Source organism: Mchenga conophoros, linkage group LG10 (assembly GCF_057382185.1).
Source record: "Mchenga conophoros isolate Kocher_MC1m ecotype Shallow Benthic linkage group LG10, M_conophoros_male_GT1.1, whole genome shotgun sequence".
Lineage (NCBI taxonomy): Eukaryota > Metazoa > Chordata > Actinopteri > Cichliformes > Cichlidae > Mchenga > Mchenga conophoros.
Genome location: NC_140535.1, coordinates 11,803,022 through 11,932,331, shown reverse-complemented (window position 1 = coordinate 11,932,331; position 129,310 = coordinate 11,803,022). Strand labels below are relative to the sequence as shown.

At 40.7% G+C, this 129,310-nt stretch overlaps 7 protein-coding genes across 12 annotated transcripts; all 7 read left to right on the top strand.

Annotated features, from left to right (window-relative positions):
* Positions 1-10,655: 10,655 nt before the first annotated feature.
* On the top strand, positions 10,656-53,792 carry flrt1a (fibronectin leucine rich transmembrane protein 1a). 2 transcript variants are annotated; one of them, XM_085288580.1, is made up of 3 exons: positions 10,656-11,196; positions 37,833-38,092; positions 49,458-53,792. In XM_085288580.1, the coding sequence occupies exon 3, from the start codon at positions 49,535-49,537 to the stop codon at positions 51,587-51,589; it is 2,055 nt and encodes a 684-aa protein (XP_085144706.1). In that variant the 5' UTR covers positions 10,656-11,196; positions 37,833-38,092; positions 49,458-49,534; the 3' UTR covers positions 51,590-53,792. The 2 variants fall into 2 exon arrangements, with proteins under 2 accessions (XP_085144706.1, XP_085144707.1); XM_085288581.1 differs by lacking the exon at positions 37,833-38,092.
* Positions 53,793-69,804: 16,012 nt separating this feature from the next.
* On the top strand, positions 69,805-74,670 carry zfpl1 (zinc finger protein-like 1). 2 transcript variants are annotated; one of them, XM_085288579.1, is made up of 8 exons: positions 69,805-69,975; positions 71,205-71,322; positions 71,414-71,525; positions 71,694-71,887; positions 72,053-72,131; positions 72,250-72,435; positions 73,209-73,332; positions 73,423-74,670. In XM_085288579.1, exons 2-8 carry the CDS (start codon positions 71,221-71,223, stop codon positions 73,607-73,609), a joined length of 984 nt encoding a protein of 327 aa, XP_085144705.1. In that variant the 5' UTR covers positions 69,805-69,975; positions 71,205-71,220; the 3' UTR covers positions 73,610-74,670. The 2 variants fall into 2 exon arrangements, with proteins under 2 accessions (XP_085144705.1, XP_085144704.1); XM_085288578.1 differs by having other exon boundaries at positions 69,806-69,975; positions 71,208-71,322.
* Positions 74,671-78,023: 3,353 nt separating this feature from the next.
* LOC146565430 (uncharacterized) lies at positions 78,024-86,386 on the top strand. Of its 3 annotated transcripts, none has more exons than XM_085288577.1 (8): positions 78,024-78,091; positions 79,122-79,355; positions 79,704-82,257; positions 82,659-82,687; positions 82,837-82,998; positions 83,087-83,153; positions 83,257-83,361; positions 84,641-86,386. In XM_085288577.1, the coding sequence occupies exons 2-8, from the start codon at positions 79,240-79,242 to the stop codon at positions 85,481-85,483; spliced, it is 3,876 nt and encodes a 1,291-aa protein (XP_085144703.1). In that variant the 5' UTR covers positions 78,024-78,091; positions 79,122-79,239; the 3' UTR covers positions 85,484-86,386. The 3 variants fall into 3 exon arrangements, with proteins under 3 accessions (XP_085144703.1, XP_085144701.1, XP_085144702.1); XM_085288575.1 differs by having other exon boundaries at positions 79,122-79,379; XM_085288576.1 differs by having other exon boundaries at positions 78,025-78,091; positions 79,128-79,379.
* A 1,688-nt stretch (positions 86,387-88,074) lies between these two features.
* rom1a (retinal outer segment membrane protein 1a) lies at positions 88,075-93,103 on the top strand. The gene is made up of 5 exons (XM_085288574.1): positions 88,075-88,220; positions 88,472-88,708; positions 91,286-91,716; positions 91,852-92,098; positions 92,238-93,103. The coding sequence occupies exons 2-5, from the start codon at positions 88,559-88,561 to the stop codon at positions 92,445-92,447; spliced, it is 1,038 nt and encodes a 345-aa protein (XP_085144700.1). The 5' UTR covers positions 88,075-88,220; positions 88,472-88,558; the 3' UTR covers positions 92,448-93,103.
* A 1,272-nt stretch (positions 93,104-94,375) lies between these two features.
* On the top strand, positions 94,376-106,351 carry frmd8 (FERM domain containing 8). The gene is made up of 11 exons (XM_085288573.1): positions 94,376-94,967; positions 96,198-96,295; positions 96,423-96,590; positions 96,707-96,808; positions 98,051-98,109; positions 98,430-98,596; positions 100,514-100,729; positions 100,810-100,933; positions 101,029-101,178; positions 103,125-103,353; positions 103,483-106,351. Exons 2-11 carry the CDS (start codon positions 96,205-96,207, stop codon positions 103,590-103,592), a joined length of 1,416 nt encoding a protein of 471 aa, XP_085144699.1. The 5' UTR covers positions 94,376-94,967; positions 96,198-96,204; the 3' UTR covers positions 103,593-106,351.
* Positions 106,352-106,726: 375 nt separating this feature from the next.
* Positions 106,727-113,048, top strand: vps51 (VPS51 subunit of GARP complex). The gene is made up of 11 exons (XM_085288572.1): positions 106,727-107,164; positions 107,524-107,653; positions 107,763-107,909; positions 108,009-108,228; positions 108,423-109,314; positions 109,459-109,674; positions 109,785-109,868; positions 109,953-110,087; positions 110,174-110,295; positions 112,020-112,107; positions 112,198-113,048. Exons 1-11 carry the CDS (start codon positions 106,988-106,990, stop codon positions 112,456-112,458), a joined length of 2,472 nt encoding a protein of 823 aa, XP_085144698.1. The 5' UTR covers positions 106,727-106,987; the 3' UTR covers positions 112,459-113,048.
* A 227-nt stretch (positions 113,049-113,275) lies between these two features.
* tm7sf2 (transmembrane 7 superfamily member 2) lies at positions 113,276-124,062 on the top strand. 2 transcript variants are annotated; one of them, XM_085288571.1, is made up of 11 exons: positions 113,276-113,379; positions 114,259-114,341; positions 115,194-115,390; positions 115,875-115,929; positions 116,317-116,511; positions 116,804-116,907; positions 119,204-119,323; positions 119,401-119,569; positions 119,672-119,752; positions 119,914-120,036; positions 123,560-124,062. In XM_085288571.1, exons 2-11 carry the CDS (start codon positions 114,269-114,271, stop codon positions 123,718-123,720), a joined length of 1,278 nt encoding a protein of 425 aa, XP_085144697.1. In that variant the 5' UTR covers positions 113,276-113,379; positions 114,259-114,268; the 3' UTR covers positions 123,721-124,062. The 2 variants fall into 2 exon arrangements, with proteins under 2 accessions (XP_085144697.1, XP_085144695.1); XM_085288569.1 differs by having other exon boundaries at positions 113,298-113,448.
* Positions 124,063-129,310: the final 5,248 nt, after the last annotated feature.

Genomic DNA, 129,310 nt, shown 5'->3' with positions numbered 1-129,310 from the left:
AGACGAGGAATGAAAATCAGCAGAAGCACGTATACATTTGTGTGAATGAGAGGGAGACGGGTGTAACAGTGTAGTAGTAGTTTAATACTTGGGGTCAACCCGAATTTTCTCAGAGTGACATCATATCAGAAACAAGGACCTTTTCCTGAACACGTGTTTATATTTATGCAGCATGTGTAGCTAGTGAGACAGTGACTGAAGAAGTGCTGATGAGTATCCCCTCTTTCACATGGTTTATTGGACCATTTATGGCAGGAATTTTAACAAATGCTCATCACAGGTTAAAAAAGGTAGAGAAAGAGACTTCGACCTGTCCTACTCAACCGCTAAGACCAAACACTGAGACAGGTCGAAGCAATTTTCAATGACAGAAAACAAAAAAGCGTGAAATTCTTGGCATGCACGAAGCAATAACTTCCTGATGATAAGGCTAATATTAAGTAACTCTTAAAAATGGCTTAAGTTCATCAGTATTGGATCAATTACATTTTTATTCAAACAGATGAATGTGGTAGCAATCGATTAGGCTGGTGAACTCTATAGGTTGTATCCCCCCTTTTACCTCGTGACTCCTGGGATAAGCTCCACAATCCCAGTGAGCCTGAACCGGACAAGCAGTTAGGAAAACTGACAGAATGATGATAGAATCAGATCTGGGAGTGGTGGGCAACATTTTTGACACTTCTAGTGTAGTGAGGATGTCTTAACTTAAATTTCACTTTCTATTCAAAGTTAATTTCTTAAATTATTATTATTATTGTTCAGACTACAGGCAGCTAAATCGAATCCTGAAAGCTTCTGGCACAAATCTGCATGTTTATAGAGATTACTTATCAACTAATAGAGTCCTGGTTTCAGCACTAACACCAAATTTTCTTCTACTGAACACATAAACCAGAGACTCAAAGAACTGGTTTTAACTGAACTGAACTCAAGCTAACATCCTAGTCTTTGAATAATTATTCAGGCTATGTTGTGTTTGTATGTGTACTGTAGGCTATGTGAGTGGGCTGCAGCTAGTGTGTAATGAGAGAGGATTTCCCGTTGACGCTGGCGCACACCCTGTCAAAATACTTGTGAGGTAAATCTCCCTTCCCTGCCTCCAGTATTTCTGTCCCGTATGCTGTGGGACAGGGTAAGTCGGCCCAGCGGTGTGGAAAATTAGCTCATTAATTGGAAATCATCAACAAGGAATCTTTGATAAGTAATTTAGCTTGAAAACCAACATTGATTATAGTTTTTGTGGGGAATGAGATTTAGGCTGAGAATAACTCCCCCTCTATTTACTATTAAAGGATGTATTTAAGATTTTAATTATTGTAAGAACATTGCATTAAAAATAAAACAAATCCAGCCTGGGTCACTCTGTCCCTGGATGCATGATGATGTCTGCGTCACTTCTAAAAAAGCTAAATGATTTCCTTAAACAGCTGGACATAGTGGGAGAGGTAGGCAGATCGATGCAAACATTGATAGTATCGCTGGTATTGGTATCGCTTCCACTTGGATTTAGTTGGTATCGGATCAATGCCAAAACATGCAGCATCTCTATTTCTGGGTGAATATTTACAGGAGCTGATTAATACACAGTTGGCACACCGGTGAGCTTGATTGTCTTCAAGTGTGGGATGTGTTTGAGAATAAGAGCGCCCAGTGCAACAGTTCCTCTGATGCATTTTTAACAAGTTCACATGACAATGTAGCTTTATAGCATAGCGACTGGATACTATCAAACAGTATATTAAAATCATAGTCGCCGACCCATTAACCCATGGCTGTTATCAGTAAAATACACAACTCCAATAGGTGGCCTCTTGGGGCATCTTGTGGGTAGTTTTCAAATAATAATAATAATAATAATTTTGCTCTTTTAAATGGAGATATCGGGCTGAGGGTTTCCAGTTAAAACAGCAACGAAACTGAGAGAGAGGGGGATTGGCAAGCAAAGCCTGAATATATTTGAATCATGAGTTTGAGGCCTGCCTATTAAACTTTTGTTGCAACTCGGTACATCTGTGAGATGACAATGAATAATTTTTTGTCTCTAATGGTTAAAAATAAAACTTGGAATTACTGAAAATAATAATATACATGATATCAGCGGGCTTCTTGCTGTCCACTGGCCCTCCAGCATGTGTGGAAGCTCTGCCTAAACCTTGAATATTTCTCACCCATCTTCTCACTTTATCTCAAGCTCGCTATTCCTACTGTGCCAACCTCGATTGTGCCCAGAATGTTTCACATCTGCCTCTGCGGGGTACAAATGATAACTACAATGCGCGCCTCTGTAAATAGGTGGCGCTTAGGTGAGTCCCGGGGGAGAAAATGCCGCGCTCTACGGCAAAATAAGAGTAGCGCAGAGTGTTGACAGTAACCCCCCCACTGCAGTCTAAAGGAGTGTGGTGCGACTGTAATTCCTCTCTCTCGGCAAGCCCGGCAGGAAGGAGCATTTAGGGAAGTAGGGGAAACAAGGACAGGCGTAATAGATGAGGCCGACACAAGTTTTATAAATATAATTAAATTGCCCCCAAGGACAAACAAAATATAGGAAGCAGTTAGGATTTGCATTTGTTAGTTGGCAGTTCGTGTCATTTGAGTTGAATTTGACAGCTGCTTTGTGTTTAGTTGAGTGGTCTGACTCAACTCATCCAGTCAGAATGACTGTTATCATGTAGTAATGGATCACTACCCTTTGTAGCACAGTGAGGTGGCTTGTTGATTGCATATACAGAAAAAAGACAAATTAAAGTCTAAATTGAACATTAAAACGAACATTTTAACACTTTCCTTCCCTACATGCCTGCTTATCACATTTCCCATCCACAATATATCTTTTCCATCCTGTTTAAGTAACGACATGCTTCGCCCATCCATTGCTTGTTTTACACGTCTCTGAAGAGAAACTGAAGCCAGATGAGTGATTTCAGTGGAGAATGAACAGTGAAATGTAAATGACAAAGAGGAGATGGTGATAGTTTTTATAGTCTGAGGCCCCATAAAGAAGTGATATGGTTGAAAAGCTGACATTGTTATGGTTCTCATAAACCTATTTACTTTCAAATGAATGAGACTCTTGACTGTTACATACTTTCCCCAGTTTTATCTCGCTGTTTAAAACTGGATGATGTGACAGGTAGGAAAATTGCACCTTTAGTTCTTTAATCTTTGTGCTGTAGCAATTCTGAATATGTAAATGTGTTTAAGACGAGGAAGGCTTTGAGCCATTTATAGTAAAACTGGCTGTGAAATGGCCCACTGTTTCAAGCTTCACAGGCTGTACACTAAATGTATTATCCACAAATTATTCTGTGATTGTGTTTTATGAGGAAGTGTTATTGGGTCTTCGGGTTTTTTGTGCAACTAAATGATTTACACCTTTTTTTTTTTTTTTAAATTTACCCGAAGGGGGTAAATAAGAAGAAACGCAGCATTTAAAAACTTATCACGTGTTGTGTTTCACATAATACACACCCAGCCTAACTCCTGGACACCACGAACCCAATCTCACATCTTCTCTACAGAAAGTGGACCATTTGATGCGTGCTCACAAAACACTGACTTTAGTCAAGCAATTCTTCATCAGATGAGCCCCATTACACAAAATGTTTGCAGGTTATTTATAGGCTTGGAAACTGAATTTACCGTACTGTGCTAAAGTCTTCAGCCACTGCTCATTTCTTTATATGCTTCTAGGGAAACATGTAATAGGTGCAGGAATTGAATAAAACAAGAAACGGCATCACACAAAAACAGAGTTTGTGCAATTCTCACGAGCCTGAAAGTCATTATTTGGTATGACCGCCTTTGTTCTTTAACACATTCTGAACTCTCTTGTGCAAGCTTTCCTGTAATTTCTTGAAGTAGTCTTTGTGAATAGTTCTCCAGGCTTTTTGAAGGACATTCAGTCTTTTTAGATGTTGGCTGCTTTTTTTCTCACACTGCTTCAGTAATGTTGAGGTCCGGGCTCTGGAGAGGCCAATCCATGATTGATAGCGTTCCACTTGGGATTTCTCTATCCAGGTATGCTTTTACTGTGTGTCTTCCAGATGGCTGTAGGCACCGACAGTGATATGAATCAAAACATCACTCCATCAGACCTGTTGCCACTGACTTTCAGTCCAGTTCTAGTGTAATTTGGTATAACTCTGAGGCTTTGGTGAACAGCAGATGGATCACCTGCACGGTCAGGTGCATCTCCCAGGTCCCGTGTCAGGTCTTTGTCAGATTTTCTTCTATTTCTTAAGCTCCCTCAAATGTTTTAAAGACATACTGCACACCATGCTGAGATATGCCAGGTGTCTGGCTAATATCTCTTTGGGAATCATCTTTGTGGTGCAAAAATATTATTTTATGCCTTTCAATCAGTTTTATCTTTGGCATTTTTCATGACTTTAACTAAAGAAATGGGAACAACTTGTGTTTTGTGACAGGCTGGTAGTAAAATGCCTGAAGATACAGTTTAAAATAGGTTCTTGCTAAGTTTTCCTATATGTGTAGACACAACACTGGTTCATTCCTTCTGCTAGGTGCTTTTTTTTAGACTTGAAGGATTCATAGGTCAGTTTTAAATGGCTAGGAAAACAAACTAACATTTATCTGAAAATGATCAGGTACAAGTATTGGACGGAAAATGAGTGAAAAAGCAGCTAATGTCCAAAGAAAAGTTGTGGAAAAACCTTCACAAGTCCCAGAGAAATACTTCTCCAGGTCACTTTAAAAATGACATGAAAGTCTGTCTCCTTAGAAATGAAATATAAACTAATAAGGGGTGACGTGAACACTACCATAGAACTGTACTGAAAGGACTGTATAAGTGACAATGGTAAGTGGGGGTGGGCTATGAGTTTTTTTCTGTGTAATGGGAGGTTGGATAAAGCAGGGAAGCCTCTTCAAATTTTGTTGCATTTTAATTTTTGCATTCTCTTCTGCACCCAGTTAAAGAGCCCAGATTTCACTTTTGCTTCACAAAAGTGGCCACAATATTGTTCCACTAGATTGTCTCGTTTAGTTTGGCTCAATTACTCAGCAGCTGAAGTGGTGAAAGCAATGTGTGAAATTGCTGACACTTGACACTTGTACAAATCAGAAAGAGCATTTCTCTTCTTCTATTAGAATTTGAAAATGTTCTAACACATTTAGGCAAATGCTGTGTTTACAATCTGAACTGGTACTGATTTATAAGTCTTTGTGGTATAAATCAGATGAATAGTTTTACTCTCCATATATGCTTGAACCATTTCACTGTGCAGTTCATCATATGCATAAGAGTCCTTCTAATTGTGAGAATCTCCCAAGCCTATAGATATAAGTCGTACAAGTATTGTAAAGCATTTTTACAGAGCTTGAGCCCTGTAAAGCAACAGTTACAAACCTGGAGGAGCCCGCTCAAATAAACATTTCATGGGGGCAACAGTCTTCCCCACCGACGTGGAAGCGGAGCAAGCATCTGTAGCGAAGAGAAGAAAAGGAAAAATAGGTAAGCGTGCAGCATCAATGGTTCCCCATCAGCTGTGATGTTGTTGAGAATCTAGTCCACCGATTCCAAGCTCTGTTTTGCAAGTGTTTGCTATACATTTTATTTCTACTTATTTATTTTTTCTACCATACTGTAACTATAGTTTACTTTGCTGTGTGATCTTTGGAGAAAATGTTTTTCTCTCCCTTAAAACTCGTGCAAATTTAAATGTCCCTTCTGAAAAACGCATCCAAACATTTTATAAACACGGTTTCACACGGTGTCAAAAGAACTTGCTGTTACGGTGGCAAAAAAATCTTCACGGCCCACAAATCTTGATAAAAATTGGTTTTAAGTGGTGAGTGGAGCTGCTTTGCAGTTTCTCTAGCGTTTTGCTGTGTGACATTCTTTTGGGAAACGCATCTTCAGAGCTGAGAACTTCAAAAATGTTGCGCAGAACGTGCCGAAGCAATGCCGAAGCGAGAAAAAGTGTAAAAAGGGAATGCCTCTGATTTTGAACATCAAAGCCTGTTTTCAGTTTGTTGGAAAGTACTATTGTGAGAAAACAAAATTGTATAAAGCCCTTCATGGCTCCAGAAGGTGCTGCTCAAGATCTGAGGAAACAGTCGAGTCAGTGTTGCTGAAAACTACAACTGCGAAAATGAAAAACATCTGGGAGTGTCAAGTTAAAAACAGGTGGGATTAGTCTGAGATTCTTCATATGTTCTCTTTTATACTAGTTAATTACGAACTATTTATTTTGCCACTGTGATTGTTTTCTGTTGGTAGCTAAGCCTTTGAAAGGGTTCCAAATATTTTACCCATACAGAAGCTTCCTCAAAGATTTCTCATGAACAGTTCCAAGCTGTGTGCTGACTACTGACTCATCAGGACGCCTCAGTAACATCACCGACTCTGGCATGATTATTTTGCAGCCCGTCCCGACAAGCCAACTCTTTGCCATACTCATGTGGTTTTGTTGCTGACATGTGTGACTCGTGACAGATGCAACGTATTTGCTGAAGTGTGCATGATCTTTTTTTTCCCTTGCTGAACTCAGCGTGCTTGTGTGTATATCCGCTCTATAGCTGATTCGTTTTTCCTTGTGGTGACAGAACAGTGGCTCCACCCAGCACCACATCAACTCCTCATTGGTGGTTCATCACTAGAGAAGTCAGCCACATGTAACCGGTCAGCACAGCAGTCAGTATCTCTGTTTTCACCAAAAATCTGCACAAAAAAGATCCATGTTTCTGCCTTCATTTGCCATTGTTTCCTTAATGTGTTTTTCTCTGTTAGAAATAAAATCGATTACATTCATCATCAGCCCCCTGTGGCTTTGACTCTGACGCTCCTATTAATAGCTTTATTATTTAAGCTTTATTTTGGCTATCCAGAAAGTTAAGTATATTCTAGAATTATATTAGCCCATGTGTGAGGATTTAAGCACAAAACCAGGCTGTCCAGTTTGTAGAAGCCAGGGTTTTCTCAGTGTTTTCCCCCTGCATGGTAACAGAACATATGAAAGCGGAGGAGAGCAAAGCGTCCAGGAAGCAAGGCTTCTCTTAGAGTCTGCATCAATGTAAAGGCTCTTTAAGCAGCCTCAATCTACCTACATGATTTGCTGCAAGTTTTAAAGATTTCACAACTTCAAATATGTTTTTAAGCCTTGACGGTGGCTTTGAGATTCGAGAAAGGTTTGGTTCATGCTTTCTTGTTTCTCTCCAACTTGTTCCTTTTCCTTTCTACTTGTTTAAATTGCACTCAACTACCACATCAATACCGCACTTTCATGCTGAGGATGGAGAGCCGTGTTTCCACTTGCTACAGTTCAGCAGGCTGTTTTTCTTGGGTATCTTGACATAAGTCTTTTGGTGCGGTCATTAAGGTTTTGTACCTTGCCTCACATACTTTCCAAAAAGTCAATAAGAGCCATTGTAGCTGTTGTGAGGCGGCAGTATGAATGTAATCAATGCCAGTTTTCTAACCGCCTTCAGAGCTTTAGACGGGGGGTTACGTTAAGAAAACACACTAAAATACTCGTCTGATCTGAAAAGAGCCCATGTTCACGGGAACGCGTGTCTGAAACAAGTTGCAAATCTGTTTACAAGAAGAGAAACGTGACACACTGGTAATACTAAATTGTTACTCACTCACGGTGTGAAATAAATGACAGTCAAGACAAACTAAACCAAGTTTCCCTCCATGTTTTACAAGCTGTATAGACAGAACTGACAAGAATAGCAGTTTGCCGTCCGCTTAAGCTTAATGCATAATGGTTGCAAACAGTAACACTGCAAACAGCTTGCAGCTACCAGTAACACAACCATGAAAATCTTTTGTTTGCATTCCCTCCACTGTGACAGCAATCTAAGCCCCGGCGCAGATTGGAAAAAGCACAACCTAAATGTGCAGTAAAATCGCCAGTGATGGCTTTTATGTGTGCGCGCGCCTTGTAGAAGTTGTAGCCGACTGTATTCTGTAATATAACGTCCATATGCTCCGTCTCTCTCCCCCTCGTTCTCACTATCTGCTTCTCTCGTTTTCCCACTGGGTGGAGGAGCTATAAATTAAACTAGGGAATTACTGCTAACTGTTGGAATAAATTAAGGCGCTTTTGCGTCTGTAAACACCGTCTGACTGCGTAATTACACTCCCACTCCCACTGAGACGCCATGGAGAGGGAGGATAAGGGAAGAAACGCGGCGTTGATGCAGGGAAACGGCGGTGGGAGAGGAGGAACAAAAAAAGATGAAGTGAATGTCACAAGGGGGTCAGACATTAGATTCACTCCTTTGCTGAATCCTGGATGCTGGCTGGGCACTCCTACAGATTAGGGGGAAAGGTGACTTTGAGGATTATGATCTCAATCACCATATTTTTCATCACATCTTAATGATACAAAGCAGAATGCTGCAACCAACTAGAATAATAAAAGCTAATGCAAACTGCTCTACGTTTCAGTGGTGTTTAAGGTGACTTGTTATTCCTTACATTTTTTTCTGTCAAATATACTGTTGTATATACTTTTACAAGAGTGGATAATCATATTAAACACAGAGTACCTGCAGCTATTTCCTGTGAGCCAAAAAGGTTCAGACTCTTCGATCAGTGTGGAATCAGCGAGAGTGGATACTTCTAATATGATCATCGCTGGCACACAGCTCTGGCTGTGAGCACAGAAGTCCTGCCCACCTGCTGTTCAAACCTTCTGTTTACCAGGGACAGCCAATGAGAAGAGAGTTGGCATAAAGGGAGTGTCAGACCCAATATGAACTGATGTATAGCAGAAAATGAATAAAGATTATTTTGAACTGTGAATCCTGCAGAGCCCCAGAACAAAATCACTGAGCTTTAAATTAGCAATATAAGGTCCTTATTAAGATTCACCAAAAGAGCATTACATAACACCCGAGCTCTCACTAAATCTGCAGTATGATTACAATGTAGCCCTGTTAATAGAAAGTCACATTTAGCTATTCAGCAGTTCATTAGAAAAACTGAAACTGAAAAGCTAGCAATGATGAGAAGCAAATAAACACTGTCTTCAAGGACAGCAACACTATCGACCTAAACACATAAGAAACTATGGAGCTGTATTATGACAACTAAGCATATTTAATGCACATAATTAAATGTAGCCTGGCAGCCAAAACACATTTAAAAAGTGCTAACTACGGCACACCAACATCACTAAAACAAGACAGCTGACATTACAGTGAAACATCACTGTTGTGGTAGAGCTATGAGCGCCTCAGCGTGCAGCACAGACAACCACATAATTGAAGAACATAGTCCATAAAGCTTTACTCGTCTTACCAATTGACTGTACAGTAGGTGTGTAAAAAAAAGAAAAAAAGAAATCAAGTGCAGAGCTGCTTTCTGGACCTGCCAGAGCAGCCACAGCAGTGACTGCACCCATCGATGACTTACATGCACATAATCTCAGATAGCTCAGTTGATGATGGGGTAATGTTTCTTGTGACACATGTCTAAGGGCAGCGAACGCATTCAGCTCAGCACTGACACTGTTTGCCAGGGGCATGCGCCTTTGATAAACAACTCTGACAGCTACAAACAAGCTTTCTTACTCAAAGCACATGTCACAGCATTTTTATGAAAGCGTGGCAGCTTCGGTTGGAGCTCTGTTACTCCACCGTGGGCATCATTCAGATTAGGATTATTAAGCGGCGCATTTCCAAACACAGCAGATATGCATCAAGTGAAGTGATGAGGAATGGCACGGAGCTGAGGAACGACACGACTCAAACAGTTTTTGTTTAGGTTGCGGCTCTCGTTGCCTTTCTGTCAGGCTTTATTTGCCACTCGGATGTTACAGTAATTGTTTCCCCGAGAAGCACTGACATAAATTTGATGCGCTGTGAGCACAGGAGTGTGTGATGGCATTGAAAACTATGAAGAGCTGAATTTTTCATTTCTCAAGGTCCTGCTGAATCATTACAGTAATGCAACAGACTGCTGCTCTGCTCTTATGAGAGCCACTGATTTTTGCATACAGGTTTGCCTTTTACGTATAAAAATCTGCCTCCCACAGAATATAAATTAGGGGCGTGAAACAATATTAAAGCTGTGGAAACAGCATACTTTATGTACGTATAATGAAAGGGAAGGTGAGGGCATGCCAAACCTAAACACGCCAGCTGATTCGTGGACAGCTCTGTAGCTGTATTGGTTTTAGACTGAGATGCAAGCAGCTGCTCTGATTTCAGCCTTGCCAGCGAGCTCCACACTACACAGTGCTCACGCAACTCAGTTCCTCCCACAGAGAGCTGTGGTCCACATCACTCTGGGGACTGGAACAGATTTGAGGGCCACTTTAAAAATGTTCTTTGTCAAGGGTTGGACTAACAGTGCCTGGTTGGACAGAATCATTAACTGGCAAACATGCTTCCCAGATCAGAGTGGAGCTCTAATTACAGTATGATCATCTAATCATAGAGAACAAGGAAAGACAAAAAAGGGACCCCCATTAGTTAAAGAGAGAAAGGGAGAATGACTCAGAGCTGCAAGATAGATAGATTTGTGAAATATGCACGGTATGATTCAGTCTCATTCTAATGGCAAATAGAGGAAAAGCGTTCACAAATGTTTCAGCTTGCTCCTCCTTCTCCTTTAATCCTATCCATCCTTTTACGCCTCAGTCTTTCTCTCCTCTGCTCCTCTTCTTCAGTCTCAGTCGGCACATTGGAGTGGATTTCTTTTTTTCTCTCCCTCTTTCAGGAAAAAAATAAAAAAATAAAACAGCGTCTCGGGGGCAATTTATTGAGTGCAAATAGCAGATACAGCTGAGAGCCAGGGTATTTTGGAAAGATGCACGGGTGAGCGGGCACAGACCGGTCCGGTGACTAATTACCATAATAACGCGCACAAGTTCGCCGGCGAGTCAGGCACGTTTTATTTCTCCGTATTTCCATGTAGCCAGTGCCGCAGCGGGGAGATAATCGGGCGGAGGGAGCAGTTACAGAGAGTAGACAGAGGGAGAGAGAGAGAGAGGGGAGCTGGCAGCACATGATCACACTGGGTATCCAGTCACTGATCAACTGGAGCGTTCATAATTACGCTGGCGACAACATATGGGAATACAACAAGGCGAGATTGTGGTCACACCTGGTTCTGGAGGACACCGGAGGACCCGTGCGGGGACAGAGGCGGCCAAATCTCGGGGACTTTGCATCAAACAGTCGAGAGAAAAGCGTGGCATTCGAAAGCAGCATCATCCGGTAGGTGAGCCTTGATTGATGTGCGCGGACTGCCAATATGCTTGTCATCATCCGATCTGGAAAAGAGAAAAAGAAATCTGTTTTATGGCGCGTTATAGCCCAACAAGTACCTGACACACACACACACACACACACACACACACACACACACACACACACATTTATTTATTTATTTTATTTATTTATTTTTTACTATGCATATATTGGTTTTGTGTTTGTGCCACGGTTCAAGAAGCAATTAGGTCTGTCTGGGAAACAATGCAATCGGCTCTTTGCAAATGCCAAACCACTTGATTGAGGATGCAGGTTTCAGTGGATAGCTGGCAGTTATACACACACATATATATCTAAGCAGTGGTTTTTGATTCGGAGGCCCCGCTTGGATATATATTCAAACAAAAGGGAAGGCACACCATAAAATCTACGGGGATTAGGTGGTGATTGGCGCACATCTACATGCAAAGAAAAACCAGCTTAGTGAAGCAGACAGGCACATCAGGTACATAGCTGAGCTATTTCATATTTACATGTGTAATGTGGATGTGGAGGAACTGTGTGCTTTTTAAATGTGCAACTGAGTCTTGCTGCAAAACAGTCAGTTTACTGAAATCCTGTATACTCCTCAACCCAGCTCCTTGGATGAATCAAGACTGTAAAGTTGGTCAGGTGAGTTGTAAAAGCCCCACCCATTTGCTAAATTTTGACTGACTTGTGTGATAAAGGCTTGTGGACAGAATTGGTGCACATATTCCAAACGCAGCAGCCACTCTCAGGCCATGTATGCCGGTTAAAATGTCATTAAGTTGGGGGAAAGAGATGGAATCAGCACAAGATGTAACAAACTGAAGCCAACAAGAAGAGAAACAGTTGCTTGTGCATTAATAGCTTTTTTCAACTTACTGATTTGATGAACAAAAAAGTGGACAGAATGGGAGAGATTCTAATTTTGCAGGGTCTTTCTGCACCATCAGAATATAAATGTCCTGTATTTGCACAGGTTCCAGTCGTCAATAGATTGAATATGCAGAACCTGTGACAAGTCTTTGGGCTCTGAGGCTCACGTGTTTGAGGAACAGTGCTACTGACTGACTCAGTTTCGGACTCTCTCAAAAGAGGGCCGGCATTCCCCTCCCCCAAATGTATCAGATAAACATTTGCTATGCCAGCTTCATGTTTTAAAAATGTTTCTGTATTTGTAAATGGAAATGGAGAGCCGGATATCCACTGGCTCCTGCAAAAAACACTGCCTATCTGTCTGTTGGATTCTCAGATTGCGTTGCACCAAACTGTGTCTTTAGCAACTCTGAGGAAAACCATTTTCAAGTATTAGTCTCTCTCCATGGAAGGATTTGATGAGGTTGAGCAACCCCATCTTACTTTGACCAAATTTCGCCTGCAGCTTATTGAATAGCCTAGTGAACTTTACAAGCAACCTTTGACAAAAGTCCACAGAGGGGCACTTGATGAGCAGAAATAGAAAAAAAAGGACACACACGAAAAAGGAACTGCACAGGCCTGAGACATGCCTGCTGCAATAACTTAATCTAACCTGTGCACATGGCACTCGAGCGATAGACAAACAGATGGCATCTCCAAAGGAATTCATCTCGTGAAAGTTGGAAGAGGTATTCCTGGATAGGTTACCCTCTGACTTGCTGGCACCGAAGCTTGCGACTGGCAGTGATGATGGCAGGCATGTTGAATGGCCTCACTGATTACATCGCTCACTCTTGTGACTTCTCCACACCTTTTTTTTTGGTAATTTTTTAAAGCCTTAAGAGTCCACGGTGGTTGCTCCGTAGCTGTGATGCTGATGCTGCACAGCGTTGCTGAATTGATTTGCATTTCCTCATCATACATCAATAGAGGCAAGCAATTGAGATTTGCAATTGCACGATGAGCTCGGGCACAATGCGGCCTTTTCCTGTGCTATTAGATGCCCGGTCATTAACATGGTTATTGAATAGTGCGGCTTTCTAATTCATTCTTTTGTGGACGGTGGAGGAGGCACGATATATTGTAGTACGACTGCTTTGTAGCATGAGAGTCTTTGTGTGATGTTTCCAGTGTTATTTGGCGAAGTGATCCTCTGCTACTACAAAACCCAGAGTGGAGCGCAAGGATACAAAAGTTTATTTGGAAGGCACAATACCTTTTATAGCCAGGAGTGTCCAAAGAGTGGCCCACTGTCGCCTGTTGTAACACTGTGAAAACAGTGTATACAGACATTTGTTGGAGCTGCTGTGTTAATTACTTCACTGCATTAAAAGGAAAAAAGATATTTAAGAACAGAATACATTGTAGGATGATTAATGTCTTTGGTGAGATATGTAATAATGTATGGGAGGCCATTCATTATTCCATTTGGCCTCAGGGCTTACTTTCTGTAATGATCAGCTTGCTGTAAGAGTGCCTTACTTGGCAACCTGTGGCAGATCACAAAGTCGTGCTGCTGCTGCCAGTGATAAGCCGGTCCCGAATCATTAGGGCTCATTTCAATTGGCTGTAAATGGAAGGTAACATTACCCGCTGACATATGGCTTATTGATGCTATTGAAGTGTGACTGAGCACGCAATCATTTTGTCCTGGTTCCTTACAGGATTTGTTTGACACCAAAATCGTGCAAAAAAAGGCAAGAAAATAGTACATAGAAGACTTCAGGTAAAGGGCAGCTGGCCACACGTCTGCAACATCGCAGCTTTAACTGAGACCTTGCTTCTTCTTCTTATATTTGTATTTTGTTTTTACCGTCAGAGACAACTCAGTCTCGCTGCAAAGCAACAAAATCACACAGGAGAGATGCAATTCCAGCACATCCTAGCTAGCTGGCCTCAGCTACAGTGCTTCCTGCTCACAGTGGGAATGCACGAACTTCCCGTCCATAAAACATAACAGCACAGCCATTATATTCATGACAGCACAGTCATTATAGGAATGACAGCCTTCCCGCTACCCATTGTTGCCATTAGAGCTGAAAAATTGATGGTTTGCAGTGTATTGAAACCTGTCAGAACACACTGGAGGTGGACCAGGATTAAAACAGCTCATCAAAATAAGTTCAAATTGATTTTGACGGAAAGCACCTATACTCGCTATTGACTCGTGCTGCTAATTGCAAGGTAAGTCATTCCGAGAATCTCACTGTGTTATTTTCAGTGTCATAGTGGTAAAAGAACGCTGATTAGGGACATGCTCGTGTACTAATCGTTATTATTTTTGATGAAACTGAGCGCACTTCAGTTTCTTGCGAGGCCTTAACACGACAAAGCAGTGAGTGTTTGTCATCTGTAGTGTTACAGGCATTGTGGCATCCTTTGTGCTTTCATGCATGCTCTCTTTCAGTAATCAGCGCATTGTTAAAAAACTAGCTTTTCAGCTCCTTTGTAAAGACTTAAAATATCCATAAGGACATGGTGGTTTAGGGATCCGTCATAGTTAAAATGCATTTTTGCCCCCCCCCCCCTGCTCTAATGAAAGCCGTTGGTGAACCACATGCCATTTGCAGCAGCACGAGCACAAACACAGTCCCTCTCTTCTTCAGGGAACACATTTAGAGGGGAGGAAGGGAAGTAAAGGAGGTGTAGGCAGAGCTTTCTGGAACCAGCGTGGCTTTCAGTGTCAGTACCCTTGCCACAGGCCTGCGCTGAGCTGGACATCCTCTATCTTTGGCCATGACCACAAATTAATTAGTTGTACATTTGCAGGGTAAACAGCACGTTGAACTACTGCTGACAAAACTGAGGTTCATTGGATTAGTGTTAGTCAGCTGGCTGAGAGACAAGAGAAGGACAGCTTCTGACAGGATGTGCCTCTTTCTGCCTCCAGTTTGTGACATCTCCATGTTACAGTTTTAAACATTCATCTATGTTGCATTCATGTCTTAAATTCTTTCACTCAAATGATAAACACCCATTATCTTAATAATTTTCATGTAAATGAAGGCGTTACCTTACCGTCTTTGTGTGACTTTTTGAGCAGCCATTAGCGTATTTCATTGGAGAAGAGTTGGCAACACCGTCTTTTGTGGATTTACCCAGACATTTATTGTAAACTTCCTGCCATCCTGTGCAGCAGACGCCTGAGTTTTATGAGTGCTATTTATTTGGCAGAGCGCGAACGGCGATATCAGCACATGCACTGCAAACCGAATTCCTTCCAAGGCAAATAAAATATAAAAGGACAGAAAAACATTTCAGATTGTTCACTAATTGCCGTCGATTGTTGTAATGTTGATTGCAAAACAGCTAGCTATACGATATTCTAATGACTCTGTATTAGCCAGCAGAAAATTATAAATGCTTTATTAACAGCTTGCAGTCTTTACTTCTGAAAAAAAGAACAGAAAAGAGATTTTTGTTCAACATCAAGCCTCGCACAATTATGCACAGCAGCTGACGACACCAGCTCTCTATATTGACTCTTTCTGCAAACTGGCATGTAATTGAAATGCCAGCTGAGACGAAATAATTCTTTTCAGGTGCTGTGAAAAAACATTCAAATGTGACATTTTTAAAAATATTTTGGCTCCAAGAATCAAAGTGGAACAACCACAAATGATTACAAAGTGGAACAACCACCATGACATAATTCATGGTGGTCTATCCTCACACGAGGGGAACCAGAAATCTCTCCTGTCAAAAAAGGAGTGAAGCCTGCGAGCCAGTTCAGCCAGGTTAACACGCCTCGCTCTCATCACATCAGATTTTGAGCTGCAGAGTTTGCCATCTCTCCATCTGGCGTGTCATTGTCAATGCTGCATGCCCTGCACCTCCAACTCCTGTTTCAACCCCTTCACCACCCCAACATCCACCTGCAGGCTCTGAGGGATATTTACTCATAACCTCCCGTTTTCCACGTGATTCACATATTTGCAGGGAGCAGTGAGCTGGGAGCCTTTATTCTGCTGATCTAATCAATCCTTCATTTAAACGTGAGTTGTCTGACTGAAGTGAGAAAAACCCAACGTTTATTTAGGCACACTGAACTAGGGCAAAATGGATTCTCCCAGCTAAACAATGAGAGGAAGATTGCTGTGCTGAACTTCTAAATGGGGACGGAGCTCTCAGGAACGCAACCAAAGTGCTTGTTTTCTTCTTTTTGTCTTAAACCGTCACTAATAGTCCCCCGCCCCTTTGAAGTGGTCAGCCTTTCATGGAGAGTGATGGTGACGTTGAGGAGTTGGGGAGGCTCAATCTCAATACACATTTGAAAAACAAACTAATGAAGACACTTGGAACATGACGGGTGGTGCAGATTGGGTGGGGGACTTGGGGGGTGGCGTAATCCACCACTGCTGTTACTCTTAACAACCAGTCCTTTTGGTAAATGTGGAAAAGGCTTCAGCTCGTCTTCTAAAATGGATTCTAGGTGCAAAAATGAGAAATTGGCAATTTAATGATATCATTAGAAAAGACCAGACAGGAACTGTTCTTCCTCTCCTGCTATGCCTCAGTCTAGTCTTACTGCGTGTGCACTGCATATCTTTTTCTGATTGCATCAGCTGTGTTGGTGATATAACCATTTACTGTGGTTGGAGGCTACACGAACAAAGCTTCCTGCATTAATTTTGTCCATTTCAGTTGTTTGTACATCTACCATTTTCACAGGGAAAAAAAGCCTCTTGATGTTTCGGTCTTTGAAAAAACAGGAAGCAGGTTTAACACGGTGACGTTCAGAACAGTGCTACTTTGGCCGCGCATGCAGAGCGACCAGTTCACGGACAGATGAAAGCTCGGCGCAGATGAAAGCTGCGCGAGGATGTGGGGTCATCACCGCGCTGTCACCGCCCAATAGCTGGCTTTACTTTCGGAATAAGCGATATTCTAGAGTCTCCTGAATTGAATGTCGAATAACAATAGTTGTGGGAACAGACATCAATGGCTTGAAGCTGCTCGTGTGAGCGTACTGAGCTGGAATAAAATCACAATTTGTCGGTCTCAAAAGAGCCTGTGTTGCTCATCCACAGGCAATATTATTTCCTCCTTCATACATTGTATTGCCATGTTGAGAGAGTGAAAAAGCAAATTCTTTCAATTTTCATTCATTCTTCATTTTAGTAACAGGCTCAGGGTACACATGATGAAGGAGATCTAGTGTAGATAAAGTCTGGAAGAAGTAATGAAAAAAAATCCAAACTTCTGCCTGGAAGAAACGCTAGTGAAATAGAAGAAAGGCACACTGATACTGATATCTTATGAACAATATGTAGCTCATAACTGCTGTTATACAACACAGAGCGCCACTGCTGCACAGGAAAACACTGCTTATGTTAGGATGATGGTGCAGTTTTGTACATGTTCATGCTATCCTAGATTTTTTATAGTGTATCTCAGGCAAAATTGTTGGGATTTGAGGTCTAAGGTGAAGCTCGCATACTGATAATTATTATCTGAGTGAGTGATTTTCAAAGTCGATTTAAAAAGGCTAAGACCTTTCGAGTCTAAAATGCAAAAACAGCAGCCGTTAATGGTGTTTTTCTCAAATACGCTGCGGTGCTAAATGAGACATGAAGTAGGCTTTCTGAGGCCCCAAAGTATTGACACCGCTGAATCCAACGCTAGTCTCTGAATGTATCTTTTAAACCTTCTTGTTTGCTTTAAATCAAAGAAACAAGTATCTTATGAAAAGCCTAAGCTTGTGGGCTTAGTTTTGTTTGTCAGTAATCAAGCTTGATCCCACATCTCCTGACAAAATATACACAAAAAAAGAAATGGCAGAGCCACCCAAGCTTCAAAAGGCTGCTCAGATGTGAACTATAGAATGAGCAAAAATGAATTAAATATTAAACGTTTCCCATGAGATGAAACGTGATTGGCGGGTGAAGCCGCATGTGTCTTGTCCACTCGTGTAACATGAAAGGTTTAAAGAACTCTACTAATCTGTAAATCTGCCGCAGCTGAGCAAAGAATATATGGAACAACTTCACATCAAATCCAGTGTGCTGAGATACAGTGTTTTCCAAAATAACAGCAGACATGCTGCTGACCTTTTTTTTTTCCCTTATAGTAATTTACTCTGTGGCTGTTGATTGATGGCCTCCAAGTCAGAGAGAGCAATCATGACATCAGATTTTATACAGTATGTTTTTAGTGCAGCGGTGCTCCTTTAAGGCTTCACAACAATCTTCATTCATCACACGCAAGTGGAAAACAAGCTTTTGCTAAAAACAAAAAACGCACATACACACACACAAAAAAACGGATGCGTCATTTTCCTGCTGTTTACTAGTCGTTGTAGTTTGAGGGAACAACCCATTGCACCCCTCCCTCCACCATTTACTTCCTGTGCTCATGAAGATGAGGCCATCAAGATGAGACCTTTTGCATCCCATTTTTCACTCGCATTGATGAATTTGTATTTCCATCATATTTTGGAACCTGTTTGTCATTGCGCCTGCTTAATTAGAGGAGGAAAAGTGAATCCGAACCCAAAGGGATGACTGTTTTTGTTCTGGCTAAAATGAGCCTTTTTTTCCCCTCCCAAGGAGCTTCTCTTTCTACAGTGGAGCTTTATTTTTCCCCAGTCTGTGCTAATTAGTCGGAGGAGCACTGTAATGAATACTGCAACAGGCGATGGGTAAATGTGTAGTCCTCTGCAAACAAAGCAATTCAAAGTATGCATAAAATACCACGTTGCTGTATACGGTTAATGTCACAGGAAACCCTAGGGTGCACTCATTTGGACTAATGTATTAGGAATCACTGTGTTGTGGCCTGCATATTTAGCAACTTTGCCATCAACATGAAAAATGGTTAGTCATATTTCCCTTCCACATCACGCTCGCCTTCTCGCTCCTTTTTCCTTCAATGTCGTTTTCTCCTTTTCTCTGTGATGTCGACCCCTCTTCTTTTGAGCTGCTGTGTTTTTTTTTGTCATCAGAGAGACAAATGAGAAACAAGAAAGAAAGAGAGCCTCGGGGCTCGTGTCCTCACATCATCGCCACCCCCTTTATCTCTCCCCGCACTCCTTCTCCTTCTCTATCCTCCATCTTTCCGTCTTCCTGAGTGACAGCTGGCAGCCAGTAGGGTACAGTGGGCATGCCAAACCAAGTGCAGATATTTGCCAAGTGACTTGAGAAAATACACATTTGAACGTGACTGACTCATGCATGCTGTGGATCCTCCTTTTGCTGCTCTTTTATTTCTTTTCGGATAGCTCAAACAGCGTGTGCGGCGCGCATTACACTCCTCGGCTGCCCACGGATCTTTGTGGTCATTAAAACATGTACGTCCGCAGAAGGCTTGTAAATGAATCCGTTGGGACGGTCTTGAAGCAGAGGCCGCGAAGGCAGCTGCCATAAAATTGAGCTTTGAAAGCGCAGCATGTGGACAAGAAATGATTAAAAAAAAACAGTTGCACGTGTATTGATTTTAAAATTTTGAATTTTGTTGGAAACACATTCATTCGTGATGGAGGAAGACTACTCGCTTAGAATTTGACTCAAATTAAAGAGTAATTGACCTCTAATGCTGTGACTCCTGCACATTTACAGAGCTTCACACTCCAAACAGCACAGCTTCAGCTTAGCCGAGTCTTATATCTTATCACTCAGCATGCCATATGTGACATGCTGAGTTGTAAGTGGTGTTGAAAAACACGAGGAGCTGCCATGAAAAAGGAGGATTATTCTTTAATAATTTTCACAGAATTCCCTAACGGCAGGCTGCTTTCTTTTCATTCCTTTGCCCTAAATGGGAATTGACATTTGGGTCAGGTTCTCTGGGTGATGAAGAGCGAACAGAGGTTCTGAAAATCCAAGATTAGTGTTGCATGGAGGCCTCATTGATGAATTTTACAGCAGTTTATGGAGGTGCACAGGTCAGTGATTGCAAACAGGGAATTACAGGAAAAAAACGATTGCCTACACAGAGAGTACAAGAAAATCAAAGCATACAAGAGAAAGGGAAACACACACGCGGACACTCACACACACACACACACACACACACACACATCACATGCCCACGGCGAATATCAATCTGTAATCTGGGATTATTCTAGTACAGAAGGAGGGCATTTCCAGCACTTTATACTATGTGGGAATACACAAAATGCACAAAAAAGACAAAAAAAAGACAAAACACAAATCTGAACCTTGAGGGATAAAGCAAGACAGACGGTAATGAAAAATCAGTGATACAGAGATTTGTTGTTTTGCTTTGATGGGCGAGACAGACAGATAGAGGGAGAGGGAGAATCCAATTCTGAGCCCCCGAAACAACAGCAACAATAATCCGCTGGAGGCAAGAGACACTTCACAGACGTTTCAGTATACATCTGATTTCTGCACGAACGTTCTATTGGTGCCATTAGCACGAGTTCAACATCCAGCATCATAACACTGATTGCTCCAATAACAGTTGGGACATTTGTATAATTATCCAAACAGACAGGAAGCCTTTACACTACATGGCATTATGTGGCTTTGCAGCGCAGTGAAAGCTGGTGGAAAAGAGGCTGCTTTATGACATATAAAAGAGAGGCTGGTGGCGAATGGTGGAGCAGAACTGGGAGAGACTGCTGCTCTTTATGGTGGAGACATCTTGGTAATTAATCAGCATCAATTTTGATAATGGAGAAAGAGCGTAGATCTAATAAAAAAAAAATACACACAGGAACATTTTCTTCCCATTTTGTAAATAACTAAAATGAAAAACTTTGGGGTTTAGCTCAATGGGCAGCCAAAACAAGACTAATTAATCTCATCTAACAGAGAAGAATACATGTTTGCGAGTTCCAGCCTTGATCCTTATTCTCTTCACTTAAATTATATGTTTGAGATCCCTTCCCAGACGCCTTAACGCCCACTCACATCCTGGGCCATCTGATCTCAGGAATTCGCATGGTAAGGTGGGGCCAGGTTTCACAATGAACTCACCCGAAACTCTGGCTGATTGGGACCCACACCCAGTTTCACACCTTGGGTCAGGCGATTAGAGGATCATCAGGGGGTCCTTTTGTCCCTCTGTGGGGGGTTACTCCCACTAGGTTTATATCTGGGACTCTCCACCATTTGACCTTAGAACTGAGGAAGCTTCTCGGATGAGAGGTGAAACGTCTTCAAGTAACTTAAAGAAGTCCAGACGCTTTTCTTTGCAAGCTCCTTTGACTACGATGACCTGGATAACTGAGAACCTTCACAGATAAATTATATGTAGTTTTTTTGGTCAGTTGTGGTGTGCACTAAAAGCAGAGAGGCTATACTGGTGTAGCATGGTGGCCTGCTAATGCTGCTCCACACTCAAATCATTTAAGTCACACTTGGGTTTCAGTGGTCATTGGGATTCCTTTTTACAAGCCCACTGATCAATCAGTCTCGTAATTCAATCTCCCCCCGGTCAATCGTGTTTATATGAATAATTCACAAACCATCACAGAAAGCTCAGTGAACTGGCTCACAAGTAGGACGCTGCCCTTTAATAGCGGGGAGACGTGAATGCAATAAGTCCAAAGGAAAACCAGATAACATGAAAATGCCCGTCTAGCTGGGTGCTGCTGTGGGTTTGAACTTTCACCTCTGTGAATTTTATGGATGAAAAGCTGTTTCCTCTCAGCTTTCTAAACTTTCAAGCGTAAATGCTCACAGAGCCCGAGTGTTGCCCACACTCCGCCGCTGTATCTCTGCTGTGGAGTTTCAAAATAAAGGCAACCTTTTGATTACAGTCTGTGAAATCGAACTATTAAAGTTCTCAAATTGTTCCTGAGTTTTTACCTGTAAAAATCGTTATCAAATCTTTTTTATTTATATATTGATAGTTGTTTGTATTTGTTTTTTTCTTCTTCACCATTTTTGATTCATTGATGTGCAAAATTATAACAGATTCTGTGCACCGCGACATGGACACGTTTGAGATTTGAGTCGCTCATGCAACTCTAAAGTGACGCTCACGATTTAGATGAATCATCTGCATTCTCGAGTTCCTATAAATATTAAATATAACCTCTTAAAAAGTGCTCGTTGTCATTTTTAGTATTCAGTTTTAGTGTATGGAGAAATTAAGCCAGATTTTCAGGGGCTTTGTGTTAAACACACAAAATTAGGGCAGGAAGATAATTAAAAGAGGAGGAGGATTAGTTGGATAAAATTATATTTAAATATAGAATAATAAGCCTCTGTAATGGTGCTGTAACTTGATTGTACAACAGTAGTACGAGTTGGCGCAGTGCATTTAGCGGTTTAATATATCACATTGCATGTAATTACTGGGACTGGTGTATTATAAAAGTCAGAGTTTCACAATTTCATCTCTTTAACATGACAAATGACAAATGCATTACATCACTGGGCTGTATTACGTATATTTTTTACATGATAAACTACCACATTTGCAAGTGCAAATTTATGCCAATAGCTTTGTTTCCCCCCAGTTTCCTGTTTCAGATTAATGCCTCTCATTTAGCTCTTGCATGCAGCCAGCCTATGCCAGTCACATGCAGCATCCGTCTGTTCTATACTTTGCGGCACAAATGCAGAATCAGAGCCTGTTGCACCGCCCACACTAGGTCAGATTACAGCGACACATCAGTCGCTCGCGGTGTGGACGCACTGTCAGAGTGCAATAACTGCCAGCCCACACAGACGGTGCCCAGATGGACAGGTTTACTGTTTCTGATTTCCTTCCCTCCTCCTGCCACTGAACAGTCCTCTCCCTCTGCTTCAGGCTTTGTGCTTTGTGAAATGAAGTGCGATGATCAATTGCGCTGAAAATTTCTCAGAAGGTTTAAAATGGAGTTCCGTGGCCCCGGCCTGCCTGCTGAATTTTTTAACTTGTGCACTGTGCACAAAGACAAATGACTACCCTTTATGGAACTGCCTTAAGCAGTCTGATTATTATACTGTAGGAGTTTAATATTAAAGAGGAGAGTTGTTAAATATACAAAAACATAACATTTTGTGATTTATGATCTTTGTGGTAAATTTGATCATATCTTTTTTATGAAACTATCTGGTTTCTCTGGGGGGTTTTTTAAACTAATAAAACAGAAGTCCTATGCATGTATTTTAACAGCGTCACAGTTGGTCATGTGGCCATGGATTTCTTCCAGTACACACACTTTCTGAGAATAAAGGAATTGGATTGGAGATTAAAAAATACCAGGAAAACATAAACTTTCTTGACATTTAGGTTATTGGTTTTGTGACTGCAGAGAAGGTTTATGGCAGGGAGCTTTCTCAGAGGCCAAAAGAAGACAAAGAAAGCTAATCTCACTTAGAAGGGTAAAATCAGCTTTAAACCTAATGAAGTATTATACTGGGGTCAATGAGGTAGAGGCACTGCAGTGAGCACACACAGCGTGCATGCATGTGTGTATGCACAGTTTGTGTGAGTGCGCTTTGTTATATGAGTGGGGGTTTGTTTGTCAGGGGGTTGCAGTGATAATGTTGGCATCATCAAGACGTGAAGTCTTTCAAGGGAGATTGAGCAACGTTAGGGTGTAAGGGCAAGAGAGAGTAACGTCTACTTCCAGGACTTTCCACACAGTAGAACTAACAGCAGCTCTGGGAGGCTGTATTTATGCACTTGGAGCTAACAAAGCTGGACTTTTAATCAAAGTTATTACAATTTCTCCTCAGGGAAACAGGAATACATGTATGCGAAAAAAAATTGTTAGGGGGTTCATTTTGCTCACTTTTGCTTGAGTTGTGACAATAAACGCTTTGCACTTTACCCCGCCACGTTCTCGTCCTTTCACGTGGTGTGCTTATCTTTACTGCTCAAATGTTGTGGACCGCTCTGCCAGTTTTTGTATTATTGCAAACCACACAAACAGAATTTGGGTAAACGTTGTGCGATCGTGTGTGAAAATGAACATTTAATCTTTTTCCACCCCCCAATCTGGCCCTCTGCTGACATTTTAAATACTTATGCAATGCAAGTAACATAAATTATATGATGACAGTATATGAAAACTGCAATGATATTTATACTATATATATAGTGAGCAACATACAAATGTAGACTAATCTTATATAGTAATGTGTTCATGTGTTTTTTACCTCAAGAGTTAGTGGAGACCAAAAAGGAGGTAGGGTACATATTGGGCTTTAAATAGGATCCTAGATAAATAATTGAGTTGAACTGCAACTTGCATGTTTTTGCTATATCAGCTTTCAGGTGATAATATATTATGTTGGGTTTACAGCGTGTTTGTGCCTGAAGTGAAGAGAAAGAGGCCCGAGTGCAGTTTTTAGCTCGTCAGGTTGAAGGACACATGGGCTCATGCCACAGCAAAGGCATCCACTGATTGTCCGTCCTTCTACAATTCAAAAGGATTGCTACAGGATTGGTCCGAGTTTAATCAAACTTCATCAATGATTACCTAATGGGTCCTAACCCAAACTGTTCTCAAGGCTTTACAGGCACTTTTCCATTTTCTCTGCGCAGCCTTCATGCTCATTACTTCCACTTTCTCCAATTCCTCCTCCTCATGTACTGAACAGTATTCAATTTAGATCATTTAGAAAAGCTAACACAAGATTCTCAATGCGTAAGACCAACCTGCACAAAAACATAAAGAACTTCCAAATGATGTGATACCTTGAAATACCTTGTAACCTATTAGATCAATCAGGATTTTAATTTTCATGATAATGGAGGGAGTGGCTCCTACATTAGAAAGGTGTGCCATAATCACCATTATGGTAACATCAGTAATACTGTTGAAGTGTTTATTCTCTTTAATGCTTTTTTGGGGCCATTGTTACCACTGACCATGTAGTCATAATCCTCCTGAACTCAAACAAGATTCATTTGTCCTGGATATGACTGTTTTTAAGTCTCATTAGCCTGTGCAACACAGCCGACCAATGACAAGAGAGATCATCACTTTTTCTGTACTTCACATATTACCATAACCTGAGAACAATGAGCAAACTGTAATTTTCATAACAAAAACCAGGTTAATACAAACCACTTCATAGAAAATGAACATCAACATAGTGAATTCATTGAACTATAGTCTGATTTTCAATTACTTCTATTAACAGTCAGAGTTGCAGACTTGTTTGGAGAGTTCAGGTTATGCAGAACATCAGTATAAAACATTAAGCATGAATTAGATGGGTGTGTTTTCTATTTGGTATACTGTACCTGTTCTTAGACTGATGGCTTAAATTTCAGCCTGCTGTAATCTATAGTTTAACAGTACAGTCATATTTGAATTGTTCACATTAAATTTATTTGCTTTAAGCAAAAGAAAAGTGAATGTTTTATAACTATTACTGTAAACGAGCACGATTAGCAGTTCAGTAATTTAAAAACGTATTGCTCAAGTAAGATGTCTTGATGAGGACGTGTGTAATTAGTTCTGTAAAATGTGGTCAGTGTAATGTCCAGATACAAGTCAAGGTTGAGCTGCTCTATGGGCCCAAGTCAAGGGCGTGTGGTTTGAGAGATGACAGCTATATTTTCCCCACCAGGACAATAAATGTCATCAGTCCTAAAAATATGGCAGCAGCAGTGCTGTGGTCAAAGGTCAAAATGGACAGAGTTCAAAAATAGAGTTTTTCCCGAAATTTAATGATAGCCATGGATGCCAGCAGGTTCACTGACAGAGATAAAAACCTGGTTGACCTCCCAAAAGCCACATGGAGAAATATGAAATTTTGTGGCTTCAGTCACCGCCACAGCTGCTGCTGATGTCATTCAAATCTGAATTCATTGAGTTTCAATACACTGCAGATTATGCCATCAGAGTTTCGGTCTCCCCTCAGTCAAAGATTGTCCCAGGTAACTAGTAGATGTAAGTTCAGTCAGTTAGTTAGTCAGCTATTGCATGTTTATCGTATTCATTTAATCTTAGAAAATGTATTCTTTGGTGCTGGACTTTGAGTCTTTGACTGAGAGAGAATGCGTGAAGAGAAATTGTTAAACTCAATAAAAATTTGTAATCGCTAAATATAATATAAGAGGTTATTTTAAAAAATAAATATGAAAGTGCACACATGTAGCAAGACAGCTGCTAATGACAACAACTAAAGCAGCCTTGATTGTAAATTAGGGGGAAAATACCAGTTCTGACAGTAACACTGTTTCTGTGTCAGGAGTGAATAAATAATGTTGTGAATAATTATGTAAACAACTGTCCTCTTTATACAGGTTTCCACACTCCATCCACCTTCTTATATGCCTGTTTGGGGTGCAGTAAAGAAACAAAACACAGTAAATGAAGTTAAAGATGATTTAGTCTCATGAGCCGGCGAGACGATTTCCTATCTAACGCTAGAATGAGCAGTCATGCTAACAGGAGGCTCCTTACATGTTTCAAATAATAAGCCATGTTTGAGGCTGACAAATACTAATTGAGTGTTTGCCTGTTTGTCTCTCAAAATGATCCCACACTTTGATTTTCCTGCCTGGCATACATTATTATTACACTGCCAGGACCAGCTGTGTGAATAATAATATCTTCCTGTGACTCACTGACCGAGGAAAACATTTCTAAGATGTTTCTGATCAACCGATGCCTAGATGACTGTGACAGTTAAGCAAACAATTATAAAAACGTCCAATATAATAAATGGGTATTTCGAATTTTACAAAATAGTTTAGTTTTTTTTGGCTCCTAACAATCTGGGTATCTGGGACCATGTGAGGATACAATAGAGGCTTTTTTCCCAGAGGAGGAAACTATGCCTTCTGCCTCTCACCATGTACTGCCAAGTCCTTCTGTATCATTTTATGCTTGATAATCTTTTCCTATTACCTCATGAACAGACAGTATGGCGGCCCATGGGATATGTCAACATGCAGAGCCATTAAAATATTAGACCTCGTTTATTATTAACTCTGTAGCGTACACAACTGGCAGCAACCTTTTAATATTCATACAGCTTGACTGTTCCCTAATGATGCTAAGAGGACCGAGCGGGATCAGATTAATGCAGGCACACACACACATGCATGCACACATGCAGGCGGACTATGACAATCGGGTACATAATTGGACATATAGCTTTTAATAATCAGTTCACTTATCTAGGTGTAACTAATGGAAATGCACACATGAAGGATCTTTAGAGCTGAAGATGTTCGGTGCAGCACTGTGGTCAGATTGACGTGGCCCGTTAGATTAGATCAGCTTGAGCTATTTCTGTCTTTTTTTGGGTCCAAACTTGCTGCAGGGAGGAGAGGTTGGAACACTGTCCGCTCGGCTGAGTGGTCGAGTGAAGGCGACCCGTCACGCACACAGAAAAGACTTTTTAGAACAAACATTTTTTTTAGTTGGGGGGAGTTAAAGCTTTCAGTGAACTGCACCTCATCTGAGCTGCAGGCCTCCAAACAGAGAGAATAAGCTGGTATATTGGTCAATGCTACAAGGACCGAGAAACGTTAATAATGCAGTTTGGACAGCGATATCGCGATCTCTTGCTTTCTCGGGGAGTTGTAAATTTGTCGTTAAAAAGCAAGAACAACAAAACCAGAATTATCCAGACGTGAGTCGTCTGCAAGATTGGTCTATGTTTTCTGGATGCCCTTTGTCCCTCTCTATTCTTATCCTGCCTAATTTCCTCTCTGTCTCACACGTTCTTTTTTTTGTCCCCCAGCATGTTGACCTTGTCCCCTATTCCACCTTATTCGATCGGGAGATACTCCACAAAGTAGTGTGTGTGACTGTGTGTGTGAGTGTCTGTGTGAGAGGAGGGCCAAAGAAGAAACACAGTGGTGAGAGAGAGAGCAGTGAAGAGAGAAGGAGGAAGAGAGAGAGCAGTGAGGTGTCCAGCACTTAAATTGCCTGTTTATTTCCAGTCATTGCATCAATTACACTGATACAGCTTAAAAAACGGGCCCCTGTGTTTGTGTGTATGTGGGAGATGGGGGATGGAATAGAAAAACAATTAGGAATGATAGATATGGAGATTTTTTTATGCTGTAGTATGCAGTTTTATGCTTTGTGCGAGTCACAGAAACACACAAGGGGACAGAGAAAAGAATTTATGTTTTGTTACCAGGCAGTAAAGGAGTGGAAACTACATTTCACTTGTGATCTTTTTGACATCTAATTGCATGCGCGTGAAGAGGGCTGCCTGGGTGTGTCTGCATGTGTGTGTTATGTGGGGTCAGCCTGTGGCTGCCCTGAGATCGGATGCGTGATCGTCTGCTCTCTGGAGAAGAGGGGCGTGCCTGTGACAGGCTGCAGTGATTAGTGGAGCTCAGCGGGCAGAATATGTCAGACTCAGCCGACTCCATGAACCATTTCGGCCTGCAACTCTGCAATTTGTCTCCCACTTTGCATCATATAACAGCCTCAATGTGGCTGCTGCATGCGCGTTTGAAACGCTCCCGAATGTCTCGCCTTGCATTTCTTTTTGGGCCTCCTGTGGCGAGGTCGATTTGAAGCACTGATTGGTGAGATGCTACCAAATTACGTTTGCACGATAAGGCTTTTTTTCACAGGAAGGAAACATAATGATTTGAATATGGTAAATTGACCATGATTTGAATACACTACAATTACAGCTTACTTTAGCTAATATGAGAGTAAATATTGTTTGAAGTCAACGCTTGTTAAGGAAAAAAAAACTTCTCAGGTTTGGCTCCTCCAGCAAAGATATTATGAAGAACAAAAATGAATTCAATTAGTGAAACTGAGCAAAATTACAAACTACACTTTAACTGTTTATGCCTTTGACTAAAGTACTTACAGCACCCACTTGTTCTGTCTTAGGCCAAAGATCACTCAGACAGACACGTGCGGTTATACAAGATTCGCACTCTGAAAGCAACCCACATTAACTCTTATATTTCTTATGCTTTGGTTTTCCTCTCAATCTAATTTTCATACGTGAACATGATTTACTGCATTTGAACTTGTTGACTGCTGCAGCACATTATTGTGTAAATATCCCTGAAATGTTGCCTCAGTCTGTTTAGCTGCTGGTTTGTCCCTCTCTGTAAGTTACTATTTAAATATTACATATTGGAAAGTAATTTGATTCATTAGTAGCTCACTGGAAAACTTCTCAACACTTTTCTTTATTGCTCACATCAGATCTGTTAGCTGTCTTTAAAAATCTCAAGCCCTGCAGCCCTTGTACTTGTAGAGCTCTCGTGGCTCTCTTCCACAGCATGTCCTCCATCCTGTCTTCCTTCTCTCACCACAACCGGTCGCAGCAGATGGCCCCGCCCCTCCCTGAGCCTGGTTTTGCCGGAGGTGTCTTCCTGTTAAAAGGGAGTTTTTCCTTTCCACTGTCACCAAAGCGCTTACTCATAGGAGGTCATTAGATTGTTGAGTTTTTTCAATATAAAGCGCTTTGAGGCGACTGTTGTTGTGATTTGGCGCTATATAAATAAAATTGAATTGAATTGAATTTTAGAGTAGTGTACAGTGTGGTTTATGAAGCTTACATGTGTTGCTACTGGACATTAACGTTGCAAAACAATGCTTATTTACAGATCCAGTAGTTAATGAGCAACATTAGCATTCATCTGCTGTGATGTTTTTATCTAAAAACTGAAAGTTCATTATTGCCTTTTTTTAAAATCATCATTATTTTTTAAACTCTATTTATAGTCTCTAACAACTCTTGAGGGAGTTGGTAGTTTGCAGCAATTACGACAGCATGTTTACCTGGCAATACTTAACTTCTGTTTGATGTTTAGCAGACAGTGTTTTTAGAGCTTTTTCTCAAGAAATACCTGATGCACCCACCAGCTGTTTAAACCTTTTTATTTGTGAGGGGCAGCCAGTCACAAGAGAGCTGCCTTTAATGGGATAGAGTACCTAAAACTACTTGTTTCAGATTGAGAGACTGCACCAATGCCCAGAATAGGATAAATAAGGACTATTTGAACTGCAAATCATGCAAAGCTACCCTACTAGAGTCCAAGAATAAAAACAGCAGGGAATGAGCTTAACAGGTCCTCTTTAAAGCTCTCTGAATCCAAGGGGATCTGCAGACTTGAGGTGCCAATTTTCTGCAGGTTCCTCACCCAGCCTATTTCTGTCACATTGTTTTCAGATTTTCATTTGAGAAGAATCAACAACTGCGCAATTATGCGCTAATGAAAATAATTATTACACTCACCACTGCTGAAGGAGCTATCAGATTTCCCGCATAGGAAATGTCAAAGTAAATCCATGTATTAGGAGGAACTACTTTTAATCAGCCTCTGAACAGCCAATCATACCGGCCTGGCTCATTACTGTCAAAAGCAGAGAGCATGAAAAACATGGATGGCAGATTTAGTGGCCTGCCCTCATCTCTCTGGGATGCATACACAGTTTTTATGGGAAGGGAAACAATTCATCACAGGGCAGTTCATCAGTGGATAACTTTTAATTAATGTTCAAACGCGCGGACCTTTAAAACGCCACCCTCAGCTCACTCCTCTCGAGTTGTCTGCTCTGTTTGTTTCCTTCCCCTTAAATCTACACCTGTTCTTCTTCTTTTTCCCTCCTTGCCCTCAAAGTGTGATTGGTCTATTTACTCATCCGCTTTCACTCCAACACTGCCCCACTCTATTTTCACAGCTTCTCTTTTCCTCTCCACTCTATATTCCCTCCATGTTTACATTAGTTTCACTGGCAAGTCCTCGCAGCTCGCTCCCTGCCAATGTTTGTGTTTTGGTGAATGCTGCCCCCTATTTCCAGCATTTTATCATCTTAATTTCCCTTCAAACCAGCTCATTTATTTCCTTATATCCGTTTTTCTCTTTTTTTTTTCTTTTTGTCCTTGTCCACCCCCACTCTTCTGCCCTGAATTAGCAGCATCAAGGCTGAGAATTAAAAGAAATGGCCGATCAGAGAGTGCAGTGGAAGAGGAAGCTATTGGAAAGGCTCAAAATGGAACCCACACAAGCAAATTGGAGAGTCGTAGCGGGCCTTGATGTAGAAAAGTCCACATAATAAGGGGGAAGAAAAAGAAACAAACAGTCCGACAGATTGATTCTGAATGAAATTAAAGAGGACGAGGGGGAGAATGAGATCGAGTAAATTGAGCATTACATACTGCATTACAGTGTCTCTTAATTAACCGTGTAAAAGCTTTCTTATTAGGACTGATGCACTCCTCAGTTAACGAGGAAAGAGAGAATGCTCTTTTAGTTGTCATTGAGAGCCTGCAGGGAAGAAGTGAAACAATGCCACACCAAATGAGCGAAAAACAACTTCAAGATAATGATAAAGAAATCTTGCTGTAGTATGTTTTGTCTCAATTATCTGTCATCTTCGTCATCCCGGTCCACGCTGCTCTCCACCCCCTTCCCCGTCAGTGAATACACATTATGTGCAGCCGCGTTAAAAGTCTGATCACATCGCAGGGTATCTGTGTGAGAGCGAAGTGTGTATGTGTGTGAGTGTGTCAAATCACTTCAGCTTCAGGTTCTGCACCTTTGCTGTCTATCACCACCGAACCACTGCGAGGCAGAAGCAATTTCAAACAAATACACGCGCTCATTTGAATCATTTATTTTTATCCCTGTGACAGGATGGACGCACTATAGCAACAGAGATAAAAAACAAACCCTAACTTCAACACAGGCACTGATTTGTAAGCAAATCTAGTGATAATAAGACTAGACGTCGGCTTCCAGAGCATGAAATGAGATTGCAACGTTTAATAATTTGTTCAATGTAGTTATTTGCTTTCTTTCTCTTGATGACAGTTGTAATAATCTCACATCTGTGTTTTAAAAAGAAAAAAATGAAGCTTTAATTTCTTTTTGAATTATGCTCTTAAATGAATATTTGAGCATGATGTGTGTTTCTTATCTTTTATAAGACAAGTCTAGAGAAACACCGTATGTTAACGCTTCACACATCAGAGCTGGACTAGCAGCCCGCTACAGTGTACGACGTGAATTATTGTGTTCTTTTTAGTAATGTTACATTTTAGTTTACGAAAGCATGTTTTGAAGCTTAAGTTGTAGCGCACTGCCTCTCACCATGCTATGCTTTTGGAGCCAGAAATGATCATACTTTGATTAGAGAGAGGAGAGCTCAATTATCAGCTAATGCCTACAAGCTACACCTAAAGACTTGGTGCAAGAAAACACGAGAACTTTGCTCATCAAAACTAGAGTTTAGGCTTCCTTGATGGTGTCTCAGTATATTTAACTTTTTTAGTGCTCAAAATTACACCAAAACCACAAACACAGTCGAGGTGTCGTGTTCTTTGACTTGACTTAGCCTAGCCTAGCCTAGCTGAGCAGATACTTTCTGGGCCGCATCCATGTGTCAGTTAGTGTGGCCCCACCCAGTCACGATAACCTTTAATAAAAATCTAAGAGAATATGAGAATGTATGATGTTTATTAAGCTACAGCTGGTAAAAAGTTAACTTAGCATAAAGCACAGAAATAGAACAATTTCTAACCTCGCTAGGCTAACGAAGCCTGTGCGCATAAACTTAAAACTGTCCTTCAAACGTTTTATATTATATTATTATATATTATTGGCTAGCTTAACAATGGAAATCAGTGAGCTTTAGAAGTTCTGGTAGAACGACGTTGTTACCTTTGGAAAGAACCGTGAATCTTTCTTCATGTTGCTTCTATTCAATATGTTGATGGTCACATGTAGCACTAAGTCATAAGGGGTTTTGAGCTACAGTACGATTTAGAAACCAAGCAAAAAATAGTTTCCTAAAATGTTGGAATATTGCTTTATTTAATTTCATTAGCATAATTTGTTTGGATTAAATCAAATAGAACAAACTACAATGGAATCAGTAGAAAAGTTAAACTATACATTTTAATCATGTTTTATGTTCACTGTTTGATTCCTCTGGCTCCTTATTTGAGAATGGTCCAAAAGTAGTTCTTTGAGATAAGTAGAGGTGAGCAATATAAAATAAATAGGAAGACCCAAGGACTGCAATTCCAAACGGTGCAACCTGCAAACAGTATATTACAGATTTTTATTACAGTAATGAAAAACAAGCCCAAGTATATGTTGGATTTTACTTTGACATCTATGGTGCAGTTCTTTTCAGATTGCTCAGCCAGATCGAAGCTGCAGCAGTCCAGATGGGAGACAAAGAGTGTTTGTACAAGCAATTGGGCCTGAGTCAGCAAATTTTACACTGGGCAAATCTGCAATAGCAGCTGTAGCAGTTGGTTGTCTAAGATCAAACTGAACATTGGTCTGGGATGGAGCAACTGCACCGGTGTCATCGTGATTGACGGCTCTTGTTAAGAGCAGGATTTCTGAGGGGGGAACAGCAGCTCAGGCTTGCTCAAGGTCAATCGGGAGGTGTCTGGCAGGAATCCAATTGGATATTTCAGCTTGAAAATTGGAGATATGCAACCCAACCTGTGTGTCAGAGCTGGGACTCAAAAGGTCAGTTAAGTGTCATACCAATGATAGGAGGAATGACAAGATGTGGTGACAGTGCCAAGAGGTTTAGTGCAGGAGGATGGTTTATCTGTGTCAGGCCTCCTTGGAGAGCAGGATGCACACTCTTATGGGATACCTGTAACAGTGTTTGCTAAAAGCTTAGGAAAAAATGGATATAAACCTGGCCTTCCCCGTTTTGAACAATAAATCTTGCTTTCCGTAAATTTGATAAAAGCTTTAAAGACTCGACTAAGACCTGTCTCAATTTTCCTTTTCTTAAAAAAAAAAAGACTTCTAAATTGAACAAATTAACTTTATTGTCTGTGCTGCTGCACAATTTCTGCTGGAGTCGTGTCTCCCAGCAATAAATCACAACAGTTATTATGATTAAACGATTGCTGTCCTCATGAGTTCATTTGTAGCTGTCAAATGTTGGTTACGTTCTGTGATGTAAGCTGAACAAGCCTCTGCGTGTCCGTTTGATTTGACTCTGTAGGCACCGGTGCCACCTGGCATGGAAGGTTGTTAGTTTTCAGCCAAACCATATAATAATGATATACTGGAATTAAGTCATCCTTGTGTCCTTGTCTTGTCTCGTGTGTATTACTTTCCCTGGAACACTCTCTCACAGTCTGTTCTCTAAACCTAAAACAGAATTATGGATTTGATCAACTGGTCTCTGAATGCTATTGACCCCTTTTCTCAACGAGAGAGCCCGAGTGCCCTGGAGGGACTTTCCCTGCCAGATACATGATGGACGGGTGGCAGAAATGGAGGGTCTTGTGCCTGGCGGAACTGTCGATCGAGGACGCTGCAGACATCTACCTATTCGGAACAATGATAACAGGGTTCCTGCTGATCGGAGCTGGCTTGGCCCTGGCTTATCGGAGAATTAAGAAAGCGGAACCGACTGTTCAAACCCCCCCAAGGCTGCCCGCTGGGATTGAAACGATGGGACGAGGCGTGACTTCTCAGAATGGGCTCACTGAGTGCAGCATGGTTAAGACCTTGGATGAGCTTACAGCTGCCGTGAATACTCAGAATAACACCTCCGAGCATATATTGGGTTACATCAAGGAGAGGTCTGCTCAGAATAACACCTCTGAGCGAAAGTTGGATTACATTGTGGAACAGCTCACTGCAGTTGTGAGTTCTCAGAATCGGCTCTCTGAGCACAAGAATGACAACACCACGGAGTGCAAGTTTGATAACATCATGGAGAAGCTCGCGGTTCTCCAACGGGAGATTGAGAGACCAGTGTCGGAGTGTTAAAGAACAGCTTTGAAATTCTCATGAGCTGCTTGCATAAAAGAAAAATCAACAACATCAACAACATCAACATCATAATGCGGATATCCCCTCGGCGCCAGCTGTGGGCTCAAGGCTGGAGCCGAACAAAAACTCCCTGATAACGACTATGTGTTGACTGTTCTTCCCACTCTATGGAAGGCCACCTGGGTGGGCTGGTAGACTGTTTACTTAGCCTGATAGGGTGAAGGACACTGTCTCAGCTGAACTATGGACACGCACACACATACATTTACACTGATAAGCACTCACACATCCCCCTTCCCCTCCCTTCCAATGCCTTCGATGCTTGTTGCCTCCTGGGAACACGAGGCGGGTCTGGGCCCGTGCTGGAGAGTCGGCGCAGTGGCAGGATGGCTGCTGTGTTGCCTGGGATTACTCCTCATCCCCTACCCAACCGTGTTGCTGGTCACATGCTCTATAATGTTGTACTGTGGACGTTTATGTGCTTTCTGTGCAGAGGAGTTTTTTTTGCTTCCTGTTCTCATGCTGTCCTCCTATAGCCCAGCCCAGAGTAGAGGTCTCTTTTTTTCTCTTGTACTTTCCCATTGTAGTGTACATTTCAGTGTTTTTTCTGTAATGCAACTGTTCTCTGACTTTTATCCCATTGTGATTATTTTTATTTTATTTTGTTTTGAATTATTTTAGTTTCCGTTAATTTCCTGAGTGGGTTTGCTAGTTTCAGTTTAGTTTTCATTGCTTGAAAATGTTTAGTTTTTGTTTAGTTTTTATTAGTTTCAGTGTTAGTTTAAGACTTTATAATTGCTATTGTATGAAGGGCATGTGTCAGAGGCAAGATTTAGGAAAATCAGCATGAATATTACAATATAAACACAACTCTTTGAAAGAGGTTGACTCACAGTTTTGTAGACATCCAAAGCCTCAATAAACACATCTCATCAGCCAGTTTGTGATAACAAATTTCACCAAATTAACAAATACCAAAAATAATTCCTCTATATGTTTTTCTCACAAAATCATTTCAGTTAGTTTAAATTTTCTAAAAAGTTCTAATTTTGATTTTTTTTTATTAACTAAAGTGTTGTTGTTGTTGTTTTTTATATCTAGCTTAATTTTTTTAGTTTAGTTTTAGTTAACTATGTTAACCTTGGTTATTGACAGGTAAAATATTTTATTATGGTTGACCTGCTCTTGTTCTAATGTGCAAAATAATTAACATAATAGAAACTGCATAATTGGACAAATTAGCTGGGATACCGTTGTAGTGTCGATGCAGCACAGTTGTAACAGCTGTTGTTATTTCTTCATGTGTTTTTCCTCATCTATTTTCCCTCTTCTTTACCAGCCAGAGAAAGACTGCTAACAGACTTAGAAGAATGCCCAGCTTTTAGTTTTTTGGCAAAAAGTGGGCAAAAAGTAGTTAGACAAACTAAAAATATTAGATTCATATTTTCACTTATCTTTAGAAAGATGGCAAAGATTTTAGTCCCTCTTTTGTTAACAGCACGAGCATGTCTGTGCTTAATGATACAAAAGATTAGGGTCTAATGATGATGCCACTTGTACAATTCTACCAGACACAACAAAACTGAGAATGTATAAGAAATGAAAGAGCATGTGGCATTGCAGTGTGGCCAAATTTAGCCTGGCATCAGTATCAGTTGGGGTTGTAGCAGTGACTGTGACACACAGCTCACAGAACCAATTAAGACACTTGGAAGCTAAAACTCCCACTAGCTTTAATTATTGTCGAAATCAGTCTCTCATAAGTCACAACTTACTGAAATTCTAACACAAAGAGAAGAAACACATTTTCAGATCGTGTCACTCGGTTGACCGTTACAAATGAGCATGAATCTGCTTCAAAATCACAGAAATCGATCTTTCACATAACTCCGAAACACTTTAAGATTTTTATTCTCCAGTTTTGATCAAAGTTAGAACCCTCTGACTTACATAACAGTCATTTGCCGACTTGTAAACCCAATTACAAGCAGCAGCTTCTAAATTCTACCACAAATCCCAACGCTTGGTTGATATTTATTGAAAAGTATCCATAAGACATCTGAAGCATTTCCTGGATAACAAATTCCTACTCTGTAGAGACATTTCTTTGTTTTATAAAATAGACACAGTTTGTTTGCTCTTGGCAGAGAAAGTGGGGCTCACTTTCAAAAACATATGCGTGTTATTGAAGGAGTTAAAGATGACACTCCTATTACCGTTTATGTTTTAGTATTTCTCTCAGCGTGATGAAGATTAGTGATTTGTAATTATTAATTATCAGAATTTAGTTGGATTATTTCAGGTGCTGATTCTGAGCTAAAGCATGTGCAAAACACTGAAGTTTAAATTTCTTTGAAAACATCTGTGCTACTCTTAAGAGTTCACTGTGAAAGAGAGTAGCACAGAACTAATTTTAGTCGGCACATTTATTAAGAGGAAGAGCGAAGGAGCAGTGCTTCCCTTCTCGTTTTACAAGTCGGATCAGATTAGATTTGGTTTCACGACATGAGAAGTAAGCTGAAGTGAGATGGCGTGCTGTCTCGTGTCACAACGCAGCCGTGAGAAAGAGACGCGATCAGCATCAATGCGACGCAAAGACGGAGAGCCAACAGAGTGGAGCTTCAGAGGTGGCTGCTAGTTGGGAGCTTCAAATGCCATTTACTCCTTTACAAAAAGAAGGTGTGACAGAGCTTTAGGAGGGACAAGTAACAATTTAGTGAGGTTAGAAACAAAGATGTGGAACACGTCACACAATTCATCGAACAGTTTCTCTACAGTTTCTCATCCATCACCATACCGAGGCGATCATCCTTCCTAACTGAAAGAAGCAATCAGTTGGATGGAAAATCAAGTGAAAGGAAATGAGTCGCTTAAGATCACAGACTTTATATTTTTTATCAAATGCGATCAAAGTTGGGTAAATGAAGACCAGATAACTCACTCCGCTAACCTAGTGTAGATGAGGAAAAGTAATAACGGGATATGTAATGCAGCTCCAGTTTAATCAGAGATGTGACACTTGAATGACACTGATGGCCGAATGTGCTCCATTATGATTTTCCTCTCGCTCCCATTCTCCGCAGAGCATAGATTTGAAGTCAGAGGTGACAACTGATCCACGTCAAAGCCGAGCATAAAAACACGGCGGAAAGAGCTGTTCCTAAAAACAGTGAGAACACACTCCTACACGCCGACATCCTGCCTCAGCCTCCCAGAGTTTATGGACCACATGCCGACAGGAGCCCAAGGAGACTCAGCCTGGGGACTTTGAAGGAATCGTGTGGGGAAGAACGGTGCAAATGATACGGCTGCACCTCCTTCCCTGCCTGCCTCGCTTCAAAAAGTAAGCTTTATGGTGTGGACTTTCTTTTACCCTATCTTTAATCTAGATAATGCTTTTAGCTGGTTCTTGATGTACTCAAATGGAATTAAAGCATCGCCCTCTGTGTTTGAACTTGTCTGTCCTTCTGCTGTTTTATTTGATGATTATTTGTTATGCATGTATACCTTGCTAATGCCCTTAGAACTGCTTTAATTCTTAGATGCACAGATTCAGCGAGGTGCTGGAAACATTCCTCAGAGATTTTGGTCCACGCTAACATGACAGCATCATACAGTTGCTACAAATCTTTTGGCTGCAAATCCATGATGTGAATCTCCCATTCCACCACATCCCAAAGGTGCTTTATTTGACTGAGATCCGGTGACTGTGGAGGCCATGAGGTGTGCCTAGAAAATATCTCCCAGCATCCTGAACTGTTGATACAAGGCAGGCTAGAGCCATGTTTTCATGTTATTTATTCTAAATTCTGATCATACCATCCGAATGAATTTTGTGTTTAAAAATCCATGCAAATTGTAGCCTCAGCTTCATGTTGTCAGCTGACAGGAGTGTTACCCGGTGTGGTCTTCTGCTGCTGTAGTCCATCTTTTTCAAGACTCGATACGGTGTCTGTTCAGAGATGCTCCTTCGTTGGTTGTAAAGAGTGGTTATTTGAGTCACTGTTGCTTTTCTGCTCAGACCTCTGACCTCACGAAGTCCGTCTGGCACCAACATCTACAGATAGATAGATAGACACGTACGTAGATATATCCGTACATTACAGATGAGAAACAGGCACATTTTTCTTCTTTTATTAAACAGAACTTTTTTTATCCATGGTTAGAGGAGCTCTACCTTAAGCTAAGTGCTGTTCTAGGTTTTTTCTTTTTTCTCAGTGAAACTGAAGCTTGGCACTGAGGCTCAAACTTAATGTAATACATTTTAACCCCATCTAATGTGATTCTAACTCAATGGACCTTTGTATTGGAGCAACATTTTAAAAGCATTTGCCTACAACAGACTCACTTTTATAAATTGAACAGAATTACTTGCGACTGTCCCCGACTGTGATTTTCTTTCATCCTTTAGCACTTCCATGGAACCCCACCCCCCACTGTGGTTCAACTAAGTGTTGATATTTATTGAATTTAAAGCCACAGCAACAAACCGAGCAAGAGGAACACCTTTACTGCACTACCTCTTTCTCAAATGGTGGGAGTAATTAAATAAGACATAAATGCAGCCATTAAACAAACTAACACTTATCAACAGTTAAACAGTGAGCAATAAAGCTCGATTATCCCACTCATTTTCTCGTTTTGGGCATGAGGCCAAACAAAGCAATCAGTAAAAGTCTCTCTAAAAGCCAGCCCCCATTAGCAAAATATACTAACTTGCTACCTTTGGTCAATGCTCTGAAGTGAGCTGCCTCTCGTGAAAGTGGAACGCCAACATATAATTTTCATGGATATAGCTTCTAAATTAAGAATAACACAATACCCTTTGTGTTTCTAACTCAGTCTGACCGGATTTTGTGGGGGTGAAAACGAGGTCGCGTGGAGTCATAAAAGAGCGAAAAGTTTCGAAAAAACTGTGCAAGGCATCTTGGGATTCAAAGCAACTTTTGCTTAAGATCCGAACACTCCCACAGCTGATATTTCATGCAGCAGAAACCCACACACACACACTGAGAAGTCAAAGCAAAGTGTACACTGCACAGGATCTTTTCCGGGCCCCGGAGGCGGCCTGTATCTATTTATCCACTCTAATTTCTCATATGGTGAAGGATAAACTCAAACTGCTTCAAGTGTGACAACACAAAATTGTATTTATTAAGAGAAGCCTGCTTACTTATACTAGTTGTTTTAATCCACCACTGCAATTTAGTCTCACAAGACAATGTTAGATGCATTTAATGGCTCTGTAATAAATTTACTGCGTAGCATGGCTGCTGTAATTTTCTTTGGATGAAGTTTTATTAGGCAAAAGTGGATTGGTATTTGCCAACATATATTACTTAAAGGAAAGGCAAGCATCTGTTTTGCTTCACATCCCAGTTTGGACGATATAAAGACTAATAGGCGAACCGTGCACTAACAGAAAGCGACGTGGAGAAAAAGAAAAAGAGAGCGAGAGAAAAAAAGCAAAAGCAAAGGAATTAACTGTGCAGAAAAAGAACAAAGTCACAGAAGGGAAGATGAAAGCATTATGAAATGTAGTTGATGTAGGCAATTTAGGACAAGGGATTTAATGACGTTTGTGAATGCGGCACAGACAGCCGACATGGCAGCCAAACGTGAAAGGACAACACAACTGTAAAGGCAGGCATGATGACGAAGCAAAAGAAAAGTGGATCTCAGTCAGCCGCTTCATTGTTCCCACCAGAAAAATGCGACAGGGAGAGCAAGGACGAAAACGGCGCCTGTGTCTTCTAAGCGATACATACAGCTGTTCGGTTAAACCAGCGCAGCCTCTAATTGAGTCCTTATATTTTGAGGTCGTGCGTGTAAACAGGAGCGGCTTTATTTTTTTTAAGTATTGTATAGAGTCTGACGAATAGAATGTGAAATGTGTGGCAATGTGTAGGTGAGAATATAATGATTAAGCAAAGGAAAGGGAAATGAGTCATACAGTCAACAGGCAAGTAAGAAGATGAGATAATGGCAGCAACATGTTGGAAACTGACCTATGATCAACCCAGCCAAGGACTATAATAGATGAGTTATTCATCAGACTTTCTGACTCAGAGTTCCTATTTTGATAGATCTGAAGTAGGATGGCATTTTTATTTTGAAATGTTGAGAAGTCCAAGGACAAACTGTACTCAATGCACGAATGTTCTCAGGCTGTAAAACCATACACGCCTGGGTTTTCTCCTCTTTATTTCAACACCACAACACTAGAGTAATGTATTGTACTGAGGGCATATTGCACCTAATTTACATTTCCCAGAATCATTTCTTTGTGTTACACTACTATGACATGGCTAAATACAACATTCACGTCCACACAGGGCTGTAAAAATGCTGCTGAAAATCACCAGATTGCCAAGCATTTCTTCAGCTTTGCAACAACATAATCACAGTTCCTGCAAGATCATCATCATTTCTTCACCGACACCAGTGTAGTTACCGCTCTGGTGACCTTAGCCTCATACCAATATCACCGACGTTTGCTTGGTAGTTAAAAAAAAAAAATCAGTTTTAAACCAATCTTGAGATCATTAAAAATGTAACGATTTACGCACACTAATTAACAATTGAATGTGATCTTGATACATAGTATGCAGGATGTGAAAGACTATAAGTGAAATAGTCTCTGAATTTAGCTAGCTCATGTTAGCTAAGATCATAACGGTGTTTAAAGTCATAATTTGGACACAGTTTTAAAAATCAGTCTGCACTTAGGCTGAAGCCTAAGTGCAGACTGATTTTTCACAAGACCAGGTTGAAACCTGGTCTTGTGGAATTTCATATAAATTATTATGTTTATATTATTATTATATAAACAGAAAAAATATTCAGAATTGAAACAGAATTGAAGAATACGAAATAAAGAACGGTCATACATTTAGTTAATAAAGATAAAAATGTAAATATGTAGTTTTTGTTCTCTTTAATAATTACAGCATGACTATGCATCAGCTACAAGACAGAGTCGTGTAGACTCATGTAAAATAGTCAGTTTACACAGTATTTGTCACATTACTTTAGCAGTTTTTAGATGGCTGACTTTTATGTTTACAGGCATGTTCAGGTCTTGTTGGACCTCCACCATGGCCGCCAGGCACAACCTAACAGTCCTGTAAAGGTGTCAGGGATACAGAGAGGTTTTCAACTGATGTAATCGTTTTCTATTTCCTCTCTTATTTCTGAGGTTAATTTTCACCCGAAGGCACAATGTTGTTTTGTGGCTCAGCTGCCCGGGCCTCCCACCACAGCCCTGTATTTATATTGCAACTTATCAGGATTGAATTCAAATTTAACCAATTAAGCTAACCAATCTCACTGTCTCTCCACCTCTCACAAATAAAAAAATCCAATCAGAGTCCTAGCTGAAGCGTGACAAACACAGGCTGACTCCTTGACTCAAAGGCAGACGATAAATTTGCCTTTGTAAGTCCCGTTTGAAATGAGTGTTTTCTCAAAACGGAGACGCTGGCCCTTCTCGTGCTTAAAGCCTTTCCTCTATTTTATGTAGCAGAAAGATTAAAATCAATGCAAATGATTTCAGAAGCCAGTGAGGCCTTGATCAAACACTGCATTATGCTCACTGACACAGACGTGACACATCTAAAGTTTATTTCCCAGATACTCTGCCAAGCCAACTCTGTCTCAGTGTCTCATACATCAGTGTGGCAGAACTGCATCTGCATTAAAATATAGATATATGAAGAGATTTATTTTAAATAAAACTGTAGATCAGATGTGTTTACTCTAGATTACTTTAGTAGATTTCATTTTTTTTCACAAAAAAAACCCATGAAAATTTCTGTTTGAGAATATTTAAGTCATTTCACATCAGAAAGGAAATTTCTGTGAAAAACTATACTGTAAAAGGAGACTCAATAGACAAGCCAGCAGTTTTGTCCTTGGGTTAGAGACATTTTAAGACAGATAACTGCCACCTAAACAATCTGAATGAAAATCTATGGCCCTCCAAAAGTTAATAATTTACTTTATAACAGCCGAACCAAACCCATAACCCGGCCCCGTTGATGCATTGACTGAACCTCAGAGTGGAACGTCACCGCTTTTTTCCCCTTTTTTTCCCAGTGTCAGGCATATCTACGTGATGGGATGAGCCAGAGACATTGATCATATTGGCACGCTGGATTGAGCTGTAAATGAAGCCATGGTGTAAATCTTTGTGAAAGTGTATTAAAAGTATAAAATGCAGGCAAAAAAAAGCTGTTTGAACATTTTTTGGGGGGTGGGAGCAAAGACGTTTATTAAGTTTGACTAGTTATTTTATACTGAAGTTGTGTTATGGCTTTTTCCAATAGACTGCATATACAAGATGGATGTACCCACTTTAATATCACTAACTGGTTTCTGGTGCTCAGACTTTGAAGCCTCAATGTTAAAAGTTTTTACTGCTATTATGTTTGTTTTTTGAAGCCAGCTGTTGTCATATTTAGATCCAAGAAGTGCTGAGAAATGCTATTTTAGCATCATGGCAGCAATGCTGTCTCACAGCAAGAAGGTCCTGGGAGTCCAAAGACATGCACTTATTGGAGTTATGTTAATTAGTGACTCCGTGATAGACTGGGAAGCTGTCTGGGGTGTAGCACCTCTCACCCTGTGATAGTCAGGATAGTCTAGAACCACTTCTGTTTGACTGTGAGTTGGATAAGTAGAAGAGAATGGATGGAACACAAAGTTATCAGCCATAACCAGTAAGGTTGATTAGCAAGTTGCATCCAAATACTTTATAGGTGCAAGGACACCCACAACAACAATCTAGGTATGTCATAGGATTGGTGACAAAGTCTGTCCTATAGCTTTGGTCCAGAGGGAGAGAAGTTTAGGTCTCAAGAAAATTCAAACTGGTGAACAGTTCTCATTAACTGGAATATTATCCAAAAACCATTGCTGCTTTTTGTAGCAGGCTGTACATGTGGTTTTAATTCTGTTCATTTGAGCTTTTGATGTTGATATTTTAACATCTTTAAAGTTAAAATTCTTACATTATCCTTATCTTAGTTCGGTCTAACATTTTTTCAAGTCTTTAAAATGTTAAATACTCAAGGATGCTAGCATGATAGCATAGGATTATGAACAAAGAAGGATTTGGCAGTTGACTGAAGCTTAAGATGTAAGCTTCAGTAGTGTAGTGGGAAACCTGAAAAAATGACTTGACTCAAAGTAACTCTGAAATTAATTTAACTGTGAAATCTAGCAGTAGATTTGTTTTTTGTGTGGACAGGATGTGATCAGCTGACCTCTGCTGCTGACTCCATTGCATTGTTGCTGCTCTCGAGCCCTGGGAAGTGTAAAGGTGCTATAAACACCTCAGTTTAGCAAACAGTGACCATGAACTTTACACCTTGCTCTTTAACATAGTCTGTTACTGTGAGTTTTACTACGCAGCACACTGCACACTGCACACTACCCAGCTGAGCCCACACTTTTATATTATTCTTACACAATAATGCAGCTGAATAACATAGTTAGTATTTTTCAGTTTGTACAATAAAAACATGTTATAATATGAAATAACAAGCAACACGTCCTGTACAGATCTAATATCAGATTAAAGATCTTTAATCTGATATTAGACTCAGGGCATCTCACTCAAGCTGAGCTGTTGGTAGATTTAAGCAATAATCTTGATCTTCTATCCTCACTTTAACATATCTCTCAAAATAAAACAAATGTACTTTTAGTAAGTGTTAGTTTGTGTTTGTTGATATTCATTGAGGTGTTTAAAAATCCGATTTTAATTAAATAAATCAATAAACTTAAAAATCAATGTAAAAAACAAACAAAACAACCCATAATTTATACTCACTGCCCATCTGTAGAACTAGCTAGATATTTTGAATCCTGGGTATTCCCCTGTTTATTAGACACCTCATTGACAAAGGAAATATTTTGATAATTTGTGGTCATGAACTACAGTTTTGCTAATTTAATTGTGACTTGAAAGCTGACCAGCACTGCTGTCCCTAGAGAGACACCAGTAGCATAGCTAAACATCTTAAGCTCTCTTGGATACAGCAATTCTTTTATAAAGTGCTTCAATTATTAAATCAAGGATATTTTTTGCAACTGTTGTTGGTAAGGCTACGAAGTTCAATTCAGTTGACTCTATTACTGTAACACCCTTAAGAAGCTGGTTCATACCATTGATCAGGGTTAGCATGCATTACATTTGAACCAAAATCCCCCTGAAATCCTGTCAACATCACGGGAGATTTGGTGTTACCTTGTCACACAGCGCAAGAGCATATCGCTGCGAGGATCTGTGGCCCTTTTGTTAATGCTGAAAGGATATACCTGTAATCTGGCTGTCTTGAGGAAGAAACGCTGAGCCAAAATAATTCAGGGGAAGTAGCTACAGTGAAGAGGACAGAGAATTAAACTGGTGGCCCGACAGAACGTATTACAGTGCTGTAAAGATAAAACACGTTATAGTGCTGTGAAGCTATATATCAAATCTTTCTAGGGTCCCGTGAGCTGCATACCCACCCGCAAACAAAACCCTGGAGATGAATCCCAGGCTATGAATCAAGTGAAGCACTCTGTAGCTACCCTGCAGCTTGTATTATTTTGCAGCAGCATTTTCTCAAATATATATGGGGTAAAATACATGGTATTAATTATTTATTGACATGTATTTCATTATTCCTTTAAGATATTTAAGGGAATGAGATGCCAAATGCTGAGTTTGTGAAAGCGTCACAAACACAGAGCTGAGTAATGAAAGCACTGGACTTTTTGTTAGCGAAGTGTCCAGATTTATTTAAGCATTTTTAACAGTTATTTATCTCTTTTACATGATGTAGTGTACAATATTAGTATAGCATCTATTTTCTAGTGGTCTTGGAAGAATCTGGAGCTCCTGAACATAAATCCAAATCAGGGTCATTACAAAGCTTAGACCCTCCTGCTGCGAGGCAATGGTGCTAACTGAGCCACCGTGTCGCTTAACATTTATATAGGTTATATACACTGGGCCTTTGTGTCAGCAGCTGAGATAAGAAATGGCTGCACGCAAATCCAATCCTTCCGTCATGCCAGGAAATCGGTAAACATAAACAAGGAAAGGGGAAAAAAGTATGTTGGTGTGGGGCGAATCCATTAATGCTGCCTTAGCCTTTAATGTGTTGCCCAACCTGCCTCTATGACATATTCAGAGAGGGGAGGTTGATAGAAATTTAACAGGATTGTAATGCATTGGTTTCATTAATTAATTTATAATGAAATTGTATTACAAGCTCCAAACACATTTGATTTAAAAATATGCCAGGTGTATAGCTAAATTACATCTTGCATATGTTAAAGAAGCAGAACATGGAGTACAACAGAGATTTATTTTTTCTTTTAGCTTTGTATAATAGAACATAATAGAGTATAAGTGTATAATCCTCTAGCTCTATTTCTACGCAGAGTCATATAAACCTGCTGCAACCTTTAGGATTTGCCTAGCAGGCCATGTTTTTCTATCATGATATCAGATGTTTTGAGTTCCTTGTCATCGCCCTAAGCATCATGCTTTGTGTCATCTTTTCCTTTCCCCGTGTCCAATCTGCACATCTAAAATGTTCTCTATGTGAGATAAGCTGTGGACCACTATTATCGTTTCACCGCCATTAGTGAAGTGGGTTTCCTTATACGTCAGCAGCCACTTTGGTCATCTAAAATCCACTTTTGCAGATGTCTCAGTCCTATCCCTCTGTGAGGTCTTAATGGGGAGATGGGATTTAAAGGTCTTGCACACAGCTGCTTTCTGTCACTCCCCCTCACCCGCCCCCTCTGTCTCTGTTTTTCTATTTATTTATTTTTTATGTAAATCGATCTAGTCTTGGGTTCCAGTATTAGATTGGGGGGTTGTTGTGTGTACTGTACTGTGCCTGAGGCGGCTGGCTGTCTGGCTAACACATTACCCCACATCCCTGCTTTACTCCCCACTATAGATAACTGAAATTTAGACAACCATATAGATTGTCCACATGTGGGTTAATGTTTTTGCAATTTGATCCTGCTTGGATAGACAAACACACAGTAAGCATTCACACATGCACAAACACAAATAACAGTTGTGTGCTCTTTACGTTTTTATGCCATTTTCTAATAGGTGCAGACAAGTGAGCAACCACGAGGCAAAAAGAAAAAAAATGCTGAAATGTGTGTTTGCTATTCTTTGTGGCACCTGCTTAATCCAGAGAATCACAGCTCAATATGCTCTATTAATCCCTCTGGCTCTGTGCACCACTTCAATCCCACACCACATCTATCTTGTTTTTATAGGGCTGACCCAAATACTCCAGTGTTGAAGAGACTCACTGCTGAAGCTCTTGGGATTCAAAAGTCATCCATTCTTTAGCACTACTCTGCCTCTCGCTGTCTCGAACACACAACCTGCACGCGCTGGAAAACCCAACACCAGAATACATTATACTATAGTCATAAAAATGAATCAATATCAAAGTGCATAAAGTAAAAAAAATTCAGCTTTTTAAATGTTTTATTTCACTCTTCAGGTTCCACTTAAAGTGCACTGACACCACTTTGCTGTGTCAACAGGACTGAAGAGGAAATAGGCTCAAAAAGGGATTAGTGAGTAGCAGTTTAGCTTTGAATGTGAATATTTTGCGGAGCTCGGGACACAGAGCACAGATGTTAGTCTCATTTCATATCTGACAACGTGTCATGAGAGGAGATGCTAAAGGACAGTACAGCAGAATAAGTCCTAAATAATGCATGACAAATGCATTTTTTCCCTTCCGCTTCTGCAATAATCTGCCCTGATAAGGGCTATAAATGTAGAAATATTTGAACCACATTTGAGAGGGTTGGGAAAAACAGTCTAAATGTATTTCCAAGTTTCTATTCAACTCATGAAGACTGAACTAAGAGAAACTGTCCAGAAACTGTGTGCGGGGTTTTTTTTAAAATATCACCCTTCCCATCTATAGAAATTCAATTTTTTTTTGTGTGACACTTTCTGCTGCAGCCAAGATATAAATTGCTTTCAGCCTAGTTCAATCTCAGACATCCACTTTTTTTCTGCTTCACTCTATGTTTTTAGTGAAAGTATCAAATGGTTACAAACATAAAAGTGTCCAAATAGGCTGGATATCTAGACCTTGAAGTTCAACTGGAAATCTAACATAGTAGTGAATTATTAATGCACTCACCTGTTAACATCTGCCACTCTTAGAGGAGAATAAGTGCAATCTTCCCTTTGTGAGAAAACAAATATACAACATTTGGACTGAAAAGTGAAAGACATTCATTAATTCTCTACTAAAACGATCCCTGACCTGCCACAGCTGAACAACTGCAGAGGCATGTGCTTGTCCTTTTTTTTTTTTTTTCAAACAGTGGTTCATTACACTTGAAAATGAGTGAAATGTCAACGAAGTTTGTCCTTACAATTTTCACTGTTTTTGTAAGAAACATGCATGCATAAAGTTATCTTTGCAAATACATGTTTAACAAATTCAGCTTGCAGCAAATGTGTCATTTGTTTTGGTTCATTATGGTGCCGTCTAACCTACGCTCTGTATGAAAGCCGACTGGCTCTGGCAGATCACCTCGGATTTGTGAGGAAATCAATACTACAGCCTGGCTATATGCTGCTGCGTGGGCCTTAACGTTCTGACTAATGGCTCTGGTTATTGAAGACTGTGATTGGCCCAAGTTGTCACTGATGGTGTTGCAATTTAGCGGTTTCCAAATCTCCATCGTCAATACTGTGCTTGACTGTTGTGGTGTGTCAGTAAAAACAAAAAACAACCCCCCCCCCCAAAAAAAAAACAACAACAACAAAAACTGGGATGCCAGTCAAGGTCTGAGTACAGCTTCCCATTGCACAGTTATGGTGACTGCAAATAGTTAATTAGCTGTCACATCATCTGCATCCAGCTACAGAGTATATCTTTCCATTCCACCTATGATACATAACTCAATTAAGCAGACATGATTTTCAGAGAAGTTTTTATACAGTTCCTAGTGCCATCCTGACTTCTTCATGACGTTAGCTCAAGACTAAAACATGCCCTTCCTTCTAGATAATGAAAAGTATCTCCAGATCAGTCTAGCTAATACAGCCATCTGCTAGCAACTCCTAATGGAGTTGGAGTATGGAGCCTCTCAACAGCTCTTGAGAGGAGTCTCAAGATTTCATATTTACACTCAAGGTTTAATTCAAGGTTTAAGCTTGAATTTGTCACTTCTGTTGTTGCTTTTCCTGAGACAAAGTATTTACTCTCCATTGAACTTTCAAAACAGCGCACACAAAAGTGTAGTTTTATAACTGTCTGTAATCTTTGATTATTGTTGCTAATTCAACAAAATGATTGTTGGCTGTGCAGTTGTCGTTTTTTTTTTTGTAAATCTTGTTGGCTTTGGCTCCATGGCAGAATGTTGTGAGAGGCTCTGTTGGGAATCCTCACAGATCCATCCATGTGTGCACATCCCCCCTGATGATATGATTGTTAATTGTTGAAAAAAAACCCTAAGTGTTGTTACTGAGTGCAAGATGTCTCAGTTTAGACACAATAATTGTAGCATATTCCGAGATTCTATTAATGTTTAGACATTAGACGATTGAAGTACAGCATGAAGCTTTTTAATATTTCTGAGCTCATTAAAATTTTACCAGAACAATCTACCAGTTCATTTGTGCTAACAGTTAATTTCTCTTTGTCTTGCAGGATGGAGGTCACAGGATTCCAGCTCCCTGCAGTGATTTGAGGATTAACCACACCCTTGGGAAAGAGAGACAGTGCTTATGTTCACCATAATGGCACCTGTGTGTGCAGCCAAACTAAGGGCTTGGCTCTTCATGCTGTTCATTTGGTTGACACTACATACCAGCATGCTTCAGTTTGCTGCAGCCACGATACAAGGGTACCTTGGAGACACAGATATGACATGCCCGTCTGTATGCAGGTGCGATGAGGACTTTATTTACTGTAATGATCGTGGTCTGAACTCCATTCCATCGCTGCCTCCTTCTGCGTCCGTCCTGTACCTTCAAAACAACCACATAAACAACCCAGGCTTGCCCATATCCTTGGAGCACCATCTTGCTGTCCGTGTGGTCTACCTCTACGATAATGAACTGGATGAATTTCCCATGCACTTGCCACCATCTGTGCGTGAACTCCATTTGCAGGACAACAACATCCGCACTATTCCTCGTACCGCACTGGCTAGGATGCCGTTGTTAGAGAAGCTCCACTTGGATGACAACTCAATTTCTACTGTCTCTATTGAGGACCAAGCCTTTGCTGATAACCCGCGGCTGCGCTTGCTTTTCCTTTCACGCAACCACTTGTCCAGTATCCCCTCAGGCCTGCCTGCTTCTCTGGAAGAACTCCGTCTAGATGACAACCGGATCTCAACTATCCCAACCCATGCCTTCCGAGGCCTGAACTCACTTAGATGTCTTGTCCTGGATGGGAACCTTTTGGCAAACCAGCGCATTGCTGATGACACATTCTCTCGCCTTTCCAACTTGACCGAGTTATCTCTAGTCCGCAACTCCCTCCAGACCCCACCTGTCAACCTACCCAGTGCCCATCTGCAGAGACTGTCTTTACAGGATAATGCCTTGACTCATATGCCACGTGGTTCACTGGATGGCATGCGTAGGCTGCAGAGGCTGGATCTGTCAGGAAATAACCTGACCACACTGCCAAAAGGACTGTTCAAAGATCTAGACAACCTGAGTCAGCTGCTGGTGCGAGGAAATCCTTGGCACTGTGGCTGCAACCTGCGCTGGCTGTATGACTGGCTGCGTGCCCGTGGTAACTCCATCACTGTCAGAGGTCTAACTTGCCATGGGCCTGACAGGGCGAGAGACATGTCTTTGACAGACCTGACAAGTGAGATGGAAGAATGTGAGGTAGTCAGATCAGGGTCCAGAGAAAAAGGGGGCATAGGTGGAGCTGAGAGCTCGACCACCAACACTCCTCCACAGGGTTCTCTCTTCACCCTTCGTTCAAAGCGTCCAGGTTTGGGGTTTCCTGACTCCGGGCTAGACTACACTCTTAGCAGCAGTGGTGTCGGGAAGAGCCTGGCCCTGAACGTGAAGCCTCTGTCACACAATAGCATCCGGGTCACCTGGAGTGTGGCACAGCCCAGCTCTTCCTTTAGGTTAAGCTGGCTTCGACTTGGAACTGGGAACACCATGGGATCAATCACAGAGACCCTCGTCCGGGGTGACCATCGAGAGTATCTGCTTACCTCGTTGCAACCACGTTCTAACTACATCATCTGCATGGTGCCCCTACCTGCCAGTTCAGAAAGCAAAGGGATGATTCCTGGAGATGTTGACTCCGATGAAGCTCTGGTTTGTGCAAAAGCTGAAACGTCAGACATCAGCCCAATGGAGGAGGAGGAAGGTCAAGACTCACGGCAGATGACAACGCTACCCCTGGCAGGGATCATTGGTGGGGCTACTGCCATTGTATCTTTGGCTCTTATTTTTGGTGTCTTTTGTTGGTATGGACATAGGACTGGACATTTGTGCACCCGTGACCACTATACTCGCAGCAGCTCCAGAAAAAGTAAAACCTATGATGATTACATCGAGTCTGGCACAAAAAAGGACAATACCATCCTAGAAATCCGTGGCCCAGGGTTCCAGATGACGCCAATGGCTGCTTGCCAGCCAATGCAGCCAAAACCCTTACGAGAGGATTACATCATTCATACCATATTCCCCTCCAATGGCACTGGCTTGTATAAAGGTACCAACAATGTTTCTAATGCAGGACATGGCTCCAACCGTGGCTATAGAGAAGGAGGAATCCCAGATATAGACTACTGTTACACATGATGTACTGTACCTGATTCTCTTCACAGTGTTATTGGTAAACTGTATAGATGCACAATATCCCTTCGCATGGACACTGAAGCACCCCTCTGTGCCTTCTTCTTCTGGTCTCCCATTCCAAATGACCTGCTGTTTGCTCAACTGAGAGTAGTATATGTGATGAACTGGAACTGAAACTGTGCAGGAACAGTTCACTGCAGGAAGCAGCAGCCAATGCTCCAGGTGTAAATGCACAGCTGAGTGTTTTCTTCACCATCTTAGTAATGGCCTGTGTATGTTTCCTTTTCTGCTCTTTCCCTGTGACATGTAAGCAAAGAATGTATCCTCTGTGGAAAGGTCAAACTTAGCAAACTTAGCAGGTAGAGTTCCTCTTTCACACACAGGAGCCACACCAGTCAGCTCAAGGACCGGTGAGAAACAGACATTTTTGGTACTCATTTCCTGCTCACCGGTCATACACAGTATGTAGTCTTATCAACTCATTGTTCCAAATGCCTCAACTATATTGATGTGCCCTACCAGCTATCCAAGGAAAGGGCTTTGTAAAGCTGTGAATTGTTCGATTTCAAACAACCCAATAACCACTTGTCTTAAAATAGGCTTGTTATTACCTTATTAAGTAGTTGGCAGGGTGAAGATCTTATAAGGGCTGGTCAGCCTTGGTTATAGCTCTTGAGGTCATTCACCTGAGATCAGTATTGTAGTGCTGCACCGGATAAAATGCAGCACGAGTGTGTAGATAATTTCCTTTGGTACCGACTGGGCTGTGTTTGAAAAATGCTTTGCTATTTTTTATCAGTGGTTTGTTTAGTAATGAAATCCTGCACAGCTCTCTTTATTTATTTATTTTGTTCCCAATGTGATGGTTTTTGTCTCTGCTAAAACAGCTTTTTTTTCTTTTCGCCCCCGTGTTTTTCATTATTGATGAATCCCAGCTTCTGATGAAGACTGTGGCTTTGTTTCTTCTAAACAAGTGCAGAAAATATACCGATGGCTGTCTCCTGGTTCATGTTCTGTTAAAACCAGCAGAGTGAATTCTTGATTGTGACTATTCTTAACATTATGTCATTTTTAAAAATTAGACTCCGCCCAAAGACTAAGCATGTCAGCCTGCTGAGACAGTAATGATCAACCTCAGTCCTTCTTTTCCGATGTTGTGCCTGTGTGCGTCGCCTGTGTGCGTCACCTGTGACTTCAGTCGGTGGCTTTTGGTTGTAAAATGTTTCTCCACATTCTTAAAGTTAAGACAGCTTTTGGTTTGTTTTTTTCAAAGCACCCAGACTGAACAAAATACTAATGTGGAGTCTCTTTGGGGAGGCAGACTCTTGCGAGTGAACTTCAAAATTTGAGGGCAAGAACTGTGAGCGCAACTGAGAGTTTAAACCGCAACACTGTTGACCTACACTGTGGGGCGGCGGCCAAGCTGTGTGGGTGGGTGGATGGACAGGTTGGGCTGGCAGCAGGGTGACTCCTTGGCGATGGGAGTTCATTGATGTTTGTTTTAGCAACGTTAAAAGGCCTCCACTCGATCCACCTCGTTTATTACTGAGCAGCACTAAAAATGTAAATGTATTAGCACTTAGCAGGGAACAGGGAAAAATGTAACGACAGGCACGGGGAGACGGAGGGTAAAGAAACATCTCCATGCGCTGACGAAGACGCAGGATGGATGGCTCTGGCACAGTGAGGATCACCCATGCATAAATCTGTTTGGCATATTAGCTTCTACCCTTGGATTTAATATTGTCCATCAGTTGTTTACCACTGTGTTGCTCTCAAAGGGGACACCAATTGTGCTTCCTTGACTATTGTGTCTGGCAGAGTTTTACACTGTTGTCAGACAATATGTCAGTGGAATGTAATTATTATTTTGCACCCAGAATCACCGGCTTTAAACAAATAACATCTTACTGGCCTGGCTAAATTTTGTTTCGGGGAATGTTGATATAGTGTAATTGCTATTTTATATGTGGGTCTATTTAAGATGCATACTTCCTCATCATTTGTATAAATAAAACAAAACAAAACAAAACATGGCCACAGTCACATAAATATTTTTTCTGATGAAATAATAAAAAGTAATGGTGCCATTACTTTGCGTAAAGAAAAAATGAAAAAAAAAATCATGTGAACCTGAAAAATATGTGGACTTTTCTTTATAAATTCATCTTCAGAGGGGATCAATAAAAGTTTTATAATCTTGTTATTACTGCAACCTATCATTTACCTTATGCCAGGGGAGCCATTGGTGGGGAATAAAATTCTATTTGAGCAAGCTGGCTTTTATGCACGAATTAGACCTACATTTTTCTTGCATTGGATGAGGGCGCCGAGTACTCCTGGGATAATCAGCTACTACCTGAGTTTGAGACACTCGGAGAAAAGAAAAGCAGAGATAAAATGGAGCAGAGAGGAATCAACAAGCTGCTGCCCGCAGTGACTTTATGTTTGCATGCAGCCTGGAACGCCACAACACCGAATGTGCTCAACTCTAAATTAACAACTTCATCAAAACACTTCAGATGAAACAGAGTAATCAGTCTCTGCTGGGCTGACATTTTAGTCCAGTTGAAGGACTTTGAGCATCAGCTGGATGCCCTTCACTTACCTTTGGATTTCATCTGCCTGATCCAGCCTCTTGCTAATTTAGTCGAGAATAACAAAGATGTTGCATTTGCAATACAAATTACTAAGTCAGTCAATTAATGATTAAAAGATAACGACTTTAAAGAGCAACACTGGGGTGAAAAGGAGCCTTTGGTTGAAAGCATATTCAACAATACCCAGGATCACAAGAACCTGTGCCCTTACAGCACGAGGCAGTGGTGCCGTGGTGTACTAGCACACTTTGTTCACTTTCACATCTCTGCAGAAACTTGAGAAAATACACCACTGGACAGCAAAACCTCAGGAGGGATAAGTTGTTCTTAAAGCAAATCGCTAATTAAATTCAACTTTTTTTTACATAGCGCCATATCACAAAAGCAGTTGCCCCAGGGTGCTTTTATTGTAAGGCAAAGACCCTACAGTAGTACTGGGAAAAGCCAGAGTTAGGGGAGGGAGAAAAAAACATACAGTGTCAATCTTCCGTTAAAACAATCCCCACATCCACTCTGTGCTTGTGTGAATGACAGAAAGCACAGTGTTTGCTAGTTCTATTGTTTCAAGCTGCAGACCATGAAAAAACAGTGCACATTTACCTCGTTTGCAGGTAACCAGTCTCCACCGATTGAGTATAAATGGAGAAGCTATTAGCAGCCTTTGTATACCCGCAGTCATGTGGAGTTTGACTCTCAAAAGAAGGCTTATCTCTAATGTCTTTGGTGGACTAACAACACCCCACGAACCTGACATATGCAGATATTCCAAAAGAAGACACCCTCCTTTTGTTACTCTGCTGTCGCAGTTTGGGGATTTGCTTTCTTTGCCTTCTTCTATACTGCTTCAGTTTCTTGCTGACACACATTTGACTGCCACAGAACTGCAGTATGCTGCTATTTGTTAATGTTTATGCCCATGGGAGTGCAGAGGGTCTGCGAGAGATTTAATGAGTGTTTCCACAGATGAACAGAGTGACAGCTGTTGCAAAGCATTGTGAAGAGCAGTATCCTCCAAGCAGAATAACAGAAGTTGATTGGATTCACCTCTCCTTGACATGCTGTTGCTGTGAGTCAACCTAATAAAATATCATTAATGCTTAAAAATATACGTTTTATTCATACTGCATCTCTTAGATTCTGAATGACACTTTTGAACTTTACTTCTCCAGTTGTCTTTTCCCTTTGGACAGGTATAATTAAAGTAAAGCTTACATGTTTTATTAATCAAAAACAGCTAAATGCATTTGGAACACAAAGCAAGCCTGGTTTTAAAGGGAAACTCTATCAAGTTTTCAATGTCAGTTGGGTTTGGAAATAAGTGAGCCTTACCATACGTCCACCAAGGCTCACAGACTGAAGCTACATTGGCTGCTACTAGAGCAGTCTTGTTTTAAAGACTTATGTCGAGCATTTTAGCTGTCATCGTCATGTTTTTCTAAACCATGCATCTTTTTGCAGCTCCTTGTAAATCACAAGATAGCCAATGATATCCATGGCCCATTAGCTACCACTTGAATTAGCAACTGAGACCAGCTCATTAAACTCATTAGGAGAGGAAAGACTTCAGTACAGCTGGACTTCTACTTGCAAGTAGAGCAGTTTCCCCCTGCTGGCTATTAAAAAGAATGCAGTTTTAAAGCTAGGAATGCAATGCAATGCGTCACAGAAACTCAAGCAGGGGTAATTCTAAGGGTAAGGATTGATTTGGAAACTTGCATATAAAAGAATGCAAGAGAGAGAAAGAGGAGGCCTACTGAGCAAACTGGAGCTCTAACACATTAAGCTGTTTTAGAAATACCTTAACCTTTGCAGGCTTTAAAGGAGAGCCATCACTTCACCTTATATCACCCAGAAAGGCTTTACTGCCAACAGTACAGATGTCTATACTGCTGATCTCGGACTGTGCAACCTTCTTTTGAACAGCTTTTGTGCTTCTGGAAATGAAAGAGTATCCTATTGTCATGGTCAGCCGGATCACAATTCAAATAACAGTGACCTGAAGGTTGGGCCGTAACCTATTTCTTGGCTCACTTCTAGACGATTTAAGACCAGTCTCTGTAAATCTCATTGTGTTCTTGCAAAAAAATGTGAGGGGAATGAAATATGAGAAATACAATATTGAAAATGAAGCCAAAGGGGGATATGGCAAGGGAATAGTGGAGATAGTGGAAATGTTGGCGCTGGGAGCTGTTGAAGAGTCTCAAAGCAGATGGGCTTGCTTGGTTTCTAATGCAGACGCTTTAATAATGTTTTCACAAGACTTCAAGAGTTAAGAGTTGATCAGTCTGATCATCGTAGATAGGCATTATATAATACTGCGGGATTTTGGAAGGAACGCCTTGTCTAAGCTCCTAAAATCCCGAGGCATGGCCTTGTTGATTCGAACAGTGCAGACACAAATTGTACTGATGACTCTGCAGGTGAAACTTTTTCCTAAACTTTTCTAATTTTGTCTTCTTTTTCTTATTAAAAAAAAAAAGTTCTAGACTTCAGTGCGGTGCTGTAGCTACAACTCTGCACTAAAGATGACACCCATATCCAGTCTTTGTCTTCTTTGCCCGTATTCACAAAATATAATCTAACACTAACACCGATGTGGCAGCCAGAAATCACAAACTGTCAACAAAATTCAGCGGTATGACGGTTTGACAGCCAAAATAACAGAGATTTGAAGTGCGTAGATTAAACTTTCCTCATCTTAGAGGCAAGTGATTTAAGTGACTATCAATTGGAGCAACGGACAGAGTTGACTGACAAGGAAGTGGTGTTAAAGACATTTGACAATGTCCAGTGTCAGCTACAAATCTCAGCAGAACTCAATATAATAAACAGCTCTCACCCTGTGAGCTGGTGTAGAAATTTTACATAAGAGCAGCAAAGGAAGATGGAACATGTAGTACTACATGCATCAGCAGGGACCTAATTTTGATGGCCCAGAAGGAAGGACCATTGACAAGAATGTCGCAGGAAACCCTACAGTACTAACTCCTGGATTGCCAATTCCCTCTTGACACTGATGGTGCTCCAGCAGCCTTGGTGTCAGCAAACAAACAGACAACTGCAGATTGGGAGCCAGACATAATCCGTGTCCCAGAGGGACGTGGCTGAGCTTGTTAGCTAGGGCTTACTGGTATGAGTGTGGAATGAAGAGGATGTCAGTGCTTTATAGGAATTGCTCTATATCTTCTTGAACCTGTCTTGACTTCAGCTGAGCTCTAATGCTGGTTCATCATTGAAGCTGCATACTTATCCAAAGTTATGTAAAAAAGCACAAAAAAAGAAGGTTTTTGTTGTTGTTTTAAACATCTTACAGCATGCTCTTTTTTGCAGTTACCCTGTGACTTTAATTTATTTAGGTAATAATGCTTTAGATGCTTTATTACTGCACGATGATCTTACAGCAATATTACATTAACTCACTCATGTTGTTCTCATCTGTTTCAAGGTTTCAGAGGCAGTCGCTCAAGATGCTCAAACGTTCTGCATTATTTCCTTGCCTTGCTACTATTAAGCTTGCATTCTTTTTAATTAGCTAATGTGGGAGATAAATGGAGACATAATGTCTGTGCGTAGGTGTGAGAGATTTACTTCAGGAGTGGATTTAAGCGGAGCATTATCAAAGACAAATTTGCTGCTGAGCAAATCTACTGTAGCTAGCATAACATCTGTTTGAAGTGAGCTATTTATTCTGGAGTGGTAGTAATCACTGTGATGTGGCTCAAATTACTGAGGTGCTGCTCCAGAATGGAATAAAATTACATTTTGCCAACCAATTTAGCGTGGCTGTTTCACAATTAGAACAGGAGGATATCACTGACACAGTTGTTCTATATTGAGGTCGATAGTAAATACATTCTATAGCAGCCACTTAATAAAACTAATACAATTACAAAAACGTATATGTGCATACTGAAGAATTTGTGCAACTTGGAGAGATTAAGTTTTTGGCCTTTCTTTATGAAAAACATCCTGCTTAATAGGGACTGGACCTGATGTGGGCAGGTGCAGACAGGCAGTCAGACTATATTTGCCTCAGTGTGTGAGCCAGTGCACTGGATTTTGTTTTAAGTGCACTAATGAAGAAAATCTTTATATTTTTTCAATATTTCTAGGAAACTGGGGTTTTGCTTGTTTTGTTTTTTTGTAGCAAGGATGCTATTGTGTGATTAACTATAGATTAACTATAGAATAGAATTTATTCGATTCCTTTACAGGATGAGCTTTGTTCCCCCCAAAATGACGATTATTTCAAAAATGACACTTAAAACTCAGCAGTCAAAGGTCATTGTTGATGAAATTCAAGGTGAGTAAATGACACTTTCATTGTTTTAGCTTGTTTGATGGCCATTTTAGCATCTATTAGTTTTCAGTAATCTGTAGCATGTTAGCAGCAATACTCTGCTTTAGCAATGTCCCTTTCAGGATCATCAGGTCCAAATGTCAGTCTGTCCAATACGTCGGTTTAATTAAAACCTAAAATATTACAGAATCCTCAGTGGTTCTTTCTGTTCTAACATGCTAAACTAAGGTTGTAAGTAAGGGCTTGTATTGAGTTATGCTATACATCAGCATGCTAGCACTGTACTTATGCATGTTAGCATGCTGTTAGGATTTAGCCCAAAGGTTCCTGGCTGGTGACCACAAACTGGTAATTGTGGTCACGTCACTGTTTAATCTTAATGACAGCTGGGAAAGTGAAATTTTCTTAAAGTTGCAATGTAGCTGAACTGATGCTAACAAGCAGTGAATTTTTGACCTTTCAGACTCACCACCACCATCATCACAGTATAGCATTAGTCTTGTTAAAAGATAGCTGTTTTCCTCTTCTATATGTTCAGTCATTTATTGTTTTTTCATCTCTAATTTCTTTCACATTGTTTTACGTGATTTCTTCACATTGCTTGTTGGCTTCTATAGAATAATTAATTTCTCCGCTAATCTCATTAAGACATGTGACTTAAAATCTGCTTCATTAATGACCAATGAATGCCAGGGATGTAAGCACAGACAAAATTCCACAAAAAGGACATTGTGTAAAATGTAATTAAAAACAAACTATTTTTCAATTTTATAATTTAAATTATTTTTTATTTATTAGATGACAACTTTAAGAAGCACATTTTCTATTTGATCAATATATATCAAAGAAACCTGTGATGGAACCACGTAATATTCTCTTTTTCAACAACAATCTGTAAATGTCTGGAAACTCAGGAGAGCAGCTTCTGGACATTTCGGAGAGGAATGTTGTGCCATTCCTGTCTGATATAGGACTCTAGCTGCTCAACAGTCTGGGGTCTTCTTATGCCATATTTTTCATTTCATGATGTGATAAAACTTTTCGGTTGGTGAAAAGGTTGTGACTGCAGACATGCCAACCTCTGCCCATTATTCCAGCCCCAGACTCTTCTACTTAGTCTAAGCCGTGCTGTTGTAATAGGTGCAGTATGTGATTTCACATTGTCCTGCTGAAATATGCAAGCACTTGTCTGAAAAAGGCCTAATCTGAATGAGAGTATATATTGCTTGGAAACCTGTATACACCTTTCACACCTTCATGTATCTTTAAACACTGATGGTGCCTTTCCAGCTGCCAGTACCACAGGCACTGATGCACCCCCATACCATCAAAGATGCTGGGTTTTCAGCTGAATGCTGATAACAAGCCAGATGGTCCCTCTCTTCTTTAGTCCAGAGCCGTATGGCTACAGAACAGTTTTCCACTGTGCCACAATCCATTTTAAACGAGCTTTGGCCCAGGGAAGACAACAGCCTTTCTGCATCACATACACATATGGCTTTTTCTTTGCATCACAGAGCTTTAACCTTCATTTGTGGATGGCACTGCGAGCTGTATTCACAGACAGGGATGCAGTGATTTCAGTGACAGAATCATTCCTGTTTTTAAAGCAGTACCACCGGAGGCCTGAAGATTACAGGTGTCCATTATTGATCTTTGGCTCTGTCACTTGTGAATGTCGATTTCTCCATATTCTTTGAATCTTTTGATCATATTATGCACTGTAGATGATGAGATATCAAATTTCACAGTTTTACATTGAGGAACATTATTCTGAATCTCTTCCACAATTTGTAGACACATTTTTTTGCAGTTTGATGAACCCCTGCCTATCTTTACTTCTGGGATGCTCTTTTTATACCCAGTCGTATCACTGACCCCAAAAAAGTTGATTCTGTTCAACTGGATGTAGCGTTTTCAGTGGGAGAAACGTTTCATTGCGCATCCAAGTGACTTCTACAAAAGTGAGTTCAAAAAAGTCACTCTGAAGTTTATTTTCATGAAATAGGGAAATGTCTTATTTTAAACTTTTGATATGCTTTCTATGTTCTAAGGTGAATTTAAAAATTGGTTTAAGAGATTTGAATTTTGTTTCTATTCAAATTTCACACAGCATCCCAGCTTTATGGGAATTGCTGGACTCCAATTGTACGCCCCTAAAGAGCAGATGGTTTCTCTAAAATCCCCGGTCTGATCCCAGACCAGGACTGGGATATGAGATATTCTGAAGCTGAAAAGGGAGAAAGAGAGATCAAGATGCAGTTACCTCGTGGCTTTTACTGAAGGCCATAGAGGCACATCTGTCATACTGAATGAGTGACTTGTACCTTGGCTGAAACTGGTATTAATAATCTACTATTGTAATAAAGTTGATGTGTCGTGGTGTCTTCTAAGTACCTTAGTATTTGTACTCAAAGGCCATGTGATGCAGTTTGCTCAGTAGCTATCAATAGTTATTTTTCTTGACTTATGACATTCAGCTCATCCCTTAACACTTTTATAGCTCAAATAAAAGGCAAATGTTATTTTGATGCAACACATAGTGTCACACAAACAGGAAGTAACTCTTTTGCTAAATCAAATGTCAGTTTCTACAGTACAGCCTCCCAGTTGCTTTCAGTGTGATGGACATTTCCATGTCAGCCCAGCTCTTAACACCATTCTGTTCCCTTTAACCATCAAAGTCATCATTATACAACCACGTGTAAATATCTACTTTCTTTCTTGCTACATACATTTTCATACACTGAGATATAATTCATGTTTGGCTGTCACATTTATATTTAAAGATACAGCCGTAACAAAGAGTGTAGTGTGGGCTGAAACATTTTGGCAGTGGGTGTTTCTCTGCTGCGGTAAGAAGAAAGTATAATAGCCTCAGGAGCTGAAAAGCTTTATCTGGTTCTGTAGACGGCCTTACCAACATTTAGGAAGGTCCGTCTGTCAGTTTTATCTTTTGGCCATGAGTCAGAGAAACAGTTGTGACAAATTGACAGTGACTACTTACCTTTTTTATCATGAGTTATTATCAATCCATGACACATCCAGGGGAGTGTTCAGTTTTAATTATTTGAAACTTGAGTGGTGCTCTGATATTGTCAACAAAGCCATTCTGATCAAGCACCTCGAAGATACTGACACATCACTTTAATGATTCACCTAATTTTGCTCTGAATGAACATATCCATTATACTCATTAAATCACTGACACCAGCTGTGCAAAAAAAAAAAAGAAAAAAAGAAAAACTCTCTCTTCTCAGGTTTGACTCGTATCCATTAGTCTTTATTTTTCTCATCAACAGAAGGTGTGGCTGGTGATTGTTAACTGTGCTTTCATATTGAACGGTTAAGTGCAATTTGATATTGATTACAGTAAGTCACAGATCCCTCATCGGCTCACAGACAGACACTGGTAACATGATGTATTAAAATCATGCAGCACTCTGCTCAACCAGGCAGATGCACAGGCCCGTCTTACGTTTGCCAGTGAACATCTAAATGATTCAGAGTAGGTTTGGGAGAAAGTGCTGTGGCCAGATGAAATCAAAATCGAGCTCTTTGTGAGTATGACCCAAAGAGCATCATCCCCACAGTCTAGCACAGAGGTGGAAACATTATGCTTTGGGACTGTTTTTCTGCCAAGGGTACAGGATGACTTCACCGCATTGAGGTGACAAAGGACGGACATGGTACTGTGAAATCTTGGATGTACTGTACTTGAAGCCCTTTCCTTCAGCCAGAACACTGAAGATCGGTTGTTGATGGGTCTTCCAGTATAACAATGACACCAAATATACAGCCAAGACCACAAAGAAGTGGCTAAAGAAGAAGCACATTAAGGTCATGAAGTGGTAGCCAGTCTTCAGACCTCAGTCTTATAGAAAATCTGTGAAGCTTCAAGCAGCAGCCAGGAAATGTGCTGGATTTAGAGAGTTTCTGTAAAGAGGAGTGGACCAAAATCTGTCCTGAGACGTGTGCAAACCAACATATAAAACATCTCCAGCCTGGGGATCAAATACTTACTTCACTCAATGAAATGCAAATCAATTCATAAATTTTATGTATTGAGTTTTTCAAACGTTTTGGTTGATATTCTGTGTCTCCCTATAAGAACAAAACTACAATAAAACATTAGAGACTATTCATTTCTGTGTAAGCCGTGAGACCAGTTTTCCCGTGATTCACTCGCGTACGTCAGTTTGAAGAGGAAAAAGAACTCCACGGGACTCCGATGTGAAAAGATGTAACAAAAAATTTATTCCACAGTTTTTGCATCTTACAGGAGTGGTCAGGTTTAACTTGTCCTCAACAAAATAACCTACTACGGTAGGAAAACCGTGTGGCTCTGTTCTACCCTGCTGCCCCGTATAGCTTATGCCGTGTTAACTCCTTTTCTCTCTCTCTCCCCCCTCCCGCACCGCATGCACTAATTTGCATACATCCGTGATGCCCGGATTTTACTATAAACACGAGTCTTTAAGGCACATGTATTCATGGTACTACGTAACCTAGTTCCACCATAAACATGCATCTATTTCCTAAAATTATTAATTACACAAACAAGCTTAACAACAGCGAAATATAAATACTAAAATATATGAACTATCTTAACTTGGCTCCCACAATTTCTTTTTAAGAGAGAGAAACTCTTCAGCAGAGGATCAGATAATGAATTCCTTCATTCATTTCCTCCACAGTATGTTTTTGGCACTTCTGTGTTGGCTTCATTTTTCAGGTCTGGAGGTTGATGCTAGGTCATAACATGAATCAAAATCCCGCATTCTCCTCCTATCTCAAAATATGATAAGTGTAACAACAACACTCTGCTTCTTCTCCAAGAATAAACAACATTTGTGGTGCAGGATTTGATAGACTGGGTTCAAACATTCAGCCCAGTGGTGAGCAGAGGATGCTAATAGCAGGTCAAGCACACAAGTTTCCAGAGAATGAGGCAGCACAGCCCTTAGGCAACAGTATAATCAGACATCACTGAGTAATTCTGTCTCAGTAAAAAGGACGGCCATCTGTCTGTCTCAGTGGAAAAGGAAAAAATGGCTGAACAAAGGATTTCAAAGCCAACTTTTAATGGCGTTCTTCAAAGATATATTCACTACATTTTATGGTGCAAAAAAATCTTTGGAAGAAGTGATGGACTTCTTAACCAGAGTTCTAGCAACATAAGATACTCTTTTCAACTTCAGTCGTCAACAGCTGGATACAGAGATATGATATGTAAGTCATCTGGCCTGGCGTAGGAACTCTGGTCCGTTTTTCTAAGCTTCTGTACACCCTGTGTTCTTTGTGGGCCTCAACTTGTATAACTCCAGTGTGAAAATACTAGAAATCAAGTACCTTACTGTCAATTCTTGCCAGGTAAGTCGCTTGATGTGTCACAGACATCGGTGTGGTGATGAGCTGCCAATTTATCATCATGCCATAATCAGGTCTTTGTGACATTTTGTGACATCCTGCTCAAGGTCTCTAGCATTTCTTGTCCATCACAAGTGCCTCAAGCTTTATCGCATGCTCACCAGGATCTCCCACCGAGGAGTGTCAATTTAATTTACTGTCTCATAAAGCTGAGCCCTTTGAGACTTTAATGGTGATTACAGGCTATTCAGAGAACCAATAACAGCTGAGAGCCGGGATGGGGAGGGTACCTTGGTCCTCTGCACACCTCCACTCCCCTTCAGCCAGGGCACTTAATCTTTACACGCTCTCTGTCTTCACGGCTGAAGCCAAACATCAGCCTTTACTTTGTCAGATCCAGGCTGCTTTCCTTGTGTCTTATCTTGATTTCACAGAGTTTCTCTGTATTTACCTGCAGAGCCAACATCTCTGCTTTTATCTGCTATTTAAAGAGATCTGCATAATGTGGTGCAATATGCCAATGTTGCACTCTGGATTTGCGTAGTGCTGGTGTTCCTTTAATTGGTTGAAGATGAGTTTTTTTTTTCTCCTAAACACTGCTGATGGTGGGGGTAATAATAGTGCTGATGAGAGATTCCTTGGTGAAAAACATTGCTTTTTTAGCTGATACATGGAACTCTGAGGAATTTGCTGCTGCTCAGAGCAGTATAGAGAATGCAGCAGGCATCTGTCAAAAAAGATTACTCCTTGGAAAATGTCTTTTCTCTGTCAGCCTCTGTGTGTTTTCTTCACTGTGAGTGAGTGGGAGAGAATGTCGAGCAGCCAGGCAAAGAAAAAGAAAGAATCACACAATATTAAACCGTCCATTTTTATTTGTTCTTTGCAATGATTTTGCTCAATAAAGTGCTCTATTTGCTAAACTGCATTAAACACATGGGAAGGATTTGTGCAGTCTTAGTATATGCATTACACGCCTGGCCTGAGTCATTTTTGCAGTAGTGATGTTCTACATTTCCTACTTTCCTCACTCAGCTCAGTGATGAGAACAGTCTAAGTGCTCGGGACCTCTCCGTCTTTTATAAGATTACCGGGTCCAAAATTAAATAGAGGCATGTGCAAAGGTTAAAGGGCCGGGGAAGAGTCAGGCAGGGTTGAAGTAATGTCACTGTCGCTCTGCTGCTTTATTGAGAAGAGCACAGACAGAACCTCCATCCCCTCCCTCCAAACAGCACACACACATTCAAACACATGCATTTCCCTTTATTGATTAGTTTGGGGGGAAAAAAAGGTTTAAGGTCAGCAGGCATATGTCTAAATTTCTTTGTCTCTCACACTCCATTTGTCTCTGTCAGGTTCAATCCTCTCCTTCCCTCATCAGGGGCCCGTGCTTCATCCATATATCTGCGACTCCCCTCCCCCGACCCACTCCCTCACACTCTGCGGTTTCTTTGTGTCCATCTCTTTGCCCTTCACTTGACATACATAAATCAATCAGTCAGTCCAATTTCATTCAGAGCAAAGCCTGATGGATTTGCTTCTGAGCTGCCGTCCTGATAAAGTAACAGTATCCAGAGTGTAATTATGTTCTGAATTAGATGATGTGATTATGTGACCATGGATTCGATTTTGCGTCATTTTCACTAATCACGCGCACACAGAGAAAATACAAGCACATGCAAACAGATACATCGCATTGGGAAATGCAAACATATAGCTCAAAAAATGGGGTAAACAGGATTGTTTTTATTTTGGATTTGCTGGAATGCTTCAAGAGGAACAAAAACAACGGCGCATTGACACAAAATTGAATTCAATTCAGTAAAGTTAAATTTGCTCAGCCAATAATGTTTGCATTCTTTTTATTCACAAGCTTAAATCTATGTTTTCAAATGGATGGTAGTTTGCAGTGGTTTATATCATCTATTATACAACATATTCATATATTCACATGTACAAACATTTACCTTTAAATATCCTGAATGTCCAACTTCACATCACTGGAAGGATTTCATTTGCATGTCTTTCATAAACAGAGCATGTGGGAAATTGTTTCCTAATGGAAAAGGTTTTACATAAGATTACAGCATTGTGTTGAGTCACCTTTCATTTCTTTATAGTTTTTTTTCCTTCAGACATTCTTGTAATGTTTTATAGTGGCCTTTAGCAATAGTTCTACAGGTACAGCAGTTAGCACATCTCAGCGTGTTGTGTAATGTGTCCTTAACAAAATCTGAGGACAAAAGTGGGAGAGCCAGGTCTAAATAACTAATCTACAGCAGATCAACAGTATCTGAAAGTCATGCACATAAGAAACAAAATGACAAAGATCAAGCAAAGACCTGGAAGGTGCATGTGGGTGTCTGTCAAGAAGTTTAAGTAGCCAAATTACACAAGAACTGGACTGTACAGGAAGACTGGATGTACAGCAGTGAGTGTGTACAGTCATCTGTAAAACGTGTTGGAGACTGTCTTGGTTTGTGGCTGCAGTTCAACCAGTGGAACTGGGAATCTTAACAAATTGATGGAATTATGAATGTAGGAAAGTGCCATTTTATTTTGATCCACCATGCAATGCCATCTGAAAAGTGTCTGTTTGCAAAGCCTGAACGGCTAATTTTCCAGCATGACAATGAACCCAAACACATACCTTAATAGAAAAACACACTTTGGAACACTATTAGTCATGGACTGACTTCCCCAGAGGTCTGACCTTAATTTTACTGAAGCAGCGTGGGATCATACTGACAGAGAACAGAACAAAAGGCAGCCAACATCCAAAGAAGAGCTTTGAATTCCCCTCAAGAAGCCTGGAAAAGTATTCCTGAAGCCTCGTATCCTGATGCATGCTCAATAATCATCCTGAAGCCTACTTAAAGAAATGACAAGAAAGCTGCCTAAGAGAGTTCAGACTGTGTTGAAGAGTGGTCATATTAAATATTGACTTTCAAGTTCATTAGAATTGTACAAATTCTGTTTTTATCATATATATTACATTTCCATATGTGCTTTTCACATGCTTTAATAAATAGCTGCATATTTTTCCATTTCTTTGCAAAATATAAAGAAATGAGGGGTGGCTCAAAACTTTTGCACAGAACTGTACTTGATTCTGCTCAATAAAGTGTTTTATACTCATAGTGTCTTTACTTTTGGTTCATTTTTATTTTTTAAATTACTTTTTAAAACTTATTCTTGGTTTTTATACTTATCAAATACAACTGAATGAAGAGAAATTAACATTGCAAACAACAAACAAAAATTGGCTTGGGTCTCAGGAGGATAGGGCAAGAGGTGGGGTACATCCTGGAAAGATCAAGATTTATGGGGCTAATACACAGAGACAGACAACCATTCACGCTCACACCTACAGACGGTGCAGAACCTGCAATTAACCTAACATGCAAGTCTTTGAGCAGTGGGAGGAAGTCGGAGCCATGCAGGCTCGGGATAAACATGAAAACTCTACACAGAGAGGCTCCAGCCCACCAGTGGATTTGAAGCCAAGACCTTTTTGCTGTGAGGTGACAGTGCTAACCACTGCACCACTGTGCAATCGGCCACACAGTGTGTTATTCACAATCTAAAAAAAACTCTGTGTTATCTGCAGGAACACACAGAGTTTATTTTTAATATGTGGATTTGTTTCTATTCCACAGTGCAGCTGCAAGACTTACAATTAAGGTTAGATTTATAGTTCAGTCATAATTTGGTGTACAGAAAATTGTTGTCTAGGGTCCAAGAAACTGTGACAAATCTCGAGCTCTGATGATTAAATCTTCTCTTCCATGTTACAGACCTGAACCTGCCATGCACGCTGCTGAAACAAAGCTATTTGTTCATTTAAATGGTGTTTGGATTTCTTAATTAGTATTTCTTTAGTAATGTAAATGTAGAAATATTTAAAATAACACAAAAACTTCACAGTGACACAGATAAATCAAAGAAGCTATGCCTGAGTCTTAACACTTTCCCTCAAAGATAGGGCTGATAACTGATCAATAACTGCCAGACTCGATCAATCAATGTCCCCCAGCCTCGCCCAACTAAACGCTCTTTCGCTGTTTCAGACCGAGCTGCATCAGCTCCAGGGGTGATTTGTCCTCCAGTGCCTCTGTCATTTGTCTTTAGATTTCCCTTCCATCTGATAGCTCCAATCTTTTCAAATGCCCTTTCCACATGCCCTCATACCCCCTGTCAGTGATTTATACTCGTCCCTGGTTGTCAGCAAGGGCACTACAAGTCCATACTCATTTGCACAAAGTCATTAAATCTCATTTTCATATTTTTATTTTGAAGGAATTATGCAGCTTGCCACTCGTGGTGATACAGTCCCACATGTATCCAAAGTTGTTTAATAATGCTGCTTCAGAAAACCACCCAGACACACAAGTGTGTGGATGAGAGTGAACTGCTCCACTTTTTTAATCTCCTTGTTGATGCACTTTCACTAAAATTAATTAGAAGAACTTAAGTTGTAAGTGAGAATTTAAAGAAAAAAGACATTTCAATTCTATGAGGAATAGCGGCTTGAGCCTTATACAGCACATGCCAGTCTCTTTCCTTGACATTTTTTACATTGTGTTTGTTTTGGGGGAGTTTTATTTTTGACTTTTCATTTTCTCATTTTACTCTCAACGCTTCCCTCTGCAGGCAATTCACATGTGCAGTGAACTGTGAAGGAAACAATTTGTATCCTCATTCTCAAATACATCCATGCCCATTTACACACGCAAGCATACATGCATCTGTAAAGACAAAAAGTCATTATTATGCATGAGCAGGCAGCATCATGCCCGCAGGGATGTCATTACCATGCATTTAAAAGCTGCTTGTCAGGGCAGGATTGAGATCCGTCATGGTGGCCAATGTGGAAGATGTGAAGTCGCTTTACTTTTTAAAGCAGAAGCTCTGATTTTTCTTTTCTTTTATTGTTTTTTTTGTTCGCAACTGATGTCCATCTGAAATGATCAAGTATTCTACGCACGTTTGTTATTGCTGTATTTCTTTACTCCCATTTGCATTCATGATATATTACTAAACCAAACTGAAGCTCAAACCGCTGGGATCTACAAGAGTAAATGAGCACAGACAATCATTAATCAGCTATTCAAAAAATGCATGCACAAACATAGGGCGATAATCTATATTGTGCAGCCTGGTTTGATGATGAAAGGTTAATGTCTTTATCTGGCGTTATAGCTGATTTCTAATTGATAGAAAATGCAGGAAATCTATCTATCTATCTATCTATCTATCTATCTATCTATCTATCTATCTATCTATCTATCTATCTATCTATCTATCTATCTATCTATCTATCTATCTATCTATCTATCTATCTATCTATCTATCTATCTATCGATTGATTGAATTATATAATTAGTTTAATTGTACAGTCAGTATTATGAAAATAGAAAGGGAAGACAAATTTATTTCATCAGTCAGACACAAGCCCCTGGAGAGCAGACTAGGAGAAAAGGGGAAAGAGAAACAAAAGGGAGGTGTGTGTGTGTGTGTGTGTGTGTGTGTGTGTGTGTGTGTGTGTGTGTGTGTGTGGTTGGGTGGTTGGGTGGGGGGTATAATGGTGTTATCGTTTCATGAAAAACGCTGCTTTTAATCTACATCTCAGATGCCATACTCCAAGTATTCTGTATCATGAGTAATTTTTGAAGTAGGAAAAAAACATGTCGGCTAGTGCCAACATTTGGCCCAGGGTCTGTAACTTATGTCTGTTTGGCATAAGCGCCAAAGAGGGTTGTGATTAGAAACAGATTTACAAAACAAAGCATGGCTCATGCTAAGGTTTATACTTATCACTTTAGTACATTTAATTACCGATATGACAACATTCAGCTTTTTACAAATCATTCTAACAGGGTAGTCCTGTGCGCTTCGACGCAGCAGATGGCAGTATACGCCAATCGGTTTGTTTACAAAAACACACGAAGAAGAAAGAGAAGCGGAAGAGACGTGGCACATAAACAGAAGGAGGAAGGAAACAGTTTTACTGATGACAACCTCTGGAGCCGCCTTCCATGTGAATTCAGCAAGGAAGCTTAAATGACAGGCGTACCACATCACCTAAAGCGAAAGCGACTCGATTAATGTCTGTCTGATAGGTAACGTCAGTAATTATTGTCTATATTTGAACTTCGTCAACTCAAACAGCTAGCTAGTTTAGCTCGCTAACGCTGCTTTACCCGGTAACTTCCAGTTGAGCTAGCAGCTAGCCGCTGTTAGCTCAGTTAAATGTTAGAATTAAGCTGTGGCCGGGTGTTACAGCTGTCAAGACGTGTTAGTTGATATCTAAAAAGACGTAGATGCTGAGCAGCTGGGTTTCCGAATTACTTATGGGAAGTTCCCACGTCCAAACACTGCGTGCAACTATTACAGATAAAGAAATGAAAAGTACTGACAGTAAATACAATGAGTAGCATCTGTTGCCGTGTTTGAGTGGTATATTGCTCATATATAAATTGTGGCACGTTGACAGAAGAACCCCAACCTTTAAACTGCGTTATAATATCCAAAGAGTGTTAGGTTTGTTTGGGACAGTTCATTTGCTGACTGTGATATGACAGCAGGATGACATCAGCGAAGTAGTTATGAAGACCACCCATGCTTCAACCTTTGTACTTACTATCACCTAGCTAGGGCAAAACACTCAGCAAACGTCACTTATATTTAATAGAATTCTAAATTCAGAAAAGCTGAAGTCAAGTTTACTTCAGCCCCTGCAATACTAACATCGTTTGTAACTCTGTATGGAACTATGTATGAAGTACTGTAACATATCAACATAAGATCTGTTCTTTGGAACTCCTGATCCCAGGAGGAAACAAAGATTCTTTGGGGAATATATTTGGTTCAAACCAAATATATATGTTTCTCTTTGTGACTGAGAGAGCAGACAAAGCTAGCTCTTTATAAATTAAATTTGTATTAAAACCATTACATATTTTTCATGCCAGATGTTGAATAGGTTTATTTTCTTGAGCACAACATAAGTTAAAACCCGACTTATTACTTTTTTTTTTTTATTCAGGAGGATTTCTACACTCAATGTCAGGAATTTTGTCAAACATTTCCTGTCAGGAAAACATCAACAAATAAAGTTCTGTCATTTTTTGTCTCTAAGCTGTATTTAAAGTGCAGCTGACCTCAGGATAACTAGATTAAATGTGAGCCTTTAAAAGTCTCATGTTTTACAGGCATGCTTCATGTTTGTAGCTTCTGCTCATAGTAAAATGGAGTATAGCCTTGAAGTTACAAAATGACAATTGTGATCCTCAGTCTGAGCTCATGCTTTTTTTTTGGAGTCCAACACAAACTACTTGTTTGTCCTCAGCAGATTGCAGGTGGCCATGGGTCTCTGCAAGTGTCCAAAGAGAAAAGTGACCAATTTATTCTGCTTCGAACACCGTGTGAACGTGTGCGAGCATTGCCTTGTCTCCAATCACAACAAGGTTAGTGGGTGAACGCATGGTGTCACGCATATTTGTGCAAAACTTGTAGCATCACAGTAACCTTTTTTGTTTTTAACATTTTCTCCTTCAGTGTATTGTGCAATCATATTTGCAATGGCTTCAGGACAGTGATTACAACCCCAACTGTACTCTGTGCAATAATCCGCTCGCTGCACAGGACACTGTCAGACTAATCTGCTATGGTGAGATTCAAGTTTCTTTTCCTTCTTTTCCAGCAGTTCATTGTAAGCAGAACAGCAAAGATTAATGGAATATTTAAAAAAAAAAAAAAAAAAAATTGTGCTCATAGCTTAAATAAATACGATTCTGATCCTATCTCTGCAAAGTGAAACTTTATTTTTCCCTCACAGATGTGTTTCACTGGGCATGTCTTAATAACCTGGCATCTCGACTGCCCCTCCATACGGCCCCAGCAGGATACCAGTGTCCCACCTGCCAGGGTCCAGTTTTCCCCCCTACCAACATGGCCAGCCCAGTTGCTGATGTGCTGAAGGAACAGTTGTCATCTGTTAACTGGGCTAGAGCTGGTTTGGGGCTGCCACTGGTAAGTCGTTGTTGTGTAATCTCCCTTTCGTCGTTGTATCCTGAAAACCAATAAAGTAAAAAAGCATACACAGCCATTCTTAGCATTTTCTGGTTGTATTTAAATATCAAGTTTACACGTGTGATGCTCTGAGATAATGAAGCGAGTGATGTTTGACTATCTCAGATTGAGGAGCCTGTCCAGGTCCTTGATGAGACTGCATCTAATGATGTCACAGATTATGCAGACTGGTCAACATTTGATTGTAAGCCTTACTCCGTTTCCTTCTCCGTTCTATTTGAAGTGTTTTCATTTGTAATAAAAGTAGCAAACATCAGATCAGATCAGCTGTCTCTCTTTTTTTTTTGTGTGTGTTTCTACAGCACAAGAACAAAGCAACATGTACCCCAGCCATTCTTACACCAGCAGCGCACCATCTAATTACATCTCACCTCCACAACAGGGAGACATTGGAGGTCCTCATAAGAATGGGGATCCAAACATGCAGGAGCACTCTATGATCAACTTTACTACTGGCACCGCCGGTGACACTATCACAATACACACAGGTACAGTGCTCAGAAAGCCCTCCCAATCTGCTCCCACTCTCTGCTTAGACCTTCCACCCTTTTTTGCCAAACAAAGCTAAACTTTTCATAAGCATTCTCATAAATGCCAAAATGCATTCAGGGTATGAAACATAAGTCCTTTTACCACCATCTGACTTCCATACCCAACCTCTTCAACCCCAAGTTTCCCCAAGTGCTGTCCTAAAATGTCTTTGTACAGACAATGATTAAGATTCTAGTGGTGACAGTCCACGATGCTGTGGAGCAGTGCGTCAACCTTGATGCCTAAATTGGGCCAAGAAATTGAAATTTACAAAATTGGGCCAAGATGCCTGTCCGTTATTTCTCCCCCATTCGTCTCTGTGCTGCGTCCTCAGGGACAGCCATGATAGCAGCTGGAGGACGTGTCATAAATTTCTCCTGTCAAAACTCTATCCATCCATTTTCTTCCAGCTGTCCAATTCAGGGTTGCATGGGGGGAGCTGAAGCCTGTGTCGGTTGTCAGGGTGAAATGAGCAGGTACACCTTGAACAGGTCACTAGTCCATGGCAGCGCTAAAGTAGAGAGACAGCCAACTATTCACACTCGCATTCCCACCTACAGCCGGTTTAGAATCACCAGTGTACCTGGAGAGAACCTGCACATTCCACATAAAAAGATCTTAGCTGGCTAATCGGTTTGAGCCCAGAACCTTATTGAACTCAGTAGCTCAAAATATAATATGAAAGCAGTTTTCCTTTCTTGATGAGACGTGATCCTTTTCTTTCCTCCAGCGTCATCACCGAGAAAGGTCTATGACACACGGGACGGTGGTCACAGCTCTGTGACACAGATCGACTTTGATGACGACAAGTATCGGCGGCGACCAGCGTTAAGTTGGTTTGCTCAAATACTCAAGTTAGTATTATATGACAGCATTTTGGGACAGAGACTTCTTTATTTGCTGTGACAGAAAATAATATGGGAATGTTCTTGTGATCTTTCCAGGAACCGCACTGGTGGAAAGCGGAGCTCTCTTTCCTGGAAACAGCGCGTCTTCATGCTTCTGCTGGTCGGAGTTCTGGGATTCTTTACGTTGATAATCATCATGGCTAAACTTGGACGCGCGTCGGCTGGCTCAGACCCAAATTTAGATCCTCTTCTTAACCCCAACATCCGTGTGGGGAAAAACTAATGACATGCAGTGACCCCTTCTTTTTCTCATGCGTTACACAACGTATGCCTGTGTAGAAAAAGAGCTGAAACTGGACTACTATTATAGGGTTAGCTCACCAGAGGGTGCTGTTTACCCACTGGGAAGAGGCTGTACTTTATAGTGGAGGCAATCCCTGATTTCTCTCTGTTACACAGGGCCATGGACCTGGGGACGTGACCAAGGCTTGGTGTGTTTTGGCAAAGGATTTGGTAACTGTTGCTTTGATAAAGAGGGGCAGTATTTGTATAATATTTGTCACTGATCTCTATAATTTGATTTTCTCTTTTTTGTTTTTCTTTTTCCTCAAGTTTACTAGAAACTAAACACTGTTGATGTTGAAAGAACATCTTAAGCTGGCAGAAATGCCAGAATGTAACAAAAAAAAGCCACCTTTACCCAGATGTAAACAGATTCCAGTTACAGGTTTGTTTTTGAGGGTTGTGAATCTCTCATTGAGAAAATGTTGCCCTCATAACTGGAGTTGTACCCCACACATAATACACAACTATTTACAAGTGTCTGCATTACTCCTGAAAACTGAATGCTTTGCTTTTAGATTTTCCATACATACCTTGTGTACATTTTTTCCTGATGTTTTTTTGACTGGCCATTAAATAGAAATGCTCCAGAAAGGCAGTATTTTTTATTTTATTTTATGGTGATGTATTCTTCTGCTGTGCGCAACAAAAATCATGCGTGAGCTATGTTTGAAATGCCACTTGTATAGCTTCAGCGGGGATGTTATATTGCACTTTATAGTGTCGTATATCAAACGTATTTATTATCTTATTGCCCAGTTTTAATGAACCTCCTGCTGACTGCTGGCGATGCAGACCAGTGATTTTAAGAGTAAATAAGATCCCACATAAATGACAACATTTCTGGATGATTTCTCCAGCCTTCAAAGAGCAGGAAGAAAGGAAAAAACAACTGCAGGCAGACAGCCTGCAGGAGTGCGTCTTCTCTTCTACAGTATCTCACTGTGACAAAACACTACATATAGAGTACATCTGTTCTAATAAATGGTGACTTTGAAAGGTTTTGGAGTTTGTATCTTATTTCAGTAGGTTTTCATGTTTTTCAATCAGGATATATTTAAAATCATACTTTTTTTTCTTCTTTTTTTTTTAAATTCTTCCACAGGGAGTATGCATGGGCTTTAGAATTATGTTTTGAAGGAGCTGCATGCTTGGACTTGATACATTAGGAAAAAAATACAGGCAGGCCTACATGGTGTAGACAAAGCCTGATGAATACACAGTGCTAAACCATGTGACTGCAAGCAACTCTAACTCAACTCCCCCTGCTGGTTTAACTTTGCTCTTAAAGATCAGAGTCTGGCCTCTGAACAGACTTCCAGTTCCCCTGTTTTAAAATGTATTATTATTAATTAAATACTTCATGCAGGGTTTTCCTGAATAGTTGTGTACATATGACAGTAGTCAGTGCTCAAAAGCATAATAGTTACAATTTGGGGCTTAAAGATCCAGAATCATATTAACTAAACCTTTTAGTCTCATCTCGTCACGCACTCACTGGCCACTTTGTTAGGAACACATTGCTAATACTACGTTCCTCTGGTTTTGTGATATTTGGCTCATATTTACTTCATAGATCAGCAACAATGCAGCCATTAGGACATGGGGACACTGTGGTCATAAAGGACACTGACATGTCAGCAACAATACTCATGCAGGCTGTGACCTTTAAACAATCCATCACCCTGAACTGTTGATACAAGGCAGGATGGATCCATGCTTTCATTTTTCAAAATTCTCACCCTACCATGTAAATGTTGCAGAAGACATTAGAATAGGCAATGTTTTTATTATTGCTGTTATTATGTTTTTCCACTCTTCTATTATCCAATTTTGGTGAACTTGTGCAAATTGTAGCTTCAGTTTCTTCTTCTTGTTAGCGGAAAGAAGTGTCACCTGATGTGGTCTTCTGTAGCCCATCTGCTACAAGGTTCAATGTGCTCTCCATTCAGAGATGCTGTTCTGCATACTTTGTAATGCATGGTTATCTGAGTTACTGTTGCCTTCCTATCAACTTAAAGCAGTCTGGGCATTTTGTTCTGGCAACAACATTGTCTCAACATTGCAACAACACTGAGAGCTGCCACTCACTGGATATTCTCCCTTTTTTTCAGAACATCCTCTGTAAACCCCGGAGACGGCTGGGTGGGGAAATGCCAATGTGGAAATGAATAACAATGAAATATTCATGTGAAAATGGCAATAGGATGCAGGAGCTTCAATTAACAGACCACAACTGGCCATTTATTAGAAACATACAAACATACAAAGAAATTATATGACCGCAAAAGTCATTGAATTCCTTGTATGGCAACAACTCCCGTGACTGGAGGCAACCACCAGCTGCAGTCCTAGAAGCAAACAAGGAATTAAAAATCTACACTAAATACAGCCACTAGAATTACTAAACAAGTCAGTTCTGTGAATGGCGTCTAAAACAATCCTTAAATAAAAGGCAGCCAGTGCTCTGCTCATTTTCTGCCTACAATTAAAAGTAATGTATGAATTAATAAATACAAAACACACCAATACAGAAACAGTAAAGCTTTACAATTATTAAAACTACTCATAAAATATCTGTCATTTCATTTTATCTGGCAAAAGTATTAGTCAGATCTGGAAGTCAGGCAGGAAGCAGGCCCTACAGCTGGCAGCAATCACCTGTGTGACTCACTTGTGATTGGCCCTTCCCTTGCTTGGTGTTCCTAAGCTACACTCAGACCAGCACACCTGGCACCAGGAACTGTACCACATTTAAAGTCTCTTTATTACTTCTGTTTGTTTATTATTAAAATGATCTGAGATTCAGGAAGTGACCTTAAGGCATGCTTTGGATTGTTCATGTGATGTACCAAGTGAACCTGCATCACATGATAGGGCAAGATACCCATTCAACAGTCATATTTTCCCTGCATAAAAAGTTTACTTAAAAGCTATAATAATTAAATGTATTTGAAAAAGGACAGTCACAGTCTTTTAGCGTGGAGAGTACAGCATTCATTTCTGCCTGCAGTGACTTATTGCGTGATGTAACTTTGCCACATCCTGATTTATTGAGTCCTGTGCAGATATTAGTGTTATAAATATCCACCAATGCGCATGAGCATTATCTGACTCTCCCAGCTTTCCATTGTGCATGCTATTGATTTTCTGTGGTTCTGAGCCACGGTTACATTGATGAGGGGAGACCTGCCAGCAGTTATCAACATGCACATGTTGCAAAAATTACAAAGCGGATCACAGCTCTGTGGTATACACCAGAATATTTTGATTGTATTCTCCAACATGTTACTCGATACATGAAAAATTTCTTTGGTGGTTTAACATAACCGCTTGACTGCTTTGTGAAGTCTAATGGTTTTTGTCACTCTATCGGAGTTCAATGTATTTCTCAGTAACTCTGAGTTATTAGATTGTCCATTGCACTGACATAATAGGGACATCCTGATCAATACGTCCACACTTTCATGTTAACACGCTGCACACTTTTCCTGCACTTCACTGCACTCCTGATGCCAATCGTAGGCAGTAAAAATGTCTTTGTAATGAACTCTCACATCTGGAGTGAGTTTTATAGGCTAGCTTGGCCTTTTTAACAGAAGAATTTTCATTTCCCCATCTCTAACACATTAACAGACAAAAAAGAGCATTTTGTGAAATGTATGATACAAGAAGATAACATCTGATACCCACCCACCACCATGCCTTGCAGTCATACAGACTCGCTTCAAAAACAGTTTACCTCACATTTTGTTCCCTTTGCTGTTCCTATTTTTGATGAGCCCAGCTGTACGTGCCCCTGTGCACACTGAGCAATGAATGCTGGAAGCCATTGTGTGTTTTTGGCTGGCATAGCAGCTCACATCAGTGACATTAAGGCTTCATTCTATCGCTGTGTCTTCAGGCCATTTCCAAAATAAAGATAGATTCTTGTGATTTTTGAGACTTCTTTGGTGATATATTGAGACAGGAAGACAAAGTTCAAATAATGCAGCGCTGCTTCGATGTCTTGCAGCTTCAGCAGAACAAAACTTGTACAAAAATCCAGAAATATTAAAAAAAAAATGAAAGTGAATGAAAACTGCAGTGAAAATTTATGTTTCAGGCTTTTTTTTTTATGTACACTGCAGAAATGTGTACATGTGGCTTGTATTGATTTTGGAGTTATACTGTACATGCACAGACCAATACATTCCTCATTCAGCTGGTTATTTTTAAATTCAAAAGGTGTCATACAGAGTATTCAATAGAGTTTAATAGAGTTCAAAGTAGCTGCTCGTGGCAGCTTTCCTTTCTGTCATTGGACGGTGCAGGAGTATAAATTGAAATGGGAGTGTGTGTGCTTCACATGTGCCTCCCAGTTCAATTAGAAGGCTCATCACACAAGGGAAGCTTCTGTGAACGTCAGGGCCCGTGGAAGACTGTGAGTACAGCTCTTGTCTCTATGGCAGCTTAGTTAGTCACAAAAAAGCAGCTGAAACAGTTTTTCATCCTCTCGAAACCTGTTGGTTTTTATTACATGTGAGAAATGACACTGATGTCAATGCTGTAATTTTAAGTTTAAATTAAGTTTAAGTAAGTTTATGTTATTTGTTTTCATTCTGGATCTAGATTGCAGTAATCTAGAATAGATCTATGAATTTGTAATCACTGAATGTATATTATAACAGGCATTCTCAGATTTTATAGATGCAAATATGAAGTATTGCTGTGTTCCTGTTATTATGCACACTTTGAATATGATAGAAAAATAAGCAAGACTGAAAGCACAAACCTCCACTAAGGCAGCTCACTCTCTTGGGGTCAACTTCAAAGACAGGCAGATGTGAAATGTAAACGTGAGGTCGGAGGTCAAATGTGACATGACATTTGGATACAAACTGTAATGTAAGAATCCCCATCATATACCAGTTTCATTTCCTTTATTCTGCCAACGCAAACAAAGGCAACAGAATTTTAAGCATAGTCTAAGAGAAAGTTTTATCAAAGTTTTACCTTATTTGGCCTTGAAGAAGTCAGAGGTCCAAAGTAATGTGATATTTAGAATCCTCATATATCATTCACTACATACCAATACCTTATCAGTACAAACAATGACAATAAGAAATATAGTTTAAATAGATCATTATTATCACATTGAAGCAAAGGTTAGAGGTTAAATGTGACATAATATTTTAAATCTTTCTATGGTACAATAAACACCACAATTTTGTTTCTAAGTTATAAGGTTTTTAGTCAATTCTTGACTAATAAATCATTACATTGACCTTGAAGAATTGGTGGATGTAAGCCAAATTTTAATGGACTGCTGACATATCCTACTCTACACCCCTACAATGTTTTATCACAATTCATTGAAAAACCTTTCACATTTATATTAGCAGAGGTAATAATGTGATCAAAGCAGAGGGATTTATATTGTAAAGTTGTAAATAAAGCAAATATTTTCCCAGGAACAGAGTTTGTGCAAGTTTCTGAGGACTCCTGATTGCATTGCCAGCTGATGGAAAAAAATTCAGACCTGTACATCCTCATCAGAACACCAGGGAGATCATAAGTCACAAGGCAGAAATGTGTGATCATCAAGAAAAAGAGCACAAGCACAGAAGACCAGCCGGCTCCAAAGGTCCACATGTGAAGCACCACCATCAAAATCAAGGCCATCAGCGTCACAATAATAAACAAAGGTCAGATGGCAACGATAGTCATGAGTAAGTCCATCCTTTTTCTAACTGTATGTTAACAGTAATTATTTAAGCATTTCATATAGATTTTGTTTTTATTTTTACAAAATTAATCACACATTAATTAGACCTCACATTAATCATGTGAGGTCTTTTCCATTATCAGTGATGAGAAGTAACCTTTTCACCAATCACGTCATATGCTATCAGAATAGAATTTTTGTTTCTTCTTAAAATTGTCTTGGGGGAATGAATCTCTGGGGTTGGTTGGTAGTTAGGCTAACCAAGTATCAGAATTAATTTACTGTAGACACTGTGCCCTTTAACACCCATGTTTTCTTTTTGAAATAGCACTCATTCTACAGCAGAGGAGAGCATTTTGAGTGATCATCATACCAACCGTCAACATCAGTCCGAATCTCACCATTACCACCACAAGCAAAACCATCGTCATGTTTCTCTTTCACAAACTTCCTCAAGTTCCTCAAGCCATTCTTCTTCATCCTCTTCATCCTCTTCATCTTCATCGACATCCTCATCTTCCTCTTTGTCCTCCTCTTCTTCTTCCTCCTCCCCTTCCTCTTTCTCTTCCTCTTCTACAACATCTTCCTCTTCTTCTAGTCTGTCTTCTGAGAACAGCAGCAGAAGTGACACTTCAGATAGCAATCCTTTCAGGAAGCCACAGCATTCACAATCCTGGACCGATATCTCTGGAAAACACCAGTACTTTGATGAAGGAGATGATATGGCTCCTTTGATAAATAAACCAGCTAATCTAAATGAGCTGCCCAGCAAACAGAAACAAGAGAAAAGCAAGTCCTCTCGTTGTGGCCCCAAAAAGGGAACCTCAAAAAGCCCTAAGAAAATTGCAAGAAGCTTTGAAAATGATGGAAGTTTCCGCAAGGCCAAATCAATGGAGGCTCTCACCACACCCAAAGACAAAGGACATGGAAATGAGGATGAAAATGAATCGGAGAAGAGGAAAAATGAAGCCAGGAAGAATTTAATGAAAGAAAAAATGAAGTTCTCTGCTTTTCTTAATGAGATTACTCGGCAGGTGCTCAGCCCAATGAGGCTAACCACTCTTGGCGTGACAGATGCGCAACGACCCTGCAGTCCAGGGCAGGCCTCTCTTAGATCCAGGAAGGCGGACAGCAGGACTGACAAACCTAGAAAGCAAAGAAGCCGGCCCACCAGTGCGGACTCAATTAGCTCCAGCAAATATTCACACTCTTCGCAGTTGTCTCAGTCTAAATCTTTCCACGGTGAAAGTCGCTATTTTGAAGAGTCACCCCATCACATGCATCATAGGCCAAAAAGCTGCACAGAATTCAGCTGTTTTAGAAGACGTCACTCATGGTCTCAATCTCCTGAGCGTCACTCCCATTCTTTTAAGCACTACCATAACCACCACAAAGGAGACCATGAGACTTCTAGTCACCATCACCATCATCATTACCATGGAAATAGCCCAAGTCCTCACCATCATCACAGAAAGGACCACAGTCCTGTTTATCCCCATGGAGATTCACATAGCCATACCTACCACAACAAAGATCACCACTCTGCATCACATCACCATTACCGTGGGCAACATCGACATAGAGAACCCTATAGCCCATCCCATCATCATAGTAATGCACACCATCACCACCATGGCAAGCAATACGGTCATGTTCATCACCATCACCATCATCATGTAGACCACAATAGCCAAGGCCATCACCAAGGAGACCATGATAGTCCAGACCATCACCATCATCACAAAGACCACCATAGTCCAGACCATCACCATCATCACAGAGACCACCATAGTCCAGACCACCCACATCATCACAGAGACCACCATAGTCCAGACCATCACCATCATCACCAAGAAGACCATAGTCCAGACCATCACCATCACCATGGAGACAACCATAGTCCAGACCATCACCATTATCACAAAGACAACCATAGTCCAGACCATCACCATCATCACAGAGACCACCATAGTCCAGACCATCCACATCATCACAGAGACCACCATAGTCCAGACCATCACCATCATCACCAAGAAGACCATAGCCAAGGTCACCACCATCACCATGGAGACAACCATAGTCCAGACCATCACCATCATCACAAAGACCACCATAGTCCAGACCATCACCATCATCATGGGGACCATCACAAGCCAGACCATCACCATCATCACGGAGATCACCATAGCCAAGACCATCACCATCACCATGGGGGCCACCACAGACCAAACCATCACCATCACCATGGGGACCACAATAGCCCAGAACACCAACTTCATCATGGGGACCACCACAGCCCAGTGCATCAGCATCATGGAGACCACCGCAATCTGGGGCATCCCCATCATCATCATGGAGACCGCCACAGTCAAGATCATCATCGCCATCATCATAGAGACCACCACTTTTCAGACCATCATCGTCATCATGGAGACCATCACAGTCCAGAGCATCACTATCGTCACCGTGACCATCATATTTTGAACATTCACCATCAACATGACCACCACAGTCTAGATCATCATCATGATGATGTTGATAGTTCAGGCCATCATCACCATGAAGATCAACATAGGGAATCTCATCAACATCAGCATCATGGAGACCAGCACAATCCAGGCCATTGCGTACAACATGGAGACCACTACAGATCAGGTCATCACCACCATGAATCGCATCCCAACCAGCACCACTCAAGAAACAATGATTTTGACCACGATGACCACCACACTCATTTGAAGGGGCATTCTGCTGGCAGTCCACTGGCACACAGGAAGACGGAGCCTCTTTCCATTAAACCAGAGTCTTCCATGACAACAACAAGCAACCCCAGCAGCCACGAAGAGGAACGAACAAGTTTCATTGGCCCATCATTACAACAAGTATGGCATTATTATACTCACTGAAAATGTTTTCTATTATGATGTGCATACACACAAGTAACTACCAGGATCACATGGCTGCCTGTGTTTTATGTTTTTTATTATCTGGTTATGTAATGATGTTCATCTAATTTCCGTTCATATTGATTTGGGCAACAGCTTACACGTCATGGCAGACAATAGATCTGCAAATGACGTTCACGTGTTAAAGAACAATAGATTAGTTACAGAACAATAGATTAGCTACTAAATACAAAATAATAGCAATCAATTTGACATCCTAGACGAATATTATGTGTTCATCTTTCATTTCATTTCATTTTTCACTTTAGGCCTAACAGAGTACCCGTTGAATGCTTTTTAAAAAAAAAATAATTCATGTATTTATTACTTCAACGCAGGAGAAGAAAGAGGAGCTGGGTAGAATCATGTAAGTGCAATGTTATTCATTTGGGTGTTTGGGTATTTGGATGTGTAACATAGAAAATATGGAACTGTTCATTTAAAAAGAAAAACAACGATTTAAAAATAAATGGATCAAAGCTTGACAACTCTTGCTTTTGTCTGTCTGTATTTTAGGATAATACAGGAACAAAATGAAGGTCTGCACCACAGTTTGCTGAAGACAGCTGTGAGGATGGAGTGTTTGGGAGAGGAATTCATGAGTAGCCAAAAGCTGTTGGAGGCGGAACTTCAGAGGACACGCACAGAGCTCAGCAACCTCACAGAGAGGTTTAAGAGGTGAAGAATGCCTTTTCCAGAGACTAACTGCAAATAGTGATAACTGTTATAATGTTTGCTGAGTAAGTCTGTCTCTGCCTTATTTCAGACTACATGATAACTGCTCGTCCACACAGCAGACTAATAATGTTCTGGAGCAAAAGCTTCACTCAGTGGTGAGAAAGCAAGCATGGCTGTACATCTGATGTAAGACATCCATTACTATAAACATATATGTGAGCTATTACATCTTGTTCCCCCATTTTCCTTCTGTTTCAGACTCAAAATATGGAAGAAGAACGACAAAGATTGAACTGTCGTATTTCAGAGCTGACACAGCAGCTTGGTAATGTGAAATTTGGCAACTCTGGCGAAGTGTTCAGTGTAAGCTCTTTGGCATTCTTTCATTTCTAGGTCTGGAAAATATTAGTAACATTTAATTCTGGCATTCCTTGCAAATATCAAAGTAGCGGCTGCTAAGGTTGCAGAAAAAAAAATCTGATTGTTTAGATCAGTGTGGAAAATATCTCTAGGTGCTGCAAGTGAGCTGCAGTAATAAAATAAATTCATTTTGAAATTACTTTCTAGTCACATACAGTTAGATATTTATATAAATGTATTTCATTATATAAAAAATAACTTTAAACTGGTAACAAGGGGGTGGGGGTTAGTTTGTGATATTAATAATTACTCTCACCTAAATGTACCACTCTGGTATTGAAGTTTGTGTCCCAGAGGCAAGTGGGTCACACACTGGCCTAAACACTTGTGTCTGAGTAGGATTAGCAATTTATAACCAACAGCCTGTGTAGTTTATGTTTTTTGAATACAGTTTTCAAATGCATCACTCTTTCTTGTATTTTGATTAGAGTGAGATTTATGATTCGGTAGCCCTGGAATTCTTGGTTTTTAAGCAGGCCCGCAGCACTCTTGATATCAGGAATGGCTTATTGCTCAGGTGGCAGAGCGTCTCAGCCACTAACCAGAAGGTTGGTGGTTCAATTCCAGGCTGCTCCATTCTGCATGCCAAATATCCTTGGGCAAGATACTAACCCCATGTTGCTCTCCGATATATCCATCCGAGTGTTAGATACTTAGCGCTTAAGCTTAGAAGTGCTTGGGTGAATGGGTGTGATTGGGTGAATGGATTAGCTGTATAAAGAGCTTTGAGTGCTCGGAGAGAGTAGAAAAGCGCTAGATATAAGAATCAGTCCATTTACCGTTTATGGAAAAATACCTGAATTCAATACCCCAATAATAATTTGATATTCTAGTTGTAAGTTTGTTAAATAGATGACAAACCACATGATTTATGGTGTTTCTAGCTTGTGATTGACAAAATGCATATGTATGTGGAGTGTCGTTGGTTTCTCAGTCGGATCCATTCATCCCTTGTGATTTCTGATGTCTGTGAAGATGATATTGACCAAAATGTCAAATTTGAGGTTTCAGAGTCCACATGACATGCAGGCTATATTAGTCTTTTCATACAGTATGAAGTATAAATATGTTTTTCCTATGTCTTAAATAGTTTAGAGGACAGCGTAGTACTCGGCATTAGTATAATTTTGTTCATACAAAACCTTTGTTTTTCTTTCAATCATATTTCATATTTATTATTTCCAAATTCCATTGAACTGATCAGTTTCTCTTCTCATTTCAGGTGACTTCTGCAATACACAAAAACAACCATCATTTTCAGTCAGATGATACCATTAATCAGGTGGTTCTCCCAATCGCTCCCCCTCCAGTTCAGTTTATGGACAACGATAATTATGGAAAGGTTAAAGCTGCTGGGCAGGAGCAACCTCTAGGGTCAGTCCCAGAGGAGGAGGAATCTGACTGGTCTGAAGTGGGAGAAGAGACCCCACGGCTTATACTGACAGGATCAAACAGGGGTCAGACCTGGAGACACCGGGAAGCAGACCTGGACAGAGACAGCGAGTCAGGAAGTGAGGAAATTCCCAGACCACACTCTCCACGCCCACTGCAAATACCTCATCTTCAGTTCACCTCCCACAGTGACAATTTACCTGCACCACAAACTAGTTCTCGCCCTTCTGGCATGAAGAATCTTTCTGATGACATTACAGGTGAGGGAAGTTACAGGTCCTCTAGTCCAAATCATGGATCTGCCATTCTTATCCGGTCAGCAAGCCTGGAGGAAATTCCTCTGGCATGCCATCACATGCAAAAAGAGCTGAGAGGCACAGAGGCCATGATGGACCTCCGCCATCGAGGGAATGAAGCTACTGAGGATTTAGATAATGAGATCATTCATCATTGGAACACAAGCAACCACAGGGTTATTGGGAGGCCAATAGATAGCAGTATGTCAAAGGCAGAAAGCAGCTTGGCCAGCCTGCAGTCAGCCGAGCGGATGCTAAACCACTTCATATGTGATTCTTACACTACAGAGGGAAGAGAGCAGGACAGGGCTGAAGTACATGGCTGGATAGGAGGGATTCCAGATGAGGTGCTGAAAGGAGAGCGAACAAAGCTGTGACAGTAACATGACTGCACTAAAATCCTAATTTAATGTAGCTGTAGTAGCAAGTTTAATGAATAAGCTCGTTTTAGTGGTTTATGGATTCAGCCACATTAATTTGATGTTTGATGTAATTTAATTTCTGAATTTGAAAAGTAGATTTTATGGATTTACTTTGATAAACTTTCCTACTGTCCAATTGGTGTATTCAATAAAAGCGATGAGTTTCTAGTTTTAAATTATTATAGCTGGCATTTGCTGAAAGTGATTGTTGGTTGATGAATACTATATTATACTATACTATATACTATATATTTTCCACTACTTGGAAAATCCTGTACAGCTTAGATAAACTGATTAATTCATTGTAAAATGTAAATGTGTATTTTTGTTGCATAGATACAAATAGAATGGTCAGCCAAAACCACTGACAGGTGGGCCTCCAAGGCTCCACCACAGAGCCCACATGAGCCAAAGGTTCCACTGCTGAAACAACAAAATAGCCACAGTTCATACTCTGACAGGTCAAATGTGGTTTTGTGGCTAAAGGAGGACATACACAATGTTAGGCAGGTGGTTTTAATGTTGTGGCTGATTACTGCAGTTCCTTTTCTTTTTTCATCATTGCAGAATTTTAAAAAGTCATCATATAAGTTATACTTATTTACATAGCTAGCTACTGTTAGATACTCTTGAATGCTATAAACAACATCAAGCACAATTTAAAACAGTTAAAAAGATTATATTGAACCTGATTTCCTTTCAGTTTATAGTACAATTTAATTATGATAGGCTTGCCTTACATGCTACTGATAATATATATATATACTTATAAATACGGTATTGCTATAGCTTTTAAAATGTGAAAATTATGTTATGTTTGCTGTTTTCCTCATATTACAATATCCTGCCAAAATAAAAGCTTGCAAATGAACAGATTTTACAGTTGTGTCTCTGTCCATGTCACATCTAACTGAAATGAAAAAAACAAACCCAAAACAAAACAGTGAGACACAGTTTCAGCTGTGAATAGAATAGAATAGAATAGAATTCAACTTTAGTGTCATTGTACATGTCACAAGTACAAGGCAACGGAATGCAGTTTGCATCCATCCAGAAAGTGCTTTAGCAATAATATAGATATATTACAGAATATAGATCTATTATAGGTATGTTACAATGTACACGGTATGAAGGTATATTATGAATATACTATAACTATAAGCATGTACAGGCTATAGCTGTAGTAATAATAATAATGGATTGGATTTATATAGCGCTTTTCATGGACCAGTACGGTAGTTATTGGTAGAGCAGAGCAAAGCAAAAAAAAAAAAAAAAAAGAAGTAAATGGACTGGTTCTTATATAGCACTTTTCCACTCTTCTGAGCACTCAAAGCGCTTTACACAACTTGTGCATTCACCCAGTCACACAAGCACAACTGACATTCACACACATTCATACTCCAATGAATGCATCGGAGAGCAATTTCAGGTTAGTATCTTGCCCAAGGATATTTGGCATGCAGACTAGGGGAAGCCGGGAATCGAACCACCAACCTTCCGATCAGTAGATGACCTGCTCTACCACCTGAGCTACAGCCACCCACAGTAAAAATTCAATACTATCATGATAGCGTGGATACTTTGTTTCTATTATCTAAGTGATGTAATCCACTGAATTGAGTTAAATAAATTATTTTTTGGAAACGAAAAAAATCTATAGATACACCTTAAACATGAAAAACGTCTGAAACTTATAGCATTGCTGTCACATCTATTTTATTTATGGCCTATATCACATTTTAAAGAAAAGCACTTTACATTCCAGGTCTCCAAAAATTCCAGTTTCAAAATACAAGAAAAGCTGAAAGGTGTGTTTTGTTGCACTGACTAATAATTGTGGAAAGCAAAAATGTCAATACTTACCCTGTATTTACTTAATCCTGGATTGATACCAAAATTAGTACAACAGTAGTGATACACTTTCAGATGCCTTTTGTGAACTGTAATAAATCATCATCTCACTGTATACATGTTCTGATTAAGAAGGTGGAGACAAATATTCATTGTAGATTTGTTTGCTTACATATAAGAGGAGTTCTGCAAAGTCAGAGCAAATGAAAGAGACCATATTGACCAGAAATATTAATGGAAAATTGGTACCAGTATGGATGAGGAGGTGAAAATGTTTGCCACCTTGGGACCATGCTACTTGAATTCAGAGTATCAGTCAGGCAGTAATGAGAGTTGGCTACTCTTCCCCTCATATATTACTACACAGAGTTGAGAGCCAGTGACTCTGGGTCCAATAGAGGACTTTGACTGTTTCTCAACCTGTAGACTTCTACATAATGGCAAATTGAAAATGGAAATAAATATTTAGACCTATTTGTCTAAATATTTTTTTAAATCTCATGTAATTTTCTTGTACTTTGTAATTTTTTCCAGTAGATGTGTCCCAAGTGTCTGCATTACACAGATAATGACTTGTGTATTAATAATACCTCCCTGTCAATTTCAATTTGGCTTGTCATCCATGTCCCTCTGTATGAGTGACAGATGCTGAGCAGACAATGGCCTGGATCCACAAACCAGTTTAATAGGATAGGTAGGTATTAGTGGTAAGACGCCCCCCTGCATCCAGGTTTACCAAATCCAGTGTGCCAAATCCACTGTGTGGCACATTGGACGGTACACAGTGGTTGCTGGAGATAACTGGACTTTTTTTCAGAATCTTTTAGGAAAAAATAAGGTAAAATTTGACCCACCAACATCAGTTTAATTGAAGATGCACCACTTGTGATGTAAAGCTCTAAAACTCAGAAGTTTCCAGGGACTTTCTGCTAACCTCTCTACTTCTTAGTTTGGTTGTTTGTTTCTCACAAAACTACTGTTTTGTGTCTGAACTGTCCTCACACTGTTTATACAGGGGTGTTTCAGTTCTGCCATCTTCATCTTTAAGCCTTTGGAGTCCTCCCTCTCATCTCTTCTCCTCTCTCACAGCCAGAGCACAGCATCGTCCCCCGCTGCCTCGTCGCTCTCCTTCCCCTACCCCCCGGTGAGACCTGGTAAGATTCCTCCGCTGCAACCATGGTGGTGATGAAGATGAAGTTCCCCTTTCAGAAAAGGGTGAAGCTAGCCCAGGGACTGTGGATCCTGTCATGGTGTGCCACGGTTGCTGGGGCCACGACCTTCACCCTGGGGTGCATCCTCAAGACGGAGCTCCGCAGGAGGGCAGAGGTACTTAAAATTTGACCTCCTAGAGTGAATACTTTCTTATACTTTTTGAATTTACCCATTGTAGGATGCCTGAAAATTACTACTGGGTAACTACTATTTGCATGAAATGTAGTATTAAGAGTATGCATAGTTACTGTAACTGTGTGTAATGGGAAGAAAGTCATTAAAATTATTGTTGTCTGCAATGATAACTATTACAAATAATGTCAAATAATAAACCACTAATAAGTGCTAATATTTCTAATCTCACATCAAGTTGTGCATCAAATATCAGGGACGCTATATTTAATTGCCTAAAGAATCTGATTATACGCTATAATACCAGGTGTGAATATTCCTGAGTACACTCAACAAATGCCTTCTGTGTTGGGTTTTAACTGTAGACACTAGATTTTCAGGGAAAATGCAAAAGGAAAAAGTCTTAGAGGATAAATGAAATCTCCGTGCTAATCGGCAATCAACACACCTGTGACCCACTTTGGATCCTGACTCATCATTTCATAAATTAGGCTTCGTCAGTCTTAATTACCCTAATCCCTACTGCTACTTAAAGCTGTCACCATAGCTTTGTATGATCAGTTTTATTGTTACACACGCTTGGAATGATTGAAAAATGCAAAGAAAATATTATCTTATTATGTAGATTACAGTAAAGGTTTAATCCCATCATCAGAGAACGTTTGACTGAACACAAGACTTTGTTGTGTTTTCAAAATGAAATAATTTTTTTAAATTTCCATTTTACCAAAATGAATCTCTGAGGATGTTAGTTTGCTTGACATATAGCTTCAGGAACTGTGCTCTACAAACATGTTCCATTGGAATCACATTGGTTTACCAAATACGTAAACCAAAGACAAACCAAAGACAAATAGTGCAGCATTCAGTAGAACCTCACTACCATATTTAAAAGGGAAGTGGCTGCAATTTCATGCAGTTGTGGTGTTTGTGTCTGTTCTGTGTGGTAGAAGTGGATAACAAACTGAGTTCTGAGTTACTAAATGTACGACAGGTATCCTTGAACGATACTTTTAAGCCCCAGCTGCTTGTGGCTCATACATTCTGGTCTAGTTCTTCATTATGACATTTAGCATCTGACAGTAATGCTGACAATATGTTTTATTTCTATATATATTTACGCACATTTACAAATTGACGTCTCTTCATAAATAAAGGTGGAATCCTTTTAAGCCTTCTAAGCCTCATCAACGCATGTTGTGATGTCAAAAATGTTAACTTTCATTTCAGGACTGTACTCTCCGCATTAGTGTCTATATATTCAAAATAGTAGGCATTGGAGAAGAACAGTCTGACTTATTAGAGGAGAAAAATTGGTTAAAAAGTTTACATATACATGCAATTATGTTTATGGCTGTGAACATAAGCTCTCTGGACATTTTATTAGACATTCACCTGACACAACTGCTTTTTGCTTTTAAGAACTGACTTAATTATTCATAGCAAAGTTTCAACATGGTGCTGGAAACATTCCTTAGAGAGCTTGGTCCATATTGACATGATAGCATCACACAGTTATTGCAAAATTTTTTTGGCTGCACATCCATGACTTGAATTTTGGTGTTGCATCACTCCCAAAGGTGCCAGATTAAGATCTGGTGGCTGTGGAGACTGTTTGTGGACAGTGAACATTATCATGTTCAAGAAACCAGTTTGGGATTATCTAAGCTTTGTGACATGGAGTGTTGTCCTGTACAAGGCCACAGCCGTCAGAAGATGGGTACACTGTGAATATAAAGGGATGGACATGGTCAGGAGCATGTAAGCTTTGGGGTTTAAACCATGCTCAGTTGGTACTGAGGGGCCCAAAGTGTGCCAAGAAAATATCCCCACATCATTACAACCCCAAAACAACAAAGTAAATCATTGATACAAGGCAGAAAACGAGACTCACCCGACCAACATTTTTCTAGTCTTCTGGTGTTCAATTTTGCAGAGGCCATGCAAATTATAGAATTTCCTGTTCTTAGCTGACAGGAGTGGTACCTGATGTGGTCTTCTGCTGCTGTAGGCCATTGCTTAAATGTGTTGTGCACTCAGAGATGCTCTTCTGCATACCCTGTTTGTAACGAGTGTTCTTTTTTCAGTCACCATTCCTTACCTATCGGATTGAGGTAGTCAGGCCTTTCTACTTAAACCTTTAGTATCACAGAGACATTTTCAGTGTGAGCTGAAGCTCACTGGCTACAAGCAATCTTCAGTCATGGTTGTGTAGAACACCCCGCCCCCCCAGTATATCAGCAGTTTCTGAAATACTCAGACCAGGCACCAACAGCCAAGTCACTTAACTCACCTTTCTTCTGATGCTCGATTTGAACTTGAGCAAGTCATCTTGACCATGTCTACATGCCTAAATGAACTGAGTTGTTGCCATGTGACTGGCTACTTAGGTATTTTTGTTAACAAGTAGTTGAACAAGTGTACCTCACAAAGTGGCTGGTGAGTGCGATTTTCATAGAATTTCATACTTCACTAATTTTGTTTATTTGTTCTGCATAATTATTGAAATGAATTTGAATGGTTTAATATTCCACACATTGCTGTGTGACTCACTTTCAGGTAATGGATAACCAAGACATTCATATTGTGCCGAACACCCTCATGATTGTTGGTCTCGCCTCCTTGGGCATCAACTACTTTGCATCAAAGATCTGTCAGGATGCCCTGGACGCTGGGCGATTCCCTCGCTGGAAGAACTTCTTGAAGCCCTACTTTGCCGTCTCTTGCTTCTTCACCGTGCTCATGCTGCTAGCTGTCATCATGAGCTACGCAATGAAGGGCAGTCTGGAGTCTTCTCTAAAGGCTGGCCTGAGGAATGGCATCCGCTTCTACAAGGATACAGACACACCAGGCCGCTGCTTCCAGAAGCAGAACATCGATCGTCTGCAGATGGAGTTTCAGTGTTGTGGGAACAATGACTTCAGGGATTGGTTCGAGGTCCAGTGGATCAGCAACCGCTACCTTGATTTCAGCTCTAAGGAAGTGAAAGAGTAAGGGGCTGGAGGGTAGTGGGTTTCACATTTGTGCATATTCTTAAAAAATGAAAGAGTTTGGATTGAAAAAGTGTGACTAAAGAAAACAATCATGTGGTAACAGTGTTAGTAATCCCTCATTTGTTTCTATAGCCGCATCAAGAGCAACGTGGATGGCCGTTACTTGGTAGACGGAGTCCCATTCAGTTGCTGTAACCCCAGTTCTCCACGGCCGTGCATGCAGTATCATCTTACCAACAATTCAGCTCACTATAACTATGATTACCAAACCGAAGAGCTCAACATCTACCTCCGGGGGTGCAGAGAGGCTCTGGTCAACTACTACATGGGCCTGATGAACACAATTGGGGCTGGAGTTCTGTCAATCTTCCTCTTACAGGTAAGCCCGACCATGATTTCAGGCAGAGATTGTGGTGCCACAGCGAGCTTGTAATTTATAAAATGTGAGACATACAACACTGGGTTTTAAAGAGCTTACCCTTGTCTAACTTGCTCCCCAATCGCTCTCACTTTTGCAGGGCTCTGTGCTGGTGAGTTTGCGCCTCCTGCAGACCGCCATGGAGGCAGTGGCAGGAAAGGAAAACACTGAAATCGAGACAGAAGGGTACTTGCTAGAGAAGGGAGTGAAAGAAACCATCATGGAGTATCTCGACCCTGTGCTGAAGTTCCTCCTGCTCAAAAACCAGGTCGAAGAAGGGAGTGCTGCAGCCACAACAACTCCCACCTAAACCACATTTTACATCAAACATCACGTGTAAATAACTTGTACAAGACGGCATCTAAGGAATGATTTCAATTTTTAAAAAAGAACACAAATAACAAATTTCTGTGAATTTCACAAATTTAGGGATAGTGTTTTTGTTTTTTTATTGTCAGATGACCATCCACCCATCTACTCTAATTCCCAGTCAAATTCTATCTTGGTGTCTTTATTGCCAGTAAATGTACCCATAGCAGCTATGATTAATCCAGTTTTCAGACACTTGTACTCCTTAAAATGAATAAGATGCTTAAAATAATGAGAACTTTTTTTAATTGTCTATCACTTTTATTTTGCCTGTTATTCACTGCACAAGATTAACAAATCCTTGATTGTTTGTTTACAGTCCTACAAATATATGCAATTACCAATATTGCTTTTGAAAGTGGTTTGGATTATAATTACACACTCACAAGACTTGTTTGTCTCAAACGCAATAAAGCAGTCACCCATCAATCAGAGGATAAACATTAATCGAAGAGCAAGTGTACAAAAATTATATATTTTGTGGAAGATGTAAAGCTGACTGTAGAGAGACATGAGGCACAATGCTCTGCTGCGCAACAGGATTATGACAATAATATATAAAAGATGACTTATTAAAGTTTGAGGTTACTAAATGTCTCATGGAGTGGAGTTGTTTTCTTATTTTCTTTGTGATGTAAATACAGCACGCAGAGACATTAAAATACTTCACTTGTCACCTTCCATGACAGTGGCTGTGAGATAGCACTTTCTCCTCGCCTCTCTTCTCTCACTCAGTGAAAGGAATCAGATTACAAAGGCTGATTAATCGTTGTCAGTAATGCAGTGAAAGCCATCGAGTGTGTCCTCTGTTCTGACACCTTAGCTGCCAAATCCCATTAGTTAATACCCAGCCTGCTGCCTTAGCAGTTAGACGCCTGCGTCAGGTGGCTGGCAGATGAACGGTGAACCATATGAAGGCTTTGTCTCCTTATACAAATTTGAAAAGGTGAAAAATAATAATACTGAGACTGGTAAAAGGGAAGACTGGTAAAGCTGAGAGATAATCATTCGAACACAAAGTTATATAGGCATGCCAATATGTAATGTAATGCATTTCCCTAAAACTGTACAAGGCAGTTTATTAGAAAAAAAAATCACTTTACTGTTTACATACATGCCTTTTTTGCACATTACAAATTGCAGTATTTCCATCATGTTATTTACACCTATCAGGCATAATTGATTATCTATTCATCTTGGCAAGAGTTATTGTGTGGGATAAATTAGGGAGCAAGTGAACATTTTGTCCTCAAAGTTGATGTATTAGAAGCAGGGAAATTATGCGAATGTAAGGATTTGAGAGAGTTTGATAAGGTTTGATCAGTTCCCCGGGTCTCAATCCAGTTGAGCATCTGTGTGACGTTCAGGGCAAACAAGTTCGATCCATGAAGGCCCCATGTCGCACCTTAGAGGACTTAAAGGATCTGTTGCTAACATCTGGGTGCCAGATACCACAGCACACCTCCAGGGGTCTAGTGGAGTCCATGCCTCCATGGGTCAGCAAAAGGGTGACATGTGACAAACGCAACTTTAGGCAGGTGGTCATAATGTTATGCCTGGTCGGTGTATATTTAGAGTCACTGTTTTTAAATCTGTTGAAAAGATTCATGACTCTTTATTGTCATTATGCAAGGATAACATAATTATGGCAATACTCCCTGACATGGTGCATTAAACTTAAATAACAGGTCAATATACTGCCAAGGATATATACACATACAATTTAAGAAGGCTATAAATATGGGGAAATACAATGGGTGATATTAAACTGTGAGTAAATGCAATCCAATAAATACCACTTTGTGAGACACGGGTTGAGACTGTATCAGATCAAAGTTGATTCATGAGGACGTCTGAAGCTGTGACTGCGTGGAATCGATTGTATTACCGTGGCTGTAATCTGTTTTTCGCAGGTAAACTTAATGACAGTCAGCAGATAAGCAGAATTAATCCGCTGCCTGCTGAAGTACAGCTGCGATTACGTTTCAGTCACGTGACGGGACGACGCACTCTCTGACGTTCGCCTCATTTTCCCCGTCATTCTGAGGATCAAATATTTTTGACCCGATCTCATGTGAACGACTTCAAAGTGTACACTCTATGTCAGTCAGTGAACTTTCAAACTACCTCCAGATGGAACATGTATGGATATTCGCTTCCAATTGCCTCCGCGACTGTTTAATTTAGAAATATTTGAATTGCTGTGGTTAAAAAAATCTTCTAGCTTGGCTGTCACACCCAAGTAATGAGGAACGGGTTAGAATAATCAAGTCGTTCGGGAGTCGCACAATTTGAAACTGTTGCAACTGCTAGAAGAGCTAGTTCAGGGTAGCTGGGAAGCTGTGGTGAGGGCAATAACAGCGGGTTTTTAATTAGTTGGTGTACTTGGCCACAGTATTTACAAAATTAACAGGATCCCATCGAGAGAAGCGAGTGGACGGAAACTTACAGGAACTGGCAGGTAGGTGGACAACAGAGACATTGGAACATAGTAGTTTCATCACTTGCTATTAATAGTGGGTCACTGTGTTAAACAAAACACACACAAAGTTAGCCAATGGGCCAGATAGCTTCGGCATCTAAATTGTTTCCTACTGGCAGATAAATGAAGCGCATTAACACGTCTAAAATGATCGCAGTGACGTCCAGTGTTGGTAATATTTCCGATGCCTAGCTTATTTAGCTAGCATGGTGTTTTCAACTGCCTTTTAGATAATAGTCTACGCAATTCACTTTTTGTGTGTTGAGTTATTCTCTATAATGTCACACAAATTTCATCCCCGGCTGAGTTTGGGGCAGCCCTGTTAAAACTGAGGAGCTAGCTATTATTTTATCCACGGGCGGCGAGATGTTGCCCGTTTCAACGACGCCCGTGTTTGTTGTCTCTCTGTAACGGTATGAAGGCTGTTCTAGAAATGTTCGAAGCCACGTTAAAAACCGTAACAGTTACATGTTGGTGCTCACGGAGCACTGCAGTTGAACAGGGTGAGGTCAGCAGTCGACTGACTGGGATGTAGTGATCGCATAGGATCATTCTCGGGTTAAAAACACGAGGTGGCGCTGGGTTATGTATTGAACCCTGACTTTTGTTTTGAACAAAATATAATAGAAAGAGCACCAAATGGAATAAAGTGATAAAGATGCACCCCCTATTATTGTAGGGTCTACCTTACAATATAAAGCTCCTTGAGGCGACTGTTCTTGTGATTTGGCGCTATATAAATAAAATTGAATTGAATTCCTGCTGGTCTAGTTATCTCTGAAGAGGTTACTTAGCTGTAATGCTTTGTTTAGAGATATATTATGTGGCTATTCCCAAGCTATTACACACATGTGTAAGAATGTCAGTATAAGCAGCACACACGCCTACACCGCTTTGCTGGCATTTCCTTTTAGTATACTGTTGATGAATAACTTGAGAGTCCATTTGGGTTGGGAGTGGGACTGTAATATATTGCAGGTGTGCTGCCTCTGTTGCCACTTCTGTGTTCAACTGCGACGTGTTTGTGTTCCTCAAGTGCAGTTTACAGTATTGTTTTGATTTTCACTCCTGGTGATTGTTTTGTCTCACCCATCAGACACTTGGGTAGATTTCTAGCCATCCCTTCCCGTTGCATTGCTCCTCCCTGTAAAGAATCTTGTCGTGAGTCTGTGTTGTTACTCATCTGAATTTTTGGTGTTTTCATTTCAGGTTAGAGATGGAAGGAGATGAGTGCAGTTTTCCTCCAGATTCATCAGATGATCACTCGCTAAGAGGAAGTGTGGCTTCCTCTGCAACACTATCTCGTGGTATGATGTCAAACAGTCTCACCCAGATTATTTTATCGTGCAAAAAACCCCCAAAGTAGTTAATCTATTATTATTGTTTTTGTTATTAATCTCTTTGCTTTTTTTTAAATTATGTTTGTTCACACAGCTCAAGATGTGCTTATATACTTGTTTGGTGACAGTGCAGTACACTTAACTCTAGAAGGGCTCGGCACTGTCACCGTGCAAGAGCTGGGCCGCAACGTTCGTGAAGCTCTCCATACTCCTGAGTCTGTACAGGATGTTTTTGCCTTCTGGCTTTGCTCTCCACTGCTCGGTTAGAACCCCAACCCTCCTCCTCATATTTCTATCACTTAACTGTATTATGTGATATCACTTGATATGAGTAAAACATGCTGCTGCATAACTTTTTTCCTCACTCCCTATCTTCAGAACTGCAGTTAAAGACGAGGCATCAACCGTACAAGTTGTGTCGGCAGTGGCACGACTTGCTGTATCGCTTCACCGAGGCTTCAGAGGAAGACATTTCACAAGGTCAGAGTTTTGACTTGCGTGCGCCACCAAACACTGGACTAAAGAAAAGCTATCAACGCAAGAAATCTAGTTTCTGTAATGAAAGCATGACTCGAACTTTGTACGGGAAAAGGGTGTTGCAGTGTACAAAGAGATGAAAGGAAAGATAATGGCTTCTGCTGCTGAGTGGTAGATTATTCTTGTAAATCCTTCCTAATAAGATAAAGTAAAGCTTTTTGCTTACGGAGTATGCCCTCTTGTTGCCATAAATCTTACAATTAAACAGCTGCAATCCTCTACAGACTGAAGAATGTTATTCTATAGTTTCTAATACACTGTAGTTACCAATGAGCTGCACGTAAACATCAGTCCAGTCTAGTAATTGGCACTCTCTGTTTGCCTTAAGCTGACTTCTGTCACCAGCCTGGTTTTCTGCCTCCAAACAAAGCATTTTTACGTGCTGACAACAGCTTGTTTCTTTTTCTGCAGCTGTTTCCTCTTTATTTCTAGCTTACTTATACGTTAATGGTGGTTGCTGGCTTACTTGAGGTAAATAATGGATAAAAGGGCTGTCAGGTTTGCTTGGATGTGATAAAAGAGAAACATGGAAAAGGAGGCATTGTTGAACAGGAAAAGAAACAACTGAAACATGTAGAAAATCAAAGTAAATATGGAACAAGCATTTGGAGGAAGAGAAAAACAGACGTTATATTCCACACTTTGAGAGATTATGTGATCCTTTTAGGATTACAGCAGTTCTCATGAGCTAAATCATTAGCATCCCTTAGCATGTGTTATGCAGAACAGAATAGCAAAAGTTTTTACAGTTAGTTACTGCTTGTGTTAAGTACAGCACATTTTAAAAGAGTTGCAAGTGGGGTAAGAAGCACTGACTCAGTCTGCTGTTTTTTGTTTCTTTTCCTGTTTGTTTTTTTGTCCTAAAACCTCCCCCTCAGAGACGATCAGCCCACACATTTGCAGTGTGGCAGGTGCTTTTAGTCTACAGTGACAGCTTTCCACTAATAAAGCATAAAAAGTATCACACAGGTATTGTATAATCCCTTAAAAGCTGTTACTTTTCCTGTGGAGTAAATTCCACCCACGGCACAGGACTGTGAGCCACAGCAGAGTGGGCTTGAGGGGACTCACATTGTCTTTCTACCCTCACTCCTCCACACTGGATGATGAGGCTGATTGTCATCCAATGTGGACTTGAATACTTCGCGAAACAGTAAAGCATGATTGTCCTCTGCCTTTTTACAGATGAACCATGTCTCCAGTACAGGCGCAGTGTGTTTTATCCGAAATCTAAAGAGCTGCAGGTATTCTTAACTCTGCTACAACTTAAACTAATCTTAGAATGGTGGAAACGGTGTTATACTCCAGGGGTAACCGAGGTCTGCATTTCATTTTTCTGAAGATTTTGTCTAATTTATTGACTTCACATGGCTTGTTAAAACTAACAGTGTTTCCTTGTGTTACAAACATAGCAGCAAATTAAAGTTGACGACTCATAATATTATGTCAAATCAAATCAAACGAAGCTAAATGAAATACAAATTTTGACTTAATTAGACAAAAACTCTTTTTCAGTTTCAAATTTAATGTGCTTACTGGGAGTTACTGTCTCACTCCGGTGCAGATACAAGAGGAGGGAGTGTTGCGACTTCTTTATGAGGAAGCCAGGAGCAACATCCTCACCGGTCGATACCCCTGCGACCCTGAGCATTGGACTAGTCTTGGAGCTTTGTCTATTGCTCTCGATGAGGGAACTAGTCTGGACAGCCAACAGTTTACTACAACTATAAGGTGAGAAGCAACTGCTCATAAATAACTACACATGATGATGCTAGGGGGAATTTGTTTATGTTTCATGTGCCTGAAAGAAAAAAGTATTGGCCGATATGTCTTAAGTCTTATATCAGTTGTGCTTCTGGGTCTGAAATTGTAGCTTTGGGGGGGTAAGTTGTGAGCTACAAGCTTAAGGAATGGTTAGATTTTGTCAGTTTCAGTCATTTATCTACAGGACAATGACAATTTGAAAGCAATTGCTTCTTCCTACTTCAGTTATATCTTCCTCTTTACATAATAGAAAAGGAAGAAATCGGTCCCCAGACCCTACTGATGTTTATTTTATGTGTTTTGTTAGTGGTCTGGCAACATTCAGTCATTGCCTTATTCACATTATGTACCCTCCACCTAAAGTAGTTAAAATAATTTTTGCTTAAGGCCTTCATAATTTAGTGGGATTCATTTTTTTTAAAACACATTTCTTAAAGCATAGATGGAAGAGAAGGAAACTGCAGAGTCAGTGAGGTTAATACATACCTGTGAAAGTGAGCCAGTTGCGTGCCATTTCAGAAAAGTAATCCTTGCTTAATCTGACTAAGTTTTTCCCAGTATTCTACTCTGTGTATGTTTACTCTTGCACTTAGAGAATGTGCTCATACACGTTCACACAGACTTTGCAGTTTATGCAGAATGAAACAGTATCTCTCTTCCATTTATTTATAAAGAAATGGTCGATCTGCCTTTCATAAATCTGTCAGACTCTGAGATGATTCCTTTCTACTGCACAGCCTAATGTAGTAGAAAAAATAAACAATGTAAAAAGCACCACCCAAACCATTTCCCACAGCCTGCATGTTCCTCAATTAGGGATCTGATAGACTGAGTAGCTTTGAGTGCTTCACTACAGTCTATGACAATGTGATGCAGTCCTGTAAAAGGTACACAGATACTGTGAATAAGGTCAGTCGTCCTTTTGTTTAAGAAGCCTTTTTTTATATTAACAGTTGCCTGAACACTGCAGTGTTTTTCTAAGTACTTGTTGGTGTGCAGGTGGGATAAGGCATTTCTAATGACAACATTCATCATTGGTTTCTTCTCTGTCAGGTTGTCTAAGAGCCACTGCAAGTGAAGTACTAAAAATTGACACTGCACATACAATACAGCATTAGGTATATTATTATCAGTGTAACCTATCTACTCTTAGAAGCATCTTACAGGCACCCACAGCTACACAAAAACATGCATATTTATAGACTTTTTAAGGAAGTCTTTGCTTATGGAGTTGCAAAATCCTACTGTGTGTTTTTATCTGGTGTCTGAACTTCCTGCCTGCTGTTTCAAAGCAATTTACTGACTGATCCATAGGTTTTATACTTCGAAAGATAATCCGATGTTCTTACTGCATGAACATAAACAATAATGCTGCACCCCAACCAGTTTAAAAATGAGACGAGATACTTGCTTTGTCCTCTACATAAAACATTTTCGTTAACTGTCCAAAGTAGAACAAAATAGATTCCTATGATGGCCGATGACGAGACAAAGCCGGGCAATTCTTTGAGGCATGTTTATGGGTTATTTTAAATCTAGATGCTCTTATCAGAAGATTTCTACATAATTATATGAAATAGATTCTGTAAAGGAAGTAGTCCTCTTGCACTTAAGGAGCGTGTTTATCTAAGAATGTGAGTGGTAGCATTTAAGGAGGAAAGGTCAAAAACTAGAGCTACACTCTAGACAATTTAATTGGGAGATGAGTGCATTTTGTCCTTTGGTCTCACAAAAAGTCACAGTAAGACGCGCTGCGAAGAACATTTAAATGAGACCAACATGAAAGGAAGAAAGATTGACAGTTGGGTAAATTAGGAAAGAGGAGCAGACGAGAGAAAATACTTCACAGATCCGATGCAAACCTCTGTCCTCTGTTTTCCACAGGGAGAAGAAGCTGTCTTCTTATCTGCCTGCACATGTCACCATGGGGAGTGGAGGCTTGTTCTCTACTTTGCGAGGGAAGTCAAGCCGTCAGGTCGGGCTGGAGCAGAACCTTTTTAAGGAGTACAGTAAGATCTGCACATCTGCTGGAAGCTCTCCCGAGCCCACGCAGCTCCTACACCAGTACCTCAACACTTGTCACACGCTGCCTTATTATGGGTATGATGTAGCATAATGACACATTTTTGCATTGTAATTTTCCACAGAAGGCAAATGATTAACTTTAAATGTGAAAACAGGTGCGCTTTCTTCTTTGGGGAGATTGACAAACCAGCGCAGGGGATCCTGCAAAGGGGAAAACGTAAAGCTGTCAACATCGGGATCTGCCTGGAAGGTGTTTATGTGATGGATGTCAAAGAGAAGGTGAGCAGTGATTCACACCTTTTGTAAAACAGCAGCCACACTTGCTGTGGTTCTCACTCGGTTTCTGTTCCTGTTATGGAAATGTTTTCCCGCAGCACGTGCTGCTTGGCCTGCGCTTTAGTGAGCTCTCCTGGGACCACAGCTACCCCGAGGAGGAGGGGGATTCACACATCCTGTGGCTGGAGTTTGACGGAGATGAAGACGGCACTCCTGTCAACAAGTTGTTAAAGATCTACTCAAAACAGGTAAGAAACTTTTTCCATCCATCCATCAGGGCTGAGGCATTGTGGCAGCAGCCTTAGCAGAGAAGTCCAAACCTCCTTTGTGTTCCCCTCGCTACCTCCTTCAGCTCACCCAAGGGGAACACTGAGGCATTCCCAGGCCTTGGGGAATCTTCTTGGTAGGACATGCTCAGAATATCTCAGTTTCTAGTAGACATCCTTGTCAACTGGCTCCTTTTAATACAGTGGAGTAGCAGCTCAACTCTGAGCCCTGAACTCCTCACCCTATCTTTAAGGGAGAAGCCTACGCCCATTTGGAGAAAGCCTCTATCCACTATCCTCTGTGCTCAACTACTGACGCCAGCTGTTTGAAAACTTTTTATGAAATTAAAAAAATAATATGGTGTGAATATCTCCACTTTCTTTGCTCTATTCAAGCATGTCTTATGGCTGTCAGCTGTAGTCCTCTGACGCAGTTTCAAATGAGATGTTTTCAACTTGGACAAAAGATGCAGTCACTTGTCAAGAACACCTGCTGTTTGTGAGATTTCCAGGATTGAATGAAGCAGCTGTGCATATTTATGTTTAGATGAGTGTTACAATTGATATAGGTGCTGAAGCCTAAAAAATATCAAGTCATTTTTGTGCTTCAGGTTTATCGTCCTCATTCGGTGAACGTGGCACCAAAAAGTTGTTACCTAATAGTAAAAGCATTATTACCATAATCACCAGGCTCTAAGCCTTAGTAGGGCTGTAGGATATGGCGAAATATATCGGAAGATGGAATTAAAATGCCTGTTGTTTCATATTATACTGTTGTTTATTTTGTGCTGTCACACGCACACTGTTTACTGCAAAACAAATCAAAGAGCTCGTTCCTAAACGAGGGGCTACTTCTGTAGCATATACATAGTTGTGTTGTAAAAAGTCTGACATGGACCAGAAAACTATACTTTGCAAAATTATACCACAAAGCAGTCCCCACCACAGACTCCGACAAAACAAACCTGTTCTAGCACCTACGCAAGGATCACATGAAAGAGTATGGAGAGGGTTCACGAATGAGAAGCAAAAAAAAAAGAACTGTTAGGTGCTCAAAATAAAACGGAGTCAAGTGTTAGAACATCACAAAGATGGAAGGAGATAATTATTGCTTTTGCAGCTATTGCAACTTTTATCTGTAAAGACACGGTCCTAACTTAGAATGTCGAGAAACAGGGATTTCTAAATTGGTCAAAACACTTGACATGTCCAGCCGAAAACACTTCACACAAGTCCAGTTGCCTCATTTATATTATGAGTGTCGGGCCAAAACATTGGAGGAAATCTACAGTGTGTCATGCTAGACTGCAGCATCAAATGTATGCACAGTGCACTTCATCCGAGACCGACACACTGCAGTCAGTGTTTGCAGACGTGCTGTTTTCCTGAGGACCATGCAGGGGAAATGTTAGCCAGAGCCCTCAGGGAGGCTCTCGAGTCATGGGGACTGTGTGAGGGTCATCTAGTATGTGCCACAAAGGATGATGCCACATAAGACCCATATTTATTTTGTTTAAAGTGTTTAATAGCCTTATATCGTTTTTAATGTGCATTTGCATTTCATATATTTTGTGAGTATTTTATGTTGGGTCTTTAGTCATTTGATATTGAAAAGTGTCATATGTCAAACATATGTCAAGATGTTATACATAAAAGCACAAAAATAATCACGTATGACTGAGTACTGTTCATTTTTTATTAATTAATTTAAGTGTAAAAAAGAATTTGTACTTTACGTGTGGCGATTATATAAACTATTCACTGAATTTACAGAAAATGCACTATATTGTGGTGAAGTAGTGACTTCTATTGTGATATTAGATCCCCCACCCCTCAGTCTTAGGATGTCTGGGTTCTGTAATAGGCCATTAAACAGCAGACTACAGCAGACTCAGTTATGATTTTTTTTCTTCCCCGCCTCCAACAAGGCGGAGCTCATGAGCGGCTTCATCGAGTTCTGCGTGGAGCTTAAGTCTGCGTCCGAGGGGGCAGCTGCAGCCGAGATGGACGGCGAGGTGAGTTTGTCACAGCAGCCCGGCGGACAGGAAGAAAGGAGCAAGAATGGGCGCGGCGGAAGGCGCGGGATGCTGCACAGGCAAGGCAGCGTTGTGTGCAGCCGAGTCCAATCGCTCAACACCATCAGCTACGTCGATGACGGTGAGGGCCAAACTTGTTTAACAGCACCGTTATCCTTTCTGGAGGTAGCTCCTTCTGTGCCGTTTCACAGTGTCAGAGATTTTTTTTCAGCCTTTGTTCATTTTTGTGTTTTTTGTTTTGTTTTTTTAGGAAAAGAAATCAAACGCTTGAAGCCCAAGAGAGCTGCGTCTTTCTTCGCCCGACAGGCGTCTGCAGTGTCGTACTCTGCAGTGCAAACAGAGAGTCTGGAGCAGGGTTAAAGTCGCCCATCAGATCTGACCCGATCCTCTCAGAGACCAAATCTGAACATTTTACACTGAGATTTAAAACAAAACAAAAAAAACGGAGAGACTTACTTTGAGCTTGAGACACTTATCTGCTAATATGTGAACATGTAAAGGACCAAATGACAGCGATCCAAGTGTGAGTGACAATATTTATCTTCTGAAGTTGTGTACATTAAGCGAGTACAGTAATGTGAAAAAAGATCTAGCAGCTATGCTTCCAAGGTTCAACTGAAGTGGCTGTTCCTTAAACAGCCTACTGTAAAGATCATATGATGAATAAGTGTGAGACGAGCCTTATAACAATCTTCAAACAGTGACTCCAGTCAATAACTGTTTTTGACCTTTCTGCAGCGCTCTGGAAGCGGATTTACTGCTATTATTCAAACATGTTGCACCTCAAATGAGTATAACCACTGCATTACCTCTACTCATCTTATCGGGGATTGAGCATTAAGAATATTTAAAGCTTTCGTAACTCCACTTCAGACTTTTAAGCGATACCACAAACGGCAACAGTCAGCATGACAAACACTTTTCAGGGGACTATCTAAGGGTGCATTTCCGCTATTCTGCTTTGTTCAAACTGCCAGTGCCTTGATCTCTAGAAAGGGTGAAGCCACTTCAGAAAAAGTAGAAACGTTTCGCGTCCGGCTATCCTGACCATAAACAATCCTTATGGGAGCACATTGGCTGTGTTGTGGAGGACTTTTGTAAGTACAGGAGTTTTTGACAAAGTCAATATTAAGCGATATCTGCAGCTAGTTTGAAAGAGGTGGCACGACCGACCTGCTTTAAAAAATGTGAGTTTTAAAACTTCTTGTTAAAGAAGCTGCAACTCTGTGGTCACAGTATCAAGTGTTTAAATGGATTTGCACTAATAAAAGAATCGAATTAAAGCTATAAAACTGTAGAACCTGTGTAGGAAAAAATATATTCATCTAAAGATCATCCAGCACTGCCGCACCATGCTTGTATTCAAATGTTAAATTTCAAAGCATGGACGATTAATACAAGCGATCTCTCGGCACACAGTCTAACCTGACTGTTGGACCTGATGAGCAAGAAAACTGATGCAATACTGTTCTTGTGCAACTTCTGACATGACAGAAGGTAAATTGAAAGTGTAGACATTAAAGAAACTAACTGTTGTTTTCTGCAAACACGGTCACTGTTGACATCATTGGGGGGGGAAAAGGCCTCGTTTTCAGCTTTACGACAATGCGAAGAATTTCATTACTAGATTATTAGATTTATATAGCATTAAAACAATTTCTGCTTCACTTTATCTCCAAAAGCTACCCAGTCTGTTGACACAGTTGTGACTAGAGAGCGGCTGTGTGTTCTGAACACAAAACAAGGACCAAGTTGTGGCCACACTGTTGAAAATCTTAAGTCTTTCCACCAAAGCAAGCCTGCCTGACATGCTGCAACCAAGTGTATGCTACCTTAACGCTGCAGAGTCAGATTTTAGCCTCCAGCACTTGGCAGAGTCCCCCGGGTGTCACTCTGAACCCCACCCTAATGCTAACGGAGGCAGTTTCTGTCTCCACATCTCTGTAATAGCACCTTCCACTTGAACACGTGCCCTCGTTGGAGATGTGGCGGCACATGCGGTCTATTCTTCCCGACTCTCCTCAGCACGCAAACTGCAGAATGTTCTTACTTTTCTATGCTTCGACTTGTGTATCAGCTGCTGTCTGTATACTAACGCCAGCAGCACAGTATGTTGTTGCGAACAAACACTATGCATGTCACGTTGTAGGATAGGCATTCCGACAGTCTACACATCATGTGATGCTGCACTTGTTAATACTAATACACTGTTTCTAAACATTTTACAGCAGGAGATTTGTTTTGTATTGTTTGTTAGCTTTTATGAGAGAACATTTTTACTTTCTTTTGGTTTGTTTTCATGTACTTGCCAGTGTTTGTATATGTGAATGAAGAAATAAGTCTCAAACACTTTACAGAAGATTAAAGTGCCTTTTTTGTTTCTACTAAGTTGGCATATAAATTACTGTTTTGGTGCATTGAAACCAGAAAATGGACAGTTGTGGTATTGCTATGGTTTAAAATGATGTATTTCCTTTATGTTATCTGATGTGAGTATATTTGAGTAACTGGATGGCGGATGTTGAACGGTGTACTGTAATTCCTCTCGGTTGTCAGCTCGGCCTTCATTAAAATTATGGGATGATGCAAAGTGGCCCCGTTTTTCTGAACATACCTGTCATCAAATATTCCTTCCTCAGTGCTGCTGCTTAAGTGTACTAAAGCCATATTTTAACCAACATGTTATTCTGCATATGATTTAATAACATAACTTCATGCAAACTTCTCATCAGTATTTCTGTGGCATTTTGTTTTACTTTAACACTTGCAGTTGTAAATGGTAAATGTAAATTTCTTAGTTGAGTGGCCATCTTAACTAGATCCATTTCAAATTGTTTGAGGAAATAAGTTCATTGTTAAATGTTTATGTTTTAATATATGGCAGGTATGATAAGAGTTGATATATATCTGTAGAAAGCTTGGTGAGTGCTCCTGTGGAAATGATTTAACATGCACCTAAAACCTCTGATTTTCTGTTTATACAAATGACTTTCAAATACCTGAACTATATCCCAGATTATTATTCCTCTATGATTTTTATGTTCATGATACAATATAGACTTTTGTCACATTTTAAATCTTATAATAAAAGTGTTTTTTTCCTCTGAGCACTCAAGGGATTAACATTTTTGTGTTTTTCTTGATTTCAACACTGTAGGATTTGCTATGATCACAGATTGCAGTATAATCAGGGCTGTATGTTAATTTTATCATACACATTTAATCCATTTTGGTGTCATCAATTAATTTTCCCTACAACCAATCTAAGCACTTTTATATGGCGTTACGTGCCAATTAGGACATGCGCAGTTGTGCGCATAACTAGAACACTTACCTGAACAATTATGAGCTTTGTCTCTGTCTATACTTTGCCAAAAAATACATTCTTACATAAAATACATAAATTTTGAAGCCTTTAGTGAATAAAAAGCTAAACAAAGAGAAACTGCTCTAATTGGCTGTTTAGATTACGTGCACTGGTGGACGACGTAACACCGGATAGGCTAGAAACCCGGAAACAACAGCGCTTCCACCTAGCTGCTTCTGTCTCAGAGAAAATATGACATTTTCTGAATATTTATCCTGAATGAGTTTGTTGTTTCCAGTTGGCAGCGAGGCTAAACACACAGCGATTACACAGGAGCTGTGTGCTGCTAGTGCTAGTGGCTGTCGTTTGTCTCCTGTCAGCTGGTTTGTCGTCGCCTTTGTTTATCGTTATTTTACTTTAAACGTTTCACAGCTGGCCGCCGTTCATTATGGACGAGGGCTCGGTGCCGGTGGCTGAAGACCCGGGAAGGAGGCGGAGGGTGCACGGCATGTTGAAGATCTACTACGGGCTGAATGAGGAAGGAAAGGCCCCGGAGCAGCCGGAGTCCCTGGATCCCTGCGACATCAATGGGCCTCATTTCGACCCGGAGCTCTATCTCAACAAGGTGCGAAACTGCTACTGTCATTGTAATCCGCTCAGTGGCTCACAAAGCTGGACTGCTTCAGAATTTTAGCGTAAGCTTGATGCCAGATAATAGAAAATGAAATGCTGAAATCGACAATACTATACACAGTGCAGATTGCAGTAATGTTACTTCCTTCATTTGTCCCAGTTGTAATGTCTCTACAGGTGAAGATGTAGATGGCTGTGAATGTTAAAACACTTTTTAAAAATCTGCTTCTGTCTTTGCCAAACAGTGAGGAATGAATCAGTTTTAATGCTATATCACACTATATCTAGAAAACACAAATGACCACTGAGCATACGTACAGTAACTTTTTTATTTTAAATATCCAAATCCAGCTCAGGAGGGAGTGCTCTCTCACGGAGCTGATGGACCAGGAGACCTGTATGGTCAGGCAGATCCGCTCTTTGGACAGCGACATGCAAACCCTGGTGTATGAAAACTACAACAAGTTTATATCTGCTACAGGTGAAGGAACATCATAAACACACACACTGCTGCCCTAACGTAAGCTGACATTAAATTGTGCAAACCTGGATAGCTGAAATATCCTTCTTTCTTTCTTTCCTTCTGCCAGACACCATAAGAAAGATGAAGAATGACTTCAAGAAAATGGAAGATGAAATGGATTGTCTGTCTGCTAACATGGCTGCGATCACAGAGTTCAGCGCTCGGATCAGCGGCACTCTTCAAGACCAGCACGCGCAGATAACCAAACTCTCTGGTGAGACCTAACCTGACTGTTTGTTTGGATTAAACTTTTTAATAGGTTGATTCATATTTTATTTATTTATTTTGGGGGTCTTACCATGTTTCACTCCAGGTGTTCACACTCTGTTGAGGAAGCTGCAGTTTCTGTTTGAACTCCCCGCAAGATTGAATAAATGTTTGGAGCTGCAGGCCTACGCTCAGGCGGTGAACACCCACCGCCGTGCCCGCTGCGTACTGCAGCAGTACAGCCACCTGCCCTCCTTCAAGGGAATTCAGGATGACTGTCACGCCATCATGGACAAGCTGGCCCAGGAGCTTCGACAGAAGTTCAGGTGACAATGACTAGTTATTACAATATATAAGAAAAATAATTTTAATTAGGATAAACAGCATGTTTGACACAACTGCATAGATATTAAAATTACAAATAAATAAACACAAATTGAGTTGACTGACCAAACTTCATGGAAAAAAATCACACGTTTCATTACATTTCTGCTTCTGTCTTTTCTTCTTGTGATCATAGGGATGGTGGGTCAAGTGCCAAAGATTTATCAGAGTGTGTGGAGCTTCTGTTGCAGTTGGATGAGCCTGCAGAAGAGCTCTGTGATAAATTCCTGAGCCACGCGCGGTCTCGCCTTGAGTCAGATCTTCAGGGCCTGGAAGCAGAGATAAGGCCGTACCCGTCCACAGCCACAAAAGATGCTTCCGCGCACGGGTTGTCGTCTGCAACAGCCCCCGGATCGCCGACCGACGGCTCCCCCAAAAACAGCTCTCTGCCTTCCCCCGCATCAAATACTGACATCCTGGAATTCATTGACAGAGGCTGCAATGAGTTTGTGAGCAGCTTATGCTTGGTAATCACTTCCTATCAAGAACTGTTTATCAACCATGCTCAAAAGGGCGAGCTGGCATCCAAAAATATTCCTCAGATGGCAAATGGCAAGCTGCATGCCTTTGTGGATGATTTGGCTGCTCGATATTTCATGCTTGTCGAGCGGAGAATACAAGAGGAGAAAGGGGTTGGGGATAACTCCCTACTTGTACGTGCGCTGGACCGCTTCCACCGCAGACTCCAGGCTGTTGCCAAACTTCTGCCTGGCTCAGCTGTGCCAAACAAGGGGACGGAGATTGTGATACGGGCGGCGACGGAGCGAGTCAAGCAGTACCTTTCCGCTCTGCAGAGCTTCTACATGGACAGCTTGACAGACGTGAGGCAGGCTCTGGCAACTCCTCGTCTCTCTGTGGCTGGCACTTCTGTGGCTGGGCCAGCCTCTGGCAGAGACGCTCCAACCAGCCTACCAGAGCTGCTCTCCTCCCTGTCAGCCTCAATTCTCAATCAGATTAAGTCGGTGCTGGCATCAGTGCATCTCTTTACAGCTAAGGACATCACATTCTCTAACAAGCCGTACTTCAAGGTGAACATTTTCTGCTCCCAAACTACCTTTTATAATTTTCATTTGTTTGAACTAATGTGTGACATCATGTGTTACTGTAACCCTGCGTGTTGTCTCTACATTGTGCGAGTGATACCGGTTTGTGTGTGTCTCCCCCCCTTTTAGGGTGAATTCTGCAGCCAGGGTGTACGTGAGAGCCTGGTGGTGAGCTTTATCAAGTTTGTATGCCAGTCTTCTCGGCAGTTTTGTGAGACCGCCGGAGACAAAGGAGGTTCAACTCCCCCAGCCCTTCTGTTGCTGCTGTCTCGTCTTTGCTTGGAGTACGAAACCTCAACCATCTCCTACATACTTACTCTCACAGATGAACAGTTCCTTGTACAGGTATCACAAAACAAGGAGAACTAGCTCTCATTATGTTTTTGATCTCTTTTATCAGCCAGTCACTCTGCCAAAGGTAATGACAAGAATGTGCTTTTTGCTCTCTGTCTCAGCACCACAGTCCCGTAACACCTGTTACAACTTTATGTGCAGAAGCCAGGGAGGCAGCACAGAAACTACTCAACCATTATGTCAAGGTAGGCTTTTTATCAACAACCTTTAAAAGTCACAAAAGCGAAACAACCTTTTTATTTAGTTGCTTTATTTTTGTTTTGCTTCAGGTTCAGGGTCTGATTATTTCCCAAATGTTAAGAAAAAGCGTTGAAACCAGAGACTGGGTTAACACTATTGAGCCAAGAAATGTCCGCGCTGTCATGAAGAGAGTAGTAGAGGACACCACATCCATTGATGTGCAGGTGAGAGTTTTTGCAACTGTCCCAATGTCCTCATGCACCCATGATCCCACATGAACGGGGTGTTTTATTAACCTTCTGCATGATAGGTTGGTCTCTTGTATGAAGAGGGCGTGAGGAAAGCGCACAGCAGCGACTCCAGCAAAAGGACTTTCTCTGTCTACAGCAGCTCCAGGCAGCAAGCCCGCTATGCTGCCAGCTACACCCCAAGGTACCATAGCTCTACACACACTGCTCAGCTGGTGGCAGTTGTGGTTTTGGGGGTTTTTTTGGTTCTGTTCACACCAGGCTTGGCCAACTCCAGGCCTCGAAGGTCGGTGTCCTGCAGGTTTTAGATATCACCCTGGGTCAACACACTTGAATCAAATGATTAGTTAATTAGCAGGCCTCTGGAGAACTTCAAGACATGCTGAGGAGGTAATTTAGCTTTTAAATCAGCTGTGATGGATCAAGGACACATCTAAAACCTGCAGGACACCGGCCCTTGAGGCCTGGGTTTGGACACCACTGCGCAAAAGTAGAGTAAGTAGAGTCTAATGTGTAGAAAATGAAACAATAGAAGGGCCTTTATAAATTTGTCCAATGTTTCCCGTCAAGATTTTCAATCAGCACTTGGATGTTCTTGAACATCTGTGATTTCAAACTTCCATAGAGAACAAATACCAACTCCCAAACAGGAGTTTTCAGTGGAAAAGGTTGGAGTGTTCAAGCTCAGAGGCCGTGCATTAGGTCAAAGGTGAAAATGCATAATTCGTGTAGTTTACTTGCAACATTTACACAGTTTTGTGCTGCGAGTTTGTCTCCAAGGTCATAACGGTCTATGTCTAGAGGTATCTGAAGATAAATATTTCTGTAGAAACTAACTGACTGGTGTGTAAGCATGCAGCACATGTTCAACCTGTTTACAAGTTATGGCTCTCTGGCTTGTAACTTTGTCCTCTTAACCACAGAGCATGTGATCCAGTGTGCACTGCAAACACACCAGTGCAAGTGGACAGAATGGGATTTTCAGCAATTGACCTTAAAATAGTTAATAATAGTGCTAGCAGTGGTGCAGAGCTACCTATAAATGGGGCGAAAGCAAATTTTAAATCAGGAATGTCAAACTTGTTTATATTGTGGGCCACATGCAGCCTATTTTGACCGTAAGAGCCCCGGAAGTTTAACCAAACATTTAATCCCTAATATATCCCAATATAAGAAAAAGAAGTGTAATTTCAACACTACATCTCGGTTTTTCTACGTGATGAAGAAATGCTGCTGCAGTTAATGAAAGAAAACTGTCAGCATGACTCATTGGGCTTAAACTGTGAGAAATAAATTTGTAAAATTACAGAGAAAGATCTGGTAGCTTGTTACCATACCGTCCTATAATTATAAGGCTGAAATCTTTTTTGACTCACAGTAAAAATTACAATATACAGTGAAAAAGCAGGAATCTTTCTGTAATTCTTTGCCTATCTCACTTTACTTTTCTTAATTATTTTACTTTGCTGTGAATGGCCACAGGGAAGCTCTTTATAAGTAAGAAAAGTTTTAAAACTTCTGAAAACACAATAAAAATTCCAAAATGGATGCTTGCCTTCACATTTTTCTATGCCAGTCAGAGGGCCAGATTGGAACCTTTGTTGGGCCGATTTTGGACCATGGGCCTTATGTTTGAAACCCTGTTTTTGATTTTGATTCATTTATTTATTTATTTATTTTGGTAGAGTACAGAGAGTGATTTTGGAAATGTCAGCATAAAGTAATGACATTTTAATAACCACTGAGTGGTTATTAAAATATTATAAATAAAAGGCACAGATACAGTGTTACATTATCCTTGAAAGTACGATGTCAGTTGTTTCATAGGCATTTTTAATCATACTTTAACTTTTTTTATTTTATTTTTAAACACATTTACTTGAACACTTGTCTTCTGTTTACCTTCAGTGCTCCCATGGATACCAATCTGCTGAGCAACATACACAAGCTGTTCTCTGAAAGGATCGACATCTTTAGCTCAGTGGAGTTCAACAAGGTGGGTGCAGATCTGCAGATGGTCCTCATTTAACAAAATGAAAAAGGAAAAATCTTAGATTTTCACTTGCACGTCTTTCTGCTTCCTCAGGTGTCCGTGATGACGGGAATTATCAAAATCAGCTTAAAAACATTCCTGGAGTGTGTCCGCCTGCGCACTTTTGGCCGATACGGGCTGCAGCAGATCCAGGTGGACTGCCACTACCTGCAGATGTACTTGTGGCGCTTTGTTTCCGACGAGAATCTCGTGCACTTCCTGCTAGATGAGATCGTTGGAAGCGCCGCCCACCGCTGCCTGGATCCTGCACCAATGGAGCAGAGTGTTATCGAAGTTATCTGTGAAAGAGGCTAAGGCTCGAGGGATGGAAAGATTTACACCGAAATCATGAATCCAAATTTAAACACTTCTGTTCTGTTCAACACTTGCTGTTCAGTCTGTTGATCCAGATCGAACGAGTCAGGAATGATTACTTTTTCAACACTAAATCAAACAGTAGTAGCTGTTAACTGACGGCAAATTTGTGGCAGATTTAAATCGAAGTGCTTGTCATTAAAGTCCAAATGAGCCTGTACCACTTTGGTTTGATATCGTAACTGTTACAAACTAATAAAATCATCTCCATCTCCTCCTTATACAAAGATAGAGTTGAATAATCCACTGTACAAGCTGAAGCTTTTAGCACCTGTTTCACTTGAAGGATAAAATATTGACCTTGAGTACATAATATTAATGACTACAGAGAGAAGCTGTGTCCTGTGAAAATCACATGTATTAATAAATAATTTTTAAGAGTGCTTTGCTGAATAATAATTTTCTGATTATGTAATCCATGTGTGTCTACCTGCTACCTTCAGGTCGTTTGAGTCTGTTTTCTGGGCTTGTTTCCATGAAAGGAATGTTTAAATGTAGCTTGTCTGCAATAAAAGTGTATGAATGTGGGATTCGGAGGTTGTGCTGTCCCTGTTGAAATCAGCTTGTAGATATAGCACTGCGCTCTGCACTGATCTAAACTTGTGAACATGAGAGTGACTGAGGCGAATTTCACAACATTTTCTACTATCTGGAGGGTACAGCTGACTGTCGCCACCTGACGATCGCATTTGATTGGCTAAGCCTTTTTCTCCCACCCTCTTCTGATGACCGCGGAGCCTCCTGATTGGCGCGGGGAGGATTTCGTGCTGCGGTAACGTAGTGGGGGCGTGTCCGTGTGCAGGTTGCTGGATGGACGCTCACGAGCTGCCTTGATGCAAACATCCCATTTTGCAGTAACCGGTAAGAAGCTAAACAGGACTACAGATTTGCACTCTTCGTGTTTGCGGAAAGCCTTCAGTTCGTTCACAGGTAACTGGTCCGACCCGTGTTTCACTGTCCACAGCAGAACTGCTCAGGAACTGACAGCAGCTTGACCTGAACTTTGCCTTATTTATTTATGGCACCCATGGCAACAGTCCAGCACGGGTGTGCAGAAATAAGCAGCAATTTAACATTTTATAAGAAAAAGGTTTTTAAATCGAACCATAATGACTTTTTGATGACTCTTAATCGTCTCGTTGACCATTTCTCTTGCTTTTTGTCAAGTTTGATTATTAGCCCACATTTAGAATTCCCTTTGAGTATTTGAATGCATCATTATTGTGGCCTCGCCATTCAGTGTGAGGGGTTTACATCAAATATAGTCTGAAAAGTATGCACCTGTAGAAGAAGTACTTGGATCTACTCTGGTAAAAGTACAAATAGAATCATTTAAAAATTACTCAGCTTTAGATTTTATTGAAAGAGGAGAGATGCCTTTGAAGTCAACTTCACTTTCCTGACAGCTTTGTTACAGAAAGAGTTCAAACGCTGACAGTCTTGTTGGTACAGTCTGGTGGAAATCTCAGTTTGTCTAACCTGAGGAGGGCCTCTGTGGGTTTACAGGGTTTATTAAATCAGTTATAAGTGTATTGCAGTGTGTATGCTCTTTGAATCTCCGGTTTTAGATAATCATTACTGATTGCTGGTAGTTGGTAAAAAGTGCCCAATAAAATGGAAATACTCAAGGGAAAAAGTTCAAGCTTCAAGATCTTAATAATAATACAGTCTCTGAGGGGTTTGTGTTGTCATTCTTACAACCTTTTAACCTATTGTATATATTGTCTTCTTTTTAAACAGGAGCACAATAATGAGACCAAACAGTCAAGCACTCAAACACAAACTGTCACATGACTCAGAGAGGGAATTTGGAGGAACCCTGGGTAAGTCACAGCAGTGTGTCTTAATGTTGCGCTAGTAGACATCTTTGATTTAGTTTGATGTCACGTTGCCATGATCACAGTGCTGAGCATTGATGCAGCATGTGCCATTGCTGCACTAAACTAGAAAAACAACAGCAACTTTTCTTTCCTTTGATTCATTCATGCATTCTGAAGCTCAAGCTGCTGTCTGCAAATGCAGTGCTATCACATTACTTGCATTTCCCTGCAGCTAAATGCTGTTTTTATATACAAATTAGATAGAAGCTAAGAGGATCCTGATTTTATAAAAGGAAGAAATAAGTGGTGGTGATCATTTTAGCTGACATACAAAAGAACGTTTACACTAATGCGCTATTTATGATGCTGACACTGCCTAGAGATGTGTTGTTTTATTAAATTGAGCAGTTTGTTTGGTGGACCATAAGATTGATGCCTCAGTAAAACTAATAGGATGTAGGATGTTGCAGTGTAGTAATGATCGCTGGCATCACAGCATCATCTCCGTCATTACACCTCTAATCAAGAATCAAGGCAGCCTCCTATGTCAGATTCATCATTGCTGAAGTGAAATGTGCTTGATGCTTCATGTCGTGCTTTTCCAGTTAAGCTAACTACAGATTTCACATCCGCCACTACTGATGTTTACAGTCAGCTGACTGAATTGTTTTGCTACTCTGCAGTTATTAGAGTTACCACAGTTTACCTGCATATGCATTATTAATGTGCTGCAATGCCAAATCTCCACAGATGCTGTTTCACTTCTCTACATGTTGTCTCAGCCATGTTGTCTTAACATGCACCTAACCTGTCATCATACTTTTGTCTGATTCTTTAATTGTATTCATCTTTCAGGTGCCGTGTGCATTCCCATCTTTCTTCCGTTAACGGTGCTGTTCCTGATCTGTTTGAGCCGATCTCCTGAGGCCAGTTTGTTCCAATGGCCGCCCCCCCTCCCCTCAGCTGACCAGCTGTGGGACCCGCTGGCCCCCGTGCTTCTTCTTGGGTGGTTTGCTTTGCATGCAGTCATCTATTTGATGCCATTAGGAAAGGTACGGCATGTTCATCAGACCAATTCAATGTGAAACTTACAGTGAAATCTGCTGTGGGTTTGTGATCTAGCTTATGTGTATACTGAAGCTGTAAACATAGCTTTATAACATGCTGTGTGTAATAATTAATACTAATAAATCAGAAGATAATTATTGTCTGTTAAGTTCCAGTCGGTGTGATCATCCTCTTGGTTAAATGACTGTACTCTGCAATTAGAGTTCTTTCAGAGCTACACGCCTCAACACTTCTCCTTTGCTACATACTGAGAAGTTTATAAAATACAGCGACCTGTATAATACAGTTCATCTGTGGCTATAGGCGCTCTCTGCCTATAGAGTCCAGCATTTTTACAGAGGAACTTTCTAAGCTGCACAATTATGAAGAAATGAGAAATGAGAAAGAATGGGTTGAATTATTGACCTTATGACACTGTAATAGGTATGCAGCATATGATTTGTGTTGTATTCTGCTTATTGCCTGCAGGTGTCTGAGGGGCTGGTGCTCAGAGATGGAACACGCCTCAAGTATCCCATAAATGGTATCGTTGAGCAGGGCGCGATATAACTACAAGCATTTCTGTTTAGGACAGAATCTGTGCGCCTTCAAGAAACAGATTTAAATATTAAACCTAAGTGTGAAATAATTTGTAATCCTGCTGCACTATCTGCAATGTTTCACAGCTATTCTTTAGTATTATACATGTTTTGACTGCAAATGTGTTGTTCACAGTTGTGTTGCTGACTGTAGTGTATTTGAAAAAAAAAGAAAAGAAAATCTAAAATCCACAGGTCTGATCTAAAAGTTGAAGTTACATAATACTCAGCTCTTCCAACTTTTACCTTTTTCTCCATGCAAGCCTCTGTCAGCCTGCTTATCTCGCTCCTCCAGGCGACAACATTTTGTGTTGTTTGTTTCCCTCCCTCAGGTTTTCATGGCCTGTGCATCAGCGGTGTGTTCCTGATGTTGTTACTGGGGCTCGGGGCTCCTCTGGGGTATCTGTTTGAGCTGCTGTTGCCTTTGGCAGTATGTGCAATAGCAGTGTCGTTCCTGTTCTCCATCTACCTCTACATCCGCTCCTTCTGGGCTCCTTCCCATGCGCTTGCTTTGGGGGGAAACACAGGTGAGATGTTGAGGATCATTAATAAAGGTTGAATCCATGCTAAAACACGGTTTGAACCCGGCAGCTGGCAGCATTCAGTGCGTCCACAGGCTTGTTGTATTGTTTGCTGGAGGATTTGGGTGTTCCTGTGGGTAATTATCTAACTGCCACGCTCAACAGGAGCTTGTAGGCATTATGCATGAGGCAAACTGTTAAGTGAGATAGCGCTCCTGTACTTGCTACTCTGCTACCTTTATGTCAGCATGTAATTATAGCATTTGATTTTTGTGATTTTCTCTTTGATATGATTTAGGAAACCCGCTCTATGACTTCTTCATCGGGCGGGAGCTAAACCCCCGGATTGGAGATTTTGACCTGAAATATTTCTGCGAGCTCAGACCGGGTCTGATTGGCTGGGTGAGTTTACCCAGAGTAGCAAACTACTTGGCTCACCTTAACACTGTTCAAAGATTTATAAATACAGTACTCTATAAGAGACACATTTGAAAACTGTCTCTAATGAGATAACAAGGTCCTTTTAAGTTAGTCGTCATCCATTCATTCTCTTCCACTTATCCAAGTGGCTCCACTATCCTATCCCTATAGGCAAGGTACACCCTGGACAGGTCACCACTATGTCTCAGGGTTAACACAAAGAGACAAACAACCGTTCACACTCGCATCACACCAGAATCACCAGTTAAGCTAACCCCATTAACTGCATGTCTTTGGACTGTGGGGGGAAGTCAGAGTACTCGGACAGAATCGACACAGCCGCAGAGAGAGCATTCAGACTCTGCACAGAAAGACCCGGCCAGATAATAGAGTCTTACCCGGATGTATTTGTAAGTGTGCAAAACACCTTCAGATTCACGATGCATTAAATAACATTGATGGTCATTTCTGTCCAAGAGCCCAACATAACCAACAGGTGGCGGTATTGCTCTCCTCTGAGCTTCCATAATAATTTGCAGTCTGTGAGTTTGACACAGTCACAATCAAAAGCTTTTCTCCCTGCTGACCTGACACAGTAAGACATTTGCTGGAGGACTGGGGTGCGCGCAGCTATCCGTGTCTGAGTCATCAGACTAAATTAGACTAAATGTGCTGTAGAACCTCAAACAAGATCCCTAAAATGACCACGAGGTTCTCAGTGTCATCGCCGGTCACAAAAACGACAGCACCGAGACTGCAGAAGGTTGAAGCGTCTCGGTAAAGCACTGATGCGAGCAGCCGTTTTCCTTTGGTATTTACAGTGTACAAAGGAAAAACCTTTGCACATGTGAATGTTTTAAAGCCATGTGCGTGGGAGAGCCCAGAAAAAGCCTCCACCAACTGGCTACAGACACTGTGTGGGATATTTTCATTTCCTGTTCAACGTCCAAACTACTTTCTTTTAACGTTCAGCATTTCACAGTTGTTGATAAAGTCTCAAATATTAAAGCACAATGGGCTTTCTTAATAATTTAATGGATTCCTTGGACTTTGGTATAATGGTGCCAAATATTGCTTCTTAGATCTAAATCAGCTTCATATTTAATAACTCAGTTTGAGTTATGGAAGTGTTTATAGCTCGAGTGTGAAATATTTATTTTGTTTCTGCATTCTCGTGTATCATCAAGTCGGAAAAATGTACACGATGTATGGATTTCTTTTCCCACTAGGAACATAAATGACAACAGTCTGGGGAATGAATGCAGCTGCAGAATATCCTTCACTCAGAAAGCATTTGGAGTGTGATAATGCATTTATTAATCATTTATTCGATTAGTCCAAATGGCAGACAATTGATTGGCGTGCACGCTGTAATTATTTGCACATTTTTTTGTTCTCTAGACTTTGCACTCCAGCTCATTCCATTTGACATAAAATGATGGATCACAGCGCCTAGTCTGGGCTTTCATTCGAGCACTGAAAAGATACGGTTAAACGTGTCGCCCTGAATCACAAATAGTTCAAATGTAAATTGGACATTTACGCAAAAGACCTCACATGTGACCCAGAGTTGACTGCAAGCTGTCATTCAGATTGAGGTGATTCAGAGGAGGTGAAGAAGATATCAAGGACTTGTTTGACGACATGACTGGTTTGCCAAAAGTTAGATTCATTCTTAATTTTCACTCAAGAAAACTGGAACAAGACCTGCAAATGATCTCATGGATGGATAAGGCTAAGACTTGACTTTTAATGAAGTCTATACTGTTTCATGTTATGTTAGATTAAATGTACCTAAATACAGAGTAGGTTTTTACTGTATGTTTATAATCAATTCATCACAGGAGGAATTTTCTTATTTAGAAAGACAGAAAATGGGACATGTGTCTTATATTTCACGCACAAACGAAAGACTCGATTAAGTGAGACATTATTTGGCAGATTATTAATCCTAAAAACAGTGGCTCTGTAGTGTAGTGGTTAATTTGCCTAACACATGAAAGAGCCCCTGTTTGAGTTTGGGAGGAGATGAAAATCCCTGGGAGGGTAGCATCAGGTAGGGCATCATCTGTAAAAATCGCATATGTGGATCCATCCACACGAGAATAAGTGACCAGCCAAAAGAAGCTTTTTATTTATTGCAAAATAAATAGTAGAATAATGACAGCATCCATTTATTTTAGTTGGCAATCTCATGATCACAGAAGGAATTTGTCTGCCCGTGCAAATGAACACACGCAGCCCCACTTGTGTTCATCATTATTCACGACCCCCTCAGGTGGTCATTAACCTCGGCATGCTGATGAAGGAGGTGGAGCTCCGAGGATCCCCCTCCCTTGCCATGATTCTGGTCAACAGTTTCCAGCTGCTGTACGTGGCGGACGCTCTGTGGAATGAGGTGAGAGTCACACTTTTTTTTTTTACTTTATTTGATCACTGCTTTTATTTAATGTCTGCTTCATTTTGCTGTAACAGGAGGCTGTCCTGACCACCATGGACATTGTACACGATGGTTTTGGTTTCATGCTGGTCTTTGGTGATCTGGCCTGGGTTCCATTCACGTACGGCCTGCAGGCAGCCTTCCTGGTTGTGCACCCCCAGACCCTAAGTTCACTCAAGGCTGCAGCCATAATAGCACTGAATGGTAATCGCTTGTCAGCTCTTTTCTGCTGTTCTGCTGAAAAGTGGCTGAAAATGAATAATGAACCTTTTTTTTGTTTGTTTTTTGGGGGTTTTTTGCTGTCAGGTATTGGATATTACATTTTCAGAAAATCCAACTCACAGAAGAATCAGTTCAGGCGGGACCCCACTCATCCAAGTGTCACTAGTCAGTTTGTTTCCCTCCGTTTTTATCTTTATCTTTTAATGCATTCAGATAAAGTCTTTTTTTTTTTAAATTGATTTCCTCCTCACATCAAAGTGGGGAGGGAGACAGAGAGTTGGTAAATCTTATTCAGAAATATCGGTGCGTTTTACGACTCCCTACAGGACTGGAGACCATTGCCACAGCAACAGGGAAGCGACTGCTGGTGTCCGGCTGGTGGGGTCTCGTTCGTCATCCCAATTACCTTGGGGACCTCCTCATGGCCCTTGCCTGGTCCCTTCCGTGTGGTAAGACATCTTAAAAGCTCTCTGCCCTTTTTTTTTTTTAGAAAAGAAGGCCACGCTGACATAACAGTTTTTTTTAGCATATGTGGGTGAAGTCATGGATAAGAGATTAATGTCAGGCTGAGTAATAATCATCTTCAGCCTTGTTTATTATTAGTATGGATAATGATGGCTGGTTGTGTTAATGATCCACTGTGAAATCCAGGTTCTTTTTTTTCTCGGAAACTTTACTTGTATGCATGTACGAAAGTTTTGACCTCCTCATTATGAATGTCACTAATCCCTGGATTAGTGACATTCATAGCAAAGTAACTCATAGCAAAAGTCATAATCTTTCATTTTTATTGTCATTATACCTCAAATTGGTCGTTTTAAGAAAATCTTTACGTTTGTATTTAGCTGCAAGGACCCCAACCCCAAATGCATTTATTGATAATGAAGCAGCAAGCTGCGGTATGAGGAAGCCTTTATCGGATCAGGGGTGACTCGTGAGCCTGGCATATACAACTGATCGCTTTGAGAAAGACTGACCAACAGAAGAAACAGGAGAGGGAGAATGAATGGGTGTGTCGCTGCCGCACAAGTAGAGATTTACAGATCTATGGCCAGTAGGGGAGTGTTTGCGGCGTGCTCCAACTCCTTTGAGTTTATCTACCTTTATAATATGATTGGAAAGATGTGTTTTTGGTATTTAAATAGCGTTTTGTATGGGGTGCTGATCCAAGGATTTTCAAATATTTTAAACTTAACCATGAAAACCTGGCCAAGTCCAACACCAGGAGCAAATAATTGCCAGTAAGTCCAAGCTCTCACTGCAAAATGAGGGCCAAATGGATCATAGCAATGGGTCAGATACCCCACACTCCTGAAGCACATACACATGAGGGTTACAGTTAGACCCCTTCTTCAAGTCCACAAAGAACATGACTGGTTGTGCAAACTCCCACACACCCTTGTTGTGGAAGTTTTCCATTTAAATAAAGCCTGCAGACGAGCGGTAGCTAACATTCTTTAATCAAAGCACACAAAGAACAGACAACCAAGCTTGATGGAGCCCCTGCATGTCCGCGGGACAGACGGTCAGCAGAGTTCTCCCTGAGTCTAGCATGGCTCTCAGTTAAATACCTTCTCCAGGAACAAAAGGCAGTACACAGCTGTTTCACACCTTAAGGTTCACACTCCCTTGCTACCTCCCAGAGTCCTCGAAGAGACAAAAGACTCTTCCTGTGGAGTTCCTGTTTCCCCCAAGATCCTTACTACACCCCCTACCATTTGTCTTAATGTGGACAAACTTCTTCTCTAGTACATCTAGTAGCTTAATATTTCCAGCGAGGCTTAAAAGTGTGATCCTTGTGTAATTGGTCCTGGAGGACATCAAGAGCCTTAAGATGCTTCTAGAGAATCTGATCCACCCCAGGGGCTCTGTGACCAAGGAGCTGTTAAACTACCTCAGTGACCTCACCCCCAGTGATGGGTTGGTCATCCCCCTCACTTCTTCTCTTCCTCTGGGTTTGATAATAAGATTGAGGGGGTCCTCAGTGGAAGTATTCCGTCCACTGCTTGATTATATTAAGTTGAGGTCAGCTGCTTTCCCATTCTGTCACACGACAGTATCCCTGAATCGTTTCAAGGCTGTCCAAAAGTCTTGTTTCTTGCTCTCACCCAGTCCTCCCTGACCTTCCTTCAGCTACTAACAGGGCTGAACTCTTTGCTGGCAGAACAGACACCAGCCACTTTGCAGCTGCAGATTCGTGCAGCATGTTCCTCTTTTTAACCCAACCTTCCTTTGAGTGCTTCAGAAGTTGTGCTGGAGGTTGGGATGAAAATCTCACTCACAGACTGGGGGCTCTGCAAAATGGTCCTCACTGTACATTTGGGTACACGACACCTGTCCAGGACCCTGCTTACGAACACCCTTCTTCTTGAACATGGTGTTTGTTTTTGACAAACTGTACTTAGCACAGAAGTCCAACAGATAAACATCACTCTGGTTCAGATCAGGCAGGCCATTCATCCTGATCAATCCCCACCTGGTCTCACCTGTTCTGTCACGAAGTGGGATGGACTCAAGCGCAGACAAGGCAGCTAGAATACAGTTCCGTTTATTACTATACAACACCAGGTGCAAATATATACAAGTGAGAGGGCGGGGGGAATCCAGGGCACAGGGAAATCCGGGAAAGGAGTTGATCACACACAAGGGACTTCACAAAAAACACAGCACACCAGCAAGCCTGCACACCAAGGGTTCCAGGGAAACAGAATTCCTGTTTACAGACAACAAGTGATTAATCCAAAGGGTCAGCGATACGAAAAGGCAACAAGAGACTAGTACTCCGGAGCTTACTACCAAGGTTACTCAATAGTCCAGCGACGAGATGCTTCCAGCCACTGCCTTAAGTAGTGGATGAGTTTAGGCGATGAGCCACAGGTGTGTGATTAACCTCAGGTGCGAGGGCCAGGGGCGGGAGCCCGCAATAAGCTCTGCCCCGGCGAGACACGGCAAGCGTGAGAGAGGTAGATGTAAACAAGAAACATATGTAGCCAACCTGAGTCAGCCAGGCAGATACGGGGACCATGACATGTTCGGTGCCCACGGTGGAGTCTTAATGGCAGGGGTACCCTGAACTGTTGCTCAGCACTTAAGGAACAAACAGCAGTTAAGACCTGTTTTACCCCTCCTCACCGAGCCACTATTGTTTTTCTTTTTTCTTTTTTTTTTGCATTGTGGTAAATACCGGATGGAAAACAGCCTCAATCTAACTAAGCATTTAATGCCACATTTTGTGTGCTCTCAGTACAGTTTGATGTGGTTTTGGTTATATAAGGTATTAATGGCCTTGTGCACTGTGATATTTTTTTTCAGACTACCTCCATGTCCTTATGAAATATTTGCATTACATTTGCAACTGGTGTGCTTCCAACAAAGGCAGCAGGAAACTGTTCTCTTTGTTCTTCTGTAAATTGCCCTGTTCTCTCAAAAACCCACTTCCTGAAATAGTGACTGTCAGACTTTTGTATAGCTGACACTCTCATTGGTATTCAACATTATGTGACTCATTTGTCTCTTTGCTTTTGTAATTGAGACGCATTCTTTAGTTTCTGCTTTTTATCCTTTTTTATCGCTGTAGCACAAACTGCAAAAATATGCACTCCAAAAAAAAAGTGATGACAGATGAAAGCTGCCCTAACAAACGAGCTCAGTGGTCCCCTGTAAACCTGGACTGAGGAAGCGCTGACTAAAGGGACAAGGGGTACTGCTCTGATTACTGTGATGAATCAACACTGAATATTAAGAGCTTAATTAGACTGGTATTCACTGCAGGGCTTTTGTACAGTAAAGACTGAATAGAAAGTAAACTGCTATTTGCAGAGGAGGATGTACACTTGATTGCAGCTTGTTTTATACAAATCACAAATGCTGATGTCAGTAGCAAAAGAAGGTACTAGTTTTTTTTCACCATTCATTACTGAATCATATAATACTGTCTTGTGTTTTTTGTCATATGTGCCTCTTTATTTATAGGATTCTCATATCTTCTGCCTTATTTCTACGTCATATACTTCACCGTTTTACTGATTCACCGAGAGGCCCGTGATGAAAGACAGTGTAGAGCCAAATACGGGCTGGCTTGGGACACATACTGCCGACGTGTGCCTTACAGGATTTTCCCTTATATATACTAAGAAGAAAAGAAGATGTGGAGGAGAGGGATCTGAACTGCCGTACAACTTATTGAACACAAACCTAGCAATAATTTCATGTAAATCTATTTTCAGTGAAACAAAGATGACTAGCGTCTGCGCTCCACATCTCTTTGGAAAAACAAATATGACTTAAATACTGATTGGACGGCAGAAACAAATCCATAAATATCAGTGCCTTTGTTCAAAGAATGTCTGCGTAAAAGCGTTTTTTACAGTGTCTTGTTTTGTTGTTGTTGTTGTTGTTGTTGTTGTTTTTTAAAATGTGGTGCCACAGTAAACTACATTGGAAATAAACAACTACAAAACACCAAGTATTCGAAAGTGTTATTGAAATAAAATAATTATATTATAATATGAAGATAAAACGTGATGATGTTTTACATCGTTGCATTATGTATGCAGAAGTCAAGCCCATTCTTTTGTGAAAATGTGACTCATACACTCAGTGGACACATCCCTTTAGTGGGTTTCCACCACATCCCAAAGGTTCTGTATTGGCCTGAGTTTGGTAATTGTGAAGGCTGTTCAAGCACAGTGAACTCATTGCCACATTCAAGAAACCAGTATGACCTGATCTTAGCTCTGTGACGTTGCAGCATAGAAGTAGCCTTCAGAAGATTGGTCCACTGCGGTCATAAAGGGATGGACATGGTCGGCAACAATACCCAGGGAGGCTGTGTGCTATGAACCCCCCCACCAGAGTGGATCCACATTGTTTCACACCAAATTCAGATGCTACAATCCAAGTGTAGCAGCAGAAATCCAGACTCATCAGACAAGACAACATTTCTCCAATGTTTTTCCAATCTTCTGTTCACCTTTGTTCAGCCTGTGTAAACTGTAGCCTGTTTCCTGTTCTCAACTCAGCGGAGAGGTGCTCGGTCTGCTCTTCTGCTGCTGTAGTCCATTTGCATCAATCTGGCCCTTCTTCTCAGACTTTCCTCCACATTTTCTTCCAGAGAACTGCCGCTCGCTGGAGATTTTCTGACCGTTGTTTGCAAACCACGGAGATGGTTGTGTGGGGGAAATCAAAGCATATCAGTGGTTTCTAAAATACTCAGACCAGCCCATCTGGCACCAACAACCTTTCTTCGCCATTCTGATGCTCAGTTTGAATTTCACTAGCTCTTCTTAATCATGTCTAAATGCACTTAATTGGGGCCAAGTGATTGGTTGATGAGATATTTGTATTGATGCGCAGTTGTAGAGGTGTACCTAATGAAGTGGCCAGGGAGTGTAATTTTTAGTAGTAAAACCACAGCAGCTATTAGGAGCCACTTGCTATGAACATGTCTGTTTTTAGCTAGCTAACCTTTTAGAACCTGTTATCATCTTGTTCAAATGGATTCTCTTTCCAGGCTTCCAAGCTACAATAGCAGATGTTTGCCAAGCCTCTAGGCTTTTTAAACATTTGTTAGGCTTCATCTCTGAGCTCGCTCTGTTTCAAATTATTCTAAAGGAACAAGTACACGGCAGATATTAGTACCAGTAAATGCAATCAGAAGCTGCTGAAATGGCCTCTGTCAGCACTAAAGCAATAATTACTTCTTCTTGAGGTTTTGCATTAGAGTAGCTTCTTTTGCTGTGGAGGTGACAGGTGGCCACATTATTGCTGAACTGATGCATCACTTTGAGAAGAGGTTTTTTTGTTTAGGCAATCTCAAAATCTTTCATGACTGTGCGATGATCAGCAGTTTGGTTTTTATGGCGCTTCAATGCTTGAGCTTGTTTGTTGCCCTTTTTAAAAACAAATTGAGACGTCTATTCTATTAGGCTACGATGCAGATTCGTCTAAAAATAATGTTTGTATTATATTTGACCTATTCCATTATAAATCACCCTGCATTTACACTAGCAAATGATGTTTTTCTCACATGCAGTGAGGCGTGTGCGTACAAATGACAGAGCACTCTGCTGATGCACACCTTCGTTTTTCACCTTTTAAACCCATTTACAGTACTGTTGGCCTCTGGCCTCGCCTACACAAGCTATTTTGTGTTGTTTTTCAAATGCTAAGTGCTAATTAGGAACGGGCTTCTATACTGTGAATGCGTGTCTACATGGTGGCTAGACTCATGCTGAATTATTACATAAGCTTCTTAGCTTTTTATAGGATATGCGAATATTTGTGTGCATGTGCAGCATGTACTGTGCCTGTTGTTTTTGTTCTTTTTAAAATTTTATTACATATTTTGTTCATATGGTAATTATAAGGCTGGATTACACCACAGATACCTGTGCATGTGACACAAAATAATAACAAAATATAACTTCAAAAAGTAACTGTAGTCAACTGCAAAAAGTGTTCATACATAAACCAACGAAATGACAAATCTCACCTGGAATGTAAACTCTAGCTTTGAAGTCAGTAAGTTCAGGTGTGGCTATTACACCAAGCCGCTTCTTATTAATATATATCAGTAATAAATATGGCTGACACCTAATATAGTGGCTTATAAATTCAGATTCAGAACATTAAAAACCAGCCAAATATCTTTTATTTCCTTTTTTTTGTTGTTGTTGCAGTAGTTAGCCACACAATAAATGACAAAAGGTAATTAAACTACTTTAATCACTTAATATATGTCAGCTAGGTCTGTCACACAGGCACAGAGAGGCAAATAGTTGGTGTGTGCAGACAAATTGGCATCTTCCATGCAAACTGTGGGTGACTCCAGCAATCTGCTAATCTGATAATAACCACAGGGACCACCACAAGGTGCAGAACAGATTTCCCCTAGCGACTGCCAGCTGTCTCCAGCAACTGCTCCCCATCCTTTTGGGAAATACACTTTTTGTCCCCAGTGACCGGTCGTTGCCAAGGGGTTGCTGACCATTTTCTAGGTCAGTGTGACTGAGGACTACCAGCAAACTACTGCAATTAGCTAAATCCTAAATCCCACCTGTTTTAACTTCTGGTCAACACCATTTTGTATAATATAGTTGTTTATGGTCATTCAACCTGGAGTTCGAATGTAAATGCAATGTTTGTATTTAGCCAAGACTACTAGATATTAATGACACACCTCCATCTTTTATATACACTCTATTGTTCCAAGCATTATGTAATACAATACGATGTCTACTTTGCAAGTCATCATCACACTTGTGACTGACAAGTCTCTATACAAAATGAGTAATTAGCCCTTAGATTAGGTGTTCAGTTTTAATAAGAACTAAATGCTTAACTCTTTAAATCAGGACGTCACAAACCATCTCATGGCATTATTATATTACATTGTATCAGCTCATGATTTCTTTGACATGATGCCGTGCAAACACACTGCCATCTTTAATGAATATAATGACAACTGACATATGTGGGTAAAGACTTTGTCATTCTTCACTCCCCGTAGCGCCAAATTATTCTGTAAATGCTTGTCACTTTGATTCTGTATAATCTGTGAAAAGTTGCTTTCCCTGTGTATTAATTAAATGCTATATAGATATTTCAGGTGTTAAACTACACTATCAGCATTGCAGTAGTCATCAGGATTAAAATTAGACTGCCATTCTCATTACCAAAAGGAAAAAAAAACTCTCAGCCTGAGGGCTTCATCCATTTAAAATATTCAATTTGATCTGAAAATTGAAAATTAAAATTAGATATGAGCAGACGTGGCTGATTAAAAAGTCTGTTACAAGCGAGTAATACTCTGTTTATAAAGCGGCCTTAAACGTGACCCGGGAACTTTCAGACTCGTCTTAAAGCAGTCTCACATAACAGTGAAGAGGGGAAGACAACAGCAGCCAAGTCATGACTTTCTAAGGCCAGTTACTGAAAATGAAGTTAGTAGTTAGTTTGATGAAATTTATTTATATAAGTGAGACAGCAGCTGACAGAGTGAGTCACGCTCGTGTCTCTGTCTGGACAGACGATGCACAGTCCAAATAAAAACATAAGTGTGAACAGGTTTGACACATCCTTGGAAACAAAAAGAGACTGCTAAGACAGCACATCTGCTCCTTCCACAAACTTAGGACTTCAGAAAAAAATGCAAAAACATCATGCTAATTTTGTAATACATCCATGATATGCAGTGACAAATCTGGTTGATTGATTTTCATACATTTCATGGGGGCTTATGTCAGGAAGGGCATCCGGTGTGAAAATCCTCCAAACCAAACATGCGGAGGTACCCGCTGTGGTAACCCCTTGTGTCTAAGGGAGCAGCTGGAAGTAGCTTACGTTTTCATTTGTTGTTTTGAGTTTTCAAACATATAAAAAGGTCTCACTGCATGCGCAGAGTGTTTATGATGAATGTCAAACCAAAATCATTTTGCATTTTACAGGAATCCGAGTGTGCATTCAAAAAAGGGACAGTCAGTAACTACATATTTTTTATTCTTCTCCTTTTTTCTTTAATTTTTCTTAAATTAACCCCCACCCCCCTTAAATTTGGTGTGCACCCCTTCACCATACCTATCGTTTCCTTATGCATGCATGCCTATAGAGCCAGAATAACATGCACCAAGCTTGAATTGTATAATAATGAATGTGCACAATATGTATGTGTGTGTTTGTGCATGCACCTCCGAGCGCGCGCGTGCTTGCCAATCGTGCATGCCAATCCTGACGTTTTCAAGCCCATCAGTTGTTAGCCAGTTTCCATGGTAACGCCTGGCTGAGAGGTGCACAGACGTAGGAGAGAGGGGAAAGGAGTTGAGACAATTATGGTGGTGGAGGGTGCTGAAAAAAGGAAGAGCCCGAGATGATGAGTGTGAAACAGTGTGAATCGTGGGATGAGAGGGAACGAGAAACAGATGCATGTGCTGTGAGTGAGCGGGTTCAGTGTGTGTGTGAATGTTGTATATATGCGCGCGTGTCAGTGTCTGTGTCTTGGTGTAAGCAAGTGTCATAACTGCTTATATGAAAGTGATATGTATGTAGTGGATGTAATAAATATAAATGCACTGGGCAGTGAAGCAGTGCTGCCAGGCATGTGCACCAACTTCTATTGGATTTTTCTGTGTTTTCAGCTTCAGAGTGAGTCAACAGGAATTTCTAATACAGTTTAGTTTCCATGGTGACAGCGGAGAATGATCTGTCCTCTTCAAACAGAGGGGAAAACGCCAACTTGAAGCCTTGTTGTTTCTCTGTTTTCTGTCTGAATCATTATTTAAACAAGTGATAACCTGGCAAACCTTTCAGACTCTACAAATGAGCCCCAGAGCCAGTTTAGACCCACACTCAGTGTTTTAGGTTGTGTGTCTTTTTTCTCTCCCCCCTCTCTCTCTGAGGAATCACAACTTGTGAATTTTAAATGTTATATAGCTACAGTGACATTTTCAGAAGTGATGATGTCTCTCTGTGGAGACGAACTCTGTCAGCTTCATTTTATTATGTAATCTAATAGGCATCCAGAGCTCTATAATTTGAAATGTTAGTATTCTGAAGGTGCAGACGTTAATGAAAGGCTTTAATCCTCTCTCTGCTGCCCTCCAGTAGAAGCTTTTTCCACATCAGTATTGGTATTTAGTTATTCTGGTGCCTTTAGAGAGGTTGGCTGAATGTCTCTGGAACCACTTCTAAATGCAGCTGTTTTTCAACAGCTTCTCAATGAGGCAG

Bases quoted from the DNA above. Each gene is read 5' to 3' on its own strand.
- flrt1a (XM_085288581.1), top strand. From the start codon at position 49,535: ATGTTCACCATAATGGCACCTGTGTGTGCAGCCAAACTAAGGGCTTGG.
- zfpl1 (XM_085288579.1), top strand. From the start codon at position 71,221: ATGGGTCTCTGCAAGTGTCCAAAGAGAAAAGTGACCAATTTATTCTGC. The intron at 71,323-71,413 runs GTTAGTGGGTGA...TTTCTCCTTCAG, and splicing joins TTGTCTCCAATCACAACAAG to TGTATTGTGCAATCATATTT. The intron at 72,132-72,249 runs GTAAGCCTTACT...GTGTTTCTACAG, and splicing joins AGACTGGTCAACATTTGATT to CACAAGAACAAAGCAACATG.
- LOC146565430 (XM_085288575.1), top strand. From the start codon at position 79,240: ATGTGTGATCATCAAGAAAAAGAGCACAAGCACAGAAGACCAGCCGGC. The intron at 79,380-79,703 runs GTAAGTCCATCC...TTTTTGAAATAG, and splicing joins GATGGCAACGATAGTCATGA to CACTCATTCTACAGCAGAGG. The intron at 83,154-83,256 runs GTGAGAAAGCAA...CTTCTGTTTCAG, and splicing joins AGCAAAAGCTTCACTCAGTG to ACTCAAAATATGGAAGAAGA.
- rom1a (XM_085288574.1), top strand. From the start codon at position 88,559: ATGGTGGTGATGAAGATGAAGTTCCCCTTTCAGAAAAGGGTGAAGCTA. The intron at 88,709-91,285 runs GTACTTAAAATT...ACTCACTTTCAG, and splicing joins AGCTCCGCAGGAGGGCAGAG to GTAATGGATAACCAAGACAT. The intron at 91,717-91,851 runs GTAAGGGGCTGG...TTGTTTCTATAG, and splicing joins AGCTCTAAGGAAGTGAAAGA to CCGCATCAAGAGCAACGTGG.
- frmd8 (XM_085288573.1), top strand. From the start codon at position 96,205: ATGGAAGGAGATGAGTGCAGTTTTCCTCCAGATTCATCAGATGATCAC. The intron at 100,730-100,809 runs GTATGATGTAGC...ATGTGAAAACAG, and splicing joins CACACGCTGCCTTATTATGG to GTGCGCTTTCTTCTTTGGGG. The intron at 103,354-103,482 runs GTGAGGGCCAAA...TTGTTTTTTTAG, and splicing joins CATCAGCTACGTCGATGACG to GAAAAGAAATCAAACGCTTG.
- vps51 (XM_085288572.1), top strand. From the start codon at position 106,988: ATGGACGAGGGCTCGGTGCCGGTGGCTGAAGACCCGGGAAGGAGGCGG. The intron at 107,910-108,008 runs GTGAGACCTAAC...GTTTCACTCCAG, and splicing joins GCAGATAACCAAACTCTCTG to GTGTTCACACTCTGTTGAGG. The intron at 109,675-109,784 runs GTATCACAAAAC...TCTCTGTCTCAG, and splicing joins ATGAACAGTTCCTTGTACAG to CACCACAGTCCCGTAACACC.
- tm7sf2 (XM_085288571.1), top strand. From the start codon at position 114,269: ATGAGACCAAACAGTCAAGCACTCAAACACAAACTGTCACATGACTCA. The intron at 119,570-119,671 runs GTAATCGCTTGT...TTTTGCTGTCAG, and splicing joins AGCCATAATAGCACTGAATG to GTATTGGATATTACATTTTC. The intron at 119,753-119,913 runs GTCAGTTTGTTT...GACTCCCTACAG, and splicing joins CACTCATCCAAGTGTCACTA to GACTGGAGACCATTGCCACA.